General features: G+C 37.2%; 5 protein-coding genes across 13 annotated transcripts in view; 2 read left to right on the top strand and 3 right to left on the bottom strand.

The window, feature by feature from the left end:
• The window catches only part of LOC140146339 (uncharacterized), a 26,081-nt gene extending 9,484 nt beyond the window's left edge, over positions 1–16,597 (bottom strand). For both annotated transcript variants that reach the window (XR_011858225.1, XM_072168148.1), the window contains exons 1-5: positions 14,749–16,597; positions 11,669–11,770; positions 7,321–7,388; positions 6,862–6,924; positions 4,562–4,692 (exon numbers count right to left, since the gene is read on the bottom strand). Coding sequence is in view for 1 of the 2 variants with exons in the window: in XM_072168148.1 (XP_072024249.1) it covers positions 4,562–4,692; positions 6,862–6,924; positions 7,321–7,388; positions 11,669–11,770; positions 14,749–16,474 (2,090 nt within the window). In the remaining variant the exon portion in view is untranslated. The remainder of the gene's footprint in view (positions 1–4,561; positions 4,693–6,861; positions 6,925–7,320; positions 7,389–11,668; positions 11,771–14,748) is intronic.
• A 5,355-nt stretch (positions 16,598–21,952) lies between these two features.
• On the bottom strand, positions 21,953–27,043 carry LOC140146332 (carbohydrate sulfotransferase 1-like). 6 transcript variants are annotated; one of them, XM_072168140.1, is made up of 3 exons: positions 26,857–27,043; positions 26,766–26,813; positions 21,953–25,308 (listed from the first exon to the last, which is right to left on the bottom strand). In XM_072168140.1, the coding sequence occupies exon 3, from the start codon at positions 24,758–24,760 to the stop codon at positions 23,261–23,263; it is 1,500 nt and encodes a 499-aa protein (XP_072024241.1). In that variant the 5' UTR covers positions 24,761–25,308; positions 26,766–26,813; positions 26,857–27,043; the 3' UTR covers positions 21,953–23,260. The 6 variants fall into 6 exon arrangements, with proteins under 6 accessions (XP_072024241.1, XP_072024237.1, XP_072024238.1 ...); XM_072168136.1 differs by having other exon boundaries at positions 26,709–27,043; XM_072168137.1 differs by having other exon boundaries at positions 26,766–27,043.
• Positions 27,044–30,331: 3,288 nt separating this feature from the next.
• Positions 30,332–33,957, top strand: LOC140141236 (guanine nucleotide exchange factor MSS4-like). Its single transcript, XM_072163044.1, has 2 exons — positions 30,332–30,502; positions 33,715–33,957. The coding sequence occupies exons 1-2, from the start codon at positions 30,332–30,334 to the stop codon at positions 33,955–33,957; spliced, it is 414 nt and encodes a 137-aa protein (XP_072019145.1).
• A 13,712-nt stretch (positions 33,958–47,669) lies between these two features.
• LOC140146331 (lysophosphatidylcholine acyltransferase 2-like) lies at positions 47,670–110,478 on the bottom strand. 3 transcript variants are annotated; one of them, XM_072168132.1, is made up of 11 exons: positions 110,231–110,478; positions 103,764–103,906; positions 90,491–90,711; positions 69,510–69,683; positions 68,475–68,568; positions 62,344–62,481; positions 60,235–60,360; positions 59,732–59,879; positions 59,412–59,510; positions 55,786–55,924; positions 47,670–55,144 (listed from the first exon to the last, which is right to left on the bottom strand). In XM_072168132.1, exons 1-11 carry the CDS (start codon positions 110,333–110,335, stop codon positions 55,005–55,007), a joined length of 1,527 nt encoding a protein of 508 aa, XP_072024233.1. In that variant the 5' UTR covers positions 110,336–110,478; the 3' UTR covers positions 47,670–55,004. The 3 variants fall into 3 exon arrangements, with proteins under 3 accessions (XP_072024233.1, XP_072024234.1, XP_072024236.1); XM_072168133.1 differs by lacking the exon at positions 90,491–90,711 and adding an exon at positions 78,263–78,480; XM_072168135.1 differs by lacking the exons at positions 103,764–103,906; positions 110,231–110,478 and adding an exon at positions 78,263–78,480 and having other exon boundaries at positions 90,491–90,577.
• Positions 110,479–113,545: 3,067 nt separating this feature from the next.
• On the top strand, positions 113,546–136,762 carry LOC140146330 (TRPL translocation defect protein 14-like). The gene is given in 10 exon segments (XM_072168131.1): positions 113,546–114,020; positions 116,859–116,964; positions 117,483–117,520; positions 124,892–125,020; positions 126,399–126,493; positions 127,376–127,555; positions 129,871–130,063; positions 130,629–130,720; positions 131,625–131,740; positions 135,960–136,762. Coding segments are annotated over 10 exon segments (1,329 nt in total). The 5' UTR covers positions 113,546–113,776; the 3' UTR covers positions 136,096–136,762.
• Positions 136,763–144,179: the final 7,417 nt, after the last annotated feature.

Raw genomic sequence — 144,179 nt, 5'->3', positions numbered from 1 at the left:
CAAAAAGTAGCCTGAAAGCCTTATTCTGGAGCATTGCAGCAGTCCGAGGTCAGCTTCACGAGCACCAAACAAAAGAGAATTAGTATAGTCTATGCGGGACAGGACAAGTGCTCTAACGGCATGATGACAGGTTTCCTGAGAAATAAAACATCATATCCCAGGCCTTGCCGTCCAGATTTTAAAGGCGAGTGGTCAATCACTTGCTAGCATGATGGTAGGCGAGTGGTCGAATCACTCCCTACATTTTAATCGAATCACTCGCTAGGTCTGAAAAATCATTCATATACTAATATGAAACAATATTACACACTGTTCACAAAGCTTATCACAAAACTTATTACGGTAGATCGGATACAGGATACACTGAAGTGCTGAAACTTGCATGTAAATTGATATTGGATTCAATTTTGGGCGATTCGCAGCGAGCGAGAGCAATTGCTCGCCTCAAACGGCAAGGCCTGGTATCCGCCACAAATTGCGAATGTGGAAATTGATAGTTTTACACAAGTTACTAACATGGATGGACAGGTTTATTGAACCATTGAATGTTACACCTAGGTTCTTAACACAGATTGAAGGCTCAATTGTTTTACCATTAAGCTTCAGTTGAACGAAAGAAAATAATTATAGATTTAACACAAAACTTCCACTAGAGATTCAACCTGAGTATCATGAATGCATTAGAAATACACCCAAATGTATTAGGAATACTATACACCCAAATGTATTAGGAATACACCCAAATGTGTAAGGAATACACCCAAATGTATAAAGGATACAGCCAAATGTTTAAGGAATACACACAAATGTAAAAGGATTAAAGGAATGCACTCAAAAATATTAGGAAAACACCCACAAAGGGTCCCACATGTATAAGGAATACACCCAAATGTAGGTATTTAAAAGCTTATCCATAGAGCCAACTTTGCTGTCAACAGTATTGCACTGCTGATACAGTGAAGAATGTTGAATGGATGAATGTTTCTTAAAATATCAAGAGTTATCTCAAGAACCACTGTATCAATACTGTGCTTACTCATTTTAATGCATTTTTCATGCTGATTCCAAATATGGTCACAAAATCAGAGTTCGCAGGTTTTTGCAGCAGGTGGAAAAACTGTGGTTTTAACCACTTGGTAAAAACAATTTATATTGCTAGTTTTTGCTAGCGAAAATGGCAAAAACTACATGTAAGAGTGAATAATAGTTTACTTTTTTTCATCTCAAAACAAAAGATGAAAGACCCATCCCAGCGAAAGTGTAAAAAAAAAAATTGTTTACAAATTGCTTAAAAGTGAAGGAAAAGTCATTCTGATGTAATTGTCATTTGGTATTTTGGAAATGAAAAATTTGGCAAAAACGAAAATTGACGAAGCTGAAGCCCCATTCAAAATCAAATACAATTAGCTAATTTATATAGTGTCAGTATATAAATTACAGATTCATGTTAATTCCTTTTTTTCCCCTCAAATACACAGCTTTTGGCTGAACTACTAGCAGGCTATGTGAATACATCTATGACATTGACAAAGGTACCAAAATCTTACAATCGTCTGGATGAGCAAATCACTGATTGGGCCTTTAAGTTCCAAAATAATTTCCTGAGTGTAACAAGGCTAGATTTGGTAATTGTAAGTAACATATTAAGAAATTAAAGGCATGGCTTTTCATTGCTCACTAGTGCAAATTAACTGCAATGTGGCATATCAAATTCAAAACTTGTTCGTTCTAAGGACTTGATGACACAAAAAATAATGTTGAACGATTGATCAAAAGTTGTTAGTTGTGTGTTATTGTTTATGAGCTTTCTGTGTTTTACTTTTTAATATTTGACTGACTGCATGAGTTTTTGCCATTTTTGCCGATTAAACCATGCAAAAAGTGGCAAAAACAAGTTTTTGCCACTTTGTCTGCCAAAAGATGAAAATGTACTACAATTATTCTGATTTTTTAAAAGAACTTTTGAAATTTTTGAACTTGTCTGCAGTGGAGTGAGTGGACAACATCCATGTGATGTGAAGAGGGTTGATACATACATGGTATGTTGAATGAATGGATAGGGAGCGGTCATTATTTACACCAGGAGAATCTCAAAGTGGAATGCAAATTCTTTTGTGATGAGCAGGGGGTAATCAAACAAAAAATGCCATAAAAGAGGGGGAATGTGAAATTTTAAATAGAGAAATTTCATAAAAAGGGGGACCACGAAATTCTTGAAGGGGAACGCAAAATTTTTGGTCAACAAAATTTTAAATCCCCCATTCCCCCTGGCATTAATAGTGACCGGTTCCATATACTGGTACATATATTGAGGTTACAATAATGAATTAGCGTATTATTAACCCTATGGGCACTGCCTGCCGGCCTCTAATAACTATTTTGATTGGCTACAAGAAGTGGTATTTCACAAATTGAGCCAATCAGACGTATGGTAAGAATAGTCAGTAGGGCATCAAGCATAAAATTGCTGAGAGATCTAAAAGGTCTATCTTGATTGGTTACTCAGATGACTATATCATGTAATTAACCAATCAGGGGCTCAGGCAGTAGTGCCCATGGGTTATATCATTCCTTAAAAGGTGATTATAATTCCTTATAAATATAAGGTTATTTGTTAATTACCTTCTGCCAATGTTTGGTGTTAGTAGGTCAAGAAGAGAAGAGAAAGCAAAAGAAATAATGCTTGGTTAGTACTTGGTTAGTAACACTTACTGTATTTCCTCAAATAGTCGCTCCAGGGGGCGTTGCATTCGAACGATAATTCTTTTTAAGGTCATTTTTAGAACGATAATTCCAGTTAAAATCATTAGGTAAGCTTAAAACTCAGGCTGAAATGATGAACTACATGTATGAACTTAGGAACGTTGATTTCTGGTCCACTTCCAGGTTTACGGTACGTCCAGATTTCCGCAAATTACCAACACCGTTAGTGACAATTTGTGCACCTAGGTAAACTTGCTACATGTACACAAGATAGCATAGAAATATCAGCATTTTCGAAACATCTTGGTTGAAAAAAGTGGTGGGGGCGTTTAATTGAAGGGGGTGACTATTCGAGGAAATACGGTCTATTAAAAACTACGATGGCCTATTCCAATTGAAATCCATGCATCCCCTATGGAATCACTGACGTTGTCACCACAACCTTTGGTCTTCAGCTCGGTGGATGACATATGGTCGTCCAAGGTAAAACAGCGAGTCTCAAAAGACCAAAGGTTTTGGTTGCAATGTTGGTGATTCAATCTAGCCAAAAAATGCTCTAGTTTTTGTCAAGGTCCTTCAGCCCTCTGTCGATTTAGCGCTGTTTGCAGCATAAACAAAGAATTGAGGTTCTAATTGGCTAATTGAATCATGTCTTCATCACATCAGCTCCTCATTCGCTGATCAAGCTGCGTAGCATCGCATGATTCTTTTTCATGCGATAATCAAGAAGAGCAGTCAGACACCACTGAAGGACCTTGCCGATATAATACTTGGTAGTGTACCATTGTTCACTCTATACATAAATACTAAGTACTTGCGCTGGTCATTCACACAGCCTTAAGGGGTACTACACCCTCGATAAATTTGTGTCTATTTTTGCATTTTTTCAAAACTAATAACACAGTGGTAACAAAAGTTATGTATATTATAGGGGCAAGGAATCCAATTACTACCCTAGAATTTCAGTGACCCAAGACAAGTGGTTTGTTATTTATGACCAGAAATGAGGTACCACTAGGATGTACCTCGTTTCCTATCATATATACTGAACCGCTTATCTTGAGTCACTGAAATTTCAGTGTAGTAATTGGATTCCTTGCCCCAATAATATACATAACTTTTGTTACCAGTGTGTAATTATTTTTTGAGAAAAATGCAAAAATAGTCACAAATTTACCACATGGGTGTAGTACCCCCTTAACTCCGCACTTAATACTTGACATAGTCTCTCACCAACTTAACTCTACATCCAATACTTGTGCTAGTCTTTCACACAGTCTTAACTCTGCACTAAATACTTGAGGTAGTCTTTCACCAACTTAAATCTACACCTAATATTCATTTTAGTCTTTCACAAAGTTTTCAACTCCGCACTTACGAACTTTAACACTTGAGGTTGTCTCTCACCGAGTCTGAACTCTACATCTAATACTTGTGCCGGTCTTTCACGTCTTAAGTCCGCACTTCCTACTTGATCACTTGAGGTAGTCTTGCACCGACTTAACTTTACATCCAATACTTGTCTAGTCTTTCACACAGTCATAACTCTGCACTTACTACATACTTTAACACTTGACGTAGTCTCTCACCGACATAAATCTACACCTAATACTTATTCTAGTCTTTCAGTCTGAATTCTGCAATCAATACTTTAATACTTTGATTGCAGAGTTAAGACTGAAACGTTAAAACGTTGTTTCTCACTGACAGACCTACATCCAATACATGTGATAGTCTTTTTACCCAGTCTTAACTCCACACTTACTACTTTAATATCTGAAGTAGTCTCTTACCAACTTAATTCTACAATACTTGTCCTAGTCTTTTGCACTGCCATATTTCTACAGTTAATACTTACTTGTGGTAGTCTTTCACACAGTATATTTTATGATCTGCATCAATCGTAAAAGGGACACCATCCAGACAGTGATTACAGACGACGCATCGGAAACAGCCCGGATGATAAGACTGACCCATTGCTTGAAGAATCTATTGGAAAAAACACCCAAATGTATTAGGAATACACCCAAATGTGTTAGAAATATACCTAAAGGTATTAGGAATACACCTAAATGTATTAGGAATACAAATATGTGACATGATCAAGAGGAATGAATCGGATGTCCCTAATATTGTTTTTGAGATATTAGCAAAAACAGTAGGCCTATTCAAATTCTTGATGGGGTATGCATCAAAATGTAGCATTCATAAACTGCCAGAAAATTATGTAAAAAACTTCTAATTGAAAATTGCTGACATGCGACTCATTCCCCTTGATCATGTCACATATGTTACCGCTAGCGTTTCTGTGAAACAAAATTGTTGTCAGAGCAGCAAAAAAACGACAGGAAAGTAGGAAACCAGCATAAGGCAAATGCTGGATGATGGGAAGGTAACAGAATGTATTAGGAATACACCCAAATATATTAGGAATACTAGCTGTAATGGTGTGGCAATACCCCCACAGCAACATTTCATAATTGGTCGCATGTCATAAGTTGGGTACAATTTCCATTACATGGTCAAAAATGACAAAAAATTTATTTTTTGATATGTTGTACATATTGACAACCTCTAATAATTAACACCATTTTTAACCTTATCACATGCTTAATTTTTGAGATAATGCTTAATTACTAATTAATTAATACACAGGCGTCTATGTAAATCTCAATTTTCAAATGCGTTTTTCTCAAATCGGACCTCAATTACAAAAAAAGTCTGTAAAATTTTTATTTTATGCAAGAATGTAATCAGATTTGGAGGATATGTTCTCAATACATTAATGCTTCAAATGACCTATTTAAAATAATTGTACGTATGTTAATTACATTGTGAAGGTCAATGACCTTTTTACGAGTAATTAGCGAGAAATATTCTATTATTTGAGGAAATGAATATCAAGAAGAGAATTGTACATTAGCATGTTGCTAAAAATACTGAAATTCAACTAGAATTTCATTAAAAATGAAAAAAAATGGAACATATAACCCTTTAAGGAGGTAATACAACCCTTGATAAATTTGTGACTATTTTTGCATTTTTTCTCAAAAATAATAACACATTGGTAACAAAAGTTATGTGGGTAAGGAATCAAGTTACTACACTGGAATTTAAGTGACTCAAGACAAGGGGTACTTTATTTATGATAAGAAAAGAGGTACCGCTAGAATGTACCTCATTTCTTAACATATAATGAACCCCTTGTCTTGAATCACTGAAATTTCGGTGAAGTATATTGGATTCCTTGCCCCAATAATATACATAACTTTTGTTACCAGTGTGTACACAAAATGTAGTTACTTTTTGAGAAAATACAAAATTAGTCACAAAATTTATCAGGGGGTGTAGTACCACCTTAAGTAGTCAGTAATTGTTTTAGTTGTACAAATTCAACATTCAAAACTGTCAATACATCATACCCTCACTAGATTTGAAAAAAGTAACCGGTAGTTTTGACATGCTGACATGTGAATTTTCACATTGGCCCTATTGGACACTCCCGCATCCGCCTGCTCCACATCCGCCTGCTCCTCCACCCCTGGCATTTTTCATTTCAACTGATGTGATTTTTTTACTGAATAATATATAATTATATGCTTCAGTAGATTGACAGAGTATAAAATTAGGCTTAAAATGAGGTATGAACCACTGCTGTAGGATATGGGGTTACGGAAAGCCAATCAAATTTGTATCACAATTTTCAGAAAAGTGTAATCCCTCCACCCTTTTTGCATACCCTACTCATGACATGCGACCAATTGTGTTTGGTCTAGTCCGTAATGAAAGCGAGATGGACACTCTGTGATGTAAACAAAGGCAGGTTCGACTCCTTTACCCCTTTATATGTACCAATCAGGGTTCAAATGGGGATAATGGACATATTGTAAAGTAATGCTAAGAAAGCTGTATGTATATTGATTGGTTGCTCAGATGATTAGGCCTATTTTATAGCAATTCACCAACTCTGTAAGAAAGGCAGTTAGGATTATTGGGCATAAGTATATACTAATTGTGTCCATACATGTACATGTATTGTAAAGTAATGCTATGAGATCTAAAAGGTCTATTTTGATTGGTTGCTCAGATGATCATATCATGCAATTAACCAATCAGGAGCTCTGTAACAATGGCAGTAGGGTTAATGGGCGTACTTACCGTGTCCATGATAAGATGACCACACACTGCACATTTTTCTGCCGTTTGCTGAAAACCAGAATACTGCAAGAACAAATAAAAACACCCAAATGTGTTAGGAATACACCCAAATGTAAATAAATAGGAATACACCCAAATGCACTTTGAAATACACAGGTGTATTTGAAATACACCTAAATGTATTTGAAATACACCTAGATGTGTTAGAAATACACCCAAATTGTAAATTATGAATTATATATATTTTGGCTACAGTTAGGCAAAAAATGGGATATTTTTCTGAAAAAAATCAGAAATTGTTTTAAAAATTGACATAATTTATACATTGTATAAAGCAAAATTGGCCTACATTATATAAAGGGGGTCATTGATATACCAAATGGCCAAAAAATGGCTGGCTTAATTTGGCTGCATTGGCCCCAAGGACAAAATCACTGTATCTAAAACTAATGAACTTACCAAGTAATCTTCTTCACAGTATACTTTGCCATGTACATTGTAGAATGCCTTACCACGCAGTGTTCGACCTGTACAGAATAAAAACAAGAATGTATCAAAGACTAGGTTAATAGAAAAGTAAGTTACCGGTACACTGGTACAGTGGGTTATTCCAGTTGAAATCCATACACCGCCTATGGAAGACATAACCTTAATCTCCCACAGAGGGAGTATAGATTTTAAATGGACTTTATGGAGTCACCCATTCAGGTAACCCCATTTGAAATTCACACTCCATGTGTGGAAGATAAGGCCATGTATGACCTGCATGGACTCAAACAAGATTTTATCAAAGTTTTATTATTTTATTTGATCATTTCAATCTTGATTGCAATCATTAAGAAACATAAAAGCAAAACGATTGAAAAGTAAACTCACAATCAAGAATAGAGAATGGAGTAGACAGAATGCCATCCGCATATCTCCGAAGGAGCATAAATAACATTACATGTACCGTATTTCGTCAAACGCCCCCACCACTTTTTTCAACCAAGATGTTTCAAAAATGCTGATATTTCCATGCTATCTTGTGTAGAAGCTTACCAAGTTGCCCACATGATTGATAATAGCGTCAATAATTGGCGAAAATCTGGACTGGAAAACCGGAAGTGAACCAGAAGTCAGTGTTTCTAGTTCATAGTTGTTCATTTTAGCGTGAGTTTTAAGTTTACCTAGTGATTTAAAACGGGAAAATGTAACGCTCCCAGGGGTGTTTATTTGACGAAATACGGTACGGTATATAAAATATTCAATACTGAAAATATACATTCAGTCAAATACATTTAAAAAGGCAAAACTAGGATTCCCGTCTTCAATGGAATCCTGTACCGTACTTGTGGACATGCAGTCGAGGATTGATTTGACTTAGGAATCACAATTCTTGAGTGTCCTATAATCTTTAAGAATTGGTTGACAGTCTAAACATGGCTTGCCTTGTGATATAATGAAAGACAAAGATAAAAAGACTAGTTTGCGTCTGACGTCATCTGTCAATCAAACTCCGAGCACGGTTTGTTTACAAGTGATGATCGAGTTGCTGAACACAGCGCCACAGCGGTAAAACCGGGCGCCTTATTGTTAATTTTGCACCATCAAACATACAAAACATCTCAAAAGTTAGGTCTTAATAGTAGGAAACTTTCTTAACCGAAGGCACCATGTCCACAATGCCTAGAAAAGTTGCTTTTTGCCTTGTAAGAGTACGTAATTTTAGCCATTCGCTGCTATTCCTTTTCTCCGATCGGCACCAGCCAGATGAATCGACCTTCCTTATACGCGCTATTAGCCAATCAAGGATCATAGAGAATTTGATTGACAGTGACGTCAGATGCAAACTAGTCTTTTTATCTTTGTCTTTATAATTATAGTTTTACTCCAGAGCCATGTGAAAACACTTTAACTGAAAATAGACATGCAGCACTTGGTTTACTGTGTGTGTAACACTAGGATCCACAACATGATCATCTATCAGGGGCACAGTTCTTAAACCCCAATACATTTGTACATTCATTGAATGGCAATGAATAACCTTTGAAAATTTGGGTAAAAAACTCTTTGCACTATATGGTCCGTAAATAAATTCATCAGGTTTGCAGAAATTCAGAATACAAAGTTCGTTTTTCAAAACCAATAAAATACTTTAACTTCTGTGACGTCATCCAGTGTGATGTCACATGATCAGGTTGGTCTCTAGCCGTTTCCAAGAAATACATCGGAGCCATCAACATCGGCTGACGACGAGGAAGTTCCTCGAAAGCGCTCCCGGTAAGCGAAAATAAACAAGTAGTGTTGAAGTTTAATTTAATTTACTTTCAATAAAATACTGTTTTTCACTGACCTGACAGTTTCGAGTGTCTTGGGCGACACTCTTCTTCAGAGTGATCTATGTCCACACACCTCCGGCGGATTTCGCCTGTAGAGGGCGCACTACTCATGGAGATGATTGGGTCATAGATGTGACTTAGAAAATGGACTCTACAACAGACTGTGTATATGAGATCCCTTGTTCAAATTGTGATCAGTCATATGTGGGTGAAACGGGGCAACGATTTTCCACGAGACTACATGTACATGTAAGTGAACACATGAAAGAAACGGACAAAGTAACGGGTTTGAAAAAGAACTACACCCGTCAGACCAGAAAACAGTCGGAAAGTGAGCTCAGCAAATCTGCCATAGCCGATCACTCTTTACAACAAAATCACGTCATCGATTGGCAAGGGTCCAAAATCCTTAGCAAGGAACTGGAAGGTGACGCGAGATAAGAAGAATTATGGAATCCATCTGGATAAGGAAGAAATCCCCGCAAGTCATGAACAGAGACGAGGGGGCCCATTTTCTAAGTCACATCTATGACCCAATCATCTCCGCGAGAAGTGCGCCCTCTACAGGCCGAAATCCGCCGGAGGTGTGTGGACATAGATCACTCTGAAGAAGAGTGTCACCCAAGACACTCGAAACTGTCAGGTCAGTGAAAAACAGTATTTTATTGGTTTTGAAAAACGAACTTTGTATTCTTTGCACTATGATTATGTAATTGAGGTTATTGGACTATGCCATTGGGATGAGGCTATTGTGGTCCATTGTGTAAAAGAAGACCACATCTGCAATATTGAATGTAGAAATCGTCAATAGATCTTTTCAAACTGAGTAATTCCGATAAAACCCAAAGCATGATATAATTCAACCTGTCGCACACACATACAATGTACATGTAAAAGAACCTCTTCAGCATCAAAGTCACTTCCAATGTGTAACTGGCATCATAAACTACATGTACATGTATGATAAACTTTCGACTGTCAATTATGGATGAGAGGGGTACTTTTGCCAAGGATACTCACAGGCATGAGAATGATCATCCACAAAAACACCTGAAAAGTTTGAAAAAGTGTGTGAACTTAAGCTAAAAAGGCCAAAACAGGCTGAATTTTTTTTTAAAGTGCGGAAATTAGACCCAAAAAAAGGCTTAAACCTGACAATTCTCATGCCTGTACTCAATGTGCAATTAAGCATGTGGTACTATGTCTTGTGTAAGAGACTGACTTGTGGAAGGGGTGATGCATACAAATAGTTCTGTACCGTAAAAATGTTTTTAAACATCAGTTTTAAAAACTGATGAAAACTGATGAACATTTGATCATTAGTATCTTATTGTGAAACTTAAGTTGCTGAGGTGTTAGCTCAATATGCTTGGAAAATATTCAAACCAATGATCCCATGTTCACATTTCGCGCTAAAGGGTGTACCGTAATTCATAACATTTCTTGTCGGCCAGTTTGGGCACAACTTGACCCCCTAGCTTACTGAATAAATAGCGCAATTTTCCCGATCTTGATACATCTCTTTGGTCTATTGTCTAAGGCAGCTTAGCTTATCCAGTTTTTCTTTGGTATGAGGCGCTGAGGACATTCCAGTTGAAATCCATACACCCTTTGTGGAAGACATGACCTTAATATTGCACACAGGGAGTGTGAATTTCAAATGGGGTTACCCAAGTGAGTGACTCCATTTGAAATCTATACCCCCTGTGTGTGAGATTAAGGTCGTGTCTTCAACATGGGATGTATGGATTTCTACGGGAATAGCCAAATATGAGAGATTAGAGGTTATCTTTGCATCAGTTACTAACAAGCTCCCAAAGGATGGCAGCTGTTTTCCATAACCATGGTTGCTCACACCAGTATTAAATGTCAAATGAAAAATTAAACTGATGTACATGTAGGATGTAGGGCTTGTAGGCTACCCTGCTTGTGAGATTCCAAAATAGCCCATTCACATGGCACTCCAGAACTTGACTGAGCACTCATCACAAAAAATATCCCCCTATATTTGGGATATAGATGAATCCAATTTCACGCATTCCTACTCCTCAATGGCTGCCAAAGTTGGATCCCCGTCGGCTCCATCTCACCTAAAATGTGAAATGATGCGGCCTTGGAGGATATGTTAAACTGCATTCTATCACACGCGTTACACGTAGACAAAAAAATAATGACAGTGTAGTGAGTGTACAACACAAAAGAATCTAACATCGAATTTTAAGCGGGTTTAATCCACCCAATTGGGCACTCACAACACCAGTTTAGTGCATGCGGAGACCCAATAATGGCCGAACAAATCCTGACCATGATTTGGCTCGTTGGATTCGTCTATATGGTTGGGGACAAAGTTCCTCAAGACAGTTAACACCGCAAGTTTATGCTCAAGAACTGCGCTTTTTTAAGGACCATTCAGTGATTTGCTCATCCGGACGATTGTAAAAATCATCAAAATTTGTCATAAAAAACAGTTGTCTATTGTTACTTACCGCATGAACAACAAGTGAAACAATTTGTGTGGTAGAGATTGCCCATGGCTTGGCATGCCTGTCCGGCTCCCGTTACTTTTTGACCACATTTGACACAAAAACCTGCAAGAAATCAAAAAATAATATTTAAAAAAAAAGTTAGGCTAGAGATGCAAAAACCTGTAAAAAAATGTTAAACATGAGATGTCTTTAAAACTTCTCTAGACCAAAATTCTGTTTTGTAAATTTACGTTGAATTATAGGCCTCCCTATACCATATCTATGTTGTCTTCCTTTTCTTAAAATAACCATAAAATTTACCCACTGAAAAAAACACTGGATTTTTTTTTTTTTAAAGTGCTTTGAAATCCAGAGTGAAATTTTAAAAATCTGGAAATCCAGAAAAATCCCACCCCTGGTATATTTATATTGCTGCCTCCTTACTTCCACACCATGGCATGTGTATCCCCGTCATTTGTTAGATGACATACATGTGTTATTGTGCGCACACAGCAGGGACTGCCTTTTGATGAGAGCAAGAGCAATCACTCATTATAAAAGTGCTCTAAACATGTTTTAAACAGTTTAATTGAGTAGAGCAAGCAAAGCACACCTATCAATATGCCTTTTATTTGAAGCAGATCGGACATACTGTTTTCCAAATATATCAATTTATATTTTCTTTATATCTTATTGTTTTTATCAATAATCAATATAGTTAATGAGCTAAAATGACTGGAGAAGCTCATTTACATATAATTTTTGCCAATATTTTGCTAAAAATCCATGCATAAATGTTCAGGGTACTTTTATTTTGCATACTTTTGCCCTGAAACTTGGTCAAAGTGTTTCTAATATGTTCTAATGTATTATATAGTGAAGCCGCCCCTAATTTGCATATTTGCATAATTAATTAGCATTTATGCAAATTAGCTCATTAATTATGCAAATATGCAAATTAGAGGGCGGCTTCACTATATAATACATTAGAACATATGGTCGCATGTCATGAATTGGTCATCTTTTGTGTAACATAATGTTTTATGATAAAAATATCACCAATTTTGATTCACTTCAACACAACTTTTAATGAATACATTTTAGACCATTTAAAGTATACATTTCTGGAAAGCTTATATTACAAGGATGCCAAATCAACAAAGTATAATATCATAATACAGGGTGGGTAAGAAATATACAGGGTGGAACATCAACAAAACTAACATCTTTCGTGTCATGGTAACCCCCATATTTTCTTTTTCTGAAAGCTATGTAGCTCAAAATAAATATGGATTCAGAAAGACATTGTATGGGCCCTTAATGGTCAATAATTGTAAAATAATTTTACAATTTGTATGACATTATCAATTAAAACTTTTTTCCTCCATGTCTGGCACTAAAACCAATAGCATAATTGAATTCCTCATCAAATTTCCTTAAAAATATGTGTATTTTTGAATAAGCAGGGTGACTCGGGCAAGAGATAGGCCATTTAGAAATGTCGGAGCATTACGTGCACACTTTGTACACTAACATATAGGGAAAACTGTCTTAATTAGCATTTAATTAGGCAATTAATTAGTTACATCTTTTGTTACAGTTGATCTACTATGAGGTAGATTAACAATCCAGGATGATATATGTGCAATTTGGTGTCCATGCTAGTTGTACTTTTTAAGATACAAAGGTTTGAAGTTTGCCATATTTTCACAATTTTGTGTACAACCCTATGGGGCTCACCCGCCCCGGCTCACCCGCCCCAGCTCCTCCATTGACACATCTTACATATTGAAGTATAAATCTCAAAGTAGTTGTTCAATTGACCTGGGGTTTTTTGTATTTGACAAAGAACATAATTATCTACAAAATGACACCAAACTTTCTAAAATAGGTATCATACTTTTAGAATAAACTAAACTTGAAGTGGGAAGAAAGCATTTTCATGTTACGGCTCCTCCATTTTTGGGTGACCTATTTGTGACATGCGACCATATTAGAAACACTTTGACCAAGTTTCAGGGCAAAAGTATGCAAAATAAAAGTACCCTGAACATTTATGCATTGATTTTTAGCAAAATATAGGCAAAAATTACATATTAATGAGCCTTTGCAGTCCTTTTAGCTCAATAACTATATTGATTATTGACAAAAACAATAGGATACAAAGAACATATAAATTGATGTATTATGAAAACCGTATGTCCGATTTGCTCCAAACAAAAGGCATATTGATCAGTGTATTTTACCCTACTCAATTAATCTGTTTAAAACATGCTCAAAGCATTTCCTAATTTCTAGAAAATGCATCCAATACCACCTTAAGGAGAGTGATTTTTAGAGCTCTCTTGTTAGTTGACCATTCTGTCCATATGTTCTATTATATTATAACTGCTCTAAACAGCTCTCCTTGAAGGCCCCAGAAGAGCTATCTAATGCTCTCCTGCAAATTCCAAAAGACAGTCCCTGAGTGATACAGGTTATTGATCCATCAATGACTTAAAAATCGCAAGCGACGTAGTGAGGAATTATCATTTATGTGGTACTTTTGATGTCCTCTGTGTGCGCTCATCCTTTTGCGTTTCACGCAAACGCAGGGCTCGAAATAAGGAGGGCCCAAGGCCCTGAAAATCAGTGAGGGCCCGCAAAAGATACATCTGCCGGGCCCAAATGGCCCTCAAAAAATTTACCATTTTTCTCACTTATTTGTGGGGTTCATAGGTTAACTTTTAAAAACCAATGTCCCAAATTCGGGCCCAAAAAAATTTGTGAGGGCCCTCAAACATTTAAGATCGAGAGCCCAAATGGCGCTCAGAAATTCTTGCTTATTTCGAGGCCTGCGCGAACGCAGCTGCAATGTACTGTATTTGCGCATGGCACGATTTCGAATTGGCAAGTTTGTTCTAGCCTGCTCCATTTTTTAAAGAGTGAAATTTCAACAAATTCCAAAGTTCTAAAATCTTGAGATTTGGTTTTAATTTAAAAGTGAGGAAGCACATGTAGCTACATGTACAAATGTATACATGTACAATAAAGTGATGGTTATGAATTCAATTTGTTTATATATACCGTAACTTTAAATACAATCTTTACTTGTCACTTACCAAACTCTTCCCCATCAGGATTTTCTTCCATTTCTAATTCCAGCTGCCGCGTCAGCTCTTCCAATTTCCTCTCGGCATTAGACGGACCCTGTCTCTTTGGTGGAATCACGTCGTACTTCAACAGAGGATTCTTCACAACAGCACCCCCTGTTTTGCGTTGCACCATTTCTCGCGATTTCACTGGATTTGAAATAGCCCCCGGACTTTGGAAGCGCTCAATTCTGGACGCTGTTGGAGCACCGATTTGAGGATGTCGTTGCTTCATTTGTGTTGCATAGTTCACTTCTGGTCGAGATTTCTGTGGCAAGTTATGGACTTGGTCTTTTGGATGAGAATATGATCCCACTCCTGCCACCAATTGCTGCTGATAACCTCCTTGGTTCACAGTACCCTTTGACCCTGATCCAGAATCTGAATTTACAGGAAGTTGTTGAGTATCACCTACGTTCTCTAATTGTTGTCCTGACAACGGAGTACTTTTACGTGGTTTCCGATTACCCTTTTGTGCACCGTAATCCCGTTGATGCTTCTCGACGTTGCGATTCTGTGACGAACCGGATTCCACCGAGCTTAAACTTGTGATAGATGACCTATTGCTAATGTTGGAAGACCTTGAGCTTGGCCGCTGTGGCTCACCATAATCGTAGCCTCTTACTGTATCGCGTACTGATCTTGTTGGCCCATGAGGGCGCTTTTCACTGACTTTGTGTTGGGGATGTTTATGAGAGTTTCTCCCTTGTGGATCCAATACCGTATCACTACCTCCAGTATTACCAGTAAGTGCATGGCCTGCACTGTCATGTGTTAATACTACATCAGCATTCCTGTCATATCTGTCACCACTACGGAGGGAGGGATGGCTATTCCTGGCACTTCCCAGGTCAACATTACTATTTTCATTTTCATAAAATTCCTGACGCATAGCAGTGTTGTTATTTACATTTTTCGAGTTATAAACATGTTCTCGATTATTCCTGCCTACCAAATACTCATTTTGTTCAACATTTTGTCCAGTTTGATCACGATAGTAGCCGGGCTGGTTGATCTCATATCGCGGTGTTACTCCCGGCGATACATCATGGCTGCCATGACCGTCGCTTGGATTGGCTGTGGATGACCCGGTCGCCCCTCCATATATAGCATATGACCCGTAATTATCATTCGAGTAAAGTTCCGAAGTTTTAGGGCTCACATGCCCTGAATCATGACTGTCAGCAGGACTTACTTTTGGTAAACTCGTAATATGCCAATTTTGTTGTCCTGTTTGGGAATAATTCGATGTTTTTGGATCAAAGTCACGACTATCGTGAGTGTGTTGTTGTGGTACTCGATGAAGTGTGAGCGATTGTCGATGCTCGCCGTCAATGCGTTGGTCGAATGAATCATCATGTTGATCGCTGGTATTTACGACTAAGCCTTCATCAGTGTAATGATCATAATTTGAAATAGATTGTTGAATTCCCTGAGAATAGTATCCACCATGATTTTGTCCATTGTAATAATCACCAGTTATTTGTTGATTATAATGTGGCGATCCACTGGTTTGGCCGTATTCACTTCCGTAATGCCGTCCCCCATATTCCGTGCGATCGTCAGAATTTGGTGAAAACTTTTGGCAATTTTGATGACGATTTTCTACATCTAGTAAAGTTAAATCTTTCATAAGTTTTGATCCTTCCGTTCCCCAGTCTCGTTGAAACTGTTCTGGATAATAGGCGTCCACCATGATGGCCAACTTCCTGGTTCATTTGTAAATTAAAGTTTTCATCATGTTCGGGAGATATTTGGTAGATATCCCTTGCACATACCACAACACAGGTTGTTTAACTTTTAGGTGTTGCTTCATTTTACGCCCAAACCGCAGGTGGTCGAGGGCGAAAAGGAGCCCAATTTATTTACACGTACTTGAACTTTAGGGGCTGTGCAATAATTATTCAATTCAATTCAATTTATTCATGAAATAAATTTCCAAACGGCTTGCCCAAAAATGCTTGACCCTATAGGCCTATCGGCCAGGTTGATATCAGGCCTGATTGATATCGGCCTGCCAAACATTGCTCCCCCCTCTCGGCCCGGGCTCTCGGCCTGCCAAAAAATCTTATTCCCGGCCCGGCCCTTTTTTTGCAAATTTTTTGATGACCAAAGATGACAAGATGAACACAGATAGTGTATATATTTCATTGAAAAAGACTGATTTCAATACAATTTTAGCCTGTTTATTTTTGAGGTAAAGTGTACCGGGTAGGCCTATCGGTGCAGGACTGTGCAGGGGTCATAAAATTTTCGTCGCCGAAATCAAAAGGGGTCGCAATTTTATTGATGCTGACTTTTTGTAAATTTGGGAGCACAGCCACTAGCCAGGGCTGGCTGGACCAGTAGGCCTATATAGGAATACGTCACAAAGTCGCCCTCACCATTATATTAGGCAAAACAAATTGTTGCTACCCCCGGGTGCTACCCTCCACCGACCGACCCAAAATTGGCCAAAATCAGGGTCGGCCCTTAATTTTTTTTTTTTTTTTTTTTAGTTTATAATTTTAATGGTTTTATTACTTTTTCCGTGTCTAAATTTCATTTCAAAGCTAACTTTGACCAACAACATTACTGTAAACTCATTATATAACATTCATGCATCAATGTTTCCAATAAACTTGGCGTCTTTAATATGCCTGTAGGCCTATGTAAATAGCAGGCGGCGGATGACATGATCGAGCCGGCAACTCGTGAAACCGCCCGGCCGTATGGCATTTTCCATATACTCGGTTAGTTTTGTGGGGTTCATTATCGAACCCCAACGGTTTTAGCTTGTATTTATATTATTTATCAACATAGGCCTATTTGTTTGTGATATTTCAAGCGTTTTAAAATTTCAAAATAATCCCATTCAAATACACGGTTGACAATGAAAATTTACTGAATTTAGGGAATGCACGTCATACACCACCTGGTAAATAGGCCTAAATTGAATCAATTTCTCCCGGCGATTTCTATGGTGTACAAAAAATGTACTATCTTGCGTATTAGCTCGTATTGAAGGTCTGAAGTGATTGAAGTATAATACTTGATCTTGACATGACCAATGTTCATTGCCTACAGGCGGCACCGCGGCAGGCCAATACAGTAGTGAGTCATTAAAAATACCCGGTAGGCCTACATATAATATATTTTTTTCCGACCGACCGATCCACCCCAAAAATCCCACTGGAGGGCAAGCAAGTTTTTTGTTTGTTTTTGGCCTCGATGCTTTTGAGCCGATCATGGTTCCGGCTCCCGCCCAATTGGAATGGTAAACTACAGTCGTGGCAACTCGCTGCTTATTTGGCGAAAAAGTCGCTCACCTGAGATAAAACGCGTGTAAAGCTATGGGCGGAGTAATATTTGACCTAAATGTGTAGGAAAACCAATTATTTTGTGATCAAATTATTTATCTTTTCAGATTACCCAGATAACCTTTAGAAAATAAAACTTGATCATTTTGAGAGCAATAAATAAATAATAATCATTAAAAATAAATAGATAAAATTAATATTAATAATGTATAGGTCTACTTTTCTAGCAATAACAACTGCGGATGAATCCATTGGTATGGAGTGAGTGCGTCGTTCACACTTTTCTGTGAATGAGTTCATGAAAGGTCATGATCAGGGGCAAAACATTTATGCAGGTATAAATTTCCGCGAATTAATTTCCGCGAAAATTAATTAATGTGATTTTCACCTCTATACTATTAAACAATCAATGGGTAATTTCTTTTTAAATGTTTTCTATCGCGATGTGTCGTTTTTGGTCGTATCGAAGTAATAATAGGCCAAATATTAATTCGTTTCGAGTCCACCCGGCGGTCCACCCCCGCGGGGTCCACCTCCTCCCTCCTGGCATCAGTCCATTTTTTGCAAGTTTTTTTTTTTTTGCGACATAGATGTTAAATTTTTTGTTAAACGTTGATAAACAAGTTTATTTAGTCAGCAGCATTAATACTTGCAAGTATTTTTGTGGAACTCTCAATTCAAGTCGTTTTGAGTGCTTGGCCTAAATAATATTTTGTCAATTTAGCAAAAATAAAAAATAATATTATTAAAAATACTCCCTCCCTCCTCAGCTCAGTTTTCCAAAAGGTGGGGCAGAGAAGATTTCTTCTCATCTTCTCTGGGTGGGGACAGTATTATACGTAGGCCCAAGTAGAGAAATTACTACTACTAGTACTAGCTATAAATACATGTCAGTGCGGCAAATCTCCAAAAAGGGCATGTAGATCAAAACGGGGTTACCCTGTTGCCCTACAAACACAACAAATTTGGCAAATTCCATTTAGGTGTAAGGGGCTGTGCAATAATTATGAGCCCTGCGGGAGGGTAAAATTGGGGGGGGGGGGGAGACCATTTTTGGCGAGCCGAAAGGGGGGGGCAATCAATTTTTGGCAAGCCGAGAGGGGGGGCAAGCGATTTTTGACACACATTCATGGGGCGCCTTTCAAATAAAAAGGCTTAGGAAAACGGTACAGAAATGCTTAAATATGCAAATTTTCCTGCTCGGTGCACTCGCAAGATGTATATATAGACCATTTAAGATTTGGAAATTGGGATCCCAAAAATTTGGCATGTGCAGGGGGGGCAAAGACTTTTTTGTGGGCCGAGAGGGGGGGGGGCAAGCGATTTTTGGCGGGCCGAGAGGGGGGGAAGTGATTTTTGGCGAGCCATTTGGAAATTTTACCCCCCGGGTTTCATAATTATTGCACAGCCCCTAAGAAATGTCTATGGGGTGTTCACAGGTTTCGGGTCAAAGGTCATTAAGGGGGTCATAAAATCAGGTTTGAAAAGAAAATGAACCAATTTCATATCAAAAGAGCATAAATTATGGCTAAAAGAAACATACTAAAGCTTTCTTCTCCAAAGAACCAGTGGCGTCGCGTCACAGGGTGGCACATGTCCCCCAATCGATTGCAAAAATTGAGAAAATCCCATAGGAAAATTGCCAAAAAAGACTTGTGCCCCCCCCCATCGGACCCGGTGCCCCCAATATGATGACCCACACTACGCCACTGCAATAACGGCTATTCCAGAAGAAGAAGAGTTTAAATCCATAAACCCCTATGGAAGACATGACCTTAATCTTCCACACAGGGAGTGTAGATTTCAAATAAGTTTATACCTGAATGAGTGACCATTTAAAGGAGGATTTCGTGATCCTAGCATCCTCTTTTTATGACATTTTTCAGTACATATCCACGAAAAAAGCATATTCCCAAAAATTTCAGTTGATTCCGATTTTGCGTTTGCGAGTTATGCATTATTATTTGTATTACACTGCTACATATACAATGCGTTGTAATTTCGTTCTGGTGCACCAGAACAAAATTCAAATTTCACGATATTTTTGCAAAACGAATTAATCTGCAAGAAATATTTTGTACATAAACATTATGTAGCCAGAGGTTTCCAGTGATATAAAAATCTCAACTTTTTTGAGAAAAGTGGGGATGAGGCTGTGGATCACGAAATGCCCTTTAAAATCTACACCATCATCCGACTTCTGTAAAAAAAAATATATATGGGCAACAAAAGCTTTTTACACAGAACACCTGTAGTCAATAAACACTCTGTAAACTGGTAATTAAATAATGGCACCAATTTATTGTTGAGTTGAAAATACGAAGTTGTCACTAAGAGCCATGACGACCTTATTCTCGACTGTACGTACTTGAGTAGTAAAATAAATTACATTGCACTATAAACTATAAATATATGGGCGCCACAATAAATAAGGTAGCAGTTTATGAATCATGCTTTACACCCAAATGTATTAGGATTACACCCAAATGTATTAGGAATACACCCAAATGTATTAGGAATACACCCAAATGTATTAAGAATACACCCAAATGTATTAGGAATACACCCAAATGTATTAGGAAATAGGAATACACCCAAATGTCTTGGGAATACACCCAAATGTATTTGGATTACACCCAAATGTATTAGGAATACACCTAAATGTATTAGGAATACACCCAAATGTATTTGGATTACACCCAAATGCATTGGGAATACACCCAAATGTATTAGGACTACACCTAAATGTATTAGGAGTACACCCAAATGTATTAGGAGTACACCCAAATGTGTCAGGAATACACTCAATAATGCATTAGGATTACATCCAAAATTTGGATGTATTCATAATACATACAGTATACTAGTACATTTGGGTGCACAAACCCAGATGTCTTTTGGGAATATACCCAAATGTCTTAGGAATGCATGATTTATACACCCAAATGTTTTGAAAATTTTCATTATATAACACTGCACTTTTCTCTCAAGCTTTGGTGTATCTGGGTGTTCTTTTTAATACAAATTGGGTGTATTTCAGCACTTTCCCATCCGTACATGTGTGTGCTCTACCAGGTACTAGTATTCCTCAGCTCATCAACACTATTCACTGCAAGAATGACACAAATTGGGTATTTCATGAGGGTTCTGTTTTTATTGGGACACCTTGTATTTGGACTTATTGATGTATAATTGCTTTGTTGACAACTTGCCGACATCAGATCTTGAGAGTAGAGGATAAGTTAGCTACGATTGTTGACAATGAAAATTCTACTCGACAACAGCCCTACTAATAATATACATGTAGTACATGTATATTACATGTACATGTATATTGTATAACAACTTTATAAGACACTTTACTCTGTCTCTCAACTCTAGAAAAATACAGTCTCACTTCTAAGGCTAAAAAAATGCTACGTCTTGCAACTTAGCCCCCAAGCGTTTATTTTTTTTTAACACATCCATTTCAGCTGAAATGGCAAATTAATTTTTTATTTCCATTTTTATTAGTTTTAGTTTTTTAGTTCTAGTTAAAATCATGCAATTCTGAGAAGTATTTTGAAGCAAAGTTGCTTGATTTGATTATTGGTATAAACAGGGACTGCTCTTACTATTGTACTTTTGAACTCACTAATGACAACTTTAAATGCACACACACAAAAAACAAAAACAAAAAAGGCATTCCGCTTTAGTTTTTGAAACTCCCAAGGGCTTTGAGACATAGCTATTTTAGCCTGTTTTTTTTTGTATTAAAAAAATATCCTGTTTGCCAAATGAAACATCCTAATCATTTACAAGGAACTGGCAAGAAGTAACATTATTGGTCTGGCAGACAACCAGGAATACACCCAATTGTATTAGGAAAACAAATGTATAATTAGGAATACACCCAAATGTATTAGGAATACACCCAAATGTATTAGGAATACACCCAAATGTATTAGGAATACACCCAAATGTATTATACACCCAAATGTATTAGGAATACACCCAAATGTATTAGGAATACACCCAAATGTATTAGGAATACACCCAAATGTATTAGAAATACACCCAAATGTATTAGGAATACACCCAAATGTATTAGGATTTTAGTAATACACCCAAATGTATTAGAAATACACCCAAATGTATTAGGAATACACCCAAATGTATTAGGAAATGGGAATACACCCAAAATGTATTAGGAATACACCCAAATGTATTAATAATACACCCAAATATTTGGAAATATACCCAATAATGCATTGGGGTTACACCCAAAATTTCGATATAATTATTCATTTTATACACACACTCACACAGTATACATTTGGGTGTACTGTACAGTGTACACACCCAATGTCTTTTAGGGAGGAATATACCCAAATAGAGATACACCCAAATGTATCAGGATTCAGGAATACACCAAAATGTAAAACAATACACCCAAATGTATTAGGAATACATCCAAATGTATTAGGAATACACCCAATGTAGAAATGTATTCATGTATTAGAAATAAGCAATACACCCACATGTATTAGCAATACACCTAAATGTATTAGGACACCCAAGTGTATTAGGTGTGCACTCAAATGTGGCGCTCAGGAATACACACAATAATGTATGCGGATTACACCTAAAATTTGGAAGTATTCGTAACACATCCAAATGTTTTGAATGTTTTCATTATATAACACTGCACTTTCTCTCAAGCTTTGGTGTAATCTGGGTGTTCTTTTTATACAAATTGGGTGTATTTCAGCACTTTCCCACCAATACATGTGTGTGCTCTACTACCAGGTATTCCCCAGCTCATCAACACTATTCACTGCAAGATAGCCAAGATCCAACAGCACCAAATGACACAAATTGGGTGTATTTCAGCACATTTCACTCAAGATGGGTGCATTTGGGTGTTCTCTTCTACAAATTGGGTGTATTTCAGCATTTAACCCTCAAGACTGGGTGCATTTGGGTGTTCATTATTAAACTACCAGACTTAAGGAGGTATTCCTCAGCTCATCAACATTATTCACTGCAAGATATAGCCAAGATCCAACAGCACCGAATGACACAAATTGGGTGTATTTCAGCACATTTCACTCAAGATTGGGTGCATTTGGGTGTTCTCTTCTACCAATTGGGTGTATTTCAGCATTTAGCACTCAAGATTGGGTGCATTTGGGTGTTCATTATTAAACTACCAGACTTAAGGATGTATTCCTCAGCTCATCAACATTATTCACTTCAAGATAACCCAGATCCAACAGCACCGAATGACACAGACTCTGCATTTGTTGTACCACTTCAATAGAGGGCGTTTTTCGCCACGCTTGCGAGGTAGACGCTGAATCCCTCTGGGTCGAATATGCATTTAAATTAAATGTAGCTTGTGTGTTTTTATCGATCCATTTTATAACATCATCTGGTACTGTACCTAAACCTGTAAAATTGTACAATTTTTGCGTCCAAATTCTTGGATTTTCTGCAACTTCTTCATATCGTACTCTAAGATATCGACCGTCAAGCCACATGGGGGCGCTTTTCACAAATTCCAAATTTTTTCTCATACGTCGGCAGATATACGAGACATCCTGGTCCAAGTCGCTGCCTAAAGATAATGTTTTCTTCTCCGCTTTTGTTCGCGAGATGTAAATTCCACGAGGATCACGCATGAGGTGAATGACCTTTACGTTTAAATCCGGATTGTGTACGATTTCTTCTAAGGCAGACACGCTATACATACGGATTGTCTTTACGACAACATGTCTATAACGCCTACAAACATCCATAGTGACATCGTTAGTAAGTCGCGGACAGAAATTAACCGGGTTATGACGGTTAACGATACTACTTAAATTGCACAACGGTGGCGTAATTAGCACTTTACTTGATTCACGATGAAGCGATTCGTGATTATACATTTCCATCAAGAACGGTGTTGCATCAAATCTGCATTTAAATATATTCGTAATTAATTTGGTCGCATTCGGGTACAATTCCTTCTTCCATTCCGTCAGTTTTAACGGCTCAAAATGAAAGAAAACGTTAGGATTCTGATTAAAAATCTGCCCCAAAAAACTAGATCCTGATCGTCGGTTGGTTACTATGACGATATGTACTGGTTTGACATCTGTTTTATTTGGTATTTTCCCCGATAATTCTTCTAGCGCTTGTTTATCCAGCTCTTCTAGCGCATCAAATCGTTCCGTTTCTTTGGATGTTTCTTGTGTGTTTTTTGGGTCCATTTCAAATACGTTTGGGTGTATTCCTAATTCATTTGGGTGTATTTCGGTGATATTTGAGTGTATTCTTAATACATTTGGGTGTGCTTCTGAGACATTTTGCCGTTTCCCTGATATCACAATCAGCTTTGGTATAGGCGATTTCTCCACTTTTCCAATGTCACTGCTCGCTGCGTTTTTACTTGGTAGATATTTTGGCGTATCTTTGTCATCTTTCATCAGCAATCTCGACGGAACGGCGTTTAAATCCGTTCCCATTTCATCATTAAATGTTTTATCCAATCCAAGTTTATCACCGATATTTTTGGCATATTTACGAAAATCTGGATATTTGTTCACGTTGGCGTAGTCATAAAACGTGATTTGGATTTTATCGCTGAAAAAGGCGAGAAATAGAAGACGGATATGCAAATTACGAGAATTATGATGCACGACACGCAACAACGACATCTCCGCCTTTGCAACATGTTGTAGGCCTACTTATGTGCTCAAATTCTGCATAGAAAGTAACAAAGGTTGCTAACAAAATTCAGGCCCAATCGCAGATCAAATAATCAAAAAGTCGCTAAATATTTCTTTTAATCATTGGTTTCTATGGGATAGAAAAGTACCGGAAGTCGCAGGAGCCAAGGAAAGTACCGCAAGTCGCAGGAGCCAATGTTGAAATTATTTTCTTAACCATTGGTTTCTACAAGACGGGAAATTGTCAATCAAAAGTTGATGGGAAATCTTCAAAAGTCATCTAATTGGGCTACTAAATTGCTTATTTGGCAACCCTGCAAGTAATTATGTGTCATCAAGAAAGGCTCCAATATCACAGCTGCAATGTCTTTCTTACAGAGTCCGAGATTGGTTAATTACATCATATGAGTAACCAATCAAAAATGAGCTTTTAAATTTCTCAACATCTGAAAAGTAGTCTGCTCTGCTCAACAGCCAATCATGATTGAAACGTCAAATCATTTCATTGTGTTGTTACCATGGTTACAACTTGATACCTGAAAACAAACAAACACAAAACAAACAAGAGTTATTTCTATACAACAAAAATCATACTATCATGTACAGGGTGGTTTTAAAAAAGTATTGACAGCAACAGCAAGTTTTTTCCCATGAAGTTATCTCAAACTTTCATTTATAATGTACAGCCTAAATTTAGTGCCTGGTAATTTACTTGCAAGGAAACACCCGTCTGGGACATGATTAGATTAGTGTGCCACCTATTGACGGAACTGCCCTGTGTGACAGAATTTTAAGACTCAAATTGAACTTTGACCTTTCTCAAACTCATGCGCCAACATTTACAATCCCAATTATTTTTCAACTGATGATACTTGTTTGAGAGCATCAAAATAAAAATACAATTTTTAATACAAAAATCTATTAGGCTAAAAATAGCACCCCGTTAATGAGCGACATACGAGGAGCTTTGTTTGTGCCAACCAACATTTTGACGCGTAATCGGCCAATCAGATTACCGCATCTGTTGTTATGATTGTCAGATGATTGAATCAGCCAATCAGAACCCCACTTCCTTGTTTATGCTGTTCATGCTCTCAAAATGTAAACAACTGCCGGCCTTCTGTGGCAGAAATTGTAAATGATGTGCGATGTCCAATGACGATGACATCTGATCTTGGGTCAACTGCAAGGAATTATTATGGGATATATACCGATAATTTCTTTATTGCTCACAATTATTTCAATTCTAATCCAATTCATCAATCATGCCCCATGCTCAATACAGGCGGTGTTTGTAAGAAGCGGAGCGGAAAACACCAAATTTGTGTTTTATGACTGTTGCATTCTTTTCTCACGAGCGACAAGTCTTTCAATTCATGTGAGTGTCCTTGACTATAGGCTACTTCCATGGCACTGGTTTAGTGGTTATGAAAAGTTTCAAAAGATAACTTCTACCCCAAAAATCCCAAGTTTTTTTTTTCAATAACCGTTCTGCCTACCATTTATTTATATACCTCCATGCATGGTCTGAGGTTATGCCGTGCGGGAGTAGAGAAGGCTAGTAGTAGTAAATTATTCAGCTAAAAATTAAGGCAAAAGCCTTTACTTTTTAAAATTATACAATCCATGCAGCATGCTTTATACCGGTCACCAAAGTCATGCATGAAATCCAAAGCAAAGCAAAGCAAGCAATCTCATGTGTGAATCTCAATCAGTGTGACAGTGTGATTGAGGTGTCAATATATAATCTGCAGTTCACACACGTGCACACCTGGTATTGCCTGGATCTGGACGGTGATCTCATATGCATGCAAGTTGAATGACATCCGGTCCGGTCTAGTGCAGTGTAATTAATTACATGAATAAATGCTGACTTGTAATAGACACGTAAGCTTTATAGTTACATAATACTAGTCGAACACATGAACATACATACATGATTGATGATTCATAAAATGTCCTGCTATGTAACTATAACATGTATAAAGTTTACAGTCTGACATCGTTGTACTAGTAGTAGTCATTATTTGGTAGTAGTTCACTGCTAGTTGCATCGAATGATCGGGTATCTGGTATCTGTATACTTTGCAAACTCCTGTTGACAATGATGAGTATCTCGCACAGTTATTGAAGCACTCGCTAGCAATTTTAACAGATGTTTTAAACGTTCATCGATTTGATTCGACTAAAGTAATTTGTAGTTGTTTATACGACCGTAATCAAAGTCATTGTTGGCCTGCCTGCTTGTGATTGTTTGTGCATCGGGTGAAGCGTAGCAGGAAATGCGATTTATCCGCCCAAATCCCGGCCCAAATATCGCACTCACTGTCATGTTGCGTTACCAACGTGAAATAAAGAAATCTGTTAGTAGCCCAATCGGGTGCTTTACCTACACAGTATAGTTTTGCCATATTGATTGCTTTTGCAAATCTGGCACGGGGTTGACATTCCTATAAAATCATTTTTCAGGGACCAGTCATAAAAAAATATAGGATCCACAACAACAGACTATATTAAAAGTTTATGAAGTTTCCCCGAAACGCTTTATGAAATTAAAATGGATACAATATTTTACGAAATGTAAAAATGTAAAGAGGTATGTGAAGCCTTATTAATTATTTTACACATGTGGACCAATTTATTGCGTGTAAAAATAGATTTTCCTAATCCTAAATACATGTGGGTATATTCAGGGGGGTCTTCTCACTGGTGAGCGGGCGGTGCGGGATTTTTTCAATCTTCCGCAGGGTCTTCCGTAAGGGGAGTCAGTATTGGCATTGATGGGCAAGTTCCAGATTCTGCATGGCTCCAAAGTATCTATGAACACTCCGATAATTATAGTGAAGTCTATATATAGTTGTCTTGGGAATTGGGAATATACACCCAAAAATGTCTCGGGAATACATTCAAAATGTTCTAGAAATAAACCTAAAATGTCTTAGGCCTACAACCAAAATGTCTTAGGAATGCACTCAAAATGTCTTAAAATGCACCAAAATGTCTTAGGATATAAACACCCAAAATGTCTTATAGGCCTATAGGCCACAACCAAAATGTCGCCTGTAGAAGTAGAATACACCCAAAATGTCTTAGGAATACAACCCAAATGTCTTAAGAATAGGCTTACACCCAAAATGTTAGGACTATACACCCAAAATGTCTTCCAAAACGTCTTAAGGAATACAACCAAAATGACTTAGGAATAGGCCCACACCACACCCAAAATGTCTTACAACCATAATGTCTTAGGAATACTAGCCTGAATCCTTCTAGCCTCTAATGGCGGCGCCCTTTTTTACCCACAATCCTCCACGTTGCTTCAGCACAGTGGAGCGGCCGTGCGTATTCGAGGACTGGAGGATCGAGACTAGAAATACACCCAAAATGCCTTAGGAATACACCCAAAATGTCTTAGGATAACTTGTAGGCCTAGGAAATAGATTGACCCAAAATGTTATAGAAATATACCCAAGATGTCTTAGCCTGATATACACCCAAAATTTCTTAGGAATATACCAAAAATGTCTTAGCTAGGACTACAACCAAAATGTCCCCTGTAGGAAATATATAGAATACACCCAAAATGTCTTAGGAATAGGCTTACACCCAAAATGTTAGGAATACAACCAAAATGACTTAGGAAAAAATATAAGCTTACACCCAAAAGGGTCTTACAAGCATTATTATGTTAGAATGTACCCAAAATGTCTCACTAAATGACCCCATTTTTTCATTATTTTTCTTCAAATTTGTCTAAATTTTTCAATTTTTTTCGGATTTTTGTCAAATATTTGAAAATTTGTAGCAACTTTTATATAGCTTTTCCTCAGTCTCACAGAAAGATCCCCTTTTTGGGGACATTTGACCCCCCCCCCCTTTTTTTTCGGTGTCTAGGCTCTCACCAAAAGACCCCTAGTTTCGAACTAACTGCTGTCTGCACGTCCCCGTCACTTCCAAAGTCAAGTGCCCGTGAACTAAATTGCTGAAAATGTACCGAATCTGCCGCACATCGCCATAGTAGGCCTACCGGTATCGCGGTACCACCCTCATATGCAATGACCTTTTTTTTTTAAATTGAACATTTGGGTGATAGCCGGAACACTTGCACTAGTTGCACTGTGCCACAGACCTCGAATATTAATTTCTAAATGGCTTCAAATTTCTTTGTTTTTGTTTTTCAAAATAGTAACCAAATCAGTGCTACATGAAAGTTGCTGTTCAAATTGAAAAGGGTCTTTGGGTGACAGATCAAAATGAAAAAATAGGGTCATTGGGTGACAGAGCATATAGTGTTTGTAAACAAAATTATGTGGTCTTTGGGTGACAGCGACACTCTAAAAGCCCGGCCGTAGGCCTACACAACGTGTCACCTCAATGGGAGTCCCCCCGGGCAGGGCCGTCGCTAGGGGGGGTATGGGGGTGTGACACCCCCAATACACGATTTTGTCGGCAAAATTTGACTGCTGTCGGCAAAACCATGTGACTGTCGGCAAATGTAGTCAAAGGTAGGCCCTATATGTGTGTGATTGTCGGCAAATTGTGAGAGCCATATAACAGATTAATGTGTTTCGAAATTGTGTTGTAACGTAATAGACATACTGTGAATGGAACAGTAGTTTTGAAAATTTTTTTGAATCCTACCCCCCCCAACCCACTTTTTAGATTTCTGAGCGCCGTCCTGGCTACAAAAATTTGGGTCAACAAATTACAAAAAATTTCCGTCGGCAAACCATACTGTACACCCCCCGAATCATATTGGTCTAGCGACGCCCCTGCCCCCGGGTATATAAAACACGTCGGCATGGTCGGGAAATCGCAAGCCCTCCTGGCAGGCCCATAACCAAGGGAAGGGGCTGGGGGCGGACGCCCGCGGCCCTCCCAAAATGCCCCAAAAGTCCCCCCTTTTTGACCCAAAGTCAGTTTGCAAGAGTAGGTACGTTAGCGAGCGAAAAAATTAGGGTTTTTTTATGCCGGCCTTTTTGGTCCAATTTTGGGGAAAAAGTCCACTTTCTCAAAATCCGCCCAGTCCAAAAAGGTCCAAATTTTGAAAAAGGTCCACTTTTTCAAATGAGTCCCCCCAAATCCTGGTTACGGGCCTGAGTCACCTGATAGGCCTATTGTAGCGTTGAGGACTAGTACCGGTATAGGCCTACAAAGGGCCGGATTTACCCGTTTTGGGGCTGGGGGCCCTGGGCCAAGCCAAAATTTGGGGGGGGCAAACTCACCGTGAGGAAGACAAGTATAAGTAGGGCCTACACTCAAGTGCTCAGTTTTGGTTTTAGGTATGGATATTTGCGTGCGAAGCGCGCGAAAAACTTGGTATTAAATTAGACTAATTTAGCCCCAAACGAATGTGCATTTAAAAGCGCGCAAAATTGTGATGTTTTCGGGTTGAGATTAAACTTGAGAAGGAATATGCACCTGGGCCCGGGCCCATCTGGCCCAATGGTAAATCCGGCCCTGTCTCTAATATAAATGAACACTCCCTTACGATTTTCTGCGAAAGGAGTGCTCCACAACAAAAGGAGGAATTTCAATTTAATCAGATCAACAAGAACGATGGCCGCCGCCCAAGAAGCAGACGAAGGTAATCTACCCAGCGATAAACCTCAACAAACAAGGGATATGAGTGATTTAGTGACCGACGGTAAAAACGGCAAGACTTTGACATGTGAGCGTTGTGGTAGTAAAGTATTACTGCCAGGATTGGGGACGTATGTCGTCAAACAGGTAGGTTAAAACCTCATCACCAGGAAGTGGTACGGCTGCAGAATTCGGAAGTCCAGTGACCACACAGGACACGTCATGCGCATGCACCAGGCACTCGATTTTTAAAATAAAATCGTTGATTTAATTTTTCCGATTTTTATTCAGTAAATTTTGCTATGTTCTGTTTGATTTATATATGAAAACAAAAACAGAAAAAATATAAATTGTAATAAAATAACCGTACTAGTAAAACTAAAAATCATGAATGATCATGAACTAGGTAACCCAGGCAAACCTTAGTTAACACATTTACTACCGGTAGTCAGCGAATTCGCCGAAAACGGGGCCCCAACACAATGCATATTTATATAGAAAATATATGATTTTTATGGTGATAATCAAATCGCACATGGAATTTTAGAGGATTTTGATAGCAGTTCCATTAAAAAAGCTGCTATCGCCATGAGACTAAGATCTAGAAACACCCCGAAATGCCGTTTTGGGGAATTTTGCTAGATGAATCTTTTTTATGAAAGTCAATCTTTGACAAGATGTAACTTTGCTACGGAAAGTGCTATGAAAAAAAGGTTTTCAGTTTTGGCTTTGTTTACTCAAGGGCTTTAATTTGATATATAAAATGATGCAATTTGATGGCAAATTTGAATTCACCTAGCATACCTACATGAACTGTATTATTAACTGGATTCACTCGGTCGGACATCCGCCCGGGAACATTGTCCCCTTCGTCCCCTTTGCACAAGTAATGCAAGCGCGTGCATAGCAACCAGCTCATGAAAGGCATGAAGCCTTGAAGGGAACCGCACATGCTTTTACATGCAGCCCGACGTCCAAGAGAATGTATGCGTGTGAAATACAACCAATACAAGATACAACAGAAAAGGCTTTTCCATACAGTGAACAAGAAATGAAATCCAATGTTAACATATATCTGCACAAGCGACTGATACTATAGCCTATCTTTAGTTTAGTATTGATGCTTTCAGGCTTTAAATGATAGCAAGAAATGGAAATCGCCCCAAAGGAAAGATTTAAATCGTGAAATTGATCGCCACATCTTAATGGATTCACATTATCCTCCGGCGGAAATGTCAAACTGTCAATTACAATGTCTACTAGTGGACTGGTTTTAAATCCACTATCAATTATCATCAAACTAATCAAAACTGTAAACTACAATTTTATCCAAGAAATTAAAAAAAGAAATACTATTAAGGGGGTACTACACCCCTGCCCAATTTTGTGCCTGTTTTTGCATTTTTCTCAAAAATTATAGAGTATTGGTGACAAGTAAGATGTGTATATTATAGGGGCAAGGAATACAACTACTGCACTGGAAATTTTATTTCAACACAGACAACAGTTGTGGAGTTACAGTCAAAAATGAGGGAAAACCAATATTTGATCAATAAATCAATAACTGCTTGCCTTGAGTGGCTGAATTTTCAGTGCAGTAGTTGTAGTCATTGCCCCTATAATATATATATTTTACTTGTCACAATGAGCTATAATTCTTGAGAAAAATGAAAAAAAGGCACAAAATTGGTCAGGGGTGTAGTACCCATTACTATACATATTGCTTACATGTAGTTTCAATGATGCTTAACGATCTAGTCGCCTTGATGTTGATGGTGTATTTCCGATCATTTTGCAACATGGCTGAAAAATATTTCCAAGACACGAGTATCGCCAATTAGGCATGGCCCGGTAACCTGGATAAAATTTAACTCAATCGATCGTCCAATCCTAGTTCACCTGAGTGATCACGTGGTTTGCCGAATGAATGGAATTTAGGCGTCGCAACAAGGATTGTTACTTGTAAAAAAATCATTTCGCCGGCACGTTTCAAGAAATTAAATTTACGATCTTTTGATAATTAGTTAGGGATCGTTTTATTTTAACCTCTGGCATGAGAGATTGAGAATGTGGGTTAAAGATAATCCACTCTATGTTCTCAATTTGCAACTAAAATAGGCTTCTCATTAAAGCTTAAATTTGCGGGCCAGGATGCTGGCCATCCATGTAATTGATAGATGGCGGATTACCAAGCACCTTCACTACATTCGGGTCTGTGAGGGTGCTTGACCAGGCATAAAGAGAATGCACAAGACGTGTCAACCATCACTCGATCAATGAAATCGGAAGTATACCTGGAGATCTCCAGATATATTATAATAATAAACTTAACAATTTTACTGCAAATAAAGCACTTCAGGCTTAGTCTTTCACACATGTGGTATTTTAGTATACCATTGGGCATTACAATTAAATGTAGAAATTCAAAAATTGAGGGTGGTCGCTGTGGAGTTGCTTGAGAAATCTAGCCAAGAATTTGCTCACCGATAGCTTCACATTCTAGGCTAGAGACCATTGCATTCCAAATCTAGTCGGATTCGCTGAAGCATGACACCGTGTAAAGCAATGGAAGTTCAGAAGTAAACACAGCCGATCACGACAGGCGATCGCATCAAAAATGTCGCTAAAATTACACTTATTAGCAAAATTTTAGACTGTCCAAAATAGGCACAATCTTGCTCAAAAGATACAGTTGACTCATCCAAATTTCAACATTAACACAATTTAAGGGGGTACTACACCCCTGGCCAATTTTGTGCCTATTTTTGCATTTTTCTCACAAATTTTAAGCGCATTGGTTACAAGTAAGATATGTACATTATAGGGGCAAGGATTACAACTACTGCACTGAAAATTCAGCAACTCAAGGCAAGTAGTTATTGATTTATTGATCAAATATTTAAGTGTACAAGTTTCCAAGCGGTCCAAATACACATCCACTAAATTATGGGTAGGCCTACATCATCTACATGCCTAGTTGACAGATTGACAAAGAGTCATACCTTAATTGTAAAGCTTTTGAAATTGAATTTGTCCCGATTTTAGGTGAAACAACTGTCACTGATGAGTGATGATGTGTATGTGGAGCGGTGTAGTAACAGTTGTATTTTGATACTTGCCATTATTAAATTGCGTGAAGCTCATTGATCGCTGAGTTAATACACACTTTATAGGTGCTGGAAGCAAATAGCAGTTTTCTCTGTTTTTTAATCATTTGTTGGCTCAAAATTAAAAGGGGACATATTATATTGTGATCAGCGAAAACTTACATTTTGTGGAAAACAAATAAAAAGTTATTCTTTATTAAGATTGCATAACAGGTCTCTCTCTCTTTCTCTCTCTCTCACTCTCTTTGCCAGATATTTCTTCCACACATGAAGATGAAGTCGGAAAACCAGAAACCCGAAGATGGTGAGACGTTGACTGACTTCTGGTTGATTCAAGGAATGTATACATTCGAAAACGTAGGCTTCACAAATACGGTATCGGGTGATGTGAAATATATGATCTGCGCCGACTGTGAAGTAGGCCCGATTGGATGGAGTTCTCTACAAGATAAAAACAATTTTTATATAGCTGTGGATAGGGTGAAACATGTATGATGTCAAAGAGGGCCTGAGACTCAGGCTATTCCATAATAACGATGGAGTTCCCTGCAAGATATAAACTTTTTATATAGCTGTGGACATGGTGATACATTTACGGTGTCAAAGAGGGCCTGATAACTCAGGCTATTCCATTAACTTTGGAGCTCCCTATAACAGAGAAACATTTTCTATAGTTGTGGATATGGTGAAACATGTATGATGTCAAAGAGGGCCTGAGCACTTTAGGCAATTCCATAATAATGATGAAATTCCTTTATAGAATTTTTTTTAATAGCGGTTGATATGGTGAAACATGTATGATGTCAAAGAGGGCCTGAGAACTTAGGCTATTCCATAATAATAATGGAGTTCCCTGCAAGATGTTAACTTTGTTTATAATAGCTGTGGACATGGTGAAACATTTACAATGTCAAAGAGGGCCAAAGAACTTAGGTTATTCCATTAATTATAGAGCTCCCTAACAAAGAAACACTTTCTATTGCTATTGGTATGGTGAAACATGTGTATGATGTCAAAGAGGGCCTAAGAACTTAGGCTATGCCATTAATTATGGAGCTCCCTAACAAGAAACACTTTCTATTGCTGTTGATATGGTGAAACATGTATGATGTCAAAGAGGGCCTAAGAACTTAGGCTATTGCATTAATTATTTAGCTCCCTAACAAAGAAACACTTTCTATAGATATGGTGAAAAAATGTATGATCTCATAGAGGGCCTAAACACTTAGGCTATTCTATTAATTTGTTGGTCGCAACCAGGGCTCGACTTTTACACACGCCCGCACGCCAATGGCGTGTACTTTTGCTGTTGGGCGTGTAACTTTTTAAAAGTACACGCCCAACTGGTGTGTGGCATTTTGACCCTCATAGGTCACTCTATTTGGCCATTTTAGCCTAAAAAGTTCCAATTTTTGAGCTCTGATTTGCGCAAATTTCGCGCACCATATGGCAAAAATGTTTGCGCGCATTTGTACCATAAACTTATTATGTTGCCAAAAGGTGCTGGATTCACTACTACACTTCAAGAAGATTTTTTTCCAACCCAACCCCACCCCGTAATGTCATCTACACCACCGTTAATAAAGAACATGTCACGAACAGAGCTCACATCTAAATGGTTAACAATAACACTTAAGGGCTCGGATAGTGACATTTTCATGTATTGTTTGTGGCACACCAGACATATCGAATTGCATTTTGAATACTAGGAATGTCCTTCTGATATCAAATAATTTTAATATACCGGTAACAATATACACATTTTATGGTAAATGATTAAAAATTGATATTTTTGAAATTTAACAGGCCTCAAAGTAAATTATATAAATCTAATGATGTGTACTTTAAAGTGTATACATGTAGCTAGGATGAAAAGCTGTCCACAATTTTGACCTTTCATATTGAAGATAAAGATTTTTTCCCAAAACACCAAAAAAGTAGGTCTTTTGGGGGGAAAATGTACAGCTACAATATGAAAGGTCAAAAATTTCAATTGATGGTCGACTTTTAATCCGAGCTACATACTTAAAAGGGCATTTCGTGATCCATAGCTTCATCCCCCCACTTTTCTCAAAAAAAGTTGAGATTTTTATATCACTGGAATACTCTGGCTACATAATGTTTATGTACAAAATATTTCTGGTAGATTAATTTGTTTAGCAAAGATATCGTGAAATTTGAATTTCAACGTATTGTCTATGGAGCAGTGTAATACACATAATCATGCATAACTCGCAAACGCAAAATCGGAATCAACTGAAATTTTGGGAATATGCTTTTTTCGTGGATATGTACTGAAAAATGTCATAAAAGAGGATGCTAGGATCAAGAAATACTCCTTTAAGTACATATCATATCTATAAACTTTACTTCGAGGACTGTTAAATATAATTTTTTTTTTTTAATATAAAATTTAAATAAATGTCATAAAATTTGTATTACCTTAAAACCTCGTCTACAAGCATATATAGCGTTTTTGATGAAAGCGCAATTAATATGAAATAAGCGAGAATATACATATACAATATATTGGTCTTACAATAATACTTGTTTGTATACACATGTATGCTTGGAACTGTAATTTATTTGCTCAAACTCCATAATGGCTCCTGGATTAATTTAACTTTCATCAGAAGCACTCTATATGCTTGTAGACGAAGTTTTACGGTATATCGCGAATTTAAAAAAAATCAAAAATCAAAATTATTTGATATCAGAAGGATATACCTCGTAATCCATATTCATTATGTATGATGTGCTATCCGATTCCTTACTGCTATGTGTATTTAACTTACTACACTATCGTTTACTTTTTTGCATAAATTTATTGTAACATTATTTCCGGAAAAAATTCTGGCTTGTAAAATTTCTGTTGGGCATGTAACTTTTTAGAGTTACACGCCCGACTGGCTAGTGCCAAAAAGTTAAGATCGAGCCCTGGTCACAACACAGTAGAGTGATTTTTCAAATTTTCTGTTTCACAGAGCTGTGTAAAGGTTAAAGTTTAGAACTAGCTATTCTGTAAAGGCTGTAATAGTTACATGGTATTCCTTTTTAACTATTAAATATATACCGTAACTAAAGTTGGGCTATTTTAGCCACTTTTTGATACATTTGATGTACCGTATTCATTCCAATAAGCGCCCAGGGCACTTAACAAAGTCATTTTGGGTGGACGCTTATTTTTTTTACCTGGTTTACCTAATTTTTTGTGAGGGGCGATTTTTAAAGATGAATTTATGTATGTTATAAAAGGGTCCTGAGACGTTCTAGTGGCTTTTCTGATGTAGAAAATGTATTGCAAGTTTACACAAGACTTGTGTAGTCCTCCAGCTATTTCACTATATCAACATCTATCTGTCACTTCAACATTAATGGTGCCCTTTAGCAAATTGAATATACCCTGGGTGGGCGCTTATTGGGGCATGGGCGCTTATTGGAATGAATACGGTACCAGTAATAAATAACAAAAATTCCTGTAGAGCCCAGTGTACCTTTCAAATATGTTGATATATTGCTTTGTAAACTAGAACAACAAAGAGTTATAACCGTACCAAAATTAAGAAATAAAAGTAAATAGTTGCTGTGTACCAAAATAACGCTGTTGTGGCCTACGGTAGTATAATAGTTTGAATCTTAAGGGATGGGGTATGAACGTTTGGACAGTATTTATTGTGGGACATTAGAGCACATCAGGCATATCGAATTGCATTCTGAATACGAAGAATGTCCTTCTGATATCAAATAATTTTGATTTTTTGAAATAATGATACACTTTATTGCAAATGATTAAAAATTGATATTATTGATATTTAACAGTACTCGAAGTAAACTTTATAAATCTGATGATTTATACTTAAAAGTGTACCTAGGTGGGATGAAAAGCCGACGATCAATTGAAAATTTTGACCTTTTGTATTGAAGATATGGGTTTTTTTCCCAAAACACCAAAAAAAATTAGGTCTTTTTGGGAAAAATCCATATCTTCAATATAAAAGGTCAAAATTTTCAATTGATCGTTGGCTTTTCCTCCCAGCTACATACACTTTAAGAATATATCATTAGATTTATAAAATTTACTTCGAGGATTGTTGTATCAAAAATGTGAAAAATATCAAATTTTAATAATTTGTCATAAAATTTGTATTATATTGTGAATTTCAAAAATTAAAATTATTTGATATCAGAAAGACATTCTTCGTATTCAGAATGCAATTCGATATGTCTGATGTGCTCTCATGTCCCACAAAAATACTGTCGAAACGCATTCCGTATCCCTTAAACTTCAATTTCATTCAAACATGTTTTTCTCAGAGCATTTTATTTAACATACGCCACTATGTGTTGCGACTGACATATTATGGAGCTCCCTAACAAAGAAACACTTTTTATAGCTGATAGTGAAACATGTATGATGTCAAAGACGGCCTGAGAACTTAGGTTATTGTTCAGTTGTACAGTAATTGCTGTAAAAGTAGCAATTTTTGCGCAGAATACATTGTCACACTTCGCCAATTTTTTACTACTTAGCTTGAAATTAAATTGGTGAAAAGAACATATCCGCTTGTTTTTATTTTCGCTGTTGCTGTGCTGAGCTTGAAAAACGCGAAAATTCCCACGTTTACAGTACTTCAACCAACTTGTATCAGAGAAGATATATTACCCTTCCCAGAATCCTTTGCAACATGATACATCACCCCATTTCATCAAGTGACACTCCCATTACTTTTTACAGGTTCCATTTGTATTCATTGAGGCTAGACTGGCTAAACATGGGTCGATAGTCAAGAAATAAACATTTTGCAAGATCTAGATGTGCTCTGTTCATTGTATTTTGTCACAATTGACCCATGTTGCACTAGATAGCACAATCAGTGCGGAAAATTGAAATGGGAGTATGTGTAAGGGAACAAACCAAAAGATCCATAACGTCCTATAAACTTAACTAGTTTCGTTTCTCAGCCGACCCCCTCCCTCCCTGCCAGAAACGTAATTTAATAATGAAATGTTGAAAATTTTGACATGATAATAATAATGACACATTCTTCAGACCGATGTTTTTGTACAAACGTAATCGAGTATTTTTACCCCCTCCCCCATAAACGAAACTATTTTTGTTTATAGGACGTCATCGATCTTTTGGTTTATTCCCTAAGATATCTTCTCTGAACTTGTATATAGATATTAAACTACTTAAAGGGCCATTCAGCGATATGTCAATAAATAATACACCCAAATGTATTCGGAATACACCCAAATGTATTAGGAATACTCCCAAATGTATTAGGAATACTCCCAAATGTATTAGGAATACTCCCAAATGTATTAGGAATACTCCCAAATGTATTAGGAATACTCCCAAATGTATTAGGAATACACCTCAATGTCTTAGGAATACACCCAAATGTATTAGGAATACACCCAAATGTATTTGGAATATACCCAAATTTGACATGATCAAGGGGAATGAGTCGGATGTCGCTAATATTGGTTTTGAGATATTGGCAAAACAGTGCTCAAATTTATTTGTTTTATTTTGTTTTCAGCCATTGATAAATTGCTCATAACTCAGTAACCAGATATCCGATTTTGATGGGGTTTGCATCAAAATGTAGGATTTGTAAACTGCTAGAAAATGATGTAAAACTTCTAATTGAAAATTGCCGACATGTGACCCATTCCCCTTGATCATGTCACAAATGTATCTGATACATTTGGGTGTATTCCTAATGCATTTGGGTGTATTCCTGATACATTTGGGTGTATTCCTAATGCATTTGGGTGTATTCCGAATATATTTTGGTGTATTCCTAATACATTTTGGCATATTCCTGATACAGTTGGCCGGGTTGGGTGTATTCCTGATACATTTGGGTGTATTCCTAATCGATTAAGCTGTATTCCTAATACACTTGAGTGTATTGCTAATACATTTGAGTGTATTGCTAATACATTTGGGTGTATTAGCAATACACTCAAATGTATTAGCAATACACTCAAGTGTATTGCTAATACATTTGAGTGTATTGCTAATACATTTGGGTGTATTGCTAATGCATTTGGGTGTATTCCTAATGCATTTGGGTGCAATCTTAATGCATTTGTGTGTATTTGAGTATATATTCCTAATACATTTGGGTGTATTGTGATTGCTAATACACCTGGGTGCATTCCTATTGCATTGTGTATAGCCCTAATACATTTGAGTGTATTCCTATCACCAGAGTCTTAGCCAGAAATCAGAAACCACCCATCCAAGCAGATACCAAAATTTGACCCTCAAATGTAAAACAACTTGTCTATACCCATGGAAGGGTCACTAGGGTCAAATATGTCCTGATTTGGCCTTTACATGTCACTCTGAATTAGTCTCAAGTTCATACAACCTTAAAATCATCTGTTTTAGAGCTATCACATCTGTAAAATCCATTAAATCCACCCGTCTAAAATTAGATTAGGCCGTCTTTAAAGACTGGTGGATGCATGGCTGGCTAATACCTTGCCTATCACAGACTACTACAGAACATGTATCAACAGTCAAAGTCCCCATGCATTGTATGCTGTAAATTCTCACATAGTCATGAGGGCCGATTGTTTCGATTGTGCCGTGTCTAACAATCATGCCAACGTTGCGTGCCTTCGCATACGCGATTGACCGTAAAAATCAGGGGCGTAGCCAGCTTTTTTGGTCGGGGGGAAAAATAAAATTTCGGGGGCACAAACGAAAAAATTACAGTTGTATCATACAATACATGGACGATGTGCGCGTGTAGCGCGCAAAAATTTGGTATTTTACACTATTGTTGTCCATTATCAGGATGGAAATGGGTTTTATATTTACAATGTGCGTGCGTAGCGCGCAAAAAATTTGCATTTTACACTATTTTGGCCCATGATCGGACTGAATTTCGGTAGAAAAGGGCTCCTTGTCCCTTTTCTTTTCTTTTGCCCTTCTGATTTGCTCTTTTATTTTTAGTCAGAGGGGCTCTTTTTTCTTTCATTTTTTGTCAGGGGGGCACTCTGCCCCACTGCTGGCTACGCTACTAGTAAAAATACACAGTAAGTGCGTGGCAGTTTTGCCTGTCACATTCCATGGAACAATCGGCCCTCATTACCGGGCGATGCTGAGACTTCATTGCTTGTACGCGGTCTGTTATCTTTTTCCTCCATGATCCTAAACAATTGGGTGTATCCCTAATTACATTTGGGTGTATTCCTAAGACATATGTGGGCGTATTCCTAATACATTTACTTGTATTACAATCTGTACTGTGTGTTTAAAATGAATGGGATCACATTACAAATAAAACCTGTATTTTATATCTGACTGTATCCATATTTGCTTGAATGTGTTTGTCATGCTTTCAGTTGAAATCCGTCTCTTCCACATGCAACATGAATTTCAAATGGGGTTACCTGGATGTGTGGTTGAATGTGTGACTCCATTTGAAATCACCCCCCCCCCCTGTGTGGGATGTCTCCCACACAGGGGGTGTAGATTTCAAAATGGAGCCACACAGTCAGGTAACCCCATTTGAAATTCACATGTTCCCTGTGTGGAAGATTAAGGTCATGTCTACCATAGGGGTAACTCAATGCTATTTCATACTTCAATTCCAGGGGTGTAGCAAGTAGGTGGATGAAGTCCAGGGCCCTAATGGTCCAGAGGTCCCTAGCAAAAGAGGCATTAACCCTAACCATGCTAACTGCACCCATGGGTTTTTTGCTATCGGAAGGGAAAGAAGAAATGAAAAAGGAGAGAAGATGAACAAAGATGTCACTTGGTACCCCTGGGATTCGAACCGCAGACCCCTTGCATGCTAAGCATAAGATCGCCTAGCTGTAGCCAAACAGGTTATGCTGGCCCGATGCTGGCCCGGCCAGCGATTCCCTGGGTATATATATGACTTGGGCTGATTGCATCATCGCATCACATGAAATGCATGCACGAGCAGTGGTTTTTAATAGTGACCTTAGCATATCCAAGTACAAAAATCATTCCTTATGATCTGCATGGGGATCTTAGTGTTCATTAGAATAAAGCTAGCTTAATATATAAGCATCACAGAAATGTAATGTCATGCATTTTTCTGAGTATTGCAAAAGAAGCTGCTCTAGTAATTCCGGAGGGGGGGTGGCATCTAAAGTTAAGTTGCTCTATGAAAAAGACATAAACCTGAGCCACTTAATCTATCCCAATTACTGGTAATTGCCCAGTGATTGCTCTCTGTTCCTGGTCTGGTCAGTTAATTGCTCATTGCCTCAAGGATGATAATTGTTGAATTAGTGGTCACACTTCTAAGCTCTTGCTGACGGCTTATCATCAGGGGTACAATTTTATGTCCTTTTTCAAAGAGCAACAACTATACATTTGGGTGCTTTCCTGATACAGTTGGGTGTATTCCTAAATACATTTGGGTGTATTCCTAATACATCATGGTTATTATTCCTAATAAATTTTGGGGGTGTATTCCTAATAGTCTATTACATTTGGGTGTAAATACAAACAATAAGAAAAACAGGACAATTTTCATCCAGTGTCTGACCAGTTTATTTCTTCTCTTCAAAACTTGTGAAAAAGAAAACATTACAATTAATGAAAATTACATTATACATTTAATGCATACATGTATATCAGATACATGTACATTGTTCATGTGCATAGCATATGATAGCACATGGAAGAGCACATACATATCGATGTACATCATATCGTTATGAATTTGGCAGACGGCCGAATCCGGATTCGGCTTTTGGTAAATTCATTTTACGCATGCATAACATTTGAATTAGAGATCAAGGGATCAATGATGTACATAATAGAGGGCAGCATATCAATTTTGTAACGGAGATCAGATGATAACAGCATAATAAGTAATCAAAAGAGGGCGACATACAGGGTTAGATGCGGTGCATCGCAGTGCGGTCAACGACGATAACCGTTAAAAAATCGATATGCTGCCCTCTATAGGTAAAGCATAGATCCCTAATTTCTCCAATTCAAAAATAATGCATGCGTAAAATGAATTTACCAAAAGCCGAATCTGGATTCGGCCGTCTGCCGAATTCATAACGGTATATATCACATGGATGTAAAACATAAACATGATGTGCATAATGTACAACATGTGCATGTTACATGTACATCACATCCATATCACATGAACATCATGTGTATACACATGGACACCATGTACATCTTATGCATGAACATACATCACATACTCCTAGACATGTGCAAATTGCATGTAGATACATGTATATGGATATGCACGTATTACAGGCATGTCATGCAGGGACCAATGACTTTTGCAGTGCGAAATCCTGTGATGGTCCAGGGTCCCCTAGGTTTAGACCAGGGTCCCCAATTGACACACACAAATGTCACCAATTAACACACACATGTCGCCAATTGATGGGTTTGGGGCTAGAATTGTGTGTCCCCTTTTGGCAGTTTTAGGTGATCGACACACAATACATTAAGAGAGTGTGATATCATGTGTGTGCCACATGCTCACAAATGTTCATCATGTCATAATAGTGCACATGGGTATCAAGAGTATATCACATGTATAGCATGTGTGTATCACATGGATATCGTGTGTATCACATGGATATCATGCGTTTATCACATGCTCATGTCATAATAGTGCACATGCATATCATGTGTGTACCACATGGGTATCATCATCATATGTGTATCACATGAATATCACATGTTCATGTCATAATAGTGCATATGCACCATGTGATCATCTTATGGCAATAATTGATTTATTTGATTGTTTTCACACATATACATGGAAGGAGAAAAAAACCACAAAATAAAGATTTCTATATATAAACACAATAAGGATGCAATACTTTGTAAGGCACTACTGCCTTTGTTACAGAGCCCTTGGTTGGCTGATTACATGATATAATCATCTGAGTAAGCAATTAAAACAGCGCTTTTAGATATCTTAGCAATTTTACGCTTGATCCCCTTCAGCCCCACTAACCATATCTCTGATTGGCTCAATACATAACATAGCCCTCTTTGTAACCAATTAAAATAGTTCTTAAGTAGATGAAATTATATATCAAAATAAAGACTATACTACATACATACATAACACATATAAACATAATGCACAATTCTGTGATACTGACTTTTCTTACCATGTTTCTGATTGGCTCAATACATGACATAGCACTCCTTGCAACCAATCAATATAGTTCTTATAAAGAGAATTGAACTAATGCACAATTCCGTGATACTGGGTAACAATGTCATATCGTTTGTACTTGTGGCCCTTGAACATGTTTAAAACAACAAAACTACCAAGAGCTAACATATGTATTGCTTTAAACATGTTCAGGGGCCAATGAACAGGTTTTTCCTGCCAAACGACGATATTAATCATTGAATGATAATCTCACGCACAATACAACCAAATTGGTCTTACAGACCATGCAGACATCCTATTCTAGTGGTGCGCGATGTAAACAGGGCAAGAAAATAAAAAGGTTTACTGCCTTTCATACGGACTCCTCGATTGGTTAATTACATGGTATAATCATCTGAGTAACCAATAAAAATAGAGCTTTTAGATCTTTTACCAATTTTAAGTTTAACCCCTTCAGCCATTCTGACTATTCTTACCATATCTCTGATTGGCTCAATACATGATATACCACTCCCTGTAACCAATCAAAATAGCTCTTAGAGGGAATTGAAACTGAGAGTGAGTTTTCTGTTTTTACTATATAAGACAAACATTTTTTCCAAGGTCTTATACATTGCAGCATTTCGATACAATTTTATAACAAAAACCCTGTAAAAATACACCCAAACAGATGTAAAATACACCGAAATATGTGTAAAATACACCCAAATGGGTGTAAAATATGCAAAAACCCTGTTTAACATACTGTACTGTGCAAACTATGCAAAACAATTTTAACACACACAAACAAATATTGCCATTTAAAAGGTGCAAATATCTAATTTTGTCCACAACTTGTATCCAGGACCACAATGCGTTATTGCATTGGAGCTGCAGAGTGAATTAATGAATTTGCTTCTGCCCGAACAGCCAAACAAAGAACCAAACAACCAGACAGGAAGGCAGGCAACCATTTGGATGACAACATATGTGTGGGTGGGGCCAAAAACCAAAGACTATTATCACCACAATGCACCATGCTTTTTTTTTTGCAAAAGTCTCTAAAATTGGGTGTAATTAATCCAGAGTAATTAAGGGAACAAACCAAAAGATCGATGACGTCCTATAAACAAAACTAGTTTCGTTTAGGGGAGGGGTAAAATACTCGATTACGCTTTGTACAAAAACATCGGTCTGAAGAATGTGTCATTATAATTATTATGTCAAAATTTTCAACATTTCATTATTACGCTTCTGGCAGGGAGGGAGGGTCGGCTGAGAAACGAAACTAGTTACGTTTATAGGACGTCATCGATCTTTTGGTTTGTTCCCTAAAAGACTTACCACTAATGGAAGTATTGTGGTCCTGGACTACAATTTGTGGACAGAATAAGTTTTTTGCTTTAAATAATATGTGACAAGATAATATCAAAATAGGCTATTCCAGTTGAAATCCACACTACCCCTGTGGAAGATTTAGCTAAAGTCTTCCACAGAGGGAGTATGGGTTTCAAATAGAATAGACAAATGGGTAACTTCCATTTAAAATACTCACTCCAGTTGTGGAAGATATAGGAAAAGGATATACAGAGGGACTATGGGTTTCAAAATAATTAACCCTAGCCAATTTTATTTGAAAAACATACCCCCTCTGTGAAAGGCTTTTCTTAATCTTCCCCAGGAGGTGGGCAGATATCAAATGGAATAGCGTAATGAATCATTAGCGCAAGAAAGCGCCATCTGCAATTTACTGTAAAAGTGGTCATTTTCGCGGGTGTAATTTTTCCCGCTTTGCCGATTTTGACCTACTTAACTTCGCTTGTTTTTAAATTTGTGATTTTGAGGTTTTGTACACCTGTCCATGCAATAAACATTTACGCATTTTTAACGCAATTAACCCCTGCGACAATATTTCACTTTCTACCCCACTTCGTGCCAAATTTCTTGTGCTAATTATTACCATTACTAACTTCATAAGCTCAGGCGATTGTTAGATTTTTCAAAAATCAAAAATAATATTTATTTTACTGATGGTGTGAAAAAATTGCATCACAAGTATCTCTTTTCTTTCGATTTTTTTAATGTGTTAGTGCGCCACCTATTGACGAAACTGTGTTAACTAGAAATTTTACTACCTGGAACAATCCAATTCCTCTTACCATATACACGGTTCCTCTCACCATACATGGTTTTACCATAATGAAGCTCCTATTACCATATATGGTGATCTTATTACTAGTGATGTGGTCGACATGCCTTATGTCACATAATGTCGACGTCGGCACGTATGCCGACATGTCGACATCAAAAAATCATGTCGACAAAAATTTTTTTTTTTTTTTTAGTTTTTTTTAGTTTTTTTAGTTTTCAAAAATAGTTTTTTGGCCAGAAAAGCAAGTTATAGGCCCAAACTGACTTGTTATTCAAGGTTGGAAACCAGAGAAATATTGCTACTATTAAAAAAAAAATGCCAATTTTTTTTACAAAGTTGATGAACTTGTACATTTTGATTACCTTTGCTTCTATTGAACAGTCAGGGACACATTGAATTAGTATGCATTGCTAGCTGTTCAATAGAAACAAAAGTAATTCAAATGTACAACTTTTTTCAACTTTGTAAAAAAAATTGGCATTTTTTTTTAGAATTTTTTTATGTCGACACACTGTCGACGTCGGTATACGAATTATATCGACATGTCGACAATAAAAAACGGTGCCGACCACATCACTACTTATTACCATATACAGGGCTCCTATTACCATAAATGAAGCCCCTATTACCATACATGGCAATCCTATTACCATAAACGGGCTCCTATTACCATAAACAGGGCTCCTATTACCATATATGGGACTCCTGTTACCATAAACGAGGCTCCTATTACCACATATGAAGCACCTATTACCATATATGGCAATCACAGAGGAGAGAGAAAACAGAGCGTACCACCAGTCAAAGTCCCCCTGTATTGTATAAGGCGAGTTCTCGCATATTCATGAGGGCCGATTGTTCGATCGTCCCGTGTCAAACAATCACGCCAGCGCTGCGTGCCTTCGAGCATTGCGTGCTTTCGCGATTATGCGATAGACCATGAAAATACGCGGTAATTGCGTAGCAGTCTCGCCTGTCGCATTTCATGGAACAATCAACCCTCATTATCGGATGATGCGGAGACTTTGACTGGTGGTACAGGCTCTGTTTTCTCTCTCCACTGTGATGGCAATCCTATTGTGGTTGTTCACAGAGAAGATATCTTACACTTCCCACAATGCATTTCTCCCATTTCAAGTTTTCTATTGTTGTCATCCAACAATACACTTGATTTCATCTAAAATGTACATATTGGGAGCATTTGTTAGCCCAAATAACACCTTATTTCACCCACAATCATGCATTGTTTTTGTTCTTCATGCTCAAATAAGCATTAAATGTACATTAATTGTATTTGTCAGCCACAATTGTTTCTTTTGTTCTTCATGCTCAAATAAGCATTACATTTACATATTGGGTGCATTAGGCAGCCCAAAAATACACCCTATTCCACCCACAATTATGTTTCTTTTGTTTTTCATGCTCAAATAAGCATTAAATTTACATATTGATTGTATTGATTGTAACATTGATTGTTTTGTCAGCCCAAAATATACACCTTACTTAATCGTAACTAAGCTTTTTGTTCTTTAAGCTCAAATAAGCACCAAATTTACCATATTGGGAGCATTTGTCAGCCCAAATTACACCTTATTTCACCCACAATTATGTGTTTTTGTTCTTCATGCTCAACTAAAGCATCAAATTTACATATTGGGTGCATTTGGCAGCCCAAAAATACACCTTATTTCACCGCAATTGTGATATTTTTGTTATCCATCAGCCCAAGACGCACACTGGGCTATTCCAGTTGAAATCCATACACCCCTTATGGAAGACATGACCTTACAGGGAGTGTGAATTTCAAATGGGATTACCTGAATGGGTGACTCCATTTGAAATCTACACCCCTGTGTGGGAGATTAAGGTCATGTCTTCCATAGGGTGTATGGATTTCAACTGAATAGCACATTAAAATCAAGTGCTCCATATATTTATTACTCTATAAAATATAGTTCAAGTTACTGTGAACAGACTATTTCTTACACCATAAATTTTTACAACTGTGAATTGACCTTTTCGGAAAATCCCACAAGTCATTGTGGGTAGACCAGAGACGTCATCACACCGAAGCGCACGTCGTTACTGCGCACTTCACAGCTTTGAAATGCACAGTAACGGCGTTCGCTAAACAATGTTTACCCGCCAAGAATTGTGGGGTTTACAGAAAAAGATCAATGTCTACTGTGGCATCAATCTTGTCATGACTCAACTCCGTTCACTTAAAAAGCGACATTCACCAATTTTAACTTGGGGTTATAACAATTATCAATTATGCTGTTACTTCCTTAGCATAAGGACGAGCTTGTATTGTAAACTGCACAAAAAACTTTATACTTCAAACAAAACCAGGATCGTTATCAAAAATACATATTAAAATTTGTGTACATTTTACACCAATTTGGGTGTATTTTACACCAATTTGGGATTTGTATACATTTAACACCAATTTGGGTGCATTTTACACCAATTTGGGCGTATTTTACAACTTGGGTGTATTTTACACCAATTTGGGTGTATTTACACCAATGTGGGTGTATTTTTTAGCTTAATATTTTGTAAACTTCATGAGACCATGTCAACATGTCATATGCCACGCACAAGTAATTCACTTTGTAATTATACAGGGTGCTCCAAACACAAAATAAAACATTGCAAGGTACTTTTTTGACAGGCCATTATATCTCTCACCCAAGGCACACATTTTTGTACAATTTAACTTTTTTTCTGTAAAATTTACGATAAAAAAACAACAACTATTTTTATAATTAATTTTTTTTCAATAAAGTGATAACAATATCTTAACAACAGTTACATCAGTTGGGTTATTCCAGTTGAAATCCATACACCCTGTATTGAAGACATTACCTTAATCTTCCACACAGGGAGTACGATTTTTAAATGGGGTTACCTGAATGAGCGACTCCATTTGAAATCATCACTCCCTGTGAGGGAGATTAAGGTCATGTCTTCCATACGGGGGTGTATGGATTTCACCTGGATAACCCATCAATTGTTTGATCAAAGTCATGCATTTGATTGTGATTTTCTTGTGGTAATAAGGACAGGTTTAACCACACATGTACAACTGTATTTCTAACAGAGCACCTGATTGGTTCATTACATCATATAATCATCTGAGTAACCAATCAAAATAGATCTTTTAGATCTATCATCAATTTTAAGCTTAATCCCCTTACTATACGGACTATTCTTACCATATCTCTGATTGGTTCAATACACAATATACCCATAGTTGTGACCAATCAAAATAGTTCTTAGATGCCGATAGTTAAGTTCCATTGCAGGCAAATTGAAGTCGGGTTAATAAAGTTGTTCAAGTTTGGGTGAACAGACTATAGAAGAGATTCAACAGGAATTCACAAATCAGATTTTAAATGTTTTCATCGTAAAAATTCCAATAAAAACTCACTTGTTTTCCCACACAGGGAGTGTGAATTTCAAATGGAGTCACCAATTTTGGTGACGCTCCTTCATGTGTGGGAGATTAAGGTCATGTATTCCATGGAGGGTGTATGGAATTCAACTGGAATTGCCCAATGAATGTGAATATATATAATCTGTTCACTCTTACCTGAACAAGTAAAACAATTCAGAATAGACCATACTACCACAAGACCCCACAGTGGGCTGTTCCAGTTGAAATCCATATACCCCTATGGAAGACATGACCTTAATCTCCCACACAGGGGTGTAGATTTCAAATGGAATCACCCATTTAGGTAACTCATTTGAAATTCACACTCCCTTTGTGGAAGATTAAAGATCATGTTTTCCATAGTGGGTGTATGGATTTCAACTGGAACTGCCAATTCTCATTTGATCAGTATACACAATTTTTGATCGCAATCTCGATCACATTTTGGAATAAAAATAACATTTTGATCAACAAATATTTTGCAAATTTTTACTAAGAAGATAAGCCACATTAATAATGTACATTAGACACTTTTACCATATATTACCATATATATGGGGTTCCTCTTACCATAAGGGATTCCTCTTACCCTGTATGGGGCCCGCTTACCATAAATGGGTTTCTCTTGCCATATATGGGGCTCCTATCACCATAAATGTACATATATGAGAAACTGTACAAAACTTCCCAGCCATAAACTCTCTTACCATATATGGGGTTCCTCATACCCTATATAGGGTTCTTCTTACCATATATGGGGTTCCTCATACCATATATGGAGTTCCTCACACCATACATGGTGTTCCTCATACCATATATGGGTTCCTCTTACCTTATATGGAGTTCCTCACACCATACATGGAGTTCCTCATACCATATATGGGTTCCTCTTACCCTATATGGAGTTCCTCTTACCATATTATATTTCTCCTACCCTATATGGGGTTCCTCTTACCATATATGGGGCTTCCTCTTAACACATATGGGGTTCCTCTTACCATATATATGGGGGTTCCTCTTACCATATGCAACCATCCAACATGGACCAGGTGTGAAATTGCCAGGGCCTTTTAAGAAATATGGCTCAATAAACTAAAAAAATAGAATTTCAAGAGGATTATTTATTATTTGAGTGACTATTTAGTGAAAATATAGTATTTACCATGCAATTATCACATGTGATACATCATTTTAAACCTTTTTTTTTTTGTACATGGTAAAACAAAATCTAAAAATAGAAAATTGCAACTTTACACCTGGTTATTACCATATATGGGACTCCTATTACCATATATGGGACTCCTATTACCATATATGGGGCTCCTATTACCATATATGGGGCTCCTATTACCATATATGGGACTCCTTGTACCAATGGGCGCCAAACCTTTGCACCATTCAAGCTTGAAGACACAAATTATCTTTCCATTTCTGGATTTTGCTCCCCCATGCATGACAATCAATATGGCTGATTTACAATAATGTTACACACAATGCAATTCTGGGTTGGTGCTCTTTGGGTCTAATCATCATTGCCAAAAAGTATCAGCCCAAATCACGGGCGATATAATCGATGTCGCCCCAAACTATCGGTTTTTATGGGACAGGAAATTACTGGAAGTCGCGGGAGCCAATGTTAAAAATAAGCCCAATGTTTTTCTTAAGCTTTGTTTCAATGGGACAGGAAATTGTCAAATGTCGCCCAATTGGGCTACCAAGTCGCAGGTTTGGCAACCCTGTGTCTAATATCTTGGGATTGGACAAATGTAGCTATTCTCGTAAATCGATTGCTATTTCAAGGCACTGTCAGTGATCAATCTCTGTAAGTGTAAAAATATTTGATATTTGTAGGATTTGGGTGTATTTCTAGGACATTTGGGTGTATTCCCAAGATATATGGATGTATTCCTAAGATATTTGGGTGTTCCTAAGATATGATTGTAAAAATATTTGAAAGTTGTAAGACATTTGGGTGTATCCCTAAGACATTTGGGTGTTCCTAAGATATTATGTAAAAATATTTGAAAATTTGCAGGATTTGCGTGTATTCATAAGAAATTCTGGTTGTATTTCTAGGACATTTGGGTGTATTCCCAAGTTATTTGGGTGTATTTCCCAAGACATTTGAGTGTATTCCTAAGACATTTGGGTGTATTCCTAAGACATTTGGGTGTATTCCTAAGACATTTGGGTGTATTCCTAAGACATTTGGGTGTATTCCTAAGACATTTGGGTGTTCCTAAGACATTGTGTATAAATATTTGAAATTTGTAGGACTTACGATCCAATAAATGAGTAATGTGGTCCTAATAGGATAGAAGGGTCCCAAATATAGTAAAAGTGTTCCCTAATATGGTAATAGCATACCTGCCAACATTGAAAATCCTAAAAAAAGAACTCAATGCGAAGTGAAGCGAGCAAAAAAAAATTATTTTCTGGAAATTAAAAAAAACCCAGATTAGTAAGATTTTTTGACACCTGGAAATCTAGAAATCTTACTAAATACGACAAAATCGTACTAGTTGGCAGGTATGTAATAGGATGATGACATTTATTATTGCAAAATGGTACCCTTATATGGTAGGATGCCTTTACTTGGTAACAGGGTCCCTAATATGGGAAAATGGTTTCCAAATATGGGAAAAGGCTTCCCAAATATGGGACAAGGGTTCCCTTATATGGTAAAAGGGAACCCTACTATGGCAGGAAGGTGCCCAAATATGGTTAAATAGCACCCTAATATAGACTAAAAGAGCGTATCTTCTATTTACATCACCAACATGTTACTTCCTTTTTGTCACGGTTACGGTTAACTTTTCTAAAAAAGGCTCAACATTTACAAAGAGATAAAAAACCCATGAGAACTACCTGCCTATTGGTCAAAAATAAGTTTTCATTATCAATTGGACCAATCAGCAACATTGTTAGAATGATTTCACCAGGCAAAAAAAATGGGGTGAATTATTTGCAAAGCTTCATTCTGATTGGTGATTAATATCATGTAATTGACCAATCAGAGACAATGTTAGATCGGCAGGTAGTGCTCAGGGGATTAAACTAATCAGGCTCTGCGTGCGTGCTGGGCATAGGCTTCAACATAAAAGTCCCAAGTTTCGAGATATTTTCTCAAAATATCAAGAGCTATCTTAAAAACCACTGAACCAATACTGAGTTTGTTTGTGTTCATTTTAATGCATTTTCATGCCGATTCGAAATATGGTCATGAAAATTTACATTCTGAATTTGTGTACAAAAATTGGAAATTTTGGGTGGAGAGTCAAGTCTTTTGACATAGGTTTGTTAACTGTACACACACTTGGGCAAAAGAAAATCTACAAATTCAGTGTATTTTCTAAACAGATTAGGTGTTTTCTTCTACAAATTGGGTGTATTTCAGCACTTTTCTCTAGCAATTGTGTGTACTTGGGTGTTCTTTACTACAAATTAGGTGTATTTCTGCAGTTTTCTATAGCCATTAGGTGTATTTGGCGATTCTTTTCTACAATTTGGGTGAATTTAATCACTTTCCCTAAAGCTTGGGTGTCCTTGGCTATAAATTACGTGTATCGCAGCACTTCTATGCACAGATTGGGTGTATCTGGGTGTTTTTTATGGGTGTTCTTTGCTACAAATTGGGAGTATTGACAGTAACATGTTAGAAAGTAAATACAAGATACACCCTTTTACTATACAATGCGCTATTCCACTTGATTATCCATACACCCCCTATGGAAGGCATGACCTTAATCTCCCACACAGGGGGTGTGAATTTCAAATGGAGTTACCGAATGGGTGACTCTATTTGAAATCTACACCCCCTGTGTGGGAGATTAAGGTCATGCCATCCATAATGGGTGTATGGATTTCATCTGGAATAGCTAGATTCGCATAAAAAGACAATTCTTGTTAAGTTTATCCTACATTTGCAAGAGTACAAATGTATATTATACAAACAATTCTCTGACATAAAATTTAACAAATTTACTAGTATATGCAAAACATGTTGTTCATATTATAATTTTACCCTGGGCTGTTCCAGTTGATATCTATACACCCCTTATAAAAGGCAAGACATTAATCTCCCAAACAGGGGGTATAGATTTCATATGAAGTCCCCCATTCAGGTAACCCCATTTGAAATTCACACTCCATGTGTGGAAGATTAAGGTTGTGTCTTCCACAGGGGGTGTATTGATTTCAACTGGAATAGCCCCATGCATAATGAAAATAAACAATCTTTAATATAAAGTATCCAAGGTTTCTTGTCCAATCAAGTGTAACAGTGTAAGAAAGGCTTATCTGCAATAGCTGCCAGGTGTCATGGTAAAAACTGTAGAAACTGCAGAAAGAAGGGTATCCTTGCACTAACACTTCAATATTAAGGGTTGTGTGCAACATTACCCATCTCTAATAGCTGGCAGGTGTCATGTGTGTACAATATAGAATACAGATATGGTCAAATATCTATAAGGCAGCTATTACAGAAAGGACATCCTTGCCTATTCCTCAATATCAAGGGTTGCGTGCAAAGATTGCCCTAACTGTAATAGCTGCCAGGTGTCATATGTACGATACAGACTAGAACCTGCAGAAAGGGCATTCTTGCCTATTCCTCAATATCAAGGGTTTTGTGCAACATTACCCATCTCTAATAGCTGCCAGGTGTCATGCGTGTACAATATAGAATACAGATATGGTCAAATATCTATAAGGCAGCTATTACAGAAAGGACATCCTTGCCTATTCCTCAATATCAAGGGTTGCGTGCAAAGATTGCCCTAACTGTAATAGCTGCCAGGTGTCATATGTACGATACAGACTAGAACCTGCAGAAAGGGCATTCTTGCCTATTCCTCAATATCAAGGGTTGTGTGCAACATTACCCATCTCTAATAGCTGCCAGGTGTCATGTGTGTACAATATAGAATACAGAAATTATCAAATGTCTATAAGGCAGCTATTTGCAGAAAGGGCATTCTTGCCTACTCCTCAATATCAACGGTTGTATGCAAAGATTGCCCTAACTGTAATAGCTGCCAGGTGTCATGTGTACAATACAGACTGTAGAAACTGTCTTATGTCTACAGGGCAGCTATTTGCAGATAGGACATCCTTGCCTATTCCTCAATATCAAAGGTTGTATGCAAAGATTGCCCTAACTGTAATAGCTGCCATGTGACATGTATTCAATAGACTGTAGAAACTGTCTTATGTCTACAGGGCAGCTATCCTTGCCTATTCCTCAATATCAACGGTTTTGTGCAATATTGCCCTATCTCTAATAGCTGCAAGGTATCATGTGTACAATACAGACTGTAGAAAGTGTCATAAGGCAGCTATTTGCAGATATGGCCTTCTTTAACTAATACCTTGATTTATATAATTGTATCCTCTAGTCTAGCATCTTTGCTTAAACCTTATACCCTGGTAATACAGGGCCATTCTAGTTGAGATCCATACACCACCTATGAAACACATGACCTTAATCGTCCACACACATGGTGTAGATTGCAAATGGAGTCAGCGTTTTAGGTAACCCCATTTTGAAATTCATGTTCCATGTGCGGGAGATTAAGGTCATGTTTTCAGTAGGGGGTGTATGGATTTCAACTGGGATAGCCCATTTTAATTTAAAAGACATATTGCGGCATTACGTTTAATGATTAGGTGTATTCTTAATACATTTGGGTGTCTTCCTGATACATTTGGGTGTATTTTACATGTATATAAATGTACCAGGAATACACCCAAATATATCGAGAATACACCCAAATCTATTAGGAATACACCCAAATGAGATTCCTCATTCGCTCTTCTTACTCATGCCATTGCCATTTCCTATACTGTGTCCACCGTTCGTCTGTTGCGGTGCGGCTTGTTTCTGATACGTCATGAATAGTTGCGCATATTCCGGTTTTTTCTTGGCGTATTCCCTGAAACCATCTGTGGCAAAGATAAAAGATTTTGTGTATTTTTAAAGCACTTTTCTCTAAGGATTGGGTGCATTTGGATGTTCTTTTATACAAATTGGGTGCACCTTAGCACCTGTCTCTTCAGATAGGTGTATTTGCGTGTTCTTTTATACAAATTGGGTGTATTTCAGCACTTTTCTCTTCAGATTAGATGGATTTGGGTGTTCCTTTCTACTAATTGGGTGTATGTCAGCACTTTTCTCTTCAGATTGGATGTATTTGGGTGTTCTTTTCTACTAATTGGATGTATGTCAGCACTTTTCTCTTTAGATTGGATGTATTTGGGTGTTCTTTTCTACAAATTGGGTGTATTTCAGCACTTTTCTTTTGAAATTGGGTGTATTTGGGTGTTTATCTAAAAATTGGGTGTATTTCAGCACTTTCTTTTAGATTGGGTGTATTTTCTAAAAATTGGGTGTATTTCAGCACTTCTCTTGAGATTGGGTGTATTTCGGTGTTCTTTGCTACAGATTTTCCAGATTCCACCTTATCTATCAGCATAAATAATGTCTCACATTCCATATTTTAATTTGTGTATTCTTTTCTCCCAATTGGGTGTATTTGAATATGTTACTCTAGCAACTGGGTGATTTGGGTGTTTTATCTACTTACCAAAGGTGATTTGTCCGGATTCATCCTTATCTACCAGCTTAAATAATGTCTCACATTCTTCTTTTTTCATTTCGAATGAACTGCCCAAAATGCGAGTCAAATCTTCTGATGTGATGTACCCCTTATCGCCACCAAACATCTGGAAATTAATCAACAAACAATCAATCAATAATCAGCTGGGTTTTTTTTTTCATTATAATGTACTTTTGGTGTATTTGGGTGTTCTTTTTTACAAATTGGGTGTATTTCAGCACTTTTCTCAAGAGATTGGGCATATTTTGTTGGTGTTCTTTGATACAAATTGGGTGAATTTCAGCACTTTTGTCAAATTGGGTGTATTTTGGTTTCTTTGTTACAAATTGGGTGTATTGCAGCATTTTGCTCTAGACATTGGGTGTTCTTGTTAATCAATAATCAATAAGGTGTGGCGAAAAACTTTTTTCATGGATCAACTTGGAACTTCTGGAGAATTTTACTTGCGTAGATAATACTTTTGTGCTGAAATATCAGTAAGACTGGATCATTGCTAAGACAGGTATGTAGTAAAATATTGATGGTACGGTAGTTCAAGGGCAGATCCAGGACTGCTTCCCTCATGGGTGCTGTAAAGCAGTGGCGGATTTAGAACATCGAGAAGGGGGGTTCATTTGCGAAAAATAATAAAATTGAAAAACTGGTCGCATCGCTTGCGTGACAGAGGGGGTGTCTGAGGGGGATGTGCAGAAGAAACTTTTTCAAAATGAAGACCTAATTGAAGCTATTTGGTGGACCATTTTGGCACTATTAGTGTGTAAAATTTTAGTTTGAAAAAGCCAAAAATTTGTGAATGACGGTCCACGAAACCTTTCATGGACAAGTTTTCCCTATTATTGTAGGGATATAAATTGTTTTAAACATAAATTGGTAAATGTTGAAAGCAGAAGCGAAAATGACCACTTAATATCCACTATGCAGGGGTGTGTTTGAGAGGGATGTTCCCCCTCAGAAGTTGGAAAATTTTGCAAAATGAAGACCTAATTGAAGCGATTTGGTGGACCATTTTGGCACTATTATTGTGTAACATTTTAGTTTGAAAAACCCGAAAATTTGTGAATGACAGTCCATGAAGTCTTTCGAGGACAACTTTCCCTATTAATGTAGGCCCATTTTGTTTTCAACATAATTGGCAAATGTCGAAAGAGAAAGTGGCCACTTATTATCCACTACGCAGGGGTGTCTGAAGGGGGATGTTCCCACTGCGAAGCTGGAAAATTTTGCAACATGAAGGTCCAATTGAAGCCATTATTTTGGTGCGTCATTTTTACACTATTTAAATAATTGCTTTGAACAGAAAAAAGGGCCCGAACTCAATTTGCAAAACTTTAAATGTTACACAGGCCACAGACACTTTACAAGACTTGAAACTCGCAATTATTACTAAAGCTTGCATGGATCGATGTTGAAGTCAGCATAGAGTCCATCTAAATAGGGCCTACTTCCGATCAACCAAACTGTGCCTTTTTTTTCGGCATGGAACTACTCAATTACTTATGGGTACTAAATTAGGTAGGGGTGGCATTATGAAGGAGCATTTCCTCAGTTTTACTTGGTCAAATTTCACAATGTTGGTCTTGTTGGATAGGAATGAAAAATAAACAAGGCGGTTCTCGAACCACGAGTCTCGCCTGCTTTCGCGACCACCTGCTTTTGCGATTACTTTTGGTAGAGGTAAATGAATTTGGCGGTTATCGGCTGGGCACGATTATCTGGCTGATGGTGACTGTACCCACCAAGTTTCATGCCCATGCAACAGTTTTTACTAATTTGACCTCAGATGACCCCTGGTGACCCTGAAATGACCTTCCAAAAATTTGGCTCTAAATGTTGACTGTACCCACCAAATTTCCTGCCTATCTGAAATTTTTTACTAATTTGACCTCAGATGACCCCTGGTGGCCTCAAATGACCTTCCAAAATTTGGCTTTAAAATGTTGACTGTACCCACCAAGTTTCATGCCCGTACAACAGTTTTTACTAATTTGATCTCAGATGACCCCTGGTGACCTCGAAATGACCTTCCAAAAATTTGGCTTTAAATGTTGACTGTACCCACCAAGATTCATGCCCGTACAACAGTTTTTACTCATTTGACCCCAGGTGACCCCTTGGGGCCTTGAAATGACCTTCCAAAAATTGGGCTTGAAATGTTGACTGAACCCACCAAGTTTCATGCCCGTCCCACAGTTTGTACTAAATTTGACCTCAGATGACCCCTGGTGACCTTGAAATGACCTTCCAAAAATTTGGCTTTGAAGGTTGACTGTACCCATCAAGTTTCATGCCCGTACAACAGTTTTTACTAATTTGACCTCAGATGACCCCTGGTGACCTCGAAATGACCTTCCAAAAATTTTGCTTTAAATGTTGACTGTACCCACCAAGTTTCATGCCCATACAACAGTTTTTACTAATTTGACCTCATGACCCCTGGTGACCTTGAAATGACCTTCCAAAAATTTGGCTTTAAAGGTTGACTGTACCCACCAAGTTTCATGCCCGTACAATTGTTTTTACTAATTTGACCTCAGATGACCCCTGGTGACCTTGAAATGACCGTCCAAAAATGTGGCTTTACATGTTGCCTGTACCCACCAATTTTCATGCGCATTCAACAGTTTTTACTAATTTGACCTCGGATGACCCCTGGTGACCTCGAAATGACCTTCCAAAAATTTGGCTTTAAATGTTGACTGTACCCACCAAGTTTCATGCCCATACAACAGTTTTTACTAATTTGACCTCAGATGACCCCTGGTGACCTCGAAATGACCTTCCAAAAATTTGGCTTTAAATGTTGACTGTACCCACCAAGTTTCATGCCCATACAACAGTTTTTACTAATTTGACCTCAGATGACCCCTGGTGACCTTGAAATGACCTTCCAAAATTTGGCTTTAAATGTTGACTGTACCCACCAAGTTTCATGCCCATACAACAGTTTTTACTAATTTGACCTCAGATGACCCCTGGTGACCTTGAAATGACCTTCCAAAAATTTGGCTTTAAATGTTGACTGTACCAACCAAGTTTCTTGCCCATACGACAGTTTTTACTCATTTGACCTCAGATGACCCCTACATGACCTTAGTGACCTTGACCCACTAACCAATACAAACCGGTTCTGTCTTGGGTCAAGATGCACCCACCCACCAAGTTTGAGGAACGTATACTCCTAGTCTCCGAGAAAATAGGTGGAAGGCAAACTTTAACCAAAACTTTAACCAAATTTGTCACATACACACCCCCACACCCCTCTACACACATACATACATACGGAAAAGTGATTATATAGTCTCCTGCCTTATCAGGCGAGACAAAAATAATAAATGAATAAATGATGTATGATTTTTTGGGCAGCCATGTTCTGACCAGATGTTGAAAGGCCACACAGGAAAATGACTGCAAAACTTTTAACCAAAAATATCACATACACGCACCTACATTGTGAAATCACCTCCAAACGTGGACGGGAAATTGTCGTTCGCTCAGTTTCATACTGGGTTCAGCCTTCGGATTCACCCAGTATGATACTTCATGCACAATAATTCCCAGACTCTTCACCTAATAACTAATATATTGCTACTTACCCTAAATGCTAATTCTAATGTTTCTTCTCCATTGGCTGTTTCCGCTACTAGTGAACACCCAATCACATACTCTCTAAAGTCTATCTTGTTGGTGCCATCCTGACAGAAAAATATGCAAATAACCTTATTAATATGCAAAAATATGTAAATCAGTTCATTACTATGCATAAATATAATGAAGTCTATCTTGTTGGTGCCATCCTGAGAGAAAAATATACAAATAACGGCAAACATTTCCTCTACGGCGGTGGTGCAGTGAGCCTTTTTGGTCATTAATTGAACCTGAGGCATATATTGGATAATTACTTCACATAACTTACCCTATCATATAATGCAAACATTTCCTCTAAGGCGGGACTCACAGACACATTCAGATATTTGGCTAGGTCGTCGATGGTGACATAGCCTTCTGATTGCGCTATCTCGGCAAAACGGTCTAGTTGTTCTTGTAACGTCTCTAGTTTGAGTCTGCGAAAAGGAATACACCCAAATGTTTTATGAATACACCCAAATTTCTTCAGAATACACCCAAATGTAGTAGCATTAGCAATGCACCCAAATATATTAGCAATCAGTGTTGTAGGTCTAAAGACCAGGTCCATGTCTCAAGATTGTCTCGAGACCTGGTTTTGCAGGTCTCTGTCTCGGATATCAAGGTCTCGGTCTCAGACCTCAAAAGTCTTGGTCTGTAATGGTTTTAAGTTCGAGACATGAAGAAAAAATCAAACAATTTTTTGTGTTTGTTCATTCTTATTTCTTACTCTAAATTTCAATGAATGCACCCACATGTATAAGAAATACATCCAGTCATTTTAATACTTACCCTAGTTTGTTCAATATTTTCTGGAATTCCACTATTCCTGCCACAAGAGGGAGCCCTTTAGCCCTGGCATGCTCCATTAAGCGGCAGTCTTCATATGTGTGGTCTGTCACAGGTAGATTTAATGCACTGCAATCAATCAAATAATAAACCAACTAATCAATCAATCAATCATCCAACCATTCCGTAATTGCTTAGTTTCAATAGTTTAGCATTAACCTAAAGCCATGATTTCTCCGTGATACGGAAAAACAGAAAAATTCACGGAATTCGGGGTTTGCTCACAGAAATTTGAAAATGCCACAAAATAGTGAAAAACTGTGTAAAATGTCTAACTTTTGTGTTGATTTGCAAAGAAAACAAAGAAAAGTGATAATTTAGCAGTAATCAACCATTAAACAATCCATTCTAGCATTAATTCTAGGCCTACGATGCAACTCGGGGAGACTACAGTAAAACAGTACATATAATTATATAAGACAAATACACTTTTAAAACATGCTTGTATTCACTTTTCAGTGCTTTATAATGTAACACGGAAAATCACGGAATCGTCCAATTTGTAACACGGAATTTAAGTTTTGTAACATGGAAAAATCATGGCTTTACATTAACCCACGTCCTACAGAATGTTTTCATCGGCATACTAATAATGGGCTATTAATCAATTAAAGTAGGTAATGGAATAAAGGATGCATAGCCCCATTAACTACTGTACTTAAACGATTAAGCATCAGTAGACCCAGTTTTAACTACCGTTTATCAGTGGGAGCTGGTAGCCTAATGGATAGAGCATCTGTCTAGAGATCGAAAGGTCCCATGCCAGCACATTGCTTTTTTTTTCAAGTTGGGTTGTGTGCTGGTCAAGATTTGTGTTTATTTGTTGTCTTGGCTACTCATCATTTAAATCCATATATGCGCTATGGAAGATTAGTGAGGGAGATTCTGGATGTCTTCCATAGGGGGTATATGGATTTCAACTGGAATAGCCCATTGTTGAATATGGAATGGCTTCCAAAAACTTTAGGGGAGTGTGGCTGTCAAATGGAACAGCCAACTGTATACTAAATTTTCTGACATAAAAAATGGCTATTCTCTTGAGAAACCACACTTCCCCTCACAACTATTTTTACTCGGGGCACTCAACTTAAATTTTAGTTGGGGTCAGGGTTCAAATTTGGCTGTATCGCATAGCAGTTTGCTCCACATTTTGAAGTAACTGCTACCCAATTTTGCATTTGTATAGCACTTTTTATAGTGCTTTAGTATATGGAAGTATCCTGATTAAGATGAATTAGCCAAAAACTGCTACGCAAAATTTTAAAACAAATTCGAATCCTGGTAGGGGTGTGCAGCGTGCTGAACTTTGGGAACTAAGAACAAATTTTTGGGCAGAGAAGGGGCTTGATGAACTGAAATCGGGCCAAATTGGAGCTTTGGAGCTAAAAAATTTGAGCTCAAGAACTCAAATTTTCAGAATTTGAGGCTCAATGAACTATAGCATGATGTGGGACTTAAGGAACTTCCGGAGAGCCTGAAAAGGGGACCCTTGACCACCGCACATACCCGTACCACCTTTACATGTGAGTGACCCCCTCCCCGGGGTTTTAACTGCCCTAACTTTGACCATGTCAATTTCTGATTGACTTGGCATGAACACCAAGAGTGTGATTGCCAAATGGAATGGTCTATTGTACATTGAATTAGGCAATCTTAATTTAATAGTTCGTCTCAAAGCCCCCATGGGCATTAGTATAATTGCCCTCTTTTTTTTGCATGTTATTTAGCTTTTTCCAATCTTTAATTTTTTTCCAAATCCACCACACAAAAATCTCACTTCTGACATCGCCAGACGTCAAAATAACCTAAATTGTAAATCTCAATAACATTTTTTAATTATCTTGCCCATAGTGAAACCTCCTTGAGAGATGAAATTCTTGTCAAAAAGCTCATCCGACAGAAACAAAAAGTAAAAAAACCAACTGCATTCCGCATTAGGTTTTTAACTTGGGAAGGGCTCTCAGACAAACTATTAAATTGAGATGGCCTAAACAATTTTCTGACATAAAATAGGCCATTCAATTTAGAAACGACACTCCCTTTGCCACTTACTTTGCTATAACGGCCCTAACATTATTGGCAAATAATTTAGGGTCATCTATTTCTGCTTGGCTAGGCTTGTAGACCGGTAGAAATTCAAGCTCCAGTTTATTGTCAAAATTGCACATAGTTAACCACAACAATGAAAATCTGTAACAAACAAAAAGAGAAAAACACAATGTTATTATGTCTCATGATATCCTGTCTTGTAGCATTCAAAAACAGATCTTGATGTACAGCATGGATTAGTACATTGGGACATGTAACTGATCTTGAGGAACATCCATGGATTAGTACATTAGGACATATAACTGATCTTGAGGAACACCATGGATTAGCTCATTGGGACATACAACTGATCTTGAGGAACACACATGGATTACTTCATTAGGACATATAACTGATCTTGAGGAACACCATGGATTAGCTCATTGGGACATACAACTGATCTTGAGGAACACACATGGATTAGTTCATTAGGACATATAACTGATCTTGAGGAACACCATGGATTAGTTCATTAGGACATACAACTGATCTTGAGGTACACCATGGATTACTTCATTGGGACATATAACTGATCTTGAGGAACACCATGGATTACTTCATTGGGACATACAACTGATCTTGAGGAACACCATGGATTACTTCATTGGGACATACAACTGATCTTGAGGAACACCATGGATTACTTCATTGGGACATACAACTGATCTTGAGGAACATCCATGGATTAGCTCATTGGGACATATAACTGATCTTGAGGAACACCATGGATTAGCTCATTGGGACATATAACTGATCTTGAGGAACACACATGGATTAGTTCATTAGGACATACAACTGATCTTGAGGAACACCATGGATTAGCTCATTGGGACATATAACTGATCTTGAGGAACACACATGGATTAGTTCATTAGGACATACAACTGATCTTGAGGAACATCCATGGATTAGTTCATTAGGACATATAACTGATCTTGAGGAACACCATGGATTAGTTCATTGGGACATACAACTGATCTTGAGGAACACACATGGATTAGCTCATTGGGACATATAACTGATCTTGAGGAACACCATGGATTACTTCATTGGGACATACAACTGATCTTGAGGAACATCCATGGATTAGTTCATTAGGACATATAACTGATCTTGAGGAACACACATGGATTAGTTCATTAGGACATATAACTGATCTTGAGGAACACCATGGATTACTTCATTGGGACATATAACTGATCTTGAGGAACACCCATGGATTACTTCATTGGGACATACAACTGATCTTGAGGAACATCCATGGATTAGTTCATTAGGACATATAACTGATCTTGAGGAACACCATGGATTAGTTCATTAGGACATATAACTGATCTTGAGGAACACACATGGATTAGTTCATTAGGACATATAACTGATCTTGAGGAACACCATGGATTACTTCATTGGGACATATAACTGATCTTGAGGAACACCATGGATTAGTTCATTAGGACATACAACTGATCTTGAGGTACACCATGGATTACTTCATTGGGACATATAACTGATCTTGAGGAACACCATGGATTACTTCATTGGGACATACAACTGATCTTGAGGAACATCCATGGATTAGTTCATTAGGACATATAACTGATCTTGAGGAACACACATGGATTAGTTCATTAGGACATATAACTGATCTTGAGGAACACCATGGATTACTTCATTGGGACATACAACTGATCTTGAGGAACATCCATGGATTAGTTCATTAGGACATATAACTGATCTTGAGGAACACCATGGATTAGTTCATTAGGACATATAACTGATCTTGAGGAACACACATGGATTAGTTCATTAGGACATATAACTGATCTTGAGGAACACCATGGATTACTTCATTGGGACATACAACTGATCTTGAGGAACATCCATGGATTAGTTCATTAGGACATATAACTGATCTTGAGGAACACACATGGATTAGTTCATTAGGACATACAACTGATCTTGAGGAACACCATGGATTAGTTCATTAGGACATATAACTGATCTTGAGGAACACACATGGATTAGTTCATTAGGACATACAACTGATCTTGAGGAACATCCATGGATTACTTCATTGGGACATACAACTGATCTTGAGGAACACCATGGATTAGTTCATTAGGACATACAACTGATCTTGAGGAACACCATGGATTAGTTCATTAGGACATACAACTGATCTTGAGGAACACCATGGATTAGCTCATTGGGACATATAACTGATCTTGAGGAACACCATGGATTACTTCATTAGGACATATAACTGATCTTGAGGAACACACATGGATTAGCTCATTGGGACATATAACTGATCTTGAGGAACACACATGGATTAGTTCATTAGGACATATAACTGATCTTGAGGAACATCCATGGATTAGTTCATTAGGACATATAACTGATCTTGAGGAACACCATGGATTAGTTCATTAGGACATACAACTGATCTTGAGGAACACCATGGATTAGCTCATTGGGACATATAACTGATCTTGAGGAACACCATGGATTACTTCATTAGGACATATAACTGATCTTGAGGAACACACATGGATTAGCTCATTGGGACATATAACTGATCTTGAGGAACACACATGGATTAGTTCATTAGGACATATAACTGATCTTGAGGAACACACATGGATTAGCTCATTGGGACATATAACTGATCTTGAGGAACACCCATGGATTACTTCATTGGGACATACAACTGATCTTGAGGAACACACATGGATTACTTCATTGGGACATACAACTGATCTTGAGGTACACCATGGATTACTTCATTGGGACATATAACTGATCTTGAGGAACACCATGGATTAGTTCATTGGGACATATAACTGATCTTGAGGTACACCATGGATTAGTTCATTGGGACATACAACTGATCTTGAGGAACACACATGGATTAGTTCATTGGGACATATAACTGATCTTGAGGAACACCATGGATTACTTCATTGGGACATATAACTGATCTTGAGGAACACCATGGATTAGTTCATTAGGACATACAACTGATCTTGAGGTACACCATGGATTACTTCATTGGGACATATAACTGATCTTGAGGAACACCATGGATTACTTCATTGGGACATACAACTGATCTTGAGGAACATCCATGGATTAGTTCATTAGGACATATAACTGATCTTGAGGAACACACATGGATTAGTTCATTAGGACATATAACTGATCTTGAGGAACACCATGGATTACTTCATTGGGACATACAACTGATCTTGAGGTACACCATGGATTACTTCATTGGGACATACAACTGATCTTGAGGAACATCCATGGATTAGTTCATTAGGACATATAACTGATCTTGAGGAACACACATGGATTAGTTCATTAGGACATATAACTGATCTTGAGGAACACCATGGATTACTTCATTGGGACATACAACTGATCTTGAGGAACACCATGGATTACTTCATTGGGACATACAACTGATCTTGAGGAACATCCATGGATTAGTTCATTAGGACATATAACTGATCTTGAGGAACACCATGGATTAGTTCATTAGGACATATAACTGATCTTGAGGAACACACATGGATTAGTTCATTAGGACATATAACTGATCTTGAGGAACACCATGGATTACTTCATTGGGACATACAACTGATCTTGAGGAACATCCATGGATTAGTTCATTAGGACATATAACTGATCTTGAGGAACACACATGGATTAGTTCATTAGGACATACAACTGATCTTGAGGAACATCCATGGATTAGTTCATTAGGACATATAACTGATCTTGAGGAACACCATGGATTAGTTCATTAGGACATATAACTGATCTTGAGGAACACACATGGATTAGTTCATTAGGACATACAACTGATCTTGAGGAACATCCATGGATTAGTTCATTAGGACATATAACTGATCTTGAGGAACACCATGGATTAGTTCATTAGGACATATAACTGATCTTGAGGAACACCATGGATTAGTTCATTAGGACATACAACTGATCTTGAGGAACACCATGGATTAGCTCATTGGGACATATAACTGATCTTGAGGAACACCATGGATTACTTCATTAGGACATATAACTGATCTTGAGGAACACACATGGATTAGCTCATTGGGACATATAACTGATCTTGAGGAACACACATGGATTAGTTCATTAGGACATATAACTGATCTTGAGGAACACACATGGATTAGTTCATTAGGACATATAACTGATCTTGAGGAACATCCATGGATTAGTTCATTAGGACATATAACTGATCTTGAGGAACATCCATGGATTAGTTCATTAGGACATACAACTGATCTTGAGGAACATCCATGGATTACTTCATTGGGACATACAACTGATCTTGAGGAACACCATGGATTAGTTCATTAGGACATACAACTGATCTTGAGGAACACCATGGATTAGCTCATTGGGACATATAACTGATCTTGAGGAACACCATGGATTACTTCATTAGGACATATAACTGATCTTGAGGAACACACATGGATTAGCTCATTGGGACATATAACTGATCTTGAGGAACACACATGGATTAGTTCATTAGGACATATAACTGATATTGAGGAACACACATGGATTAGCTCATTGGGACATATAACTGATCTTGAGGAACACCCATGGATTACTTCATTGGGACATACAACTGATCTTGAGGAACACACATGGATTACTTCATTGGGACATACAACTGATCTTGAGGTACACCATGGATTACTTCATTGGGACATATAACTGATCTTGAGGAACACCATGGATTAGTTCATTGGGACATATAACTGATCTTGAGGAACACCATGGATTAGTTCATTAGGACATATAACTGATCTTGAGGAACACCCATGGATTACTTCATTGGGACATATAACGTATCTTGAGGAACACCCGTGGATTAGTTTATTAGGACATATAACTGATCTTGAGGTACACCATGGATTACTTCTTTGGGACATATAACGTATCTTGAGGAACACCCGTGGATTAGTTTATTAGGACCTATAACTGATCTTGAGGAACACAATGGATTACTTCTTTGGGACATAAAACTGATCTTGATGTACACCATGGATTACTTCATTGGGACATTTAACTTATCTTGAGGAACACATGTGGATTAGTTCATTAGGACCTATAACTGATCTTGAGGTACACCATGGATTACTTCTTTGGGACATAAAACTGATCTTGATGTACACCATGGATTACTTCATTGGGACATATAACTTATCTTGAGGTACACATGTGGATTAGTTCATTGGGACATACAACTGATCTTGAGGAACACAAATGGTTTAGTTCATTGGGACCTATAATTGGCCAACAAGGCAACAACTGATCTTGAGGAACACCATGGATTACTTCATTGGGACATAAAACTGATCTTGAGGAACACCATGGATTACTTCATTGGGACATAAAACTGATCTTGAGGAACACCATGGATTACTTCATTGGGACATACAACTGATCTTGAGGAACACCATGGATTACTTCATTGGGACATACAACTGATCTTGAGGAACACCCATGGATTAGTTCATTGGGACATATAACTGATCTTGAGGTACACCATGGGTTACTTCTTTGGGACATAAAACTGATCTTGATGTACACCATAGATTACTTCATTGGGACATATAACGTATCTTGAGGAACACCCATGGATTAGTTCATTAGGACCTATAACTGATCTTGAGGTACACCATGGATTACTTCTTTGGGACAAAGACCTGATCTTGAACACCAATTGATTAGTTCATTGGGACATACAACTGATCTTGAGGAACACAAATGGTTTAGTTCATTGGGACCTATTATTGATCTTGATGAAAACCTATGGATTACTTCATTGGGACCAACAAGGCAACAACTGATCTTGAGGAACACCCATGGATTACTTCATTGGGACATAAAACTGATCTTGAGGAACACCCATGGATTACTTCATTGGGACATACAACTGATCTTGAGAAACACCATATATTAGTTCGTTGGGACCTATAACTGATCTTGACGAACATGGATTAGTTTATTGGGACCTAAAACTGATCTTGAGGAACACATATACTTACGCTCCTGGCCCATCCCAAGTCCATGTAAATGTGTCTGGCTTGGTGAGGTATCTCATTGCGATAGGCTGTACTGGTACACCAGGATAAAAGGCACCTGTAAAAAACAATCAAATGTATTAGGATTACACCAAAATGTATTAGGAATACTCCCAAATGGAATAGGAATACACCCAAATGTATATGGAACACACCCAAATGTATTAGGAATACAACCAAATATATTAGGAATACATCCAAATGTATAAGAAATACATGTACACCCATTAATGTATTAGGACTACACCCATAGAACCTAGGAGCATGAGTACAACGTTTGAAATAAGGCGCGTCCTTGCATCAAATACCCGTGAAAGTAGGCACAGACCCGCAAATTTCCAACGGTACGGGTCTGTGTGACTCGTAAAAATTGAACCAAGCAAAGAGCAGAAAATCCTAGTTTTGCTGTTCCACTGGAAAATCTGGTTAAATTTTCTACAATCTACATACCGTGATCAAGCAGAAGGTATTGGTAGATTCTTTCTATAGTCTACACCAACATTTAATACTTCATAATAGTCAGACCCTTGGAAATTAGTGAGGACCATTGAAATTTCAATGCAAGGGAGGACCCTTAGATTTTTTTTCTTAATTCAAGGCCTGACCCGAATACCCCCAATATTCTCCCCATACCTGCCGGCGCGATAGTATGTGGCGGTATAGGGAGTCCCGGTTCTCTAATTCTGTGGGCATTACCTATTGGTACATGTCCCTCCTTTAAATGATATGAGACACGACCTATTGGTACATGTTCCTTCTGGAAAGATATCAATGACCTTTTACATGACCTTTAACCTTTAAACTATTAACTCTTGGTACATGTCCCTTCAATGACTTTCGATATGACCTTTAACCTTTCAACTTACCTCCTTTATATGATATGAGGCATGACCTTGGTACATGTCCCATCTGGAAAGATATCAATGACCTTCAACGTGACATTTAACCTTAAACCTTTTAACAATGACCTTTGATATGACCTTTAACCTTTCAACTTACCTCCTTTAAATGATATGAGACATGTCCTATTGGTACATGTCCCTTCTGGAAAGATAACTATTTGTGGCCACCCACTGTTAGGTTGACATCTTCTTTTTATCTCTTTGATTGTGTTTAACCTTGAATTAGGATCTTTTCTTGAAACATATACAGGCTGAAGAAAATTTACTAATGCTGTGTGCATAAAAGGGATAAAAAGAAGAAAAATATATAAGTTTGATAATAATGTTTATCAAATGTCATATATTAGCATGGCGGGACTTGAGAGACTGAATGATTTGACTAAAATGTTCAAAATTATAAAGATAATACCAAATGGTTTATAATTACAACGCTCATATCTTTAGTAACCTCCCCACCCATTTTCTTTCTTTTTTGAAGTTTTTGTATATCAAGCCTGATTATTCCAGTATCTTTTGCTAACAAAATGGGTTATTCATTCCTACACCCCTATGGAAGACATGATCTTAATCTTTCACACAGGGAGTGTGAATTTCAAATGGGGCACCTGAATGGGTGACTCCATTTGAAATCGACACCCCTGTGTGGGAGATTAAGGTTGTGTCTTTTCTTGGGGGTGTATGGAATAGCCCAAGGGGCGCTTATAGGAAGATGAACTTTATTTTATACACCCAAATGTATTCGGTATAGAACAAAAAAAATGTTAGAAATACACCCAAATGCATCAGAAATACACCCAAATGTATTAGGAATACACCCAAATGTATATGTATATACCCAAATGTTTTGTTCTGAATTTTGTACGCCAAAATGTTTCAATTTACTGGCTATTCCATTTGAAATCAACACTCCCCATGAGTAAGGTTTCAAACCACAAGCTTTTATGTTATACCAAAAGCTGCAATTTTACCATATACAGGGGAGTATGGGTTTCAAAATAATTAACCCTAGCCAATTCTATTTGAAAAACAAGTGGAATACTTTCCTTGAATTTTTCACAGGGGTTATGGTATGATATGAGCATAAGGGTGCAAAGTTGCGAAAATGTTAATTAATTGTATTCAATTCAACAATGTCAACAGTAGTATACTAATCAAATATTTACAATGACAACAAAATAAATACGATATTATAAATACACCACAATGTATACAATGTGTTAATTATCCATGCACAACAAAAATAAAATAAAATTATTATAATTAGTACAAAAGCGTGCGAATATAACACCCAAATGTATAAGGATACACCTGCATGAAAATAGTAAAGATTAGTGCAAAAGCATGCTACAAAAATGCAATGATATAAAACCCACAAGCCTCAGCACCCTTTACAAAACATAAGCACTTACTGTATCAGTGGTAATTTTCGCGAGGGTTTTATTTTCGCGAATTTCGCGATTAGAGCTCCAACCGCCAAAAATAACACCTCGCTAATGTATGCAATAATGTATTACAAGTATAGGGAAGGACTGGGCAATCGCGAAAATAACTTTCGCGAAAATGTGTCTCTCACTCCAAATCGCGAAAATAACTATACGCGAAAATTACCACTTATACAGTACTATATATCACACCCAAATGTATTAGGAATACACCTAAATGTATTAGGAACACACCTGGAAATGTACTAGGAATACACCCAAATGTATTTGGAATACACCCAAATGTATTAGGAATACACCCAAATGTATAAGGAATACACCCAAATGTATTAGGAATACACCCAAATGTATAGGAACACACCCAAATGTATTAGGAATACATCCAAATGTATTAGGAATATTCCAATTTATTAGGAATATAGCATGAAATGTATTAGGAATACACCCAAATGTATTAGGAATACACCCAAATGTATTAGGAATACACCCAAATGTATTGGGAATACACCCAAATGTATTAGGAATACACCCAAATGTATTAGGAATACACCCAAATGTATTGGGAATACACCCAAATGTATTAGGAATACACCCAAATGTATTGGGAATACACCCAAATGTATTAGGAATACACCCAAATGTATTGGGAATACACCCAAATTTATTAGGAATACTCTCTAATTTATAAGGAATATATCATCACATGAATTAGGAATACACCCAAAAGTGTTCGGTATACACCCAAATGTGTTAAGGGGGTACTACACCCCTGCCCAATTTTGTGCCTATTTTTGCATTTTTTCTAAATATTATAGCGTATTGGGGACAAGTAAGATATGTATATTATAGGGGCAAGGACTGCAATTACTGCACTGGAAATTTTATTTCAGCACAGACAACAGTTGTGGAGTTACAGTCAAAAATGAGGGAAAACCAATATTTGATCAATAAATCAGTAACTACTTGCCTTGAATTGCTGAATTTTCAGTACAGTAATTGTAGTCCTTGCCCTATAATATACATATCTTACTTGTCACCAATGTGCTATAATTTTTGAGAAAATGCAAAAATAGGCATAAATTGGCCAGGGGTGTAGTACCTTAACACACCCAGATGTATTCCATTACAAATATATACTCCACCAGGAAGACATTTCTTAACTCTCCCACAGGGGGAGTGTGGACTTGCATGATCTGTATCGCATGTCTCGAGTTGTGTCAAAATCTTAAGCTATTAATATCACTATCACAAGATTGTAAAGTTCAATATCAATATACTATACACACATGTATGAACTTAACCAATGCACTCTGGGTACCTCACCTCATACCCAGATATATCACATGATTAAATTCTTTCTTGTAGTTGTACAGTGAACTGTGTCTGCAGGACTGAGTCTAAACTGTTAATAATTGTAACCCCATGTGCTCTACTAGCCAAATTATCAATTTCTAAGAACTGTTTTGATTGGTTACAAAGAAGGCTATATCATCTATTTAGCCAATCAGAGACATTGTAAGAATAGCTAGGGCTTAAGCTTAAAATTGCTGAGAGATCTCAAAGCTTTATTATAATTGGTTATTCAGATGATTTTATCATGTAATTAACCAATCAGTAGCTCTGTTAGAAAGGTAGAAGTGTAGTGCCTATGGGGTTAATACCATGCAATATTATCATGCTTAGGTGCACAAAAAACAAAACTGACAATGTGCAAATAATTAGCAAAATTGGGCCATTCCGTATGAAAATCATAACCCCCTGTGCAAGACATGACATTAATCTTCCACACAGGGAGTGTGAATTCCAAATGGGGTTACCTGAATGAGTGACTCCATTTGAAGTGTATGGATTTCAACTGGAATATTCCAATGTGCAAACAATTAGTGAAATTAAGAATACACCCAATTGTATTAGCGATACACCCAAATGTATTAGAAATACACCCAAATGTATTAGAAATACAACCAAATGTATTAGGAATACACCCAAATGTATTAGGAATACACCCAAATGTATTAGAAATACACCCAAATGTATTAGAAATACACCCAAATGTATTAGAAATACACCCAAATGTATTAGAAATACACCCAAATGTATTAGAAATACACCCAAATGTATTAGAAATACACCCAAATGTATTAGAAATACACCCAAATGTATTAGAAATACACCCAAATGTATTAGAAATACACCCAAATGTATTAGAAATACACCCAAATGTATTAGAAATACACCCAAATGTATTAGAAATACACCCAAATGTATTAGAAATACACCCAAATGTATTAGGAATACACCCAAATGACACCATCATCATGAATACTAAGAAATTGCAGACACCATGACTTTGGCTTTATAGCTTTGGGTTAGCAATGGGCTATTCCAGTTGAAACCAATCCACCCCCTATGGACGGCACAATCTTAAGCTCCCAAATAGGGGGGTGTAGATATCAAATAGAGTCCCCAGTGCAGGTAATTCAATTTGAAATATTAACATCATGTCTTTCATAGTGGTGTATGAATTCAACTGGAATAGCTCATTTTTAAATCGGGTTAGCAATTTTGGATTAGTAGTTACAAAATAGGCTTTTTCACCAAACATTCTAAGACCTCTTTTGATTGGTTACAAACAGGTCTATATCATATATTGAGCCAATCAGAGATATGGTAAGAATAGTCAGTATGGCTGAAAAAGCTCTATTTTGATTGGTTACTCAGATGGTTCTATTATGCAATGAACCAATCAGGGGCTCTTTAAAAAGGCTAATTGATCAATTTTATACACCAACATTTTTGCCACTGCAGCAATTTGTTGTTCCGCTTGTTTATTTTTACTTTATTTTTCCGCTTGTTTATTTTGATAATACACTCAAATGTGTTAGGAATATACCCAAATGTATTAGGAATACACGAAATTGTATTAGGAATACACCCAGATGTATTAGGAATACACCCAAATGTATTAGGAATACACCCAAATGTATTAGGAATACACCCAGATGTATTAGGAATACACCCAAATTATTAAGAAAACCACCAAAATGTATTAGGAATACACCCAGATGTATTAGGAATACACCCAAATGTATTAGGAATACACCCAAATGTATTAGGAATACACCCAAATGTATTAGGAATACACCCAAATATATTAGGAATACACCCAACTGTATTAGGAATACACCCAAATGTATTAAGAATACACCCAAATGTATTAGGAATACACCCAAATGTATTAGGAATACACCCAAATGTATTAGGAATACACCCAAATGTATTAGGAATATACCCAAATCATTTAAAAAATATTCTCCAATGCTGCTCAAGGCAGGATGCAAACAGCCAGGCATTACCCACCTCGGAACTGACTGTGAGATCCTTGTCATTCACTACGTCTGGCCAATTTAAATGCATTAAAATGTGTCACACTGCCATATTTACCACACATCCATTTATACACAAATCTTCATACTTGATTATTACAGTTACACGCTCCTACAGCACACCCCCCACACACACACCCACCACACCCCCACTTAACACACCTCTGCACCCTACACCACACACACCCCATCCCATTTATACACAACCACATACATATTTTCATACTTGATAATCACAACAAACCACAGACCACACAGAGCTACACACCTCTGCACCCACCCCCACACACCCCACCCCATTTATACACAACCACATACATATTTCCAAACTTGATAATCACAACAAACCACAGACCACACAGAGCTACACAGAGGTACACACCCCTACACCACACACACTACATTTACACATCTATCACACCAAGAGCTGCACATCCCTACACCACTGTCACCACACACATAAACCCACCCCACACCCATATCGCACCCAGCGGTACACACCCCTATACCCACACCCCCACAAACACTAGAACTACACTCCTAAACACCACCCCAAAACCTTCACACCCCACCACCACACTCCAATACACAATAGTCGGTCTTTTTAAAATACCCCACCTAAACACACATCTTAAAATCTAAATATTCCATATAGTGACAGAAACAAAGTTGAAGGTGAATTTCATTTGTTATGAAATGCTCATTTTATAGCACATTTGTCGATATAGACTCATCTTCCGATTCAGAAATTTTCATGCTGGTTATGAGTGCAAATGAATATGATATCATTAAACCTGTTATCAAATTTGTTAAATCAGCTTTTGAACATCGTGAACATGTAGATAATTGATATATTTTTTGAAGATTTTTTTCCCTATTAGCTTTGTATCTCTTGCCATATACATGTAAGACAGTATTAATAAGTATTTTGTAGAACTAAATTATTGTTGTATTGTTCTTGACTATACCTGTATGTTGGGTTTAATGTCAATAAATTGATTGATTGATTATTCCATATAGCCAGTCATAAGGAGACACTAGACCTATCCAAGCATATAGCCTGGTTACAAACCACCCTACAAACCCAAACTTGCTTTTCTAGTTGAAATAAATACACACCCTATGTAACACAAGACCTAAAATCTTCCTCACATATGGAATAGCTCAATGGCTATTAAGCGCTCCACAGACTCCGAGTATTAGACGTACAATATTGTAATTGTATGTAACATATCTACGTTATTTAATCTATTGCCATTCTATTTCCAGTAATGTTTAAGTTCTAACGAATGTTTGATGACGAAAAATCGATAATATGTTACATATAATATCTAGTAGAAATATATTATCGATTTTACGTCACCAAACATTCGTTAGAACTTAAACATTACTGGAAATAGAATGGCAATGGATTAAACAACGTAGATATGTTACATACAATATTTTACGTACAATAAAAAGTCTGAATACTGCTTTAGCCCAATGGCTACGTATCTGGATGTGCAATGTATGCAAGACACATGTTTGCCAAAATGACAAAAAAATAAAATCCCCTTTCTGGTTTCTGAGTGAGACAAAAAAACACCCTCAATATGTATGGTTTTGGCCTTTATTTCCAAAAATTGGTAAAAATATTTGTGACTTCTACCAGTTAATTCCAACTGAGGATTGAGTTAAATATTTTTTTTTTTTGCCTTTGATTATAAATGGGACATTTCATTTAAAATACACACACCCTGTGGAAGATTTCGCTGGCACCTCAATTCCAGTGGTACCTTTATATTCAATTCCAGTTGAGAATTGTTGAAATATATCAAATCCGGTTAAATTTTGCACAATTTGGTCCAGAATTCACAAACATTCCGAAATTTTGCACGTCTTTGCCACTTTCTTTTTTTTTTTCGTTTTTTTTTGTTGATGAAAACGGTTGGATCTGAAATAACTGTTGAATTTTGTTTGGAATTCTAAAAATCTTACATGGAGGTGTGGTTTTTAAATGGAATTGCCCAATGATGAAGTTGTACTGTGACAAACAAAAGCTCTTGATTAGGCAGACGGTGCTCGCAAACAAACAGAAAACACACACATGTATTAGGAAGACACCCAAAGGTATTAGAATTACACCCAAATGTATTAGGAATACACCCACAAACAGAAAACACAAATCTATTTTTGTTAAATCCTAACAAAAAATGTATTCTTAATGGCAAAGTGTGTGCTGATATTTTGGCTCTTGAAAGGAATACACCCAAATGGGGATAAAACACACCAATTGGGGTAAATAATACACCAAATGAATGTAAAATTCAACAAATGTGGTAAATACACCCAAATGAGTGAAAAGTACACCCAAATGAGTGAAAAGTACACCCAAATGATTGAAGGTATTCACAGCAAAAGAATTTCATATTGACAAATAAACAAATGCAGCAAATTAGACTATTCCAATTGAAATCAATACACATCCTATTGAAGACATGACCTTAATCGTTCACACATGGAGTGTGAATTACAAATGCAGTTACCTGACACGGCTGTTTGATGTTTATAGAATTGGCTTCATTATTAACTAAATGCAAACTATAGATGGCGCTGATTATCCTAAATCATAGTTCCTCATTTGAAAGGGTTTGGTGATTAATACTGCAATTAAAACAGTTGGAATATGTGAAACAAGCAACAAGGAAATTTTATAAACATATTTTATCAAACAATAAAAGGAATTATTTGTATTAAAACTTGAAAGAGTAATTTCCAGCAACTAAATAGCGCCACCAATTTTGGATTAATAGATACATTTTGTATCCGAAAAAGCTTTAAAAAATACTATAAAAGTGAATAATTTTGTAAAAGCTGTGAAATTAAAGCTGAGAATGACTCAAAAGCATCTGAATACATTAGCATGATATCACTAACAGGGAGGTAGCATAAAATTTGGTTGTACGTGATGTTTTGTTTGAAAAAATAATAAATGATCCCATCAAACAACCGTGCTGAATAGGTGATTCCATTTGAAATCTACACCCCTCCATGTGGGAGATACAGGTCCCGTCTTCCACAGGGGGTACAGGTCCTGTCTTCCACAGGGGGTGTATGTTTTCCAATTGGAATAGCCCATTATGCTACATTTCTTGCCAATATGAAATTAGGAATACACCCAAATGTATTAGGAATACACCCAAATGTATTAGGAATACACCCAAATGTATTAGGAATACACCCAAATGTATTAGGAATACACCCAAATGTATTAGGAATACACCCAAATGTATTAGGAATACACCCAAATGTATTAGGAATACACCCAAATGTATTAGGAATACACCCAAATGTAATACACCCAGTGAAATCACAGTGGTAGAAATTGGGTAAATGAATTCCGTTCAACATTCAATGACATTGATTTTATTCACATCTATGTTGTTTCCTTGTTTTAGTCATACAATAAATTGACACCATTTATCAGCCAACAGGTGGTGATCTATGCTAAAACAATGACAACTCTGATTATAATGTTCATTATGTGATCCAACATTATTATATGAGGCAAAATGCAGTGCACACACACCTTCATGCAGAGCCAATACTAAGGCTTGTTTGTACTCATTTTAATGCATTGTTCATGCTGATTCTATATAAGGATATGAAATTGAACAATTCTGAAATTCTGAATTAAAAAAAACACCTAGCGGTAACCTACTTCCATTGGATTTCTCAATTCTATTCAAACAGAACCAAAGAACCAATACTAGGCTTGTTTGTACTAAGTTCAATGCATTTTTCATATGAGGTTATGAAAATGAACAATTCTGAAATTTTTGAAAAAAAAACCACCCCAAAACACCTAGAGGTATCTACTTTATATCGGCCCTTTGGAATTCTCAATTCAATTCAAACAGAACCACTGAACCAACACTAGGCTTGTTTGTACTCATTTTAATGAATTTTTCATGCTGATTCCATATTTGGTTCTAAAAATGTACAATTCTGAAATTTTTGAATTAAAATTAAAAAACACCTACTTCCAAATATCGGCCATTTGGAATTCTCAATTCGATTCAGGCTTCCAGGTAGACCCGTCATAAATCCAATAATTGGATCAAAGAATGAGGTGTGGGGTGCTACCACCAGGATCGGTGCCTCATCTACGCTAGCCTGTGTACCCTTGGTTCGAACCCAGTGGAATCCAAAAAGAAAGAATTGCAAACGCCCCAGGAAATACAGAGGGATTTTCATTGCCCTGTGTGAAAAAAAATACAAGAATACACCCAAAAGGGTGTAAAATACAACCAAATAGGTCAAATGAGAGTAAAATTAAAATACACCCAAATAGCGCACTAAAATGTACACAATAGGTGTGACATGCACAAAAAGGAACAGCAGCTCTAGGGTATTTCCATTTACACTGTTTGAAAAAACACCCTGCCAAATGGGTGTAAAAGACACCCAAATAGGTAAAATAAGTGTAAATTACACCCAAACAGGTGTAAAATACACCCAAATAGGTGTTATATACACCCAAGTAAGTGTAACATGCACACAAATAGGTGTAAAATGCACAAAATATCTGCTCTAGCCTCTAGGGTATTTCAATGCGCTGTGTGGAAAAAAATACAAGAATAGACCCAAATAGGGTAAAAAACACAAAACAGGTGTAAATACATACATACATACAAAGCCTTTTGTGACAAAGGTGTATGTAAATATACCATCAAATAATATATAAACCTTTAACACTAATAAAAAGAAGTATACTAAAAATAAATAAAAAGTATATACTACAAGGATTAAAATAATTTACAAAATAAAGGGAAAAAAATATAAAAGGGAAGAATCTATCAAATTAACGAAATGTACACCAAAGTGCCACACACCCTAGGACTAAAACCATCATGCATAATAAATTTTTATAGAAAGAAAACAAAAGAAATACATTTGTCAGAAGCTACAATGTAAAGGAGATCACACCTCATTATCCCAGAAGATTGATCACAACAATATTTTACTCCCATTTTTCGTATTCTGTTTTTAGCCTCTTTTTGACAATATTCAATATTTTGGCCATGTTTCTAGAAGAAATGGAGATTGCTTGGAGAAGATCATTGTTCAAGGTCATGTTGAGGGGCATCGCAGAAGAGTCCAGACCCGCAGCCAGGATTTATTTGGGGGGGGTGCTGATTTTGAAAAAGTGGACCTTTTTTCAAAATTTGGTCCTTTTTGGTCTGGGAGGGATTTGGACACTTTTGGACCAAAAAGGCTCGCAAATTGGACTTTTTAGGCCTTTGGCATTTTTTGGGGGTGTGTCGCACCCCCCCTGGCTACAGATCTGAAAAAGTCTACAAGACTATCTCTTACTACAGCCTATGACAAAAAAATTGTTTGGTTGTACTCCACCAACCGACCCAATGTTTGAGGCCGAACCATTTTTTTTTTTTACTTCACAACCAAAAACCGCAAAACTTACCCTGAAAAGACAAAAAAACCTGAAGAAGATGCTAAATAGTGTGTCTGACACCGGCTGGGCGTAAAATCACCATCTTTGCAACGTTGAGGTTTCAACATATTCAATTTCAATACAAATGACATGTGAACTAAGACTGCAGTGAATGCAACTGTTTAAATGACATATTTTTACAAAAGGATCCCAGTACAATTGGTGCACTATATTTTTAGTACAAGAAACAAAACAAAACAAAAAATAAATAAAATATTTTTATAAAATATGTGTTATAGTTCACACAAAATATATATTGATTATCGATATATGTACTTAAATTAATATTCTTGAATTCTTTTCTGTTAAGAGACCTTGTGTATAAAAATCAAAGATGTGGTGGCAGACTTCAAAAAATCGATTTTCTTTATACATTGCACATGGTTAGACATTGAGTCAACATGTATAAATTTGGTTAACATTTTACCTCTTCATCTATGGTTACCATGGTAACGGCCAAAATATGAATTGACCCAATTTTCACTATTTTTACCCTTTTCACAACTGGAAAAATGCTTAAATATTAGGTCATATTTCTGTATGAAGAACGTGAATTAAAATAATCTTCTCCCATACAATGAAGTATCCATCCTTGTCCTTTCCAAAAATGAAGTAAACAAAACAATTAATTATTTCAATATGGTAGATACCATTTTGTAAAATAGGGCGTTTTTCATTAATTTAATTATGAAAAAAATGATCTTTTTAAAAATGACGTAACCTCCAAAGTGGTGCTTTTTTTAAATTATTTTTTGCAGGGTAGGTAGATAAGGTATTGGTCTACCTATGTATAGAAAAAAAAGTTCTGGTAATTGTTTTACTGGAGAGCAGTGTTGCCAGAAACTTTGAACTTTTTAGGATTGTTGACATTATAAGGTAGTGTGGAAAAATATGGATTTTGAGTATTTACTTTCACTGAAAATCCTGATTAGGGTTGATAATGTACCAAAAGAAATTGGCATCAATACACCGTAAAGTGAGACACGATTTGATACTATTTTAATGACAGTGTTGCCAGAAAAAACGCTCTCTCAGTGAAGCTGTTGCTCATCTTGTTATTACCTATCATACAGCTATGCTGAAAAATGGCCAAATAGACCAGGTTAAAAATGAGCTAGGTCCCACACATGAAAGGAGAAACTGAGGAACAAGAATGTATAAGGTAAAAATCCTGTATCCTGAAAACTTTCCTGTGAGGACGCTTTTTTTTTCAAAATGGCTGCCAAAATCCAATGAAAAGCAATTATGCTCTTAAAATAGGCGGATAAAAGATAGAATTTGTTAGATTATGGATTTGTATTTATGAAAGTAATGTATAAATAAGTCGGTATATTAATAAGAAGGTACCAGGAGGTCACAGATGGGGACGCTTTTCAAAATGGCCACCAAAATTCAAAGAAAAGCATTATACGGTTACCATAGTCAATTATGAGGTATAATTGACCAGATTTTGGTTTAAGTATTGATGTCAGTAATGTAACGCTAATTTAAGATTTCAATAGGTAGCTACCAGGAGGTCACAGTTGAGGACGCTTTTCAAAATGGCTGCCAAATCCATATATATGGTACACCGTCACTTAAGAGGCATAATTGAACTGAATTTGGATTAATATTTATCAAAGTACAGTATAATCAGCCACAAAGCCTCAGATAATGTTATTGAAAAAATTATTTGAAACATTGAAATAGTTGTCTTTGATGTAATCGTAGTCTTCAATCATTGTCACCTCTAAGTTATCGCTTTGAGGGTGCAAAAGAACGAGTCACCAAGTCAAGATGACCACTAAAATGTCCACAGGAATAATTTATGTTCACAAAGGGCAACATATTAACTAAATATACTGCACTGAGAAAGTATCCTTACCCCAGGGGGCCACTCAACTTTGGAAGCGACGGTATGTGCCTGTCAACCCTCTTTTAAAGTCGACTAATACCCGATACTAGTACTATCTAGTCCAGCCACACTGAAAAATATAACATATAAAAAGCACCACTTTGGGGGTTACAGCTCATTGAATATTGCTATATTTCAGAAAGTCAAAATTACGAAAAACACCCTATTTGAAACAATGGAATATCCCAAGTAGGACAGACTGTTTGTTTTAAAACAACTGTTATTTTTTTAGCCTTGTAAAAGTGCCGAAATAGTCTAAAACCGGTCATTTTGATATTTCGGCCGTTGCTATGGTAACGAAGGTGCAGTGATGAAATAATTTTGATTTTTGTAGACTTTGACCAAAGTTGCATCCTGATATAAAGTAAGAAGAAATTCCATTTTTGAAGTCTGCCAACTATTTTTGATTTTCTTTGATTGGTACGCAATACTACTCTTAATATTTTGTAAAATTAATCTTGTTTTATTGACATGTATATTTTTAATGCAGCGTTTTTTGCATCGCAAACACATACTCAACAGTGAAATACATTGAGAAATTATGTTGTTTCCATGGTGATGTGATGCAGGAATATACGCTCGCTGTGATGCTAAAAAGTTCTGATATACATGTACGTTTTTAAGTCATTTCCAATGACTTCTACGCTCCTTGAAGTTAAGAGCTTGAAACCTCCGGATATATGGCAATTTTGAAGACAAGAGTCCGAGAGATTTCAGAACGGAAGACAGGTCCATGGCTGCAAGTGGAAGTCACTGAATGCGTACGTATCAAATTTTTCTGTACAGCATGTATTAGGCAGAAGATTAAGAAAAAAAATCTGACTGACTGACTGACCCTACCAAATTGCACTGATACACCCAAATGTCTCTGAAATACACCCAAATCCCTCATAAATACACCCAAATGTATTGTCTCCAAAATAGGTCCAGATGTATTAGAAATACACCCAATTGTCTCTGAAATACACCCAAATGTCTCTGAAATACACCCAAATATATTAGAAATACACCCAAATATATTAGAAATACACCCAAATATAAGAAATACATCCAGATGTCTCAGCAATACACCCAAATCATGTCAAATGTATTATGGAATACACCCAAAAATCTGACAGTCTTATTTACATAATTTGTTTGAAGGGAGCACAGAAGATTTAGTTTATTTGAACTGCCACCTCAGGAATGGGCTTTACATGCCCATAACTTGCCATAAGTTGTATATTTCAAATGGAGCCACCCCCCCCCCCCCTCATTCAGGTAGCCCCATTTGAAATATGTACTCCCTGTGTGAAAGCTTGAGATCATTTCTTTCCACTCACTGGTGGCGCATGGATTTCAACCTGAATAACCTGTCAGTCCAGTGTTCTGCTGGTGATCTGAAATCAAAATCAGGGCCGGATTGACCTTTTGCTGGCCCCTGGGCACTGCAACATGATTGGCCTCCCTGGCTCTTTGAATAATACAAATGCACGTGAAGCACAGGAAAAATGTTGGCATATTGAAGCCAATGAATCGTCAAGTTTGTGCAAAGCATGCAAAAATTGGCACTTTTTGAGCTGAATGGTCAAGTTTAATCAATGAGTTTTGACCAATGACTTAAATGACTCCAGGCTGATGGCATTCTTGATTGTTGATGAATAAACTTTCAAAAACTAAACATTCCACACACACCCCTACTGAACACACCCCTGACACACACCCATACTGAACACACAAAACCAATGATATCATGTGATAGGCTAACAGCATAACACCCACTCACTTACACACCCCACACACCCATACTGAACACACAAACCTACTGATACCATGTGATAGGCTAACAGCCTAGCACCCACTCACTTACACCCCCCTACTGAACACACATAAACCAATGATATCATGTGATAGCTAACAGCCTAACACTCACTCACTTACACACCCCCATACTGAACACACACACAAACCAATGATATCATGTGATAGGCTAACAGCCTAACACTCACTCACTTACACACCCCACACACCCCTACTGAACACACATACCAATGATACCATGTGATAGTCAAACAGCCTAACACTCACTCACTTACACCCCCCCATACTGAACACACACACAAACCAATGATATCATGTGATAGCTAACAGCCTAACACTCACTCACTTACACACCCCCATACTGAACACACACACAAACCAATGACACCATGTGACAGTCAAACAGCCTAACACCCACTCACCCCCACCCACACGTACTGAACACACAAACCAATGATATCATGTGATAGGCTAACAGCATAACACCCACTCACTTACACACCCCACACACCCATACTGAACACACAAACCAATGATACCATGTGATAGGCTAACAGCCTAACACCCACTCACTTACACACCTGACATACCCATATTGAACACACACACAAACCAATGATACCATGTGATAGGCTAACAGCCTAACACACACTCGGTATTAGGAATACACCCAAATGTATTAAGAATACACCCAAATGTATTACGAATACAGTACACCCTATATGTGTAATTGCTCGAAACTACCGATAAAACTAAACAAAAAACTGCAGTACTGCTCAGAAGTTATGTTAAAATCGCAAATAATTATTAGCTGGCCTACCACCACTAAGATATCCCGCATATAGTATTAGCAACCACCTTGGCAACCATAAAAAATATAAACATTCTATATGTGACATGATCAAGGGGAATGAGTCACATGTCGTCCCTGATGGAAAATGAGTTTTACTTATGTTTCTAAAGAGGACATTCAGAGCATTCAGAAACTGAAAACCCAATGTTGATACGACTTTTCTTTGTGTAGTTACGTCAATTTATCAATCGCTGAAAACAATATAAAACAAAAGGTTTTTAAGACTTTTTTACCAATATCTTAAAATCAATATTAGCGACATACGACTCATTTCCCTTGATCGTGTCACATATACCTTCCTATCATGCATTGGTGCACTAAATCCCATGGAACCTTACACCCAAATGTATTAGGAATACACCCAAATGTATTAGGAATACACCCAAATGTATTAGAATACACCCAAATGTATTAGGAATACACCCAAATGTATTAGGAATACACCCAAATGTATTAGGAATACACCCAAATGTATTAGGAATACACCCAAATGTATTAGGAATACACCCAAATGTATTAGGAATACACCCAAATGTATTAGGAATACACCCAAATGTATTAGGAATACACCCAAATGTATTAGGAATACACCCAAATGTATTAGGAATACACCCAAATGTATTAGGAATACACCCAAATGTATTGGTAATACATCCAAATGTATTAGAAATAAACCCAAATGTATTACGAATATACCAAAATGTATTACGAATACACCCAAATGTATTAGGAATACACCTAAATGCATTGGGTAATATACCCTAATGTATTAGGAATATACTCAAATGTATTAGGAATACACTTAAATGCATTGGGGAATACACCCTAAATGTATTAGAAATACACTCAAATGTAATAGGAATACACCTACTTTGGGAATATACCCAAATGTATTAGAAATACACCCAAATGTAATAGGAATACACTCAAGAAGGCACCCAAATGTATTAGAAATACACTCAAATGTAACAGGAATACACCGAAATATAATAGGAATAAACCTAAATGTATTGGGAATAAACCTTACACACAAATATGATGGTAATTATTGTCTATAAATGCTACCAATACGCAGGCATGGGAATACACATTCATGAAAAAGTCTGGAAAAGCGCGTAAAATGGGCTGAAAATAAATAAAACTGCGGAAATTTTGACATAAAAAAAGACTGGTTCCAGAGTTTTGACTGGAAATTCTCATGCCTGAATACTCCCTTAGGCTAATGAAAGTTGATCCCCAGTTTCCCGTTACATAGTTTTTCATGACTGGGTAGGTGACTGTTTCATTATTCATTATTCATTATTTTCAAACTTTCATTATCGGTGCAAAGTTAATTACGGAATGCTATGTTTTGAGGCCCAAATAAAAAAATAAAGTATAGTAATGACCATGCTTCACTCAAATATTTTACCAACTTAGTCTTCAAAACAAATTTTAATTAAGCACATCTTCTTTGGAATCTTCAAATTAACCTATAGGTTGTGCAACATATGAAAGCACCAGAAGTCCATAATAGTCTTTGGAGAACCACTGAAACATATAAATACACTGTGTCTGTGTGTTCTATTGCACACTACTTTTTACAAACCAAACTTACTCTCCAGAACACACCTCCTCAACATCTAAAGAAACTTGCACGATGGACTGTGACAACTTGCTTTCCCCAACACAGCACCTCACTATCGATAGATCAGACAGCGACAGTCCGGCAAATAAAACATTAAATGATTGACCAATGTCGGTTGTAATAATTGTCCACGGCAGTCGGACCTTGCCCTCCCCCTTCACGGAAATCAACATATTTATCAAAAACACCAGTAGGGGAAAGTAAATTGTCACAGTCAAAATGAATAAACAAAATTGAAAGCAGAAATAAACTAAATCTGATAATTCGAACGTTCACATGGAGGTTGCTGGTAAAAATCATCACAGGGTGCACGTGTTAATAATAAAACAATCATGCAAGAAATTGACAAATAAATCATTTTATTTATAAGTTTTTTTATTAAATACATATATTTGTAATAAAAGCAGAATAAATTTGACTTTAAATTGTATTTATTTTATTTATTTTGGTGTTGTCTATATATAGCGCGCTACATTGTGCACGGTAGAAATGCTTTCATATTTGTTCATACGCTGGTTCCCGAAACTTGGCTGCCTCTCTTTGTGTTCGGTCTATCCATTTAGTGGTAGGAGAAACTTAGATGCAGGGAATTGCTAGTCTCCAGTAAATGCGCCCTACGATATCGCCATTTTACCACGTAGTTTAACCCAGCGTTTATGAAGACTATTCGGGCGGTCAGGGTCGCCGTAAAAGTGCTTAAAATACATGTCGGACGTGAAAGATGACATTAAAACTATCCTTTTTTCTTAAAAACTTGAAAAATGTGCAATAATGAAATAATGGAAAATAATGAAATATTTGATCGGCATTTTTTTCTGACCGGAGTCGGGTAACGGGAAACTGGGAGTCAACTTTCATTAGCCTTAGTGGAAGCCTAGCTAAATCATCCACAGAGGGAATGTGGATATCAAATGGGAAAAGCCCAATTGCTATGACTGTAGTTTGAGATAAATGAGATGCAATATGAATAATTGACATTGTTGGGCTATTCCAGTTGATAATGATATATAGTCATGACTACAAGCCAGTTTTACTAATATCACTAATCAAGAGCACCATTAACAGTGATTAAGTTGAAGTATAATTAATTACCCTGATCCAACCATATGCGCCCAAAACCAATTGGATTTTAAAGAATGCGTTTGATTTTATTAATAGTACAACCAAATTGACACATATCATTATTTTCATGTATAGTTTTAATATAATATGAATGAATATTTACTCTTTTTACCAGTTTCAAGTTTACTTACTCCAGAAGTTAATCATTTTTTTATCAATTATACTTTGCAGTTTATATACACCATTTTCACCATATAACATAAAATTTACCGTTTTTTAATTTACTTTGAGAATTGAGAAGCCTTCTGAGAAAATTTCGATTAAATATCTCAATTAAAAACTATCCCGAGATAGTAATCATCACCAAACACAATTAGTTTCTCATTACCATCACTATATAATCACAATGGCCTCATCCCAATGGCATAGTTCAATAACCTCAATTAAACACCTATAGTGCAAAGTTTGACCTCAAGTTGCAGAGTATGAGTTTTTGTACCCAAATTTTCTAAGGTCATTCAATGAATGTACAAATGTATTGGGGTTAAAGAACTGTGCCCTGAGAGATGAACATGTTGTGGATCCTAGTGCATCGTGGAATAATGGTTTTCTTCTGATCTTCCCACGAGAAAATATTACAAGTTTTGTTTTGCTTGGGTTAACAGCAAGATTCCATGTTTGACAATAACTGTAAAGAGAATTAAGTGCATTTTGAAGATCTTGTTCATTATCGGATAAAATAATTGTATCATCGGCATATAATAACTAAATAAGGCCTAACAAAATTGTTTAATTGGTGTAACCACAGAGGAGAAAGAAAACGGAGCGTACCACCAGTCAAAGTCCCCGTGCATTGTATGCGGTGAGTTCTCTCATATTCATGAGGGCCGATTGTTCGATCGTGCCGTGTCTAACAATCACGCCAGCGCTGCACGATTACGCGATAGACCATGAAAATACGCGGTAATTGTGTAGCAGTCTCGCCTGTCGCATTTCATGGAACAATCGGCCCTCATTGGCGGGTGATGCGGAGACTTTGACTGGTGGTATGCTCTCTGTTTTCTTTTTCCTCTGTGGGTGTAACATAAAAAAAGGGTAGGTACAGGGTGTCCCAGAATGATCTATACCGGAAAAGATGGAATTTTTTAGGTATGAAGGGCATGTTTATTGGTCATATTGTTTTGTATTTTAAGTTTTACATATATTTAGCTTTCTCAGATTTTTTAGATTTTAAAGATTGGACGTTTTTAGTAGAAGTTATAGAAGATTGCGTAAAAATGGTGAATTCTAAGTTTTGACAATTTAATGCAACCTATTTTGAAATTCTGTAAAATTACTAACCGTTCAGCACAAAGTTATTTGGAAAAAGTTATGCAGGTATTTAAGTTGTGCCCTGTTCATATTTCCACTAAATAGCCGATATCCATCTATATATTATTGATGACGTTACGAATCAGTTAAAGAATGAAAGTTGTTTGATTGACATTAAATGTACAGAAAAAGATCCATGAGTTGATCAAGTGTGTTGTGCCATTTTTCAAGGGTATGCGAGTCGTTTGCGCTGAAAATGAAAAGCATGTTTTTCATCGATTTTACATTATTCCATGCCACACCAAAACAAATAAAGGTAGCGTGCTGAAATTAACAGAATAAGTAGGAGACACGTCCAACATTATAATACAGGTATCAAAAATAGATACACTGCCCGTCTTCTATTTTTAGTTATTTTTGCAAACACGGTACAAATCATTCTGGGACACCCTGTATAATAGATTCCAGTTGTAAATGACCTTCATCTTCCACAGAGGGAGTGTGCATTTCAAAAGGGTTTACCTGAATGGGTGACCCATTTGAAATATACAACGCCTACATGTACATGTATGTGGGAGATTAATGTCAAGTCTTCCATAGGACTGTATGGATTTCAACTGGAATAGACATCCTATTTTAGGAAGGTCGTGTCTTCCATGGTGGGTGTATGGCTCTCAACTGGAATAGCTCAACAATGTCATTTATTCATATTACAACCATTAATCTCAAACTGCAGTCATAGCAATTAGGCTTATTCATTTGATATCCATACCCCCCTGTGGAAGATTTCGCTAGGTTTCCACAAAGAGAGTATGGGTAGAATTTATAGACAATAATAACTTCCATTTGAAATACCCACCCACACCAGTGAAAGATATGGACATAGCTCTAGGTGGAATATGGGTTTCAATATATTTCTATTTGAAAAAAAATACTCCTTCTGTGAGCGTGTTTATACTGAGCACCTCGCATTAACCGAGAATTTACCATCACTCACATTTTAATCCTCTCACCTTCATCAGGTTGTTTCTACTAGGCTGTAAATGCAGGGTAATGACTCACTATTCATGTATTTATCGGGTCCAGAAACCATTTTTCACAACCTTACCTTCAAGGTCAGATTTTGAATGCTTTTGCTAAATTCATGTGTCGCGTCGCCCACCACATCTTCCCCCAAACTATTTCTACTGAGAATGTTACCGTGTATTCACCACTATTAACCACCTCAACAGGTAGAACAAGTTTGACGGTTGATAGCGAGGTTCACTCGCATCACCCCACATTCTTCACATTCACCCGATTTGTTTCTGAGCTATTATCGTGTATTATACCTTGCACCACCCTGCATTTTAGAACTCATAATCAGCAAGAACTGCTTGCTCAGTAGAACCACGCCATTGTAAGACTTTCTTTATCTTCCACGGGGTGAATTAAAATGGAATATCCCATTGTTTAAATTTGTCAATTTTATGTGTTGGTTTTAACCCCATGAGAACTACCTGCCGATTGGCCAAAAAGAAATTTTCTTATCAATTGGACCAATCAGCAACATTGTTAGAATAATTTCACCACACACAAAAATTTGGGTGAATTATTTGCATTCTGATTGGTGATTAAAGTGAAGATATCATGTAATTGACCAATCAAGAGGCAATGTTAGATCAGCAGGTAGTGCTCAGGGGGTTAAGAGGGCCCACTGGATCAATGCATGATGGGAAGGTATGTTTCTATAGCAACCAATGAGGTAAGACTCTGCCATGTTTTTTAAATATGGTGCAATTTTGAGTCTGTAATCTTGAGAGTATTATATATTTGTTAGCAACAGATGACGCAGAAACAAAAGTGCATGCAAAAAACAAAATCATGCAAACTTTGCCATAAAACTTAACTTAAACTGGATTAACTCCTGTGTAAACTTGATTTTAAAAACACATTTATAAACACCAAGATATTTATAAACAAAATCTAACTAGCACATAAACTGGATTAATTTATCAGATAAACCAAGTTAAAAGGCACCTATGTCCAATAAAAGGTATGCTTTCTGTATTAGTTTTGGCAAAGTTCTACAGAATTTAATCCAGTTTTAACACATTTATAAACACCAAGATATTTATGAACAATAATTATCTAACTAGCACATAAACTGGATTAAGTAGCACATAAACGGGATTAAGTTAGCAGATAAACCAAGTTAAGTGGCACCTACGTCCTACAAAAGGTATGCTCCCTGTGTTGGTTTTGGCTACTACGGACGGGTACTTCAACGCGGGGAATAACAAGTTGTCAAAAAGCGTGGAATGTGGAGCAGCGACGACAATTTGCGCCTCGCTTGTGAGGGCGGGCTTTCCTTTTGTAATCGTCCAATGAAAACCCATACAAAAGAATATGCAACGAAATAAAAAGCCTACTGGGAACTGTAGATATTTGCTGTGGGAATAAAATAGAAAAGTAATGAGGAAAAAAGTGATTAATGGACATATCCCACAATGCAATTCTTTAAAATACATTATCTCCATCGCCGGTTTAAGTCCGCTCTCTCCACACAAACTGTTCCCCAATTGATAACATCACAAGTCCACCAATACACCCAAATGTATCAGGAATACACCCAAATGTATTACATGTAGGAATACACCACAGAATTAGAGAAGGAGAACCGGGACTCCCTATACTGCTACACACAATCGTGCCATCAGTATGAGGAGAAAATTGGAGGTATTTGGGTCCTTGCCGACGGTGGGGGGAGATGATCGAAAATAATTCTGTGTCTCATTTTTAGCGTCTTGGTATTGCATGCAGGTTGCATCAAGTGCGTCTCTCAAATGCGTCCATCATGCGATGTCACATTGTATCGTTCGCATTCCGAGGGAAACTGAATACCTAATTTTTAGCTCCATGCCTGTATCAAGATGACGGTCTAGTCCTGGTTCTCCTTCTCTAATTTTGTGGAACAGACTCACATCCAAAAGTATTACAAATACACCCAAAATGTATTAGGAATACATCCAAATGTATTAGGAATACCGTATTCGTTCCAATAAGCGCCCATGCCCCAATAAGCGCCCACCCAGCGACTTTGCAACAAACACAATATGAAATTATTAACCGCCCATCCAATGTTGTCAAAATACTTCCAGTAAGCTTACCTGTCGAGTGATTTTACATGCGTGCATGAGGGAAATTGAGCATCAAAAGTATCCAAAATGTTCACCAAAATTAAATGTATATTAAAAATACTTCACAATAACCACCTGCAAATGCCTTTAAAAGGCCAAGTTTGAGCTAATTCTGTCTCAAATTCGAATTTTTTGCTGGCGCGGCAGCAGCCAGATGATGGTGGATGCGATATCGCTATTTTTGACGTCGCCATTGGATTAACACATAATCATGAAATCTTCACAAACAATTCTAAATTTGTTATGTGGTGTCAAAGCAAAATTATCTTACTCTAAAACCGTTGGGGTTCTGCAAAGTACCCCACTGCAAGTATGTTAATTGTCCATTTATAATCGCTAACCGTGTATTGTGAATGGGGCTGTCAGCCCTGTATCTTCGCCAGCCTCGTACGTCCGTGTTGCGTGTCCTATGCCGCCTGGCAGCAGCCATCTTTATAGTGCGCCCTCAAAAACATTTTGTCAATATAATATTAAATTAAGACACATATGAGGGCGCACTAACTGAGAGTAACTAAATACTTTCAGACGGTGATTGATGACTAAAAACCAGGTAAAAAATAAGCGCCCACCCAAAATGACTTTGTTAAGCGCCCTGGGCGCTTATTGGAATGAATACGGTACATCCAAATGCATAAGCATACACCCAAATGTATTAGGAATACATCCAAATGCATTAGGAATACACCCAAATGTATTTAGAATACATCCTAATGTATTACGAATACACCCAAATGTATTAGGAATACACCCAAATATGTTCAGTGATTGAATACAAGTGTGCTTTGCTGAACTCATTAAGGGGGTACTACACCCCTCGATAAATTTTTGTCTATTTTTGCATTTTTCTCAAAAACTAATAACACAGTGGTAACAAAAGTTATATATATTATAGGGGCAAGGAATCCAATTACTGCACTGGAATTTCAGTGACCCAAGATAAGCGGTTCGTTATTTATGATAAGAAATTAGGTACCGCTAGGATGTACCTCATTTCCGATCATATATACTGAACCGCTTGTCTTGAGTCACTGAAATTTCAGTGTAGTAATTGGGATCCTTGCCCCAATAATCTACATAACTTTTGTTACCAGTGTGTTACTATTTTTTGAGAAAAATGCAAAAATAGTCACAAATTTACCACAGGGGTGTAGTACCCCTTAAGAGAATAATCATCCATGAAAAAACCTGAAATGTTTGAAAAAAACTGAGAAAGCATGTGAAATTAGGCTCAAAAGGCCAAAACCAGGCTGAAATGAAAAGAAAGTGTGGACATTTTGACCAAAACCCTGAATTCAGGTTTAAACCTTAACTTATCATGCCTCTGAACTAATGAGCTCTCAGTGTTACATGTACTTTTTCAATATTCGACTCATAATAGATGAGTTTCTTAATATGCTGGTTTAAATCGCTTTTTGCCACTTTATCAGCAAAAACTAAACCATGCATCTCAATAGGGACACAGAATGTTAGGTGGGGTGGGGTGGACAGGAGGGTGGGGTTGGTAGGTAAATCACCCCACCCAACCAGCAATACCATAGATTATAAGGTGCATATTCTTAAGTTACCTACCCCAGAGTTGTACGGTTAAAGTCATGTTAACCAGGTTTCAACCCTGGTTGAAGCCATGTTAACCCTTGGTTGAAGCCATGTTAACAATGAACATGCCCTGAATAACCCTGGTTTAAGCCATGTTAACCCTGGCTGAAACCTGGTTTTTGTTACTTCTACCAGAGTTGGATATTTATGTAAGGTATAAGCCGTGCTAACTGGGTGTTAAACCTTGTTTGAGCCTTGTTAACCCTGGTTTAAGCCATGTTATTACTGGTTAACACTGGTCTAAGCAAGCCATGTTGACCCTGGTTTTTGTTTCCTTTATTTTGGATTTTTCAGTTTCAATATATTTTTACTTGAAAATGACAAAAGCAGCAGCAATTAAAAAAAAAAAAAAAAAAAAAATATTGCATGGGTTTTTAATAGGATGTGTGGCACAGAAGTGTTTTTTTTTCAAAGAAAATTGTTATTTTGGCGATAATTGTTACAGGATGAATTAAGAAATAGGACAGGTGTGTCAGGAGATTTTTTACACATTTTCCTTCTAAACAAAACACCCAAATGTATTAGGAATACGCCCACATGCATTTTTTAGGAATACATGTACATCCAAATGTCTTGGGAATATACCCAAATGTATCAGGAATACACCCAAATGCATTAGGAACAAGCCTCAAAATAAGCAGATCTGGACCAGGAGCCACACATTTGGAAAAAACAGCTCCTGGTCCTGTGATTATCTAGTGAACCAGGAGCCATTTTGAAGAGCTAAGAGTCATTTAAATTTAAATTGTACACAATAAACTTATACAAAACCTGCTTTTTAAACTACCAGGCTCTATTTGAAAAAAATGTAGAGCCTGGTTCATATAATTCTGGTGTAGACCAGGAGCCAAAATGTTATGACCAGTGGGTATATATTCGCCTGGGTACCTGCTCATTTTGAGGCTTGATTAGGAATAGAACCAAAAAATTAATGTATTGAATACATCCAAATGTATTAGGAATACACCCAAATGTATGGAATACATCAAATATTAGGAATACACCTAAATGTATCAGAAATACACCAAATGTCTTAGGAATACACCCAAAATGTATTAGGAAGACACCAAATGTATTAGGAATACATCCAAATGTGATTTTTAGGTGCATTTTCACATAATTGCTATAAATGCACCGAATGGATGGAAAATATTGCCCCCCCCCCAGACTTTTTTTCTCCTAACATTTAGGGTATTAAATGCCAATGTAACAATTTTTCTCTTTAAATACAGTACGCTTGTCCTTAACATTAAATTAATGTACAAAATAAATGTACCAAAATGTCTTAGAAATACACTGAAATGTAAGAATACACCAAAATGTATATTAGGAATACACCCAAATGTATTCACCCAGATGCATTATGAATACACCCAAATGTATTATGAATACACTAAAAATGGAATACACCTAAATGCATTAGAAATACACCCAAATAAAAATACACCTAAATAAAAATACACCCAAATAAATATACACTCAGATGTATTAGAATTACACCCCTGAGATGTATTAGGAATACACCCAAATGTATTTAGAAATACACCCAAAAGTATTAGGAATACACTTAGAGAAATTCTGTTAAAGTTTGTTTGGTTGGCAAAAAAGAGGAGACTCATAACATCATGTTTATTTTTTTCAGCTTGTATCAGGCGAAAGTTAGGTTTGTGTTACTACGCGCGTCAATAAAATCCCAAGTTATGCTCGCGTAAATAAATTCACATTTAGCGAGTGCCAGCCATGCATTACGCAACGCACAACTAGCATATACCGTATATGTGTTGCGCCCTACTGCATGCATGCCATTTTATATCAATATCACAATGTTATATATATTACATCACAGATCCTGGAAAGAAAGAATCTGTGGTTACAAACTTACATACATGGCGTACACATTTGCAGCACTTATTTTTTACGTTGTCCATTGTGTTATTTCCACCCAGTGTTCTAGTTAGCCCAAGTTGAGTGCAGGCTAATTTTACTATCCAATTAGAGCGACGTCTCTGGGCACAATCTTTTTAGCGAACACGAGGAATCGGGGAATCTTCATTTCATTTCATTTCATTTCATTTCATTTAAATTTATTTTTTATTTTTTATTTTTTTAATAGCTAGAACACTGAGCCGAACAAACGTCAGTGATTTGCTCATCCGGAGGAATGTAAAAATCATCAAAATTCAGATTTTGGCACCTTTGTTTTATGTAGTGATTAACCTGAAATGTGTATTGAAGTCAAAATATAGGGGGGGGGGGGCTCTGCTAAGCTGAATCATTGTGCACTTTATGATAAAATCATGGAAGTTTCCGCACATGAAGTACATGGTCTGAAGTTTATTTTAAGATGTGGAGGCCTTTTGGATTTCATCCCCTAGAGGTCCTGAAAAGGTCACACAGGGGTAAAAATTTGAAAATGCTCCAATCTTGTCGACAAATACACCAAATTATTTGTCTGATCACACGGATTTCAAAAATGTATAGTTTGTGCTATCTACGACCTATCGTTACAGAGTTATTCTCCAAAAATGGAAGCTTATTCCCAAAATTTTAGTTCATTCTGAGCGTAAATTTGTGAATTATGGAACATGCGTGATTATGTGTATTACACTGCTCCATATATACCAATTGTTGTAATTTCATTCATTAATGGGTATACATCAAAATGTAGCATTTGTAAACTGCCAGAAAATGATGTTACTTCTAATTGAAAATTGCCGACATGTGACTCATTCCCCATGTCACATATGTAGTTCATTAAGCCTGAATACTGAAGTACATGTAGGTATTTTCAGGCTCTCTTATAAGAGCTCTTATATTTTCACCCCGTTTGAAACAGCTACCATGTAGGCCTATAGGGTATCAATGACAGGGTCATCCTTAAAAAAATAAAATCCTGTTCTCCATAAGGTACCACAGCGCAATTCGCATTGATAATACAATAAAACAAAAATGGTGGAATCGATATATGGGCAATTCCACGGTAACGGAATTACAATTCAGAGACATTTTTGGCCATAATGTAACATGCTATGGGTCTTAAGGCCTAACTGATTATACTAAGTTTTATTTGCTTAGGTGATGCCCCTGCTATCATATCAAAATGAAAAATTGGAAACTTTCTGCATATGGAAGGGTCCAAGACTTAAAGAATGTTGGTAGGTTTTGGTAACGGAATTACGTCAGAAAATTGGGTTTTATTTTGCCTTAACTTTCAATAGAATTTCTAAGAAATCTATAACACATTGACCTCAGGTTGATTCTGGTCTTTATTACCTATCAACTATATCTTGGCAGGAATTTATTGTGTTATATTCTCACAGATACTCCATACTAAATCGTTTAAATCCAAACAGGCCACGGTAACGGAATTACACAAAAATGGTAACGGAATTACTTCTGAAAATTACCTGGATAAATGTTGATTCTTGAAATATCAGATTATTTTAAATGGTTATGTTTGCACTTCACATGTTCCCACATTTAATATCAATCATAATAATGTTACTTATCATTGATACAGGGGGTGAAAATGAAGGATCAAAACATGTATGTTTGCATTTTCAAAAACAAAATTTTGGGCAGAAAATCACGTTTTTTGAAAAAAAAATCAGTAATAAACGTATTTTAATATAACTGCAATACCCATCAAATTAAAGATATTGTTCTACTCTATCATTTGATACCAAATTTGTAATTGTGGCACCAGTGTTTTTGGAGATATTAACAATTTTCACCATTTGGAATTTGCTCTCTCTCATACGGAATTGCCCATATAGAACTGTCCCTCTGTCATCTTAAAAGGGCGTTTCGTGATCCACAGCCTCATCCCCCCCCTTTCCTCAAAAAAAGTTGAGATTTTTATACTGCTGGAAACCTTTGGCTGCATAGGCCTAATGTTTATGTACAAAAAAATTCTTGCAGATTAATTCGTTTAGCTGAAATATATCGCCAAATTTGAATTACGTTCTGGTGTACCAAAACAGAATTCAACACAGTGGTCTATGGAGCAGTGTAATAATGCAATCATGCATAACTCACAAACGCAAAATCGGAATCAACTGAAATTCTGGGAATAAGCTTTTTTCGTGGATGGCTGCCATTTCAATTGTTATACTGTCCTTGGTTAATTGTATTGAACTTGGATTGTACATGTACATTTTATACATTCTTTTTGTGATCTAGGTCAAATTCTGGGCTATTCCAGTTGAAATCCATACACCCCTATGGAAGACATGACCATAATCTCCAACACAGGGAGTGTGAATTTCAAATGGGGCTTCTAGAACTGGTGACTCCATAATTTGGAACTTACATTGTACACTCCCTGTATGGGAGATTAAGGTTTTATACCTTCCATAGGTGTAAGGATTTCAACTGGAATGTATTGTAATTAAGCTTTAGTTGAAACAGTTCAAAATTAGCCAAGCATGAACTATAGCACTTGAACTAGTGGTGGTATGACTATTTTCCCTAAAAATACTAAATACCGGTACTGTGTAGTTATAATTTTCGAGGGTTTTTTTTTTCCGAGTATTTACTGAATTGAGTTCTAACCACAAAGATGTATTCAATGTAGGAAGTATATGCCAAGGGAAGGGAGTATTGCAGGGATATCCCTAGGCCTGGGATATCCCTAGGCCTGGTATAAGGCATGGATTGGGCAAAATTTGCAGGGGGAAAAAGGCAATTGCACCAAAGGCAATTGCCAGGCCTGGTAAATATGTTTATTTCCCGGGAAGATAAATAAATTTTCACCATGCATTTCTTTATCCAGAAAAGCAAAATTTCCCTCCAAATGACCAAGTTTCCCGGCAAAGAATTGCCAAATTGCCAATTTTTTCAAGGCCTGGCAATTGCCTCGGGTGCCCCATGCCTTTGCCTTGGTGCCTCTCAAAATTTGTAACATTTGATGTAGGCCTATTCTTTAGCATATGATTGCCTTGGTTCCCAAGCCGGCCTTAGCAAATAGTAGAATTGCCTGGCTGCCCTTGCAAATTATGCAAAAATGAACTTTTTCTCCCCTGATTTGTACAACAATTCCTGAATGTCTTTTTCAATCCAAACTGTGAAAATAAGCGTGTCTGCAAAAATTAAGACTGTACCGAGATCACTGATCTGTGTGGGGCTGGATGCATGCATGACCTGCAATTGGCTGTTTTCTAGTGGCGTGAAATGATCAGTTGTATCACATCAGTGTTCTGTGCTATTCCAGTTGAAATACATACACCCCCTGTGGAATACATGACCATAATCTTCCACACAGGGAGTGTGAATTTCAAATGGGGCCACCCATTCGTTGATGTCTGCTCCAAAATAGGTTATTCCAGTTGAAACCCATACAGCCCTTTACTATGGAAGACATGATCTTCAACACAGGGAGTGTGAATTTCAAATGGGGCCACCCATTCAGTGTCGTCTGCTCCAAAATGGGTTATTCCAGTTGAAATCCATACGTGTGCCCCCTATGGATGAAATGACCTTAATCTTCCACACAGCGAGTGTGAATGTTAAATGGGACTACCTGAATGGGTGACTCCATTTGAAATTCACACTCTCTGTGTGTGGATGATTAAGGTCATGTCTTCAACAGGGGTGTATGGATTTCAACTGGAATAGCCTGGGAGAGGAAGTCATTATATACATATATGTGGCTGTATAAAATTAATGTTTTGATTCTCGTCCAGAGGATCTTCATGACTGAAGATTCTTTCAAATTCAATGTAAAATTAGCAATAAGCCCCCTAAAAAAGTGTTGCCCTCAGCGATTGACCCTAAATCCTGAAAAATCAATGTCACACGTAATTTAAAAAAAAAAAAAAATTTTACAGATCTATATGTTCAAAAAATCAATGTTTTTCACTTCAAATTAATATTTTATTGAATGACTAGTCTTAAATTGATTATCTAACAAGTATCCAGTAGTCAAAATTGACAAATATCCCTGATGGAAGAAGAATTATTTAATATTTAGTGGGGATTTTTAAAAACTGAAACTTTTAAAACTGGACCTTCGTCTAATCAAATGCTTGCAACTTTGGATTCAAAGGGGGTCATAATGTGCCTCTAATGGTGCATCTATTAAAAAAAACAAATTTACCCCAATATGGTTCAGTTTTGAAATTGCAGGGACTGTCCCCGGGGACTGTCTTTTGGAATTTGCAAGCGAGCATTAAATAGCTCTATTGGACTAACTGGAGCCTTCAAGGAGAGCTGTTTAGAGCATTTACAATACAATATAAGGAGAGAATGGTCAACTAAGGAGAGCTAAAAATCACATATTTAAAGAGAGCACTCAGTAGAGAGCGATTGCTCTCGCTCTCCTCAAAAGGCAGTCCCCGAAATTGTGATTATTTTTCCAAGTGTAAGGATACTTTTTCGAGCAGTTACGGTACTTACAATGTAATTCAAAATTTTGGTACCATTTTTATTGTCATTTCCCCTTCATAGTTAAGCATATAAAAGTATCTACATCATTGATCGCATTCCTGGTTACAACTGAAAGAGGAAGTTGTTCATGGGTGAATTTCATGTCAGGCCAGTCTTGTACATGTATGTATTCCAGACACTGAATAATGAGGCTATTCGCAAGGGTTTTATTTTCACGAAATTCGCAACTGGAGTGCCAACTGCGAAATAAACAACTCCAAAATGTATATAAATAATGCATTTATAGGTATAAAGGATAAGATCGAGCAAACACCAAAATAACATTCGCGAAAATATCTCTCACTCGCGAAAATAACTGTAAGCGAAAATTACCATAACAGTACACCACCTATGGAAAACATGACCTTAATTAATCTTCCATTGGGTCTGGGGTGTAGATTTCAGATGGAGTCACCCATTCACGTCATCCCATTTGAAATTCACACTCCCTGTGTGGGAGATGAAGGTCATAACTTCTATAGGGGGTGTAATGGATTTCAATTGAAATAGCCCATAATATTTAAAAAGAGACATTCCAGCATTGAATGACATTACTGTAAAAGTCTACATTTCTGCACGTGCCAATTTTGAACTGTTTCCAAGCTATACAATTATGATAAATGAGTATTACACTGCTCCATGTAGACAATGTGTCCTAAATTTGTGTGTACCAGAACGTAATTCAAATTTCACAATATTTTCGCTAAACGAATTAATTATAAATCTGCAAGAATTTTTTTGTAACAATGTAAACATTATGGAGCCGGAGGTTTATAGTGGTATAAAAATCCCAACTTTTTTTGAGAAAAAATTGGGGGGCGGGGCAGGGTTGTCACTACGCTGGGCGAGACCGTCCGGCACTCACAAAAAAAATAGAGTTTTTATTTTTTACATTTCCGGAACTGGATGATGATATTTCATCAAAAAAAAAGCAAACAAATTTTTTTAGGGGGTGGTACCCTCAAAGCCTATTCCCCGATCCCTAGCATTCACTAAAAAGATAGTGCGAGGCATGAGAGCTTCACTCGCTATGCTTCGCCTTCAATATTTTAACCAGTACTTTTTTTGGTCCTGGTGACAACCAAAAGTTATGCTGTGGATCACAAAATGCCCCTTTAAAGGGACATTCAGAGATTCATTATTCAGCATTGCCAAGCTTGCAATTTGGTAGCCCAATTAGGTGACTTTTGACATTTGGACTTATGGCTATTTCTTGTCCAAACAAAAATATTAGGCGACTTTTCAATATTGGCTCCCGCGACTTCCGGTAGTTTCCTGTCCCAAAGGAAAATTGTCCTCAAAGTCCCATTTATAATTCAAAGAGCCATCAGCCAAGATGGCGAAAGCTCAGATTCGTGAGTTATTTCTATTTGGATTTGGCTAACAAAAATACCAGTTTATGATTTCAACAATCCTACCAAATGAATCTCTTTACTGAAGTTAGAAATCGTTACGGTCAACACGCAGTAAAGTCTATACGTGATCTAGAAAGTACAGAAAGGAAACTTGTTCGCCACCGTCAACACCTCACGTATACCCACCGTTGCAAGGATAATGGAGTTACACCTTCCAGTCTAAAAATACGCTGCCCGATAAATACGGAAAAGGCGAGAAACATCATCCGTAAAGCGGAAAAAGAATTGATCGGTGAGAGAATTCGTGTGGTCAATAACAAAATCAAATCGCTAAAACAAAATCAGGAAATTAAAGTTCAAAATCTAGAAACACTGAAAATCGACGATGAGTCGCGCCGCCATGTTGATTTGTTCCTCGAAAACGTAAACAAGAGGAAGTCAAGACCAAAGAAAGACAGAAACAGAAGCTAGAATGTCTTGTTTTAAAAAAAGAAACCAAAACACGTAGTAAAGAAAACACCGAATTGGACCTCAGCGGCACTCAACTCAAGAAATGGAGAGAGAAATGGGTGAAAATCATCACAGACAAGGAATTGTCAGACCCACAGCAGAAGCTTCTCGCTCGCGGGTTGAATTTCGCGGTGTCTGTGGATAAGATCCCCACACGGAGTATATTGTGGCATGTGAAACAGCGTGCGCCAAGCTTCTATGGCAAGAGGCCCAAAGTCTACGTGCAGAAGTGACAGGTATGCTAAAATCCGCTAAAGTTCCCAAATCAAATATCACTAAGGAAGAGAGATCGGCATTGAAAGAATTGAAAAAGTCCAAAGATTTGCTTATCATGGGAGCAGATAAAGGTCGTTGCACTGTAGTTCAAACAACAACCGAGTATGAAAATAAAGTGCATGCTGCTATGTTAAGTGATGAGCACACATATGAAAAGCTTAAGAAAGACCCGACCCAAGTGTACAAACGGAAATTGCTTGAGATTTTAAAGAGGTTGAAAGAAGAGAAAAAGATAGATGAGGGTCAATATAGATTGTTGTATCCTACTTCAGAAAGTGTTCCGAGATTATACTGTACTACTAAAATCCACAAGGAAGGAAATCCCATCAGGCCCATTGTGGATTATACAGGTTCGTTTGGGCTACCAAACATCTAAAGCTCTCGCTGAAATTTTTTTTTTTTTCAATTTCGGGTACCTGGTTACCCGCCCGAAAAATGCGACGAGTACCCGGGCACAAAATTACCCGAAAATCACACCCCTAATCCAAATATATTAGAAATACACCCAAACGTATTAGGAATACACCCAAATGCAAGGGTAGCGCTAAGAGTTCGGACCCCCTGTTTTTAAATTTTCTGCAAGTTCAGGGGTCCCTGCAGAACCCCCAGTTTTTCAATCTAGCGCTATTGCAGACATACTATTTATGCTGCATTTGTGCAACTCGGACTCGCCAAACTCTACTCCGGACCCCCTACTTTTTAATATTCTGCAAGTTCGGGGATCCCTGTGGACACTGGAGTGTTTAGTTCTAGCGCTACCCCTGCCCAAATGTCTTAGAAATACACCTTAATGTCTTAGAAATACACCTAGATATCTTAGAAATACACCAAAATGCCTTGTGAATACACCCAAATGTCTTAGTGTTATGTCTTAGGAATACACTGTTCTTGCAACCCTCTGAACATCCCTTTCAGGGTCAGAAATTTGACAAAAATCCGAGAATCCATTCTCGCAAAGATTCTTGTCAACAAAATTGCAAGAATCTATTCCTAATATGGATTCTCGTATATGTTTCAGTTCATCATACAAAGTTATATGGCGAGAATCCATTGATTCTTGCAAATTCCACTGCGAGAATCCAAAAGGATTCTCGCACTTGGCTGTAAATTTCTGATCCTGCCTTTTGTTTGGCTTATAATTGGTGAAGACTCATAACATCATAGAGTGGGGGGAAAATAAAGAGCGATTGACCCCCGGGATTGACAAGGGGCTACGTTTAAATAAAAATGACACTTGGTTCAACAAATTTAATTAGGAACCAGGGGCCTAATTCCAATCAAGGAACCAGGGGCCTAATTTCCAATCATCAAGGGGCCAATAAAAATAAAGATGTGCTGGGTAACACTAGTTGCTTTGAAAGTTTGAATTTGATACGTTTGGTCAACTATCCAGGGGCCAGTTCCATGAGAAAAGTGTCCCCATGGTCAACTACATTGTAAAATGGAGGTGAAACTCAGGGCCATTTCAGAGTTTCTGGGGGTCAAACGGCTCTCGTCTCCCATTTATTTTCACCCTTGAATTCATGGACTCATATCTCATTTAAAATGGTATGCGTCAGTTGGGGACAGCACCATGATGCTACTTTGTGTTTGCGTAATCAAAGATGACAGGTGTGCGCTGAATTTGGGACTTTCACTTTATTGATGCGCGCAGTAACAAAAACCTAATCATTTTCGTCATAATAAGCCAACACAAGCATGCTTGTGCTTGCATAATAATTGGCAAGTCGAAGTCGTACAATGTACTCCATCCATGCCTGGAAAAAATGTGGAAAAAATGTGGAAAGTGGAAAGCTCCTTCCCGCGAAATTACCATAGATCAGGGTTTTTTCATCTCCTACCAGTGTTGTAGCCAACCGGCACTTAAAAAAGAGCAAAAACCCTGATCCCTCACATTGACTCGAGTCTAGAGATTGTACCCCAAGCCTGCGCTGTAATGCATGACTTGGATAGTATAATTTATTAGCCGCCACTCAACTTGGGCTAGCTAGACGTTACAAGTTATAACCCTACGTGTAATACATTCTTTGATTTCTTCAAAAATCACTTCAAAATATTGATCACTAGTCAATAGGCTAGATACACTAGTACCGGTACATTTTAAAATTAATGTCAGACATCACTGCATGAGGGTGCTTACCTTCTCCAACCTGTCATAGGCGTGAGGGCGTCTTCTTCTGTCCTGCCGATAAAACCTACTTTAGCTGCGAGCCAATCCAAGGCCAAGATAGAGAATGCTAGCATTATTCTGATTGGTGCGATTGTGACGGACATGAACGCAATCTGAAATTAACAAAAGGAATACACTCAAATGTATAAATACACCAAAATGTATTATAAATTCACCCAAATGAATTAGGAATACACCCAAATGTATTTGGAATACACCCAAATATACTAGGAATACACCCAAATGTATTAGGAAGACACCCAAATATGTACCGTATATTTATTTATTTATTTTATTTAAACTTTCTTTAGGCAGGGTAGCCCCTTCAATGACAAAGCACTGATTTCCAAGGAGGCCCTGCAAGTATATAACATAGTTAAAAGTTAAAAACAACATAGTAAAACATAACATAATTAATACAATACAGCAAAATGTGAGATGCAGATTTGTAAAATGATAATATAAATTAAAACTAATTTACATGACATCACCATGTACAGTGATAACAACATTTTACAAAAATATTATTTCAAGGCAGGTTTTACAAATGCAGCATTCTTAAGTTGGAAAATACTCATGTTATCAAAGTTATTACAAATACTAACAGGAAGATTATTCCAAAGTTTAACTGCTCTCATTTGGAAAGTGCGCTTACCAGCATTATTATTCCAAGATGGTTCATGTAATAAATTAAAAGTTTGACTTCTGGTACCTTTTGAATGAACAGAGTGCATGAAGGTAAACTGAGATGAAAGATAAGATGGAGCAGTACCTTTAAGACATTTAAAGATTAGAGTTAACATGTGATTATTCCATCTGTCATTTAGTTTAACCCATTTCAAAGAATTCATCATCTCATTAATTGGACATCTTGGGTCAGCAGACAGGATTATACGTGCTAATCTGTTGTGAAGAACTTGAAGTGTACTTGAGTATATATGTATGTACAGTACACCCACATGTATTAGGAATACACGTATTAGGAATACACCCAAATTTATTAGGAATACACCCAAATGTATTAGGAATACACCCAAATGTATCAGAAATACACCCAAATTTATTAGGAATACACCCAAATGTATTAGGAATACACCCAAATGTATCAGAAATACACCCAAATTTATTAGGAATACACCCAAAATAATAATAATAATAATAATACGACTCTTGTATAGCGCTTTACACCAAGTCCCTTAGCGCTTACACCTGTTTTCGATTGAAATATCCATTGACAATTTGAACAATGCAATGTTTTTAGTACCGGTAACATAATATTTAACAGAGTCAGAAATTCAGAATTTCGTTTCACAGTGCGAGAATCAATCTTGATCCTTGCAGAATAAATTTTTGGGAATCATTGATTCTTGCAAATCAACTTCCGTGTAAACTATTGCAAATTCTGTTTACGGGAATCTTTGCGAGAATAGGATTCTCGCCGAAATTCTGACCTCGATTTAAACAATATTTTATTTTTTGAACATACAGTACGGTAATATTCATGTATTTTTATTTGTTCCAACAAAGAATTTCCAATACTGGAAGGAATCCAAATTTACTAAGATCCTGCTAGACATGCAATAAGGCCAAAAAAAAATTGTTGTGTTGCCCTCAAGTGAGAAAATGGGAAAGTTGGGTAGGATGGTCGGATTTCTTTTTTTTTTTCTTTTTTTTTTTTTTTTAAACCTTCAGTTTTTAAAAATCCCCTCAAATATTAAATAATGCTTCTTCAATTAGGGGACATTTGTCAATTTTGACTTCAGGATACCTGTTAGACATCAATTAAAGACTAGTCTTTCAATAAAATATTAATATCATTGATTTTTTGAACAAATCTGTAAAAATCATCATTCAAAAAAAAAAAAAAAAAAAAATTGCGACCCTGATTTTTCAGGATTTAGGGAGGACGGTTGAGGGCAACACAACAATTTTTTTTTTTTTGCCTAAATCATCATAATCATGTCTATCATGACCTAATAATTATATCTGAATATTGGATTTCAGGACACCTCAGGATGTGATGATGATGTGATTCATGCGTCCATATAATATGCAAGGTTATTTGCGTACAACAGCTTACTACGCACAGCCACGCAAAGAGTAGGCCTATGTTCCACGATGTACACAAATTAAATAATTTTTCTATATAGTAAGCCCTATCCTCCCTCCATGACTTAGACTACTACATGTAAGACTCTCAGCCAATTTGAAGTAGTTAAATTATGGCGTGTGGGGTTCCGATTGGCTAATTGAATCACGTCATCATCACATCGGCACCTCGTTCGCCCACTGGTCAACACAAGCTTTACTCGAGAACTCTAGCTTCAAATTTGCACACAATAGTAATTATGTACCTGTATGATCTAGGCAAACCTTAGTTGACACATTTGCTAGTCAGCCAAATTTGCCGAGACCGGGGCCCAAACACAATACATAAATTTACAATTACATAGAAATTTAAAAGAACAGATTGGTCAAGGAGATAAGTATGTTGTCTATACTATACTTCAACAGGATCTGAATAAGTTAACAGAGTGGCAAGATCACTGGCAAATGAGCTTTAACAGTAAAAAATGTTATGTGATGCGTATAACTCAGGCTAGACCCTCCCTCGGGTCCGTGGAGAACGACTGGTAATGTAGATTACATAGCATTAAAAATCAACCCAATACACGGACCCTCCCAGTCTGTAGGCAATTTGACTTCCAGCTCCCACAAACTGCTGGAAGTTCACTTTTACGGATTTGGAGTCACGCAATCTTTCTATATACCACGTCCATGTTTTCACTACATTAACGCTTGTGTAGTTTACTAAACAACGATATTGTATCCGACCAATCAACGCAGCTTGGCAGCGGGGATATTTGAAAAGGCTTCCCTAGCTAAATAATGTGCAAACATTTGCAAACCGCACGCGATAATGAACGCATAATATGGACAATAGGCCTAAGTCCGAGTCGAGTGGTTGCCTTTTATTATTGCGCTGCCATGGGTCTATCAGACGCGTGCCACTTGAGCTCAATACCTCTCAGTTGTTGACAAGTGTCCTATCCGATCTTGCGTCACATCCCGCGGCATAGCTTTGTGCTACCATATTTGAATTGAAACTGGGCGGGCTTTACGTGAATTGACATCGAATCACCGTGCTTCGTTGAACGAATATTTGGAAGTGAGATCTCTAACAGATTGGACCAGTCTCGAATCAGCGCTCAATGGACTTTCGCGTTCACTAATATAATACTGAGTATATTTCTATATTGCTGCATGGTTGACTGTGGTGGGTGTAATTAGTGGCGCCGATTTGTGGATGAAGAGGAATGGGTTTTTGGCATTGAAGAAAACTGGGGGGAGTTGGCATTTTTTTTCATAGGGCATTACGTAATTATTTATTGTTACATTATCCAGAGATGGAACCGAACCGAGACTGGGGGCCAGTCTAAACTCAGGCCAGATCTCCTCACCAGTTCACTTACACATTAAACAATACTCAGCTTCAGGAAACTTCACACCATTGCTATCTAGGTGTTGATATCTCAAATGATTTAAAATGGAGTGAACACATATGTCGATTTCAGCTAAAGCAAATCGTATACTTGGATTCGATCCGTAGGAATCTCAAATCATGTAGTAGGAAAATCAAAACCATAGCTTATAAAACCCTCGTTAGGCCATCTCTTGAATATAGTGCTTCTGTCTGGGATCCATTCACTCAAAATCTCATAGACAAGCTGGAATCTGTACAGAGGAGGGCTGTCAGATTCATCATGAACGACTATGGTCGTTTTTCTAGTGTTACGGACATGATGTCCGAGTTGAGTATTGAACCCTTATCTCAACGTAGGAAAATTGCAAGACTCACTAACTTCCACAAGGCAAGGGGGGTCTCCTGGCGGTCCCGTGCAAACACTGCTGCACCCGGTTCGTCGTCACTCTCGCCATTCCAACAAAAATTGTTTCATTGCCATAAGTGCCAACAAAAACTGTTATCTTCACTCATACCTGCCACAAACAGTCCGTGATTGGAATCAACTACCAGAGCAACTTACAGATATTCAAGACCCAAGCAACTTCAAAGAAGCAGTAACCAACCACTACCTCCAATAAACCATCATTCGCAAGCACGCCCACCAACCTACTCGTGTGGCTCCAACTTGATTAGCTTCAACTGGAGCGTTGAGTAGTATCGTACAAGACAAGACAAGACAAGACTTGAGGTCATGTGTCGTATGGTGGGACCCCCAAAATAGTGGGAGGCGTTACATTTTTCTCCCCTCTTTCAGATTTAAAGACCCAAATACCGGGTATATGATTTTTTTTGGTGATGAGACAATCGCACATGGAATTTTAGAGGGATTTTGATAGCAGTTCCACATAGAAAAGATGCTATCATCATGAGACTAAAAACACCGCCGAAATGCTGTTTTGTTAGCTGAATCTTTTTGATGAAAGTCAATCTTTGACAAGATGTAACTTTGCTATAGAAAGTGCTACATATGACAAAAAGGTTTTCAGTTTTGGCTTTCTTTACTCAAGGGCTTTAATTTGATATATAATGATGCAGTTTGATGGGAAATTTGAATTCACCTTTCATATCTAAATTATGCATTCGATGCTAGTGCTTTGCTATTCGGTCGGACAGCGGTGCAGTTTTGTGCACCGGAGGTATTTATTTAAATGTTAAAATATGGATGAAAGTTATTTTGATGAGTCAACTGCATCTTTTGAGCAAGATTTGCCTATTTTGGATAGTCTAAAATTTTGCTGAAGTGTAATTTTAGCAACATTTTTGATGCATTTGCCTGTCGTGATCGGCTGTGTTTACTTCTGATCTTCCATTGCTTTACATGGCGTCATGCTTCAACGAATCCGACTAGATTTTGAATGCAATGGTCTCTCTCAGACTCTAGCCTCTCAGAATGCATCGAATGTGAAGCTATCGGCATGATCGGTGAGCAAATTCTTGGCTAAACAATAAGACGTCTCGAAGTTCTCGAGCAAGTCAGGCAACGAGGTGTAGGCTAGCACCCGGGGGGTCACTCCCATTGTGGCCTGTACACCATCCGCGATAATCAACTTTTGAAAAGCACCCTAAGGCCGTATAAAATTAATATTTTGGTTCTCGTCCCAGAGGATTTTCATGAATTGATGAGGGAGGGAGGTGTTTTTTTTTTTTTTTTTTTTTTTCAGTGTATAAAAATCAGCATTGTCTGTAGTTTTCGGTCTTTTCCAACAGTGCTCGAGGAAACTCACATTTTCAAATGTGAGATTCTGAGGTATAAACCCCCTAGACTAGAGTACCACAAAAAGACTTGGAAGTGGTCCTTGTTCTCTAATAAACTTATTTATATGTATGAAAAATTCATAAATCATTCCAAAGTCTAAAATAATTGAAAAATCTAAAAAAAAAAAATCTGACAAATCCTAGAAATTGAGGAGGGAGGGGACGGGACGAGAACCAAAACATTAATTTTATACGGCCTAAACAAGGATTTAACCCTTGGCTAAAACGATACCCTTAACAGGGATTTTATTCCTTGTATCAAATTTCATACCCTAAATTTCATTTCCGCGTATAGCAATTGCAATTTTGCTACCCTTTTTTTCAATTTTTCATGTTTTTGACACCCTAAACACGGTACGCGCGTATCGTGCCTACCCACGAAAAACGACCCTTTTTACGCGTTTTCATTATCGCAGATGGTGTACAGGCCACAATGGGAGTGACCCCCCCCCCCCCCGGGGCTAGCACATGAGCATCATGTGACCTAGACCTTTTTATGTGAAAATCAGACAGAGCAGACGGATATACATGTACTGCTGAAGGAATTTGCTGTACCCGGTATATAATGTTTTCCAGATTTCCTTTTACAAATTAAGCGTACTGCATACTGCTAGCCGTCCAGCGCAACATGTATTATTTTGCACAACAAGGTCCAATACGCAGGCTTGACGTTGCGCAGCGTATACGCGATGGTTATCGCTGGACGCTGAAAAGGAACCTGAAAAAAATTATAGTCATGATAGCATAGCATAGTCTTTTAATAATAATTCATTGAATTTAAAAGTGGGCGTAGGCCAGTGTCATTTTGCATGTTAGAAAACACATTTTACATGTTTTATTCTCTTGGTCGGGCTGACGTCACAAAGGGGAAATAGCCTTGTAAAACCAGTATGCGCATGTGCAGTTCCCAAAGGCCTTTCTCGAGCTGGTTGCTATGGCTGCGCGCGCTTGTACAAGTCAAAGGGGATATTCCCGGATGTCCGACCGAGTGAATTTGATTTTGAATGAATATCACGAATATAACCTTTCATTACTGATACTGCGAATTTGCTATTTTGCTAATTTATCTGTGAGTATGACTGTGTACATTTGCATCAATGCACGTGTGTGTCAAGACTCATGTGTACTACAGCCAGCAGTCAGTAAGCTTACTTACCCGAATATAATCCCACACGGTGAACTCAAATCTATGCACGAACGGATTTTGTATCTCTGGTCCCATCAGCGATTCCTGCCGAGGAATTTGCACTTTTTCGGTCATCTTTAATTTTGTGTACTTTCGACATAAATCACATTGATATATTCTACAAGAATCCAAGCTTTAGAATTACATACAAAATAAATTGAGGTAAAAAAATGGAGCTAAACTGCTACAACGAGTGACTTCTGATTTCCGATATCGTCGCCATGTCGAATTTTACAGATCACTTTCCTTGTTTTTAGGATCAGTCACATAAATGATCAACGCCTACGCACCGTTAGATATACCGACTTTGTATATGATAAAATTGGTCGTACAAACGATGGCTGATAATTTTAGGCTAGCACATAAAAAGAGGGCAGTATTATCATTTGGAAACGGTCCAGGTAGGTGCTGACACGAATTATTTCGGGTTTTTCTCTCTACTTTCATTTTCAATTATAAACATGGTCAATCATCAAACGAGGTTGGTCATTAGGAGGGGCGTGGTCCTCTGGTCACAGCCTAGCCAGCTCTCCTTGCCAGTGGGTTGGCAATGGTAGAAAAAAAAAAGATTGCCTAAAGCTGAATTTATACTCCATCGCTGAGCGACGAGCCATTGGTATTTTAAAAATTTAAAATTTTAAAAACTGTTTAGGCCTAAACAGAAAAAAAAAAAAAAAAAAAGAAAATCGAAAAAAAAAGTTTTAAAAAATCACACCACCAATCTTTTGGATTAAACTAAATTCAATCGGAAAATAGAGTATAATAAGGACTCACAATGTCATTCAATTGGTGATCAATATAACATCTCAAAACTGTGTTTCATGGGCGTAAATTCCTATTATTTATTTTAATATATTTATTACAACTTCTTTTGCCTGGGTTACAAAACTCTGTGTAAGTTGTTTTTCAGTTTGGCCCAGGGGTCAAACTTAAAACATCAAAAAAATAACCAATACATATTAAAATAGATTACATTAAGTAGGCCTACGGTACCGGTAGGCCTATATATCAGATTGCACAATATAACAAAATAAGGAATAGGCTACAATTAAAACTAGACCAGCTAATAGGGATAAAATTTGCTTATAGGCCTAGGCCTACAAACAACAATGATATAATTATAAAAACAGTGATATTGCACTATATAGACATCATAAGGTGAAATTTACTTGCAAGCATATTTAAAATAGGGGGTAGGGATAAACTTGCCTCCCCCTAATAGTTTCGCCGGGATATTTTGATAAAATTGGATGCATGGGCCATAAAATCAAAATTAATGTTAACGCCTGTGTATAGCGACGTGTGTGGCTTTCTGACCATCTCATATTTGGCCATTTTAGCCTTAAAAAATGTTTTCATGTGTCATTTTAGCTTAGCAACATTTTTCGGGCGCTTCCCGCGCTTCGCGCGCAGTGTACACTTTTAGACAAAAAGGTAAAACTTACTTAGAACCTTTTTTTTTAATGGGTGGACTTTAGGGAGTGTTCATATAAATAGGCTACTTTGGTGGGGGAACTGGAAATTTTTTTTTTCATGTCGAACATTTTTTTAACCCCCCTCTTCGTGAACCCAAAACTTTTGACCCCTCTTAATGGACCTAAAACTTTTTGACCCCCCCAAATTAGGTTCAAGACTATTTTGACCCCCCCATTTTAATATACAATGAAATTGTACGTCCATGTCATTGATATATGTGAAATTGTGGAAATGTTTTATCATTTTGTAAAGTAGCTCATAAGTATGTTTTATGCAACCCGGGAACCCAGTAATAAAAAAACATCCATTTATGATTGGAATCAGTACAGTGGCAATGGAAACATTGTGGTCGGGTACTTTTTTTACCCCCCCCTCTACATGCCCAAACACTTTTTAACCCCCCTGTTCATACACCCAAAACCTTTTTAATCCCCCCTGTTCAGAACTCCTATTTATGACCCCTACATATTTTCCAGCCCCCCTACCAAAGTATTATTTTATGAACACTCCCTTATAGTACTTTTTGAGTTCAAATTGGGCTCATTGCAAAAATTGACTCCAAAAAAACATGAAAAAAAGTGTGTTAATTTTTTTTAAACCATGCACATATTTATACTATATTTTATGATCCCAATTAAGGGCCTCAAAATTATTAAATCAAATTATGAAATTAATATCAATGTTCAATGGCTAAACATTTAATATATCAATCTAAATAATCTAAATATGCACGTTCACAAAGTGAAACCAAGGAATGTGTTTAGAAAAGTGATAAAATATGCTAAACACTATTTTTGTGTACAAACATGATTTGACTCTTTTTCTTGAACCGAATCCTCTCTGAATTCCCATTTATTTTCAGATGACAAAACTAAAATGCAAACCTTTAGGCCCTACATTTAAATTTAAACCTTAAATTTAAAATTAACCTTTTGTAATTATATCGAACACTTTTAACCTTGATGTTTTAGGTGAATTCAAAAGGACTTGTTTTTCTTTTTTTTAAAGATGTTACAATGTAAATAAAAAGCCTGCAGAAATGCAGATGCAGTGAAAAACTTGAAAATAAATTTAATAGAGAGGTTTTCAGAGGTCCAAAACTTGTGTGACTTTATGTGATGTCAATATTCTTTTCTCTTTTGTGTAAAAACTTACACTTGTTACCATGGTAAAGGGCAGGCCTATGCCCAGGGGCGTAGCCAGCTTTCTTGGTCAGGGGGGGCAAAATAAAATTTTGGGGGCACAGACGAAAAAAATTGCAGTTGCATCATCCCGGGTGCATCATACAATACATAGAGACTGTGTGTCTTTGACCTTCCCGAAAAGGGTGTTATTGAGATGATGTGCGCGCGTAGCGCGAAAAAAATGGTATTTTACACTATTTTTGCCCATTATCCGGCTAAAAAAGGGCTTTATTGTTACAATGTGCGCGCGTAGCGCGGAAAAATTTGCATTTTACACAATTTTGGCCCTGAATTTTGCTAGAAAAGGGGCTCCTTGCCCTTTTTCTTTTCCTTTGCCCTTTTCTCTTTCATTTTTTGGCAGAGGGGCACTTTTTCTTTCATTTTTTTTTTTTTTTTGTCAGGGGGGGCACTCTGCCCCCCCTGCCCCCCCCGCTGGCTACGCTACTGCCTATGCCTGGGTATGGTATGATGATATGAGTAGGCGTACTTCTAGTTTTAAAAATGGTCGAGCGCCATCAGATCGACTTTATTACTAATTTATGAATGAAAAGGTAAAAGGTCACGGTGTACGAGCATGTACGTACACATCACCATGATCACAATGCAGTAGTAACGCATGTTTCCAGCGTTGTGCATATTTACAATACCGTGAATCTTGCTAACCTCAACCTCATTAGCATAAAACCTACGTCATACCATTCGTACCTACATGTATACAAAACCGTACTCGGTAATCGCGCGTTTCGTCAAGTCATTATTTTAAGATCGACCGTCTTGCATTGTGCACACACATATGTACACATTTCGCGCCATTTATTTATTTGGGAGACCGTATTGATGATGTTTACTTCATAAAATGCCATATGTATGCGCCTTCAAAACCGCTAATTTCAGTAATTACACATGCCGCAAAAACAGGGCATTTTGGTGTAAACATTTAGCAGTGAAACGAACCCAATTTCTTCGTTTAAACGGGAGTATTTTACGGGTCCAAGCCGCCGGTATGATCGGGGTGACCGAAACACGACAAGAAGAGATTATACGCAGGGAAATTATGAACGAAGAGAAAAAGAAGGTCTACAAGCTGGTGTTGACGGGAGGTAAGCTTATGATATTTTATGTTTTTGTTACATTCAGATAGTGATTGAATGACAGATAATGTTTATTTATCATTTACACGGACTAAATCAGATATCAGATTAGGATAAACACAGATTGCACACATGCCACATGATTATCCCGTGGCTCGTCATGCTTTGTTATTTTTGAATAAAAACAGCGTGCATTTCCGCGTGGGCTGTGCTGTGTATGTGTTATGTGTGTGATTCACAACCGTTTCCCATTTCACCAGAAATTGGGCGTTATTACCTCAAATATTTACATGTTTGTGATTAATATTTTTGTTTTGGTAAAAACAAGTTTACACGGTTAGGCTGTACTGCTGTGTTCCGGATCCATTGTCAATCGCCATGGATAACTAGAGTGCGGAACTAGAACTCAGGCCTCAATGATAGTCAGTCATTTATCTTTTGGTTGTTAAACATGTTAGTAAAGGGTAGCAAAGTTAACTTGGAACCCGGGGGGTACTCAAGTTTGGTTTTGGTAGGGACGTGCATTGAGATTTTGGAAGTGGACCCATAAATATACCAATTTTTCAAGAAATTTGGACCCATTGGCATTGCATAAACCAAAAGTCAAAAATTTCGGCCGAATTTAACCAAAATTGTCTTAGTTTTTACAATTGGGAAAATTTTGAAAATTTTTGCTAGATATTAAGGAAAAAATGGGCTGTTTTTCAAAAAAATTGAGAAAATTTTGAAAAAAGGACCCATTCATATACCAAAATAGGCTTTGAAAAAGGGGTCATTGATATACCAGAAGGCCGAAAATGCTACCCATGTTTGCGGCCCGTCCCCGTATGGTCATTTGTACTGAGTACCCCCGGGACTTGGAATAAAGGGTACCTTAATCACACAGAATACTCACAAAGGGTATATCAACTTCAAGTTGAAATTATGTTAAAATTCAAGGTGAAATTCCACTCAAAAACTGAAAACTTTTGCTTTGCTTTGCTTTGCCCGGCTCTCATTGTTTTCAAAAAGTTCAAAAGTTTATAGGGTATGAAAACAACTGCAAAATACTTGCTTTGGGTCCATTTTACACAAAGGAAAAATATTTGCTTTGGGTACATGTACTTTTTGATAGTCCTTGTACATGTACGCGGGTGATATACAACTCTGATTACAAGTGCCCCCCCCTTTAGGAATAGCAAGCTCGGTGTAATCTTCACCAGGTGTAAGTTGCAATGTGAACGCTGCTACGCCTGCTGGCACCTGGTGTAAATTTGACCTTTTTTTGGTTGGAACTAAAAATTACATTATCACATGATTCTCGGGACCGGTTGCAGTGGCGGTGCCAGAAATTTTTTTCGGGGGGCAAAGTGAATTTCAGGGGGGGGGGGCAAAATCAAACAATTTTGCGCAAAATTGCCGTAAAAAGTGGACATTTTCGTAATGTTGGGTTTTTACTGGGAGGGGGGGGCAACAGTTCTGACTGAGGGCATTTTCCCCCATGACCCCGTGGCACCGCCACTGGTTTTTTTTAACTTGAAAAAAGTCACAGAAACACTGGAAGTAGCTGCGTAGTGCTAGGAGTAGGCTAGGTGGGGACATGTGGTAGGAGTAGGGAAAATGTTGAGATTTTTTTCAATGTTAGCCTAGAAGTTAACGCCAGATGCAACTTAAAATGTGAACACAACTAAATTGTTTGATATAAACTTCACGAGGAAGTCATTTAAGTCAGCAAGGCCAAGGTCAGGGCAGTATTAAAGGAAAACAATAACCATGTAAATAATTGATAAGATTTCAACTTTCAAAATATCAAGAGCTATCTCAAGGACCACTGAACCAATTATTATGCTTGTTTAAATACTCATTTTAATGCATTTGTCATGCAGATTCCAAATATGGTCATGAAAATGCACAATGTTGAAACTTGTCCTTAAGGGGGTACTACACCCCTGGCCAATTTGGTGCCTATTTTTACATTTTTCTCAAAAATTATAGAGCATTTGATACAAGTAAGACATGTATTATATTAGGGACAAGGACTATGTACTACTGCACCGAAAATTCAGCAACTCAAGGCAAGTAGTTATTGATTTATTGATCAAATATTGGTTTCCCCTCATTTTTGACTGTAACTCCACAACTGTTGTATGTGCTGAAATAAAGTTTCCAGTGCAGTAGTTGTAGTCCTTGCCCCTACTTGTCACCAATGCGCTATAATTTTTGAGAAAAATGCAAAAATAGGCACATAATTGGGCAGGGGTGTAGTACCCCCTTAATCCTCTCCATGTATCGGGAATACACCCAAATGTATTAGGAATACACCCAATTGCTGTTGTGGTGAATGGGCAAAGAAGATATCTTACCCTTCCCAGAATCCTTTGCAACAATCCCATGATGCATCGCCTCAATTCATCAAATGACACTCCTTTTTCTTTTAAATTGTTCCACTTGTTTTCATATTGAGAATAGACTGGCTAAACACGGGTCAATAATAACAAAATAAAGATAATTTGCCAGCTCTGTTAAAAAGCAAGGAAGAAACTGGCCTACTTTTTAGTAAGATTTTAATATCCAACTAAATTCCTTCAGCAAAGTTTTCGAACAAGTCGGAAGATAACAGTATTCATGTTTTTGTTCACTAAAGGATAGAATCGTTACCTCCTGTTAGTTATCATGAAATAGGGAAAATATTTACATTCTGGTGCCGAAATTGCATTCAGCCTTCGGCTCTATTGAATCGGCACCAGACCGTAGTTCTAGATATTTTCCCGTTGTGAACAAACAGGGGTAACTAATAGTATTGTACACCCAAATGCATTAGGAATACGGTTCACCCAATTAATGTTCTGATTTTTTTTGTCTATGCAGGACCATGCGGTGGGAAGACTACAGGACAGGCCCGCCTTGGGACTTTCTTTGAGAATTTGGGTTGGAAAGTATACAGAGTGCCCGAGACTGCAACACATTTATTGGGGTAAGTCATAGTCATAATTATCTAAGACTTAAGTTTAGTAGCCTCTTTTTAAACTGAATTTATACTCAATCGCTTTTGTAGAAAAGCAATATTTCACGCTCAGTGTTCTGTTTTCAGAGCGTTGAGCTGATCAATTGAAGAAATAGTTGAGGCAAAAACAATGTTGCTTCAAATGCCCCCTGTAATAAATGCCCCACCATTTTTATAAATGCCCCACCATTTTTATAAACCAACTATTCCACAAATCCTGTCAACATTCGTCGTTATCGATTGGTGTTTACAGTATTTGTAGAATTCCGTATTGTTTGTGGAGCATCGCAGCACTGGCAGATGGTACTAGCGATGTTTTAAAATGAGAATTATTGTTGTAAAAAAGGCCTAATTAACATCCATTTTTTCAGAAAATGCAATGGGGTGGTGTTAATTTGAGAGAATATGGTACATGGGTTTATTTCATGCATTGTGTTATAAAGATGATGAAACAAATGGTATCTTATGTTTTTCTGTTTTTGTTTCAGAGGTGGAATCAAATTTTCGGAATTGGACGCTGACGAAGGTACATGTTTTTACAAATTACTTTTCATATAAATACACCGTCCTTAAAAAAAAAGGTCCAAAAGCGTTGGCCTGGTCAACTGGCAGGTTTGTGCAGGAACTAAATACCTACCATCAATTACTAAATGTTTATACTAGGATTTGGGCAGGTAACCTTGTCCTTACATATCACAATGTTCTTTTAGATAATCAGGACCTTGGCGAGTTGGATACTTTTATTGTCATGGATTTTGTTATGCCATAAAATGCTGAGCTTGTGTAACACTTTATGAATAAATCCAGATGTGCTGTTAACCCTTTGGATTGTATTTTTTGTGGGACATGAGAGCACATCCGACATATTGAATTGTATTCTGAATTAGCCCTGGACCCAGTGCCGTGACCAGTACCCGCTGGAAGTAGTCCTCTGCCGCTTCGCGGCCTCGTTGGGCGCGCTTCGCCTCATAGTCCGAGGAACTGAGCCAGTTCTAATTCTGAATATGAATTCCTTAGCCAAATGGCATTTGGCTAAGGTCTGTTTCTCTTAGGTTCTTCTTCTTCTTTCTCACAATTTGCTACTACTCCCACATCCTTGATCGGATTTCGACCAAACTCAGTCACAAGCAGTATTGGGTAGCTGGCTACAAAAGTTATGGATTTGTTTAACGTCCGAGGTCATCCAGGGGTCACAGGGTCAAAAAAGGTCATTTTAACCGAAAATGCTCCGATTGAGCTGAAATTTAAATGCAATGATCCTTATGAAATTCTAACCATGTTTAAAACATCTTTAAATTTATTTAAGGTCATTAAGGGGCCATAAAGGGGTCAAAGGTCAAGTTTTTAAAAATGCTCCCATTGAGCTGAAATTTAAATGCAATGATCCTTATGACATTCTCAACATTTAAACAATATTTTAAAATTCATTTAATGTCATTATGGGGTCAAAAAGGGGTCAAAGGTCAAGTTTTTTAAAATGCTCCAATTGAGCTGAAATTTATATGCAATGATCCTTATGACATTCTAAACATTTTAAAAACATTTTAAGATTTATTTAAGGTCATTAAGGGGTCAAAGTTTTCCAAAATGCTCAGATTGAGCTGAAATTTAAATGCAATTAGCCTTATGACATTCTAAACATGTTGAAAATATTTTAAAATTCATTTCAGGTCATTAAGGGGCAATAAAGGGGTCTAAGGTCAAGTTTTCAAACTGCTTCAATTGAGCTGAAATTTAAATGCAATGATCCTTATGACATTCTTAAGGGTTCATACCACTAAATCCGCGTGTGAAGCGGTTTCCGGTAAAAGTTTATCACGACTATAGTCCCAACTTTGCATAAAAATGTGCAAAATCGGTACAATATTAACAATTTTAGTGTTGCAAATCGTGTTTTGCTAGAACTTGTGAATGTGATCTCCACTAATTTGAACAGAAAACGCGAAAATTTGAGTGATGTTTACGATGATGAGCGCATGAACACACGAGGTCAAAACGCGGTTAGCAGTCAGACGTAAACACGGGAAAATCGGGTCTTTTTATATAGCGCTATTTTTCTCAAAAAGTAGACCTAAAATATGGTGTCATTTTCAGATATGTTATGCAGAATTTTGTTCTGATTAAAATGATATCAAATATATATTTCAAAGTAAGACGTAACTCGACTTATAGCCTAAAACGTGACCCCTGTTTTGCACGTAAAGTCTATGGAAAGCTATTTGGTGGCATGTACCCTTTAAGGAGCAATTCCATGCGCTTTTCCGCGCGTCCTTATCTATTTAAAATGCACGCGAAGAAAAGAGGAGGGACATCAACAAGCGCGTTCATGGACGCCGCCAGGTTTTTCGCTGTATGTGCGTTGCCGCGAATAGGCCTGCTTTTATTTCCAATTTAATAAAAGTTCCGATTTTGGTAGAAGTTTGAAACCTTTTGATATGAATAAAGAAGAGTTTAAAATATTAAAAACATTGTTTATTGGTGTTTAAATTACAAAGAAGTTTGTCAATTTCATTGTTATTTTTTTTTTTTTTTTTGTCATTTAAACTCAAGTTTTGGCCTTCAATTTTAATAAAATTACATAAAAAATTAGATTTAAGATATTTAAGTTTCTAGTTTGCTTTATTTATACCACTGTCCAGTATTTGAAATTGTTATAACATTCAAAGTTTAATTTATATTAATATTTAATTTCAAATAGCCATTCATTACATTTGCTTTTTGGACAAAACGGGTTAAAAGTGACGATGGAGGGGGGGTAGGCCTACTTGATTCACATTTCTTGTCTTTTTAAATATTCTGCAGGTACTGAGAATGTTTTAATTTTGAAGTTATGCACTTGCAAAAGAGGTTCAAAGAACGTTTACTATTAACATCAATTAATATCTTCATGAAAATAGCAAATCAGCAACCATTGTGCATTCATGTGCATCAAAATGACGAAAAATGGCAATTGTCGGCTATCATGCTTGTGCTTGAAATAGGCATCCTGTCTAAAGTATGAAAGAAAATAACCCAAAATTTCTTACAATTAATTCAAAATGTAGTGAAAAAGATAACAAAATCATTTTCAAGGCCTAAAAACGATGTTTTAGCCTCTTCAAGGGTTCATACCACTAAATCCGCGTGTGAAGCGGTTTCCGGTAAAAGTTTATCACGACTATAGTCCAGGGATAGCGCTAGAACTAAACACTCCAGTGTCCGCAGGGACCCCCGAACTTGCAGAAAATTAAAAAGTAGGGGGTCCAGAGTAGAGTTTGGTGAGTCCCGAGTTGCACAAATGCAGCATAAATAGTATGTCTGCAATAGCGCTAGATTGAAAAAAACTGGGGGTCTGCAGGGACCCCTGAACTTACAGAAAATTTAAAAACAGGGGGTCCGAACTCTATTTTGGTGGGTCCGGGACCCCAAAAAGCAACCTAGCGCTACCACTTTGCATAAAAAATGTGCAAAATCGGTACAATATTAACAATTTTAGTGTTGCAAATCGTGTTTTGCTAGAACTTGTGAATGTGATCTCCACTAATTTGAACAGAAAACGCTGAAAATTTGAGTGATGTTTACGATGATGAGCGCATGAACACACGAGGTCAAAACGCGGTTAGCAGTCAGACGTAAACACGGGAAAATCGGGTCTTTTTATATAGCGCTATTTTTCTCAAAAAGTAGACCTAAAATATGGTGTCATTTTCAGATATGTTATGCAGAATTTTGTTCTGATTAAAATGATATCAAATATATATTTCAAAGTAAGACGTAACTCGACTTATAGCCTAAAACGTGACCCCTGTTTTGCACGTAAAGTCTATGGAAAGCTATTTGGTGGCATGTACCCTTAACATGTTTTATATATTTTGAAATTCATTTAAGGTCATTAAGGGGTCAAAGGTCAAGTTTTCAAAATGCCAGCTTTCCACGATCAAGGTATACTAAAACAGCAATTAATGAAATAGTCTTATTAAAATTAATACTATCCAGCAAAGTAGGCCTATTGCTGCTTGATCAGATCGTCACAATCATCCGCCTAACTTACCTCGTGCCCTTGCAAAGGGCACAGTTGCTATCGTTTCTTTCTTTCTTCTCACAATTTGCTACTACTTCCACATCCTTGATCGGATTTCGACCAAACTCGGTCACAAGCAGTATTGGGTAGCTGGCTACAAAAGTTATGGGTTGTTTAACGTTTGAGGTCATCCAAGGGGTCACAGGGGTAAAAAAAAGGTCATTTTAACTGAAAATGCTCCGATTGAGCTGAAATTTAAATGCAATGATCCTTATGACATTCTAAACATGTTTCAAAATATTTTAAAATTTATTTAAGGTCATTAAGGGGCCCATAAAGGGGTGAAAGGTCAAGTTTTTCAAAATGCTCCAATTTAGCTTAAATTTAAATGCAATGATCCTTATGATATTTGAAACATTTAAAAAACATTTTAAAATTCATTTAAGGTCATTAAGGGGTCATAAAGGGGTCAAAGGTCAAGTGTTCCAAAATGCTCCAATTGAGCTGAAATTTGAATGCAATGATCCTTAGCTCAGTCACAAGCAGTATTGGGTAGCTGGCTACAAAAGTTATGGATTTGTTTAACGTCAGAGGTCATCCAGGGGTCAGAGGGGTCAAAAAAGGTCATTCAAACCGAAAATACTCCGATTGAACTGAAATTTAAATGCAATGATCCTTATGACATTCTAAACATTAAAAAAATATTTCTAGATTCATTTAAGGTCATTAAGGGGTCATAAAGAGGTCAAAGGTCAAGTTTTCCAAAATGCTCCAATTGAGCTGAAATTTATATGCAACAATCCATATGACATTCTAAACATTTGAAAAAACATTGCAAGATTCATTTAAGGTTAAGGGGTCATAAAGGGGTCAAAGGTCAAGTTTTCAAAATGCTCCGATTGAGCTGAAATTTAAATGCAATGATCCTTATGACATTCTTAACATGTTTTAAATATTTTTAGATTCATTTAAGGTCTTTGCTGCTTGATCAGATCGTCACAGTCATCCGCCTAACTTACCTCGTGCCCTTGCAAAGGGCACAGTTGCTCTAGTTCTTTCTTTCTTCTACCAATCGTATAATGAGCCATCGTAGCCATATGCGTTTGTCAATTTTGACGAAATTTGGTTATTAGGACTATTGGAGGGTGTCACAAATGTCACATGAAAATGTCTGGCGCAAATGTCATGTCAAGGTCATTATGGCCAAAAACATGTTTTCCACTTAAAATGCTACTCTTTCCCCATATTACATAGAAGCGTGACGTCACTTGCACACATGCATCGTCTATAGCCAGTGTCTAAAAGTTGTACAGAGAATTGGGGTCAAAGGTCATTTAGGGGTTATTTGCGGTATGTAACCAAATACCTTAAATCAGCCATCGTAGCCATATGCCTTTGTCAATTTTGACCAAACTTGGTTATTAGGACTGTTGGGAGGTGCTACAAATGTCACATGAAAATGGCTGGCGCAAAGGTAATGTCAAGGTCATTATGGCCACAAACATGTTTTTCACTAAAAATATTTCCCCTTCCTCATATTAAATAGCAGCGCGACGTCACTTGCACACATGCATCGCCAACAGCCAGTGTCTAAAAGTTGTACACAGAATTGGGGTCAAAGGTCATTTAGGGGTTATTTGCGGTTTGTAACCAAATACCATAAATCGGCCATCGTAGCCATATGCCTTTGTCAATTTTGACCAAATTTGGTTACTTATACACGCTCGCTATGATATGATCAATGTAATTTTTACCAAAACGCACTACCAATACCATGCTTTCAGCATTATATTTTCAAAATTATATCTGTGATATTTGAATTCTTATACATGCTCGCTATGAAATGATCAATGTAATTTTTACCAAAACTGACTACCAATACCATGCTTTCAGCCATGTTGACCACAGTTGGTACTATGACCATTGGGTGATGCCACACATTTCACATGAGGCACTTAGGAAATTATGCACACTTAAAGTCCCATTCAGTGATCCCAAAGCAAGTGTAAAAATTTACAATTTGTTTAGAAATTGCTTAAAAGTGAAGGATAAGTCATTAAATTGTCATTTGGTATATTTGAAATGAAAAAGCAAAAAACGAAGAAAACAGCAGTATTGTTGAAGTTGAAGCCCCAAATACATGTAGCTAATTTACTTTACAGATTCATGTAAATGCTTTATTTTATCTTAAAATACACAGCTTTTGGCTGAACCACTAACAGGCTACACTCTAAATTTCAAGGATTTAAAATAAATCCCAAGGGACTGTGATTAAATCTTTAAGATTTAAAATTAAATCTTTAAGATTTAAAATTCAAATCTATAAGATTAATTTTAAATCTAAAATTGATTGGTCCCTAACTACAGTCTTAAGGATTTATTTTTAAATCCTTGTAATTTAGAGTGTATGTTACACATCTATGACTATGACCAGACAAAGGTACCAAAATATCGATGTTGATGATTTTTGCAATCATCCCAATGAGCAAATCACTGATGCAAAACAAAAAGGTTTTATGTCATATATAGAAGTCATATATAGGAGTATTTAAATGAGGTTTAATAAAAGAAACCACATGAATAGAGTTCCCTCTCAAGGATGTCTACTCTCTGTATTAACCTCATTTAAATAATAGGGACTTTTATATGATAAATCTACCAAAATAAACTACTATCTAGGCTCATTGTAGCTCAATGAGCTGTGCATAAATACTTATTTGTAGTAAGATTAGGTAAGCATTCTTCACAAGGACAAATTTGTGTATTTATCTTGGCCAAATAGCATTTGGCTAAGGGCTTCTTTCTGTCATGTTCTTCTTATTTCTTTCTTCTATCAATCATAATTATAATGAGCCATCATTACACTTTCTACCTTATTTCAAATATAGGTCAATAGGCCTACTTATATGTTAATATGATCCTCTCCAATATAAAATAAATTTGATATTTAACAGGCATACATTGTAAGTGTGTGACCAGCTTATCATGAAACATAACAGTGCAAATTGTAAAATACTGCAACACCAAAAAAAATAAAAAATCTATAGTCTGTGTAATCACATACCATATGCAGACACTGGTCTATGGTGTCAGAAGGTCATTTTGGGGGCATTTCTGGTATGTAATCAAATACCTTCAAAATGCTGCTCCCACAAATTACATAGTACAATGTTGTCATCACCATGAACCATAGGCTGGTGGTACAAATGTCACATGAACAACTCTAGGTTGATTTCAAGATTTCAACTTCACTGGCTAAGGGCCGTGCTCTGTGAGCACAATGTCTAGTTAATTTTGTATTACGTATGTTTCAAGGATGATCAAGCATATTATAACCATCTACATCTACACATAATCCATAGTTTGGACCATTTGTTTAAGGTATACAATTATGTAAACAATAAAATATAAGTGCCCGACTGCCCGTCCCAGAAACTATTTGGCAAGCCAGGTTAATGGAACAAACACAGTAATTTTTTGCTATGATTATTACTAGTAAGGCCCTTTACAATTGATTCTTTGTTTCCTGTTTTTTAATTATTTTATTTATATTTTGGATTTTCTCTTTTAAAATAACTTTTAATGAATCCCATTTGCTACTTTCTGACTTTGATCATATCAACTATAATGATGAATAAACAAAGAACATAACTGTACCATTACTATACTTATGTATAAAATCAAACATAGTATTAGTTGTAAAATAATTAAATGCATGGTCCTAGTCAAAACGGGTTGATGTAGGTTGCGACCACTTGTTTTAAAATAAAGAAAATAAAAGATAATTAATAATTAAAAGTCGCCTCATCCCTCGTTTTCAACCATGAAACAGGAAACTAAGAATCAATTGTGAAGGGCCTAATATACCAAACATATCTTATTTGTTTTTTTTTTTTTTTTTTGAATTCCAAACAAACCTTCTAAAGACCATGATCAGGACAGAGGAAACGTTTTTTTTTTTTTTTTAGTCGTGTAAAAGGAATTGCTTGGTCATATGTGATAGAGGCACTATGGATGCCACAGCATGTAAGTTTTAATGCTCTGCGTTGTAGCCATAGGCTTCAACTTAAAAAGTTTTGAATATTTAAAGGAGTATTTTGTATTCCTGGCATCCTCTTGACATTTTTCATTAACATGTTGTAGGTATCCATGAAAAAATCTTATTTCCAAAATTTCAGTTCCATAGGCCACTATGTTGTAATTTCGTTCTGGTGTACCAGAACGTAATTCAAATTTTATGATATTTTTGCTAAACGAATTAATCTGCAAGAAATTGTTCGTACATAAACATAAACATAAACATAAACAGAGCTTTCCAGTGGTATGAGAAAAGTGGGGGATGAGGATTTGGATCACAAAATGCCCTTTAAAAACATCTGCAACTGAACCAATACTAGGCTTGTTTGTACTCATTTTAATGCATTTTTCATGCTGATTCCAAATATGGTCATGAATAATAACATTCCTGACATTTTTAAAACAAAATTTGAAACTTTCCTCCCACAAACCTTCTTAAGACCATGATAAGGACAGAGGAAATATTTTTCACGCTAACACAGTTGTGTAAAAGGAAATGTCTGGTGATAGAGGGACCATGGTAAGGACCGTCGATGTTAGGATTTTAAAAAATCGATATATCGGTCACTCATTATCGATAATAATCGATAAATCGATTTTCCTCCCAATTTTAGTGACCTGAAAATTCAAGTCACTAAGCTTCTAAAATTTGAATTAGGCATATGGAAATGTATTAGAAACTTTTAATAGTGGTGAGGTAAAATAACACTTATTGATTCTAGAAGTTTTCACATTTCAAAACACGTCTGTACTGACATAATTGCGGCAGTTAACACACTGCTTACGCCCGATTTTTGGATTTTTTTTTCATTATCGGCAACTCCGATATATCGATTTTCTTCCGAAAGTGATATCGGCGATATTGATATTATTGGATAGCCGATTTTTTGATTATTATCGATTCATCGACGGTCCTTAGACCATGGACGTCTTTAGTGCTCTGCATGCTATCATTTTTCACCCTGTGGCAGTGACATTAGTGCGCATTTCATTAGGCACAGCCTCAAATCGCTAGCGTTTGCTCAGAGCACTGGTTTACACAGCATAGATCCGCGAACGAAACAGCTGCTTCAACGCGCTGCCGACACTGCCACATCTGGGTGAAAAATGGCATAGCCATAGGCTTGCTACAACATAAAAAGGCCCAAGTTTTGAGATATTTTCTCAAAATGTAAAGAGCTATCTTAAGAACTATACTGAACCAATACTAGGGTTGTTTGTACTCATTCTAATGCATTTCTCACGCTGATTCCAAATATGGTCATGAATATTTACATTTCTGACATTTTTGAATTTTTAAAACAAAATTAATGTTTCTTTAAAACAGATTTACCACCAGGTGCCTGGGAGAAAATGAGTAAAGAAAACAACTGGGATGATATCAACTTGAGAGATAAACGCTATCATCAGGTTATACATCTGGTAAGTCACTGTCCTCCTAACACATTTGGGTGTATTCCTAATACATTTGGGTGTATTCTGAATACATTTGGGTGTATTCTGAATACATTTGGGTGTATTCTGAATACATTTGGGTGTATTCCTAATACATTGGGGTGTATTCGTAATACATTTGGGTGTATTCTGAATACATTTGGGTGTATTCTGAATACACTTGGGTGTATTCCTAATACATTGGGGTGTATTTGTAATACATTTGGGTGTATTCTGAATACATTTGGGTGTATTCTGAATACATTTGGGTGTATTCTGAATACATTTGGGTGTATTCCTAATACATTGGGGTGTATTTGTAACCCTATACATTTGGGTGTATTCTGAATACATTTGGGTGTATTCTGAATACATTTGGGTGTATTCCTAATACATTTGGGTGTATTCCTAATATATTTGTGTATGTCCATATCAAAAACGATGCACTTGTCGGCTGCTACATGTGTCTCATTTCACATAATAGCTAGAAATAAATACCAGACTCATCTTCAAAATGGAGGTTACTTCAAATCATCCCAAATCACATGGTTTAGGAATACAGAGAACATTCCTTAACCATGTAACTTGGGGATGATTTGAAGTGACCTCCACTTCGGAGATGAGTCTGGTATTTATTCCTAGCTATTATGTGAAATGAGACATATGTAGCAGCCGACAAGTGCATCGTTTTGATATGGATGTACACATTTGGGTGTATTCCTATTTCCTAATACATTTGGGTGTATTCCTAATACATCTGGGATTGGGTGTATTCCTAATACATCTGGGTGTAATCTTAATACATTTTGGGTGCATTCATAATATATTTGGGTGTATAATACAATTGGGTGTATTTCTGCTTTTCGACAGCAATCTGCAGCGAAAGGTGCTGAGAAGTTTTACAATTTCACCAATTTGACGAGAAGTGAAGATTTGGATGTTGCCAGACACCTAGATGATAAGACGTGTCAATCCTGGGTTGGACATCCTTACTTTGATGTCATAGATAACTCTACTGGCTTTGAGATGAAAATCACAAAAATGATAGCCGTAAGTATGTCTCTGTTTTTCTGTCATAGTGTCTCACTGTTAGTCACTCTGGATTTCCTAACATATTTGGGTGCATTTCTGAGACATTTGGGTGTATTTTTTAGCCATTTGGGTGTATATCTGAGCCGTTTGGGTGTATTTCTGTGACATTTGGGTGTGCTAGGGACAACCCAAAAGTTCGATGAAGCCCTATAAACGAAAGTTCTTTCGTTAGGGGGGTCAAAAAGTTTGATTACGTTTGTAAAGAAGTAGTTAAAACATCGGTCAAAGTTAATCTTTTTTTAAGGATTTAATATATAATTGTAAAATTTTAGGATTTTCTGAAGTACGATATTGACATTTTACAGTGGTTGCTTCAAAATGATTTCAAATAAATGTAGCGTGCAGTACTTGCAACCTGCAACTTGTAAGTTCATTTTTTTAAAGCAGCTGTACCGCACTTTGATTCTTTGTTATTTGAAAATCCAGCAAGTCCTATTTTTTTTTGAAGAAAAATATTTCAAAATAAAATAGAATTATTATTTCTTAAACGTCCGGGCTTAAACGTGATCAATATCCTAGCAATGTCGCACTCCACAACCCCATCGACTGTAGCGACGGCCCTGTGCCCAATAAATACGTGTTGGAATTTTCAATATTTGACACTTACGTTAGATGGGCGGGGGGGAGGGGGTTAGCCTTCTAAGGAAAGGACTTTCGTTTATAGGGCTTCACCAAACTTTTGGGTTGTTCCCTGATACATTTGTGTGTGTTATACATTTGGGTGTATTTCTGAGATACCCAGCAAACACAAAATGTTTTCGACAATACTCGCAAAAGGTTAGAAAAGGTTGCCAGAAAACTTTAAATGTTGGGTTATAAATTATGAACGTTTTCATAACATTCAAACATTCATCATAACATGATTTTATTTAAATGTTGACAAAATTTGCAAATTATGTATTTGCCCAAAAATATTTTACAGTATTATTTTGACATTTAAAAAAATGTTGTTGAAGTGTTTTTTCATACAAAACTTTTATAAAAACCTGAAAATTGAGGTTATTAAAATGTTAAAAACGGTAAAGGGATTATTTCTGCTCAATAGAAACTGACCTTCCCGCTATTTACCGGTAAACAGGGGCGATGTTTTACCGGTAACGTTTTCCTTCTTGAGGAAGGAAAATAGCGGGGACGCTTACCGGCAAACGCCAAAAGAAACTCACTCCGTTCCGATTGAATGCGCATACAGGGAAGAAAACGGAAGTTGAGTCGCGAAATTGACTCTGTCTGCATCATCAATGAGCTAGCGTTTTTATAATACCATTCCGTTCGCAAAAATTCATAGGCCTAATCATACAATATTCGACTCGCTTGCTAATAATGAAAATGGCAGAAAAATATTCATAATGCATTATACATAATTGATGGTAAATATTTAACATAAGTTATGATTTATGACCCTAGTAAAAGCCATAAAATAAACCCGGAAATAAAACAAAAACAACAGCGGATGAATCCAGCTGTGCATGCGAAATAAATAGAAATCAACTCGGATCCGCGGCGGTGTGCTTCAGAAGATTAGAAAGATTTCATGATTTTAATATTATGTTGTAAATGTTAAATTACTATTCATTAAAGAGAATATTATCTGAAATTAAAATGTGAAAGATTAAATTCTAAGACCTATTTTCTTGCGCGCAACAATACTGAATACTCACGGTCGATATCAAAGAACTGAGGGGGGATTCCCCAATGCCAGGCGTACGAGGACGAATGGCAACGCTGATAAAAAAAACCATATTCTTCGGTCTTCTTTTCTCGAGGTTGGTACCTCATTTTTAGCCAAACAATTAAGAAAATACTACAATACTAAAATCCACAATGCTTGGCGATTGACCCTGGAATTGACCCCAGTGCACGACCTTTTGCCGGCAAACTTTCGAGGCGTGTCAATCGATGCTGTTCGGCAAGTGTTTACCGGTAAACAACGTGCAATGGAAACTGACCGTTATCCGTCTTTCGCCGCTATTTGACGGCGAACAGTTTTACCGGTAAAATGCAGGGGACTCAATAGAAACATCATATCATTTATTGCTGCTATTACCGACCATGTGAGCAACTTGGTAAGCTTACTACACAAGATAGCATGGAAATATTGGAATTTTTGAAACATCTTGGTTGAAAAAAGTGGTAGGGGGGCGTTTATTTGAGGAGGGGCGACTATTTGACAAAATACGGTATATATTTGATATGGTATTTGTGAAAAAATAGGGATAGATGTTGGTAATCTCAAGATTACAAGATATAATATTTCATGTGTATATACTTTACAGGGTATTTGTGAAAGAATGGGGATAGACGTTGGCGATCGTCTGAAAGAAAACAGCTTCAAGAGGAAATTCTTAGTCTCAAGATTACCTGACCTTAAAGATTTCCCGTCGCACCAAGACTTCAAAGTGGAACATGACTATCTTATTGGGGCAACAGAAGGAGAAAGGACAAGGATACGAAAACGAGGGCGCAGTAGTGAGTATTATTTCCCCATGCCACTAAAATCGGAGCCAGAGATTGAAATACTACTTTGTGTATACCTGCAATTCTGTGATTGGTTAATAGTGCATAAAAGGAAGGTTGATTCATCTGGTGCCATCATTGGAGAAAAGGAATCGCAGAAAATGGCAAACTATATCGGTACTTTTAGTCCTAGATTTACATGGACTAGCGGTCACCCGTCTTACGCGGTTCGTAAATAAATGCAATTTTACAAATGCATCACCACCCTCCCAAGTTTTTATTGCGAACAATTTTCAATTCCCTAATTTATTACTGATTGATCAGTCGTTTCATTTAATGCATTTTAATCAACTTCTAAGTTCTTTGTTGCCCCCGGGTGTATTCCTAATACATTTTGGGTGTATTCCTAATACATTTGGGTGTATCCCTAATGCTCAAACTTAAAGACACAATTATCATTCCATTTCAGTCTACTGAGAAAATGCCAGTGGTCTAGATTCTATTTATCTAATTTTTCAAATTACAAATTTTGTTTGAATTTAAAATTATTGTTACCATATTTTGTGTTGTTTTGCAGGCAATTTCACTTACATGCATACAGTGTCGAAACCCAATGTACATAATCAGAGAATACAGCTTAGAACACCAGTATCAAGTAGACAGTACCAGGTAAGTCAATCAATCAAGCAACCAATCAACCAGTCAATCAATTTTAAGACTTAAAGAACACATAACAAGTGGTCAATTTAACAAACAAGTCAATCTAAAAAAAGCGCAGTGATTTATAGTGCGCTACGCACAGGCACAACGCCTAGACGTTGATCTACAAGCCTCAGCACACTTTACAGGTTGTCGCTGACCACTATATTGCCCCACATCATTCCGTAAACCATTTAACAACAATTCAGGGACTTCGCTGCTACAAGAGCGCACACCCTAGACATTCCACAAATAACCTTCACAACCAGGATCAGCTCCCTGAGTTTCGTACGGGTTACAACAAGACAGTTAGCAGTAAGTTCCTTGTCCAGGGAATTTCAAGCTAACTCAATTTTTCCACGAGCATACTTGGCACCGCCAGGTTCGAACCATAACCTCTCGCACCATAGTCAAATCAACCCCACTCCGGCATCTTTCTGGTTATTGAAAGGCAGAAATACAACAAAACTGCCCTTTGTATCTTCTTTTTGGCCCCTTTAACACCAAAGTCTGTCTCGACTACTGATTCTAAAAACAAATGTATACTATTTCACCAACATTTTTTTCACAAAAAAAGGCAACCATACAAAAGCCAAAAATGCTTCCAACATTACACCCAAATCAGATTGTGGTGCAATTGAGACCTATGTTGGTGCATATTTTACAGCTGTTTGGGTGTATTTTTACAACTCTTTGGGTGTATTTTACAGCTAATTTGGGTGTATTTGGCACCTATTTTGGGTGTATTTGGCACCTATTTTGGGTGTATTTGGCTCCTACTTTGGGTGTATTTTACACCAATTTGGGTGTTTTTTACACTTATTTGAGTGACAACTGACCCCTGATACCATCTTGCATTTGTTCTTTTCAACAGATTTTGATGAAGCAGCGTGACCCGAGTAGATCAAAAATAGTGAAGACAAGGCGATGCTTTCTGTGGCATAACCAGTACTATCAGATGGATATATACAAAGAACCGCCAAACGATAGGTGAGTGGTGACTGGTGTACCTCAAGGGTATATCCTTGGTCCTCTAAAATATATGTAAAATACACCCAAGGTGATGTTTTCTGTGGAATAACCAGTACTACCAGATGGATATATGTGACACGACCTGGTCCATGGGGGCCAAAGGAGGCATTTTTGAAAATTGAGTTACTTTAATTATTACTTTATACAAACAATAGGCTATCATATACTGAAATTACCAAAGGTCTAGCATACTTGGTTCTAAAGTTCTGAAGCTTTGTGATATGTATTTTGTTATGCATTTTTGTCTCGCCTGAATGTTCAGGGAGAGACTTAGTAATCACTATGGTGTGTGTGTGTCCGTGTGTGTGTGTGTGTGTGTGTGTGTGTGTGCGTGTGTGCGTGTGTGTGTTAGGAAAAAGCTTGTGAACGCGTTAGCTTGAGAACCGTAAGTGCTATGATGATGAAACTTTATAGGGGTAGCATGACCAGAGGGTGTCGACCTGATTAGATTTTGAGCGCAAAATATGGTAATTAAGTACCTAATTTGCATAATTTATGCGTAATAAGCAAAATACCTTGTGAACAGATTATCTGGAGATCCATATGGGGTACAGTGGCGTAACTTGGTGGGGAGTAAGCGTGGCCAGATGTTCTCGACCTGATTAGATTTTCAGCGCAAAATATGCTAATTAAGTACCTAATTTGCATAATTTATGCGTATTTGATGCGTATCAAGCAAAAAAAAAACCTTGTGAACAGCTTATCTGGAGATCCGTATGGGGTACAGTGGCGTAACTTGGTGGGGAGTAAGCGTGGCCAGATGTTCTCGACCTGATTAGATTTTCAGCGCAAAATATGCTAATTAAGTACCTAATTTGCATAATTTATGCGTATTTGATGCGTATCAAGCAAAAAACCCTTGTGAACAGCTTATCTGGAGATCCGTATGGGGTACAGTGGCGTAACTTGGTGAGGAGTAAGCGGGGCCAGAGGTTCTCGACCTGATTAGATTTTGAGCGTAAAATATGGTAATTAAGTACCTAATTTGCATAATATATGCGTAATAAGCAAAATACCTTGTGAACAGATTATCTGGAGATCCGTATGGGGTACAGTGACGTAACTTGGTGGGGAGTTATGTGGCCAGAGGTACTCGACCTGATTAGATTTTCATGAGGTCAAAGGTCACATACAAGGTCAAAGGTCAACTGAGGTCACCAAATCTTTTAATAATTAAATTTCAACTGTGCATTACATATCCCAATAACAGCTTGATCGGTCATGTAATTAAGGAAATATGACGACTTTAAGATAGTCGCTTTCTTTGTAAAGTATAGCAAAGTAGCACTTTCAATGAGTGATAACTCGTAAAGGAAGCATCTTTCTGTTTTGATTTATTTGATGAAATAGTTCTTTGGTATTGCCAAATTTGATTTTTCAGCGCAACATACTTTTTCCAATTTCGTGAGGTCAAAGGTCACATACAAGGTCAAAGGTCAACTGAGGTCACCAAATCTTTTAACAATTAATTTTCAACTGTGCATCACATATCCCAATAACAGCTTGATCGGTCATGTAATTAAGGAAATATGACGACTTTAAGATAGTCGCTTTCCATGTAAAGTATAGCAAAGTAGCACTTTCAATGAGTGATAACTCGTAAAGGAAGCATCTTTCTGTTTTGATTTATTACTTTGATGAAATAGTTCTTTGGTTTTGCCAAATTTTTGGAAGGTCATTACGGGTCATCCGAGGTCACTCAGGGGTCATCTGAGGTCAAGTTATTAAAAACTCGTATGGGCATGAAACTTGGTGGGTACAGTCATCATTTAAAGCCAAATTTTTGGAAGGTCATGTTGGGGTCACCAGGGGTCATCTGAGGTCAAATTAGTAAAAACTGTCGTATGGACATGAAACTTGGTGGGTACAGTCAACATTTAAAGCCAAATTTTGGAAGGTCATTTTGGGGTCACCAGGGTCATCTGAGGTCAAATTAGTAAAAACTGTCGTATGGACATGAAACTTGGTGGGTACAGTCAACATTTCAAGCCAAATTTTTGGAAGGTCATTTCGGGGTCATCTGAGGTCAAATTAGTAAAAACTGTTGGATGGACATGGAACTTGGTGGGTACAGTCAACATTTAAAGCCAAATATTTGGAAGGTAATTTCGGAGTCACGAGGGGTCATCTGAGGACAAATTAGTAAAAACTTCGTATGGGCATGAAACTTGATGGGTACAGTCAACATTTAAAGCCAAATTTTGGAAGGTCATTTCGAGGCCACCAGGGGTCATCTGAGGTCAAATTAGTAAAAACTGTCGTATGGGCATGAAACTTAGCACGAGAGGTACAGTCAACATTTAGAGCCAAAATTTTAGGTCATTTCAGGGCCACCAGGGGTCATCTGAGGTCATATTAGTAAAAACTGTTGCATGGGCATGAAACTTGGTGGGTACAGTTACCATCGGCCAGATAATCGTGCCCAGCCGATAACCGCCAAATTCATTTACCTCTCTACCAACAGTTATCGCAAAAGCAGGCGGTCACAAAAGCAGGCGAGACTCGTGGTTCGAGAACCGCCTTGTATTGTTTTTTACTCCATATTTGTGCCTTTATCTCAATTTCAAATTTGCTGCCTTTGGCCCCCATGGACCAGATCGTGTCACATATGTCAAAGGACCACCAAATGATAGGTGAGCATTTATTTGGGGTGTACCACAGGGATCTGTCCTTGGTCCCCCAAAATGGTGATCTGACGGCCCAATTTATATAGTTTTTTGTGTACCACAGGGGTCTATCCTTGGCAAAGAAAGTGTTAAAATTCTTTTGTTTTATATTGTTTTCAGCAATTGATAAATTGACGTAACTTCACAAAGAAAAGTCGTATCAATATGGGGTTTTCAGTTCCTGAAAGCTCTAAATGTCCTCTTCAGAAATATGTGTAAAATTCATTTTCGACCAGGGCCGACATGCGACTCATTCCCCTTGATCATGTCACATATAAGAAACCATCAACCTGGGCTCACTAATAAAACCGCTGCTTATACCCAGGGAATCGCTGAATGGGCCTGCGTAACCCCTGTGGCTAGAGGCTGGCAATCTTCTGTGTGGCATGTGAGGGGTCTGAGGTTTGAATCCCGGAGATACCAAGTAACATCTTTGTTCATCTTCTTTCCTTTTTCGTTTCTTCTTTCCCTTCCGATAGCAAAAAGAAGAAAAGAAACATGGGCACGGTTAGGGTAAATCTCCCACACAGGGGGTGTAGATTTCAAATGTAGTCAACCATTCAGGTAACTCCATTTGAAATTCACACCCCCTATCAGGGTTCGGTTTTTGCCGGCAAAAACCTGTTTTTTTTTTTTTTTTTGGCAAAAACTGTTTTTGCTAGTTTTTGCCTGTTTTATACCGGGCAAAAACTCACATATAGTCACTCAAATATTAAAAAGTGACACAGAAAGCTCATAAACAGTAACACACAACTTTTAATGAATCATTCAACATATTTTTTGTCTCATCAAGTCCTTAAAATGAAAAAGTTTTGAATTTGATACATGCCACATTTCGATTAAATGCACTTGAGCAATGAAAATGCATGCCTTTAATATCTTAATATATTGCTTATAATTACAAAATCTGGCCTTTTTACACTTGGGAAGTTATTTTTGCCAAGTGGTTAAAACCGCGGTTAAAACCACGGTTTTTTCCACCTGCGGCAAAGACCTGCGAACCCTGCCCCCTATGTGGAAGATGAAGGTCATTTCTTTCACAGTGACCGAGCATATGATTTCAACTGGAATAACCCATAGCAAAGCCCTCAGAGCGAATTCTTCTTTGTAAATCAGTTTAATTATTTTATATTTGATAGACAAATCCAGAGAATAAAACTCACATTTCTTGGCTTTCGATAGCAGGGTATGCCATCTTGATCACAGGTGCTTTCCAGGCTCACTGTATCTCCCGCGGGAACTGGTAGTCTTGTTCCTACGATGTGATGTATGCTTAATCGGTGAGTCATATACGTGGTCATATGTGTGATCTATCATTGGTCCGTATGTCTTCAGATGATGACAAGGAACCACTAAATGACAGACAAACCTCAGACCCCATTTATATCATTTGTGGTATACCACAGGGATCTGTCCTTGGCCCAAAACATTTTGGCAGGTGATCTGTCGACCCCATTTTAATCAGTTTAAATTTCACTAAACAAATGTTATTTGTGTGGTTTTTTTTCCAGATGCAAAGGTCTTATACTTCTAGAAACATACACCACACTGCATGATGAACTACAACTGCCAGATTTCCTGGAAGTGTCTAAGGAGGTCACGAATGAACCGACTTACTCTATGTTCAACCTGTGTAAAGAATCATAGTGAATGGTGGCGTATTTGGGTGTATTTCTGAGACATTTGGGTATATTTCCTATACCACACTGCATGATGAATTACAACAACCAGATTTTTTCACGAATGAACCGGCTTACTCTATGTTCAACCGTTGTAAAGAATCATAGTGAATGGTGGCGTATTTGGGTGTATTTCTGAGACATTTGGGTGTATTTCTGAAACATTTGGGTGTATTTCCTATACCACACTGCACGATGAATGGTGGAGAATTTGGGTGTATTTCTGAGACATTTGGGTGTATTTCTGTGACGTTTGGGTGTATTTCCTATACCACACTGCATGATGAATGACAACTACCAGATTTTCTTGAAGTCGCAAAAGAAGTCACTAATGAACCAACTATTCTATGTTCAGCTTGTGAATCATATAATGGTGGAGAATTTGGGTGTATTTCTGAGACATTTGAGTGTTTTCCTGATACATTTGAGTGTTTTCCTAGTATATTTGGGTGTATTCCTAGTACATTTGGGTGTATTTCTAATACATTTGGGTGTATTTCTAATACATTTGGGTGTATTCCTAATACATTTGGGTGTATTCCTAATACATTTGGGTGTATTCCTAATACATTTGGGTATATTTCTAATACATTTGGGTGTATTCCTAATACATTTGGGTGTATTTCTAATACATTTGGGTGTATTCCTAATACATTTGGGTATATATCTAATACATTTGGGTGTATTCCTAATACATTTGGGTGTATTCCTAATACATTTGGGTATATTCCTAATACATTTGGGTGTATTCCTAATACATTTGGGTGTATTCCTAATACATTTGGGTGTATTCAATACATTTGGGTGTATTCCTAATACATTTGGGTGTATTCCTAATACATTTGGGTGTATTCCTAATACATTTGGGTGTATTCCTAATACATTTGGGTGTATTCCTAATACATTTGGGTGTATTCCTAATACATTTGGGTGTATTCCTAATACATTTGGGTGTATTCCTAATACATTTGGGTGTATTCCTAATACATTTGGGTGTATTCCTAATACATTTGGGTGTATTCCTAATACATTTGGGTGTCTATTCCTAATACATTTGGGTGTATTCCTAATACATTTGGGTGTATTCCTAATACATTTGGGTGTATTCCTAATACATTATGGTTTGTTTGAAGGAGCTTCATGCCAGTATTTCAATCCCTTTCATCGTGAGAACCTAAAATGGGATTATAAGAATTCCATAAAATGCTGTCTGAAGAAAAAATGGGTTAACCAACAAATGTAATATGTGTATTTCTATGTGTATACGTGGTCAGCTTCGACAGAGAGCACTTTTTGCTACTGATGATACTGCATCCAGAATATTATTATATATATTATATATTAGAGTTGAATTCGGAAACCACGGTTTAATTTATGTACACTAGTAGCAGCCAACACTGCACAAAGCAAAATCTTAGATCACTGTCCAGCTACCATGACAGACCCTGATTGAATCATTTGCTTTATTCTGTGTGGTAACTGGATAGTAGTCCGAGATTATGCTTGCTGTGCCAACACTATAGTCTTGTATCAAGCTTTAAGAGTGCCATCAGAGTCAGAGTGTGTACAGATAAAGAAGATAAATCGCACTTCTACGCGTGTGTATATGCCCAGTGGGTTTTTGGTTAGCATGTGCGATTTGGACTGCTGCAAAATCCAACATGGCGTAACATGAAGCTTGAGACGAGACGGACTATATAAAAGACAAAGTTTGTTTGCTTATAATTGGCGAAAAAGATCAGATTTATAACATTGTGTATAATTGTGTGCACACAGTTGGATGTGGCACGTATGGGGGTTGCGTAATGTGTGACTGGTGTACATTTATGTGGATTTATGCGGTAATAAAAACAATAATTTTCGCCAATTTTAAGCCGAACAAACTTTTCACTTACTGTACATATAGTAATCATTTTTATGAGGGTTTTATTTTTCGCGTATTTTGATGAATAGAGTTCCAATCGCGAAATTTACACCTCGCAGAAATTTGTAATGTGTAGGAATTATTAAGCAGGATTGGGCAGTTGCAAAAGTAATACATTTGTAAATGTCTCATTTTGGCAGAAAAGTGACTCCTGGCTGTAGACCTCCTTGCACCCATCAATTCACCACTTTGAAGTTATTGAACAGTGCCCATTTGGTATCAATTAAAGCCATGTTGTGACATTTCCATAAAAATAGATTATTTCTTTAACACAAAATGTTAGTTTCACTGTCAGATATGTCTCCGTTTAATTTTAACCCATACAGATTTGGCAAAACAAAGAAAATCACAATTTAATACCAGCGCATATGACGCCAATTATGTGTGTCACTCTGTCAATGGTGAGTCTGTTCGGTCCATTTGATGTATTATGATATTCCGGCATATTGTTATGGGCACCGCATACGCATTTGACGAATATTTCTTATCTAAATGACGCATTCCGTCGTTTTATTCAAAATCTCACAAATTTTGTCACAACTGCAGGTTTTTCTGAGTATGTTAGCTTACTTAATTACATTACAAATGTATTAAAATCAGAATTTTGAAAAACATTCAGCAAATGGCTTTGGGTGAATTTCTGAGACATTTGGGTGTATTCCTAAGACATTTGGGTGTATTTCTGAGACATTTGGGTGTATTTCTGAGACATTTGGGTGTATTCCTAAGATATTTGGGTGTATTTCTGAGACATTTGGGTTTATTATGAATTTCATAGAGCTGTGAGTGGTAGCTCCTGGCATTTTTATGATGTATATATATTTAATATATTGATATAGCTAGGGACCATTGGGCTTTTATATGTTTAGTTTTCCCGATTTCTTTCTTTTTTTGCTTTTATGTTTTAAGTGCTTGACCAGTTTGACTGCCTCACCTCCATCAAGATATACATTTAGGTGTATTCCTAATACATTTGGGTGTATTCCTAATACATTTGGGTGTATTCCTAATACATTTGGGTGTATTCCTAATACATTTGGGTGTATTCCTAATACATTTGGGTGTATTCCTAATACATTTGGGTGTATTCCTAATACATTTGGGTGTATTCCTAATACATTTGGGTGTATTCCTAATACATTTGGGTGTATTCCTAATACATTTGGGTGTATTGGCAATACATTTGGGTGTATTGGCAATACATTTGGGTGTATTGGCAATACATTTGGGTGTATTGGCAATACATTTGGGTGTACTATTAAGACAATGTTCTTTTCTGTTGTACGGGTTTCTTTTTATACAGTGTGTACATGTAATGCAATAAAAACTTCAAAAGCGCACAAAACTGCCTAACAAGATGATCTATTGCCTGTATAGTCTAGATACCTTCCTTGAGTCAGTAATTTAGATTTTTATTGTATCTCTAAATGTAATGATGAGAAGTATATTAAAGTATACATTTTCAGAAAAGAAATGATGCATTTCAGATTCCTGCAAAAAAAGTTTCTGAGAAAATTACAAAGTTTGATTTTACTTTACTGACTCGATGAAGGTATACTGACTATAGCATATTGGCTGATCGCACGGTCATTTCAAAACAAGGTTCTGCCTGCAAAGCTGCGTGTGCGTAGGTACACCTGTCAAACGTGTGTGTTAACTGCCGCGTACACTTTGCAAAAGGCTTCTGGCGCATTGCTAGAAAAGCGCGAGAAACAAAAATGCACTTTTGTTTTAGTAGCAAGATGGCGGATCCGTGCAAATAAGCCAAGGTTTCTCAATAACATTTGCTCACAGGCTGGAGGGTCAAAATCGGTGGTGAAGCTAGTGGAGGGCTGGTGACCTTTTGATAAAATATACATATTTATGCTTCTGCTGCCACTGAGTAAGATGTTCCTCTGCACTACCAAATATTCCTAATACATTTGGGTATATTTGGGTGTATTCCTGATACATTTGGGTTTATTTTTAATACATTTGGGTGTATTCCTAATACATTTGGGTGTATTCCTGATACATTTTGGTGTATTTCTAATACATTTAGTGTATTCATGATACATTTGGGTGTATTTCTCATACATTTTGGGTGTATTCCTGATACATTTTGGGTGTATTCAGGTGGTGTTTACTTCATCATGTTCATGCAGAAGTTGCCAACACTTCTTTATTCTCAAAAATATTTATTTCACTTGAGGTGCCTTAGATATATGTCCATAGCAATTAGATGATGATAAAGTACACATGATTGGGTATGAGATATTTTTTAATATCTTACACCCAGGGTGTATTCCTAAGATAGTTGGGTGTATTCCTGAGATATTTGGGTGTATTCCTAAGATGTTTGGGTGTATTCCTAATATTTGGGAGTATTCCTAATATTTGGGTGTATTCCCAAGATATTTGGGTGTATTCCCAAGATATTTAGGTGTATTCCTAAGATATTTGGGTGTAAATATATGTCCACAGCAATTCTATTATGATAATGTACACATGTGTGACCAATTTGTGTCAAAATGTTCCCCCCTTCAAAGATGAGTTTTGTCAAGCAAAAATGCCCCCTCAAGAAATCATGATGATTTCTGTGCAATGCATTATAATGGCATAACGTTGAGTACACAGTGCAGGGTGATACTTTCTAAAATAGTGCGCACTCATTGCTATGGTAATTAACCTGGTTACGTAACTATTTCTCAATTATGACGAATTTGGACCTATTCTTTTTTGAGATGTCTATATTTTGAATATGAGATATTCCTGATCAGGTCTAAAAAAATGTGGAGACCAGAAGTTCCTTGTGGCATTTATGTTTGGAAAAACTTTGTATGTGTCATTGGCCCATGAACATGATGTGTAAAGCAAAACCTACCTATGTAACCGGTTGACAGTTTTGTTTTAAACATGTTCATGGGCCACAAACACATACGAAGTTTTCCTGCCCAACGACGTAAATAGGTGCCTGGTGTCCTATGTGTACAAAATAGAATGCAGAAATTGTCAAATGTCTACAGTGCAGCTATTGCAGAAAGGGCATTTATACACTCCTATATCAAAGCAGCCAATCAGAAAAGCAGTTAGAAAGGAACGCGGAGTGCATTGATTGTGTATAATATGCACTCCGCATGTTTTTTCTATAGGGCTTGTGCATTAGACGCAATGACGCATCAACATCAGCGCACATGCATCATTTTGTTTAATTCAATATCAAGGGTTTTGTGCAACATTGTTTCATCTCTAATAGCTGTCAGGTGTCATATGTACAGCATAGAATGCAGAAATTATCAAATGTCTATAGGGCAGCTATTGCACATAGGACCTGGCATATTTTTGTTCTGTTTCTAGGCCTGTGTCTGATGTGGATTTGTATGTTTATTTCCAGTATTATTAAGACATTTGGGTGTATTACTTAGACATTTGGGTGTATTCCCAAGACAGTTGGGTGTATTCCCAAGACAGTTGGGTGTATTCCCAAGACAGTTGGGTGTATTCCCAAGACAGTTGGGTGTATTCCCAAGACAGTTGGGTGTATTCCCAAGACATTTGGGTGTATTCCTAAGACACTTGGGTGTATTCCCAAGACATTTGGGTGTATTACTTAGACATCTGGGTGTATTCCTAAGATATTTGGGTGTATTCCTATTGTATGTTGTCAAAACACTTCTATTAGTACAAATAAATGTCTGTGTTCACATTTTATTCAGAATAAAATGATAATAAAAACCAATTTTTGTGTTAATTTGAATTTCCAATTGTCTCATCAAAGTGTATTTTATATTGTAAACATCTCAAAATAAGCAATTACCCCCCCCCCCTTTAGTAATGATTCAAAAACGGGCCACTGCACCACAAATCTGTAAAATGTGCTGGAAGCAGAATTCACTTCTGCGCATTTTGACACCTCATTTGTAGCAATTGTCTAAACTCTAAATGTTAATTTCGCAGCATAAATTTAAATCAATGTAACCCAAGATTTGAAAGTTGCAGTAAAATCTATTGATTTGTATTCAGTATAATGGAAGGAAATCTGTAATGATGTGAGTGTTTTTGTCATACCGCGGAAACATGGCATGTTGCCTCAGGGGATCGATGTTAAGTCAGTTACTGCGTGAGTAAACTCAAAAATAGCGCAAACAGCGTGAGCGTACACAAAAGAAACTTCTCGCGTAAAGATAAGCGATACCGGCGTCGGCTGAATTCGAGTACGCTTAGAAGGCACAGGCATGGAAAATTCCAATCTGTGTATTAATAATCTAAGGTTTTTGTATTGTTGTATATAAAGTGCAACTTTCAAATCTTCGCTACATTGAATTGACCGGTGTTTTATTGTTTTCTGGGCTATCGTATCAAATGAGGTGTCAAAATGCGCAGAAACAAATTCTGCTTCCAACGCATTTCACAGACTTGCAACACAACAGCCCGTTCCCGAACAATGGCCATCATATAAGGGGGGGGGGTAACTACTTCTTTTGAGATGTTTATTTAGAGAATAAACAATAGGAATTTTAGTTTTTACTATCTTCTGTCATGTGATAGAGAATATGCAAGTCCAATACAGACCGCAAAAAATTAAGGTACCAGTTATGTCCACCCCTGTATCAGTGTTGTAGTCAAGACCTCTATGTCCGAGACCAAGACCAAGACCTGCCCGTCCGAGATCGAGACCGAGACCAAGACCACCCTTCCGAGACCGAGACCTCTAAGTTCCGAGACCAAGACCGAGACCGAGACCTTGGTTTAATTCCGGGGGATACTCAAAGTTGGTTTGGGTAGGGGTACTGGTGTGCCGCTGAGAATTTGAAAGAGAACCCATCATTGTACCAACTTTTCAAGAAATTTGGACCCGCAGTTTAACACTATTTGTCTTAAATTTTTACAATTTTTCCTAAAATTTCATAAATGTTGGCTACAGTGGAGGCAAAATTAGGCTAGTGTGTGGAGGGCCAGTGCGTGAAGCAATTGAGCAATCTTACCATATTTGGGCCCAAAACACAGTGTTTTTCGTGCTGAAAAGAAGATGCACACTGCACAGAGCAACTATTTGTTCATCTATTATGCTTTTGTGGAGAATGTTCCCCTTGCAAAAGTTTAGTGGGATCCTAGCTTCCGCCACCTGCCCATCTATGTTTAATCATGAGCTGAAATTGGAAGCTCACATACGAACATGCTCACTTATCATGCTTATGATTCATTTATAACTTTTTATAACTTTATAAAATGATTTCTGTATCTTTATTCTTAACAATTTCTTCAACATTCATTGAAATTTAGGGTAAGGAATAAATAATGAACAACAAAAAATCATATCTTTTTCTTCAGGTCTCGACCAAAAAAACGTTCGAGACCGAGACTTTTGAGGTCCGAGACCGAGACTTTTGAGTTCCGAGACCCAAGACCTTGACGACCGAGACACTGCAAAACCAGGTCTCGAGATGGTCTCGAGACCGAGACCTGGTCTCGAGACCTACAACACTGCCCTGTATATCTTTAAAAAAGCTCTGATTTAAGACATTGTTTGTTGAAATTGGTGGAGAATTAAAGAAACGGTGATCCAAAACCAATGAAAAGCATGGCGCCGCTAGTTTTGCTTGTTCTTGAATGCTTTGTGTACAAATTAATAGAGCATTCAATGGAGCAAACTGCAACTTTAAATTTTGCATCTTTCTTGGGCAGTGGCGTAGCCAGGATTTTGGAACCGGAGGGGCACAACTTGTAAATGTACCGACGGAAATATTTTTTGCAGACAGAAGTTGTGATTTGTTGACCCAATTTTTTTTTTGCATGGTTTGAAAAAGTGAAGAGCAAAAAAAAAAAAAAAAGGATAATAGGCGGACAAACATAAAAACACAAACATTTTTTATGTATAATTCACAATTTTTCTTCATTTTTTAACAATTCTCCCCTTTTTTTCTGTCACCTTGGGTAAAAAATAGTCTATTGTTAACCCAATTTTTTTTCACCAACCCCTTCCGTCTACCGATGTGGACGCCATGACGAGCGGGGGCACTGGCCCCCTATTCCCCCACTGGCTACGCCCACTGTTCTTGGGTTTTGGGTCATAGCTATATCCTAATGCCTGATAAGGAGGTAAATAAGGCTAATTTACTGGGTGGGCAATTTAATTTATTTTTGCCCTC

This window comes from Amphiura filiformis, chromosome 2 (assembly GCF_039555335.1).
Source record: "Amphiura filiformis chromosome 2, Afil_fr2py, whole genome shotgun sequence".
In the NCBI taxonomy this organism is placed as follows: Eukaryota; Metazoa; Echinodermata; class Ophiuroidea; order Amphilepidida; family Amphiuridae; genus Amphiura; species Amphiura filiformis.
The sequence above is the reverse complement of the archived record's forward strand: the minus strand, read 5'-3'. Positions and strand labels throughout refer to the sequence as shown.

Coding starts and splice junctions, on each gene's coding strand:
- LOC140146332 (XM_072168136.1), bottom strand. CDS start 24,760: ATGTCGTTGTTGCGTGTCGTGCATCATAATTCTCGTAATTTGCATATC.
- LOC140141236 (XM_072163044.1), top strand. CDS start 30,332: ATGGCCGCCGCCCAAGAAGCAGACGAAGGTAATCTACCCAGCGATAAA. Junction 30,503..33,714: donor GGACGTATGTCGTCAAACAG/GTAGGTTAAAAC, acceptor TCTCTTTGCCAG/ATATTTCTTCCACACATGAA.
- LOC140146331 (XM_072168132.1), bottom strand. CDS start 110,335: ATGACCGAAAAAGTGCAAATTCCTCGGCAGGAATCGCTGATGGGACCA. Junction 55,925..59,411: donor CATTAGAATTAGCATTTAGG/GTAAGTAGCAAT, acceptor ATTAATTTCCAG/ATGTTTGGTGGCGATAAGGG. Junction 55,145..55,785: donor ATCCGGACAAATCACCTTTG/GTAAGTAGATAA, acceptor TCTTTGCCACAG/ATGGTTTCAGGGAATACGCC.